This window comes from Pteronotus mesoamericanus, unplaced genomic scaffold, assembly GCF_021234165.1.
Source record: "Pteronotus mesoamericanus isolate MK-2021 breed Mesoamerican mustached bat unplaced genomic scaffold, CSHL_Meso_final contig_124, whole genome shotgun sequence".
In the NCBI taxonomy this organism is placed as follows: Eukaryota; Metazoa; Chordata; class Mammalia; order Chiroptera; family Mormoopidae; genus Pteronotus; species Pteronotus mesoamericanus.
Genome location: NW_026555051.1, coordinates 5,310,011 through 5,454,189, shown reverse-complemented (window position 1 = coordinate 5,454,189; position 144,179 = coordinate 5,310,011). Strand labels below are relative to the sequence as shown.

At 35.5% G+C, this 144,179-nt stretch overlaps 1 pseudogene; it reads left to right on the top strand.

The window, feature by feature from the left end:
* Positions 1–140,683: 140,683 nt before the first annotated feature.
* On the top strand, positions 140,684–143,502 carry LOC129082249 (hypoxanthine-guanine phosphoribosyltransferase-like; annotated as a pseudogene).
* The last annotated feature ends 677 nt before the right edge of the window (positions 143,503–144,179 follow it).

Genomic DNA, 144,179 nt, shown 5'->3' with positions numbered 1-144,179 from the left:
AGTGAAGCACAGAATCCATTTTGGGGCTTGCCTAAGTTACTTCTTGATAACACATTAAATGTTAAAGCAGATAACCTGCTAGTGTTTTATTTAGCTGTAGCTTTGTACCAAGTATTTCTCTAAACTGGCTGATGAAAGTCAGCGTAGTTCTGTTTGGCATTTGAAATGTACCACTGTGAAATTCAGCAAGTTACTTAGTATCTATGTAGTCAGCTCATGTGCAATATATGGAAAACAAGACCTACGTCACACAGTAAGGTCAGGTTTACCTCATCACCATCACCACTGAGCAAGCTTCTGTCTCCCATAAGGGAAAGGAAAACAGTTAATTCTTCCCTGTATGCTACTGAAATGCTCAGAGAGAGGAAAGAAGTAAATTCATCAAAGCTCAAGATCTCACATTGTTCCAAATTATAAGTGAAAAAAAAAATAGGTGAGGATATAGCATTTCTGGTCCATGACATAAAATGGTCAACGTCCTCTGTTTTGATTCTCTTGAGAAAAGTATTGATTGCACTCAAATATTTTTCCTTGTAGTTTTTATCTAGAGAAAAAGTTTTTACTATATTATAATATTTTGAAGAGATTACTTCCAAATCTAACCTATCCTGTGGCATACTCTTTGTAAATCTAATTACACTTTCATTGATGATAAGAAAAAAATAATTTTCTAGAATAGGAATAAACTTCAATGTCACCTACTGAGGGCACTTTTTTAAAAAAATTCAAGGAATCTACAAACATCTGTATTTTTAATTTTGTTCTTTCTATTCTTTGAGCTGTCTAAAAAGAGCAATCACAAAGACACTTTGAGGACAAGAAAATTATAGGTTTAAAGCACATACAGCTGAATTTACTATTAAAACTGACTAATTATATTTAGCCTCCACTTATTCTTCCAGCTTATTCCAACTTTAATGGCAATTTTCTTGTTAACTATCTAGGTCTGTTCTCTCCCTTCAGAAGAATTCACCCAGGTATTGATGACTAATAATGCAGATAGGTAACTGGAGATGGAGAACTTATTCATGTCCCTAGTATCTACTACCTAAATTTTCACACTGTATTTATTATATTTTGTCGGTCATGCCACTCAAAACTGTCAAACCTGTTGGTGTATTTAGACACAGATTTAAAAACATACCAGGATAAAGCAATAATATTAACATGGAGAATACTCCCCTTGCCCAAATTTTTATAAGCCAATGTTTTAACAAAAATCTAAATTTCTTGCCCTGGCTGGGTAGCTCAGTTGGTTAGAGCATTGTCCTGATATGCCAAGATTGTGGGTTCAATACCTGTTCAGGGCACATACAAGAAACAACCAATGAATGCATAAATAAGTGGAAAGACAAGGCAATGTTTCTCTGCCTTTCTCTTTCTCTCCCCCCGCCCCACCTTCCTCCCTATCTTTAAAATCAACAAATAATTTTTCTTTACTTTAGTAAATAATCTAATTATTTTATTTCTAGAGAGACTGAGAAAAGAATTAGGTCTTGCTTCCCCCGCAAAAAGTTTACATTTTATATGTGCGTGTGTGTATCTTAATGACAAAAAATCCAGTGTTAGGGGAAAAAACAAAACAAAACATCTGAGTTTAAATTTTAAAGTCACAAGCTATAGAACCATGAAAAAGTTATGTCTTTTTGCTCAGTTTCTCCATCTTTAAGATGGGGAAAATAATTTTTATCATCTTCACAGAGGATTCAATGGGTGATTGTGAATAAAATTCTTAGCACCATGCCTGACATAGAGTAGACACTTTTAGAGGTTAGCTTTTATTGTCATTGCCAAGATAATACATCTGATTTAATAATATTGAATACATGCAGAATGTGACAGCATGAGTGTTCCTCTGTGTCTGAATAATCATGGCCTTTGAGTGATTGTACAATCACAGCCCAGTATCTGGATACATGAACAGTATAGAATGAAAAAAAAATCATTACATAACAGGTCTGTCCATAATCAAGACTGCCAATTATGAAGATGATCTTATTGGAGTATTTAGCTTAACTGTAAATATAGACATGACATTTGATTGAAATAAAACATTCTCACCTTATTTTTAGGAAAAGAATATTGTTTCTTTTTAAATTTCCATAGGAAATTTTTTAAAAAGCTGCTCTTTTTCGTAAATATATAACTCAAACAGAAATACATTTCAGAAAAGCTGAAATATCTGGGGACGTTCCAGGCAGGGCTAGTTTTTAAGGAAAACTTTATCAGCCAAGTCATAAAACTGTAAACAAATTAAGGTTTATAATTTTCAAGAGATTAATTTTAAAATGCTCTTAATAAAAGAAATTTAGTTTAGCAAACACACTGTTTTACAGTTTACACAAGGAATGTGGTTTTCAAAACATGCCAAAGAGTAAAAATGATTTGCTTTGTCCATTCTTTTTTGAACTCATACAAATATGAGTACCATATGCAATTTATGTCACTACTTCCTGAAAGCTGATACCCCACTCTTCCGTAATGCCTCCCAGAAAGATACTACATGATTAAAAATTAAGCTCAATAATTTTTTTTCAGATTTCAGAGATGAGAGTGACAGTAAACCCACTGCACATCTCTGTCTTGCATAATTTACTCTTAAACTGTCACTTTAATTATTCTTGAATTATGAGCTTGCCTCCAGGCAAATTTCACAGAGATTTTTTTAATACTCCATTTTATAAAATATTATTATGGACACCACTAAAATATTGATAAGAAAACTATGAACATAAACTTTTAAAAATACATGAATCACATTTATTTAGGGCCTGATGAACTTTTAAAAATAGAGTTTGACATATTTATTTGGAGACTACATACTTGAAATGTGGAGGCAAGTGGTTTTTCCAGCTCTTTCCTAAATCTTTGTTACAAGAAGAGGGGTGAGGCTATTGCTAGAGACTTAAAGGATACTATGAAATCTAAAGAAATAATAAACAGAGTCACTTTAAAATGGAGCCAGAGCTGCCATATCAGAGGAACTGCCTTGCAAGTCTTAGGCCTTTGGAATATTTAAAATGGACAAAATGCCCTTGCCACGTGGCTCAGTTGGTTGGAGCGTCATCACATACACCAAAAGGTCACAGGTTCAATTCCTGGGTAGGGCACAGTGGGTGCGATCCTGGTGAGAGCATTTATTTATTTAATAAATAAAATAAAATCAATAAAGAGATCCTTGGATAAAAGGAAAAAAAAAACAGGGCAAAATGGACTTTGGCCTGAGCTTAACACAACATTGTGTCTCAAAGAACTGTCAGCAAGGATAATATGAAAGCAGATGTGACTACCAAACTGATGGCTACCAGGCTGAAAATTAAAAACATTGTTTAGAATGAACTTCACTGAGTTTTGTTTTCTACACCAATAGAATGCCTTTCTTCTATTGATGTAATTGTTCCCCTTCCCTTTCTCGTTGTACCCCTTGCCTTTGTCTCCTAATTGGAATATTATTTGTGTCTTTGCCTGAATGAATGCATCAAAAATAGCTCTAACTTCAATGTGTTATAATTTTTACATTTTGCCCCAACCAGCACTCCTATGACAGCTACTATTTATTGGATATTTAATATGGACCACAACTGAATTGATGTTTTTAAAATAATGTTTGTGTTTAATGTTTATAGAAATGATCCAAAAGAGTATTCTTGTTTGCATTTTATGGTTTGGAAAGAGTAGATCATTCATAGGTCATTCACTTCGGTGTTTTGGGCCTGTATTCGAACCCATTGTGTCTCTTTACCTCCAAAGCCCACAGTTTTCAGCATACTGTGTAGTAGAGATTGCAATAATCTTTTCCTCTTGTGGGAAAAGCAAGAAAGAGAGTAAGGAAAAAAATAATCATGAAGAGTTTGTTGTTGTTGTTGTTTTTATGTGATCAGTATGTACAAGCTAGTATCATATTTATTCTGGATCTTTTTCATCATACTATTTCGATGAAGGTAAAGGGCTGGAAACTGAAACTGGCCAGTAAACTTCAGAATATGCCTTCGAGTTCTCAGTGTTTTATCTATCTAATCCAGCCCTTCAGCTTGATAAGTCTTCTTAAAGCCACCTGAATCCCAAATTAGCTCTTCTTCCTGGCCTCTGCCTACAGAAATTCTCTGAAGTAGCCTTTCCTCTCCTCATAATCTATAGATCTGGCTATATCTCTCTCTTGCACATTGCAACTTCTCTTCAATTGTCAAAGTTTAAATGTCTTAGTTTAAATAATAGTATGTTTTTTTGTTTGTTTTTACAGGGTATTATCTTAAATAGAATTTGCCAATGTCTTAAGTAGAATTTGGTCTGTCTAAATCAATGTATAAAAGGATGGGCAGAATGTCCTTTGGGCTCATAGAAAGAGTAATTCTAGCACACTTTTGTAGACATTATAGTTTGGGTCCCTGATTAACTAGTCTGTCTCCATTTCCTCTCATCTTTCCATACTATAGAAGCTGGAACATCTGAAAACAAATAAGTAACAGAAACAAAACGATTGTTTCAGGGCTTTTTTAGTTACACATAGTTCATTGACTCATTTCTGGTCAATGAAATTAAAGCAAAAATCTCCGGCTCTAACTTCTTTTTACGCTATTTTCTTTTTCTTTGAACTTATGTGATGCCTGGAATTACAGTATCCATACTGAAACCATTACATGGTGAATAAGAGGGAAAGGGCAAGATTATTGTCCTTTGCTGAGTTTCTTAAAAATGAGAGCAACAATGTGCCTTCATAATTCTTGCATGTGACAAAATACATTTGGACTTTCTGGCTTTGATGCAGAACATTTTACTAATTTTACACTAAATAAAGGTCATCAGCAAAAAAAGAAATAAAAAGAAGCAACAGCAAACTGAAAACCCTAATTCTAAAAAAAAAAAAGAAAAAAAGTAGTCATTAGCATGTGTTGGGTATGCCCAAAAGATCTGACTTACCAGACAAATAAAAGAGTAAACTATGAAGCAGCTCCTCTTATACAAGATAGATATATCATTATTTTTTCTAGGTACTTAGATAAAAATGCCTCCCCTTACTATTTCTGTCTCTCTGGTTCTGAGTTCTTCCTCAGACCCACCATTCATGTTTTAACATCCCAGCTATCTTACGCATGGGATGGGTGTTTTCTTTTTTAATTTTTAAAAAAATCTTTATTGTATTTTTTTCCATTACCCTCTTTGTTCCCTTATACCCCGCTTCCCACCAGCAATCACCACACTCTTATTTCTGAATAGGAAAAAAGAGCATCTTACTTCTCTAACAGAAAGGCTTCCCCACTAGAGATAAATATACATCCTGAACAATATACCAGAGAATCATCCAGGGTAACTAGCCCCACCAGTTTTACATGCCAATGCAAAATCTCAGTGGCCTAAAATAATGTAGGTTTTTTTTGTTGATCATTTCAGGGTTAGTGAGAGTTGAGTGGTTCTCCTGGGTGACTTCTCTCTAAGCAATGATTTCTCCAGTCACCCTGTGGCTCTGCCAGATTCAAGGGTCTCTCTAGAGTCAACCTCAGGATCTGCTCTGTTTGTCTAGCCAATATATTAAGATACAGAAGATACAGTATACAAGGTTGCATGTGAAGTTTTATGTGTCAGTCCTGGGGATAATATTTACCACTTACCCTCAAATAATACTGATCAGAACCCAACCACATGGAACCCACCCAACATAAGGGGGTCTGGGCATACAGTCTGCCTATGTGCTCAGGTAAAAGAGATAAGATTGCTAAGCCCATGTCTAACCTCTGCTATGACTGGTCTCATGGACATTCATTTTGTGTGAATGAGCCAGTAAAGCCTAGTTTCAAACTACACAGGGATGAATATAAGTCTTGTCATAGGAGGCTCAAAACCAAGATGCCATAAAGATCAAATACTGAAATCTTGGTATTTTGGTGCTAAAATTCATGTTCCTATGGAAGTGATTAAATTTCAAATATTTGTTTTTATGAAGACAAAATTGTCCTAATTTTTGTCATTCTGTTTTCAAGAAAATACAGATCAAAAGAAAGATTATCAAAGTATCTCTTTGACAACGTGTTGCAAATTAGATCTCACATAGAAAAGAAAGATAAAGGGTGATTTTACTTTAATGGTGGATGAAAAATGACGTATCTTTCAGCAACTATATAAAATGGTTCACTCATACACACACACGAAAAAATGAGAATAGTTTGCCTAAAAATAATAGCAACTATCATAAGTTCAGCACTTTTTATGTTCCAAATTCTGTGTTAAGTTCTTTATATGCTTTATGATCAATCTCCTTACAACTCTGAAAAGTATTTTTATCCTCTTTTTATATAAAAAGATAAAGTCCAAAAGCCAAAGGAACATAATAAGTTGTCTATAAATATTAGTTGAATGTACAAATGCACCAAGTCACACAGATAATAAGTGGACTCAAGCTTGTCTCAAAGCAACAGTTATATTTATATTTTAATTTATCAACTACATGAAATATAAGAGATGTTTATATTTATGAACATAAATATAAATTCTGGAACTTATATTCATCAGTAAGCTAATACAAAGTAGGTCATTTCCTGATTTTTTTATTCTAAATCAAACAAAAGAGAATATTAATTAAAATAGTTGATATATACTGAGCTCTTAGTATGTGCCAGAGACAATGATAAATAATGTATACACATTTTAAATGGCAGATGATGATGATTGGGAGAACTGTGTGGGGTCCCAAGGTGCCTACTTTGAAGGGGACTGAGGTGTCATTGTCCTATGTATAACATTTCTTGTATCTTCTTCAGTAAAGTCTCTATTTTTCATATTACATGGCTAGATACTTCCTGTGCAGACCTTTGTAATAATGTTATATAATAAATACAACCAAAACTTGTTGACTTAACAACAAAAACATTTAAGTGTGACAAGCATTTGAGTTGACAGCCAGTAAGAATGGGTAAGCTGTATTTTATACTCTAGGCTCGAGGCAGAAGATTTGGTTTAAGTCTATTCTCAATGACTTTCATTCTACTTGAACGAAATGCTACCTGGACCATGTTTTTTCTTACACGAATATAAAGAGTAAGCAATAAAACATGATGTCCTTTAATGTCTTTGCACAAAATGGACACACTGTCACTACGCCTACCTTTCACTGTCCACACTCACCATCAGTGGGGAGCAAAATAAAGGCACAAGGTATTGGGCACAAGGACAGGGAGGGTGTTGTACTGCTGCAAAAAATAATAATAATTCTGGCTATTGGATGAAGTAATCCTGATAACAACCCTCTTAGGAAGATCTTGGGAAAAGAACAAATAACTTATGTTTAAGGTTACCTAGGTAGTACCAGCATCATTTTTAAACTCAGGTTTGTCTAACGCTAACCTAAGATCTAAGCTACTATACTGTCAGATCGACAGTTCTTAAGTCAATGATATGTACCAGTTCATATTTAACTTCAGGTCACTGGCCACTAAATATCATCATACTATATTACACGTTATATTACATGTTATATACTAATTGTCTAAGAACTAGTTTATTTGACCAATCAGGAGTGTCAAAAAGCAGAAGTCTATAAAATATCTGATTTGTAATTACAACCCTTTAATATCATTCATTTCAACTGAACGTGATTTTTGTGCCTCCATATACAGAAAGGTAGTTTATAACATTTATTTTGATGAAAGACTTTGTTGCTGGGATTTTTTTATAACTTATTTCCTTTTATAAAATTCTGTAAGTGATCCTATAGATTTTATAAACTTTTCATGGATTATGAAACTTTAGAACTTTCTTAAAGCCATCTTACCTTCTCTGAGATGAGATTTTTCTTATAAAAATACATGTAAATGTCTTTTTCCTAATTCAATTAATAAAAATTTTGTAGATATTTTTGTTTCTTACACTGGAGAAAACTTCAAAGGGCTTTAAAAGCCAGCATGTGAAGCAGGAGAATCACGTCCAGCAATTAGAATCATCACTTCTCACCTTTATCAGGACTTTGAACTTTCTTCAAAGGAAAAAGGTTCTTAGTGGGTTTTTACTTCTTTAAAAAAAATAGTTCTATTTGATAAATTCCTATTCAAGTTCAAATATTCTATAGAATTATACCAGGAGATCTATGAAAGACTATTTTGCAGTCTTTATGAGAGAATATTATTTAGGATAAGATGTGTTACTATGTTTATTCTAATAATTATTATTAGAATAATTATGATTGAATCCCAGAAATGCTAGGCTTTCAAATCATTGATTTATGTTTGAGAGAAAATGAAGTGTCTCATATTCAAAGACAGAACAATCTAGTAGGACTTAATCTAGTATGACTTAAAGAGGGGAAAGATGGCAAAACATGACTGGAATAGAAACATGAGAACTTGTGTATCCAAACCAGGACACCAGAGAGGATAGTAGTAATAAAATTCAAGAAGAAGCCTAGGCAAGACCAAAACTGAGAAGACAGAGATTAATTTTGAGACAGGAGAAATTAAACTTCATATGATCTGGATCTTGGATTTGAGAAACCCCATTTTCTTTATATTTTGAGAGAATAAGTATACATATTAAAAATACCTGCATTTACATATTAGAATGTAGGAATGAAATTTGCAGGTAGTTAGTAAATCACAGGAATTGTCAAAAAAAGTAGGATGCTCAGGCTTGAGAGTAGCAACTTTAGGTATACTACTTTCCAACTTAAATATGAATTAATCTTTCTTTTTTAACTATAATTTTTAAGAATATTTTTTTATTGTTCAATTACAGTTGTCCCCCTACCCCCCATTACTTTTGCCTGCCCTGCCCAGCACCTCTCTCCTACATTCAATCCTCTCCCTGCCTTCTGTCCTTGGCCATGGGTCCTTTTACATGTTCCTTGAATTGACCATTCCCTTTCTTTTTTGTTTCTTTTTTCCCTTTTTATTGTTGTTCAAGTATGGTTGTCTCCATTTTCCCGCCACCTCTTTCTTGCCTGCCCTTCCCCTCCTTTCCCCCATTATCCCTCGACCACCTCCCCTCCAGTCACTGTCAGTTTGTCCATTACTTCTAAGGCTCTGGTTCTATTTTGTTCGTTTGTTTGTTTTGTTGATTAGGGTCCACACATAGGTGAGATCATACAGTATTTGTCCTTCACCACCTGGCTTATTTCACTAATAAATAATTTACTGAGATAATAGGAGACATGGCTTTGAAATATCACAAATTTAGGGCCTAAATCTGGCCAATATTAGTACTTAGATTTACTGAAGGCTAAGACTGTATTTTTCTTAATATAATGATATAATTTATAACATAAATGCTAGCTTTCAAGGTATTTTGTTGATGCACTGCATTATTTATAAAGTACTAGCCATCAAAGTTTATGTTCAGATACCTAAATGCATCCACACATGCATGCACATACACATATATAATTTATATATGTACACACATATGCACACATATATACATGTAAAATACACATATAATATATACACATATATATATTTCTGTATTAATATTGAGTTCACATTTAAAAGTGTATCCCAAAGTTGGAATTCAGAAATGACAATATAAATAGAAACATATTTTCTAATATTTTCTGCTCAGACTTTAGTGGGTAGCAGTTCACATGCTACATAACATATATTTCACTTTAGAGGTTGGATAGAATCAAATCTAACTTTTAGGACATACAATTTCAATAATGAGTGGAGCTGTGCACAATCAAAATAAATCTGTTCTGTTTCCAGCATGTATCTTTTTGTGTAATACACTGAGGTCTCATAGTAGTATACTGGGATAGACCAAAGTAAAGCTGCTTATTTTAATTGAACATCCATTTAATAAACTATGCCAGGAATTCTCATTTGTGACACTTGAAACATGATATTTAATTTCTTTTGTTAAAGAATTGTGATTTTATTTTATTTGAAATATGAAGTAGATAATTATAAAAGACTAAGCTATACACAGAAGTAAAACAAAGAAATTAAAATTTAATCTCCAAATTGCACTACCCAGAACAAAAACAAAAACATTCTTCATGTCTGATAACGTGTTTCTGAGCATTAATGGAGACAGAAAGATGGATAGTGCCTTAGGTCATCTGTGGGTGGGAGCATGGCTGGAAGAGCGCTCCGCTCCGGATGCAGGCAAGAAGATTGGAGAGAATTGATGTTAATAAAATCAACTAAAAATTAGTCTTTGTATTATCCTTTGTGCCAGCAATTCCAAACAATATCAGTGACACAATACTGTTCCCATCAGAATAGGCCCCTCTCAATGCCACTCACCTTGGTACAATAATGAAATAGAGAGGTGATAAATGTATTCATAAAATAGAATTTTATAATAAAATTAACTTATTTTAACTTAACAGAGTAAAAATAAATTTACATGTAATTGAGGAAAGAGCTGAGAATCAGGGAAATACAGGTTTATTACATCAGATATTTTCATGTACTATATAATTTAACATTAAGAAAGGTTATATAAATGCTAAAATATAAGGATCATTATATTAATCACAAGTGAAACATTAGACCACAACTATTGATTCTCTGCTCTGAAAGATGAGGAAATTTCTTCTAAACTGTCTTCCCTTATATTATTACTTATACATTGTCAAGATTTATTATAATTACAATCCATGCTGTAACTGTAAATTCAGTTTTTTTCTGTTTCATACGGAAATGAATCCATGACTATTTCCAGTATAAATAGTATGATTATACCACCCGTTAATTCTTTAATTTTTTCCTCTTTGGCTAGATTTCATTGTCTTGTTTCCTATTGTCTTCACTCAAAAATGAGATCTTGGGCATTCTATTTTTTACCTATGCATGTTTGAAAATCTTTACCTGTAATACACTAAAATGACATAATTTTCAAGTGTAGTTTTCATATATTCTGTTTTATATTTTAGGCTCAGTAATTTAATCAGGCTATTTTTTAGACATAGGAAACCCGCTTAATTTTGGGACTCAAATTTTTATTTCAGTAAGTCAATCTTTATTATGTCATTGCTGATATCAACACTATCTACTTTTGATCAATCTTTTTACTTATTCTGTTCTCTTCTTTAGAAAACCAGTTAGTACCTGTATCTATTTTATGCCTTTATTTCATATCTTCTTTCTTAAGAGATTTTGAAGGTATCTTCAGTCTTTCTCACTTTATTTCATATGAGCTCCTCTAGCTGCCTACCATATCCCTGTGTTTTCAGTCATGTTGGTTTTTATCATTGTTCTAATGTGACTTTCATCTACATATAGCTTTAAATTTACTCTTTCATTTCTTTCTGTAATCTGTATTTTCAACATCACATATATTCTATGTGTTTGTGGGGGTGCCACTCTATGTTAATCTCCCTCTGTTTTCAAGCTTTGGGGTGGCCCTGTGGCTATGGCTCAGGCCACAGTGATGGCATTTCCTCTTCGCTACTGTTCTTCATACAACTTTGCTTCTTCAGTTTTACTTGGCTAGAAGATGAGAAATAGCACGTCAGCATAATTCGCTCCTTTTTCTATTATCTTTCTTTTAGGAAAAAGTCCTACCTCATTTTTTTTTCTATTTAGTGGTATTTGTTTTATAATTTTTATTTGCATTATGGTTATTTATTTATCCTTGTCAAACTTTTTTCTCTTTTAGATGTGTCTGTTTCTTTGTGTGAGTTAGTGTGTGGGTCTGTGTGTAGGAGAGAAATCAAAGCAAAATTGTTTTAATCAACTATTGTGATATATTTAATCCACTAATATAGGTTAAATATTCAATACATACTATATCTTTGAAAATAACAATAAAGTATAACTTTCTGACAGAAAATAAAATTTTAAAATTATATATTAATTACCTAGCATTATAATGTCACATCAATAGATGTGTCATCTAATATCATGTCAATGTCATGTCTAACAGAATGTCAGAGTCTGAAAGATGAAATTGTACTTGCCAATTATAACACATGAGACATATATATACTTCTTAATTTTCTAGTATACATGAAAAGTAAAAAGAAACAGATGAACTAATCTTTATATTTCATATCTTTTACATTGAAAACATAAATATGTGATCACTTTAAAATTAATAAAATATTTTATTTTTTGTATTGAATATTTAAAATACAGTGTGTATTTTACATTTACAAAACATTTCAATGTAGACTAGCCACATTTCAAATACTCAAAAATTCACATGCAGCTTATTACCGAATTGGACAGTGTAGGTCTAGCATATAACACAGTAGATATTTTAAAATTATAGCTACTGTTATCGTCATCATAATTATTGATATACATCAGTACTTATGATGAAATTGAAATCTTCAATCCATATCATAGGGTCAGACAAAGAGTCTTGAATTGGAATATTGAAGATATTAGATTACTATTCCTCAGAGCATTCCCTTTTCATCTATAAATGAGAGTAATCCAGGGAAATTTCAAAAGTTACGTGCGATAAAATTTTCTAACAGTTTCTAATGATATTAAATATAAAATAAATCAGAATATCAATTATGTCACCCTTAAGATTTTTTGTTCCATTAAAAGAAATATTTTCAGTGTTCACGAATTTTGCTTAGTGTGAAACAAATATTAAGGCAAAATTTAATATTTAATATATTAAAATTGTACCTTTAGTTCCTACCTTCCCTTTTGCCTCTGTGCTTCCTCAGATAACAGTGTCCCTGGATACACTTCCTTTCACTATCCACATTAGGAAGAGAGGGCAAGATCAAATCAGAAATGGGATAAGCAAGACTAGATGACTTAGGAGTGCTATAATGGATCATTTTAATTTGAGAGGTCACCTGCATTTGTTAATTGGTGCTTATTTGCTTATCCACTGAAGTTAGACTCCTACCTTCCCACAGAAACTCGGAGTCAAGAAGCCTGTATTTCTTGATGATTATATTTGAAAAAAATGGCTCCCAGTTCCTTGAAAAAAACATTCCTGGGTTATAAAATATTTATATCTTAAGGGGGCAGAGAAAGGATTTACAATTGCAAGTCTTCTAAAGAAAAGGTTCTATGAAAAGGGAGATTAGGGGCTATAATCAGAAAGAAGCCTGTCTAAGGCTTAGTGAAGCTGAAGGAAATGTTAAAGCCACTGTGGTTAGTGTATTACAGATATGTTGTAGGATAGACATTGTCCCCTGGAGATAGGGTAGGAAGGTGGAAGTTAGATGCATCTTCCGAGGCGGGAATGTCTGGAGTGACTGTTTATAAATGAGAGAAAAGGTAGAGCTATGAAAAAGAGGGGGAGAGACAGAGACAAAGGGAGAAAAGAGAGAGAGAAAAAGCCATATTGGTCAGAGAAAGTGGAGGAAGATTAGGCTGGCAGCCGACATGGAGATAGAATGTAGATTAACTGAAAACCATGGTGGTGATGACAAACTCCAATGACTAGGACCAAGTAGACAAATTAATCAGCGTACCTACCCAGCTGTAATGCACCGGGATGCATGGGGGTTTGGGAGCTGCGGTAAATTTGAGGGTGTTTGTCCAAACTTGATACAAATGCAGAGCCTCAGATCCCACCCAGAATCATTAAATTATAAGCTGTGTCTTTACAAAATCTCAGAAGGATTCGGAACATATCAAACTATACCTCCACAAAAGCAATGTTTTTATTATCATTTGATTGCACTGGTTTTGATCATTTATGATTCCTTATCTATACAGAAGCACCTCAAGGGGAGAAATTTTTTTAAACCTCTCTAAATATTAGCTTTGACAACAGATTTTCTGGTGAATTTAAGTGTTGCCCTATGTGTGACCTATGTAAAATTATTCTGGTACGTTGGCCCTCATGTCACTCAGGATTAATCACATGTATTTACTTATGAAGGTAAGAATTTCAAAAATAACCCTGAATCATATTCTGGAATACATTTTGGTATTCAGGAGGAAAAGACTCACACATAACCATTCCATATTCTTTAACACAAAGGGAGGAAACAGCAACAGAAATTATATTAATGCAATTTTATGGCTGAAAATTTTAAAACAGCATCCTGGAATGTAAAGTTATGGTCCTCATAGGAATCATAACTGGGCTGTAAGGCAAATGTATATTAAGACATAAATATAAGAGTCTATACAGTAATAGAAAGCACTACAACCAGATGTGCCAAGAAATTAAATTATAATTGACATGGGAACCATAGATTTGGAATTTCATACTGCTTAGAATTTAAATTTTTCTGAAATACTGAAGTAATATGAAGGCATCAAAGTGCCACAGGGTGGGTGTGATACAAATATGAGGCAGTCATATCAGCAACAAAAAGTTAATGGTATTTTATTTTATCATCTATACAATTTAATTAAAGGAACAATCACAAACTTATTCCAATAAAGGTGTTTGTAAGTTTTATATAGTGCATAAAAAAATCAATCACTATAACTATACATGGAATTATAGGGAGTCTACGTTCAGATGGCATATAAACTTATTAGTTTTGACTCATTAATTTGGAATTTATGATAATGTGGATGAGTACTCACAGGCTTGTAAGCTGTTGGCAGTGGAAGATGTCTTAGAAAACATTAAGGCTGGAGGTGTGTCAGCTAAATTGTGGAGTATACGTGTGTGTTGACCAAAAGAGCCTTATGGTTCCTCTCAACTTGACTAAATTTTATACAATTTTCTTTCTGACCTCTCCTTTCTAAGAGCTTTTTCTTTAGAAAATTTGCAATTTTAAATTTTCTGTTCCTTGGAGATGTAAATCTTACACAACTTGGGGATGTTTTACATAAAGAACTGGAAGCCATCCTTTTGAAATATAATCATAGAGACAGAACCCTCTCTCACAGTCTCCATGGGAGGGTAGAAGCCTAATATTAATAAACTGTAATAAGCACCAATTAATAAACACAGATGACCTAATCACATTGATAACCCCCTGCTAATGGCTAATTTCCCCTAGTACTTTGCAACTCGCTTGCCCCGTCCTTAAGAACTCTCCTGCTTTTCTTTTCAGGAAAGTTGAGTTCAATCTCCCTCCCTCATTGCAATAGTCTTGACCCCTGCTGATAGTCATGATGAACTCTCCCTTGCCTATTTAATTTCATTCTGTACAATATTTCTTGGACATATGTGTGTAGAGGGCATCCCAGAGGACCTTAATGTCAAATCTACCCCATCCACACTTCCTTCAAAGCAGTTCTGTCTTTGATATTTTTCCCCCTAAAATTTTATTTAAACAAAAGTCACCATGGTTTTAAAAACATTTAGAAACACTTACTGTAGGACAATTATTCTATTATCTCACCAGAATAATGAGGGGAGGATTCACAAGAAAGCTCAAGATCCCCTGAGCAGTTTTAGAGATGCTGGCCCAGTGTCCTACCGCTGTTACCTTTGTACCATCAAAGAAGACTTTGGGAACTAGGCAATGGAAGAGAAACAGGAAGGGATGGTTAACTTACTTTAAAGGACAATTTTCAAGTTCCTTAGAAACACTTATTTGCATGCAACCAATTCATATGTAAATTAGGAATGATCTTCTTTCAGGGCCTTTGTCTGGGAACATTTATTAGTCATTACTTGTGCTGTTTTATTTACTTGACTGCACATTTTCCTAAATGCTGCCTAATCATGTAGAGGATTATAAATCTAACCTTGAGAAATGTACGACAAAGACATAAATAGAAGCCAGGAGCACCAGTACAAATAGTGACTTTATCCAGTTTATTTACATTAACATAAATAATTCCTCAGTATTTTCAGTCAGAAGGTGACTTCGGGAAGGTAATCACAGTTATGAATTTGGTTGAGATGCTTAGCCTAGCAAACTCTCACTTCCTTACTTGTAAAATGATAGGTAATAATTCCTGACTTTGTACTGCTTTTATGAAGATGAGGGAAATATATTTAAAGGGCTTCGACAGTACTGTCTAAGCCCCAAGTGCTGTTAATATTAAAATGGTGGTATTAGTATCCAACATCAAAATAAGTGCCTTCATCATCATCATCACCCCTTTTCATCTTCTTCAGCTTTTATAATGGATCTCCAAGAAAATTTGCCTAAGTGCTAATAGTTGTCTATTTCCACACTGTTCCCAGTTAGGTACTGTGGAAATCTACAACTTAAAGCTGCAAACTTTGGTTCCTAATTCAGTGTTAAATTTAATTAAATCAAAAAATTCCAATTATCACAGATTTTTTTTCAAGTGTTAATAGTACTAATTTGTAGTAAATGGTAAGGGCCATTAATTGGGTTATATCATTCTATCACATTAGATAGGACCTATACTTTTTGATCCTTTTTGACATTTGTTTAAAGACTCTATTATGATATTTTATGAAGACAAAAAATAATAACAATAACAAAAAACCTGTAGTATCAGTAAGGGACTGATGTATCAAGTAAAGTAATGCTGCCACTGTGTGTTCATGAGAAAAGTCTTCCTAACCCAATTCTTCAATGTCTCCAGAAATCAAATCAAATTAATGAATTAGAGAAGAGAGATAATACTCCATTTAGGGTAATATTTTTGCCAAAATTTGACCTGGAGAACTTATTAAAATAAAATGACCTGGATTACCTTCATATTAATTCTCTTTACACATATGTTTTCTTCAGGAGTGGGAGGGGGAGTATAAATTAAATCAGGCAGAAGTACAGTCATACTAATGGAGACAAGTTCAATACTAAGGATTTATTTACTTAGACAAATGAAATCAGAGTCAGCATATCCATCTGAAATGTTCTAATCCATCTGCAGAAATACAAAATATTTCAGGTAGATTCAATTTTACTTCAGTCAAACTTGGCACAATTGCCCAGAGGCCAATTAAGGGTAGGTTTCACCAAATCAGTTACATGAATTCGTAAGATTGAAGAAGGGGGTTACCAGATAACATACAAGTTTCCCAGTTAAGACTGAATTTTAGACAAAAAATAATTTTTAGTATGTCTCAAATATTGCACTTACATAAAACACACACATGCACACAAAGGTGTGTCCATAAAGTATCCAGCCATGTACTACACAACAGACAGGAATTTATTGAAGAAGATACAAGATACAAGAAACATTGTATATAGGATGATGACACCACAGTCCCCTTCAAAGTAGGCACCCTGGGACCTCACACAGTTCTCTCAATTGCCATCAGCTGCCCCATCATGTTTTCCTGAATCTCATCGATAGTCTGAAATCTCTTCCCTTTCAACGGTGATTTTAGTTTTGGGAAAGCAAGAAATCACAGGGTACCAAATCTGGAATGTAGGGGGGCTCAGTCACCCGGGTGAGCTGATGTTTTGCCAAAAAACTCTGCATAAGACATGATGTATGAGCGGGTACATTGTCATGATAAAGCTGCCAATCACCAGCTGCCCATAGCTGCAGCCTTCTGAATCATTCAAATGCTTTCCGTGGAGAAATGTTTAAGCTTAATCCAAAATCTGATGCCGATTTGTTGCTCTACTCACTTAGTCATTTTGAATGTGATGGCCACACACTATACATGCTCACTTAATGGTGTCTACCGCCCCAACTACTAGTAAAATGAAGTTGTCATTTTTCATGCATGCACATTCCAGCTCACTCTCCTTGGCTGCCAAGTTACATAGATGTTGTGCAAACCATTCTCATTGTATTAACAATGACTGGACTTTTTCTGGACAGCCTATTTCATATGGGTTTGTGTGCGTGCGCGCCTGTGTGTGTGTGCGTGTGCACATAGATAAGTATATATATTTGTGTATAAATGTGTATATATGTATATATATGCATATAAAAGCAAAAGTAGTCTGCAACTGTGAGTACATGAAACAGTTTATTCTATTATTTATTAATTATTGTATTATTTATTATTAATCTACTTTTATATATATATTTCTATCAACAAAATAACCAATAACAGCTTCTAGATATTATTTGACCCAATTGGCCAAACTGATTAATTTTCATTTTGGGTATTCATATTTTTTTTTCAATCAAGTCATTCAAAAGCAGTCATTTGAAGGCTATGTACACAGAAGGGAAAAAGGATGTGAGAATAAAAAAAGAAAAACACTTTGCATCCCAATACTGTGTTGTGTTTATTCAATAGACAACAATTAGGTTTAATATTTTTTTGATATTTTAATTCACATAAAAATTGTTTTTTTAGTTGTTTTGATTCATATAAATTCAGTCTAGTTTAGAAACTTCTATTTACTATGCTACTCAAAAATAAAAAAATTATTTCTATTAAAGTGATATGTTTATTATCACTTTAAATGTACAGATGCAGTTTATTATGTCCTTTAAAAACCTAAGGAATTTCAATTTCATAAAATTATTAAATTTTATATTTTGCTCAAATATGTGATATTCTGACAAAGTAAAAATTGATTACTGAAACCTCTTTGTTATATAATTACCAATAAGAATTTGATGTTATTTATATTTTTTAAAAGAAGCAGTAGTGATTTGTTGGATTTACAGAAAATACTTCATACTTTTTATATAAGTTTCCTAATTATTTTAGGTAAATAGAGCATATTCTAGGCCATCAATAAACAAGACATAATCTATGTTTCAAAATAAAGTAGGTATTATTTACATAAGTTTATGAACTAGAATGTGTGAATAAAGAACCAATTAAGAAGGTAAAACTTTATTCTTTATTTCTTCCTAGATCTCGAGTATTCCATTCAAGAAATTTTTTGTCAGCCTGAAAAATACTCTTTAATATAAATCTCGTAGTGACAAAATCTTTCAATATGGACTTATGTAAGAATATATTTCAACTCTCTTTCTAAAATATATTTTAACTGAATATAAAGTTTATGCTTGGAATTGATTTTCTTTCTACACATTGAAGCTGCACACTCACTGATTGATATTCATTGTTTCTTTTAAGAAGTCGGTTGTTGATTAAGTCTTCCTCCTTTAAAAGCACCTTTTTCATTGGCTGCTTGCAAAATATTTGTCATTCTATGTTTTTTAATGTGATACCTCAAATGTGAATTATTTATCATCATCATCATTATTATCCCAGGGGTTTACTGGAAAAATGCTTTTTATCAGTTCTAGGAAATTCTTATTCACAATCCCTTCTAATATTACTTCTTTCCTGTTCTTTCTTTCCTCTCCCTTTAGGACTCCAACTACCTCTTTTATATCTCCCATTTGTACTCGGCGCTCCTTCATTCTCTGTCTTCCTCAGCTATCCATACATCATTCTAGATTTTTTTCTGTCATATTTTCTAGTTAATTAATTCTCTATTCTGTCAAAGCCAAGTCATTGAATTCTGTATTTTATTTATTGTATTTTTCAGTTCTTGAATTTCTACTTTGTTTTATTTCATATTTGCTCATTCACATTAAATATTTCAGTCTCTGCCATAAGGTTCAATCTTGTCATTTATCTCCTTGAATGTGGTAAATATAGTTATCTTACAGTCTGTGTTCAATAATTACAACATCTGGAGTTGTGGTAGATCTCTTCATTTTGTGTTATTTCTGCTGGTTCTTAATCATGAAGTCTTGTCTACTCATGTTCTGGTTATCTTTATTATATGCTGGATATTGTGTTTGAAAATTACTTATAGAAATAATGTGAGAACAAAGATGCTATTATAATCCTCCAGACGTGATATTATATTGGTAATATATACCTAATATACAATCATTCCCAGATATTTTATTACAAATCTAGGACTCAAATTTTTCTGACAATGCAAAAACTTTGAAGCTGGTCTGAAGTTTGTTTAGTCGTACTTTATGCCTGGTTTATTCTTGCTACTGGAGCCTAACCAAAATGAAGAGCTCATTTACCATGCTACTGCACTTAAAATCTTCCACTCTGTCCCAGGTTCCTAACCTCAAGAGGACAGACTTTCAGCTGACTTCATTCCCGATGCCACTACAGCCAAAACACTTCCTAAAAGAGGTATGTGTCTGGAATGATACCATCTTCTGGGCCTTAATCTGGTGATTATTACTATTATTATTATTATAATTTTGTTTAGTATTGCTTTTATTATTTATTTTATATTTTTAATTAGTATGTTCTAGTTCTTTAAAACTAACTTCACCTGGAAGTTTTATCTAAATTATTTAATTTGCTATTATCAGAAGCAGTATCAAGTCCTTGAATATTAAAAGCTAATTTTTTAAATATAATTTATCTGCAGAAGACACCATCTATTTTATGATATTGGAAAAGAATATTTTATCCCAACTCAAATATGTCTAGCTCTCATTGGCAATGTTATATAAATGAATAACATTAAAATAATTTTTTATACCTTAATGACATAGTAGGATATAAAGTTGGTAATATATCTGAAAAGAAAATAAAAGTATTTATTTAAATTAACTTGAGAAGCTGTCATTGAGTCCCAGCTTGAATACTGGTTTTATGAATACATCTTAACTCTAACTCCATTTCTCAAGAATTTCATTTGTAAAATAAGCAATTTGGACAACATACTCCCAAAAATTCATTTCAATTCTAAGGTTTTATAATTATATATTTTAATTTATACCTTCTTTTAAGTTTTTGATAATTACTTGAGTAAAAATTAAAAATACACATATGTGTACACACACATAAGAATAAAGGGAAAATTGTTTTTCCTTGACTAAAAAAATACTTCTTGTAAAGCGAACAAATGCAGAAACAATTGCATAAGATAAAGAACTCACTTCTAAAATTGGTCAAATTCAATCCACACTCTTTAAAGTAATGAAAACTATTGTTAGCACATGCTTACAAAAAATATTCATTACAGCTCAAATCTCGCTTCTGTTCTCTAAAGAGCTGTAATAGAATCAGTGAATATTTCCATAATACCTTTTATGTTCATGTCAGTGAGATAACAGTCTTACGCTGAAAGATTTCTAATTGATCTGACCATAAAATAAGTATTTTTTCAAAGAAAGGCAAAAAATAAGATAAGAAAGATGGCAATTTAACTTTCAGATGCATACTGCATACAGATATGCTGTGGCCATAAACATACTGAATGCAAAAGTAACAAAAATAACAATAAAATGATTATATTAACCAAAGAATTATTAGCCACAACAACCACACAAGGGCACAGGCATATCTTTATGGAGCTATTTTGAAAATGAAAGCTGGACTTAGTTTGTTTCAAAGAAAAACATCAGATGTTTCTATGTGGATTTATTTGCAAATAGTAGTGTCAGGAGCAGTTGACACTACTCAGGAGGAGTGTCAATAGCACCACTAAAGCAACTAACTTCTAGGAGTTTTGTTAGTTAAGGCTTGAAAATAATCTCTGGCTTATGTTAGATAGGACAAGGGTCTCAAGGTCTGGGCACTTCTAAATATTATTTCTTGCTAAATGTTAAAATGTAGCATGGTATTTTGTAGATGCAGCTTTAAACAGAAGGAACTAACCAGAACTCAACCAGATGAAAGTAGCCAACTGCAAAGAAATCAACATGTAATTGACCAAATATAGGCAATCGCTGAGCCTCCCTTCAGGGAGACAGAGTTTTGGATATGAATCTCTCATTTACTTGCTGCAGGTAAATAAAACTACCTTGTGACAACCACAGTCGGGTTTTTCAAGAGAGCAACCCAGACAGGGGCCTCTTGAGTTCAGTAACGGTATCATATCTATACTTTATCTATCTATCTATCTATCCATCCATCTATCTATATGATGTATCTACTTTAATTTTAAGATTGAATCGGAGCATTAGAAAATACTTAGCCCCATTTTTATACTCTTAATCTCTTTTCCTTCATTTATACTATGTTGACCCTAACATCTATCTGGTAGGATTACTACGTGCACTAAAAGCTGTAAGATTCATTCAAGACTTTTAAATGTGGGCAGATACATAATAATGTGGGCTGTTACTACTTTGTCCTTGGTAAGGATTTAAAAAATTCAAAGTCCTCTTCACGAGAGTAATCTGCCAGGTGTTTGAAAAATAAATACATAGGTCAATAGGAAAGCCCTGAATGGTGTTCTTGAGCCACAATATGTTTAGTTCTGTATTTAAAAACAACCAAGCAAAATATCTCTATTTAGCTATTTATCTATCAATGTAGTTCAAGTAAATCCATAAGTACCATCTTTGAAATTGCTCCGCGCATCTTTGACTACTCCTTGTCTCTTCTCTGATTGCTTTTCCTTTTTCCTGCCTCACTCTCAGTGTTATCCTGTTAATCATGGCCTCTTAAAATCACCATCATCTTAAAGTTGTCACCTAATTGCAGTTTCAAATATTGTCACCAAGTGGATGAACTCCAAAACGGCTTTTCTCATTCTGCTGCTCTTACTCCAGGCCTTGCTTTATTACAGAGGGTGTCTGTGTTTAGATAGCCTCCTCCAGTCACTTCAAAAAAGAGTGCCCAAAATACACTACTCTCTTTCTCTCCCTCACAAATAAATTCTTTTTCCCAAATATCCTAGTTATTCTGCCAATGGAACCTCAAAAATTCAGTGAGCCTCTCTAGACATCTTTTACTTCATCTCTTGCTTTCACTTTCCTTCAATTGTTAAGTCCCATCTCTCTGCAGGTCTCCCTGGATGTGCCCCTGAGATATCTATAGAACTGAAACTTTATTGGACCCTAAGTATAATCAGTATAGCCCAGGTTTCTAATGTCTCTGGGTTATTACAAAAGCCAAGCAGATTACAACTCAAAACAGAGTGCAGATAAACATTTTCTTTAAAAATGTATTTCAAATTGTAAAAGTGAGGAAATAGAAGGGGGTAGAAAATTTTTTTGTTGTTGTTTCCTGATGTGGAGGGCAGGATAAATGGGAAAGAGAAGACAGTGGGTAGGTAAGGACTTGGTGAGCATACAGACTTGCATGGGAAATCAAAGACATTCAGAGTCAAACTTGGCGAAGTGCTGCAGGGAGGAAAAGATGAGCTTCTTAAGTCACTCAGTTATGAGTTTGAATCTATGTCTGGTGACTTCTTAAGTTTAGATAACAAATGTAAGATAAAAACACTCAAATGTTAAGCTCCTCTTCTCTATCTTTAATGTGCTGCCCTCTATTCCTTCAACATCCTGCTGATTTAAAGCATTGCTTTTTATCAGATGTCCTATTTGCTTTTACATATAGAATAATTTCAGACATGTTTGAGCTCCTTTGTTGAATTCTCGGCCCTTCTATTACCCAACTTTCTACTTTTCATCTTTTTTTCCCTAGTTCTCTTGATGGATAAGCTTTGCATCAGTTAAGTGGCCTTTTTACCCTCTAACTACACCTAGCTCCTTCCAGCCCCGAAGAATCTATGTATTTTCCTGATGTCGATATCCTCTATTCCAGGCCAATAAATCTATAAACATTCTTCAAGGTATAACAAGAATTCCACTTTCTCCATGAAACTGTATACAACTTTACAACATTTCCCCTTCTCTAACTTCTCTATCCTACTCAGGGACAAAAGTTGAATGGGTAACATGATGATTAGTTAAAAGTAGAAAATCTATTTGAAAATGTTGTTCTACATAGAACCAAACAGCCATTTTGACTTATTGCTTCCCTTAGTTGGGAGATATTTGTTCTAAACTAACTAAGCAACCGGTAAGTGGAATATCCAATGGTCACACTAATATCTTGCCTTTGGTTTATCCAATTCTGAGAACATTCCCAAAATACATTAAACCAAACATATTTTCCAGTACAATCTATAATGGCACAATTCCTTCTGTACCCCATCAGTGGCATATTCTTGCTTCATGTGCACAGATAAAAATAGTAATGTCAGACACGCTGTCAAATTTGATGCCTTGGAGCATCTTTTTTTGATAAAGACAGCTGTGGATTCTAAATTGAGGTTTCCTAAGTGCTCAGTACTCCCACCTCTTTCAAGAAAGCTGCCTATTGATCGGCTTTATATTTTTGTGCTTTGCATCTGTATTTGGATGCTGAGAAGACAAATAATGCACCAACTGCATGGTGTAGAGAGGGAAAGGCAAAACACCTGTTAATTGTAGAACCCTTAGCTACATCAGAAGAGAAAATATTGCAGGTGGAAATGGGTACTTTCATGGAGTCGCAAGGAAAGCATCCCGGTGACCCACATATGGGAGGGTAAGGTGTAGTGGTAAGACTTACATAGGAGCAAAATCAAAGGACTGTCCCAGGTTCAATTCTGTCCATCTGTGAAAGAAGTCCAGCCTTGTCTTAATCAGATCCAGGACAAAGGCCAGTGTTCAAAAATCCTGTGCCATCAGTTTAGTCCATGCCTGTCTGCATCCAGCTGGTTTAGTCTGTCCCTGGCTGCACTTCTGCTGGCGCCATTCCTAGGCCCATGCTTGGAGCCCAAGTGATCTGCTTTGGGCCCCAGGAGGTTTCTAGGGCCACATGGCTACTACAGAGACAGAACATGTGAACGAACAGGGCAAGCATGTGTTACTGAGAAAGAGAGAGAGAGAGCCTTTGTTAAGCTGATTATATTCTCTCAGGCTTGAGAAGGACTAGGTGCTCTTTCAAATCAACCAATCAATTTTCCAAATTCTTCAGTTGGCTTTCACCGGGTTTCTCCCCAAACCGACCCATTTTCTAGATCTTTTAGGGTTCTGTGTTCCTTATCCAATCTGATCCCTCTCCTAGGCTAGACAGACAGGCCCATATGGCCACAATCTTGGCTGCTACTGAGCAAGCTTCCTAGTAGAAGGATCTTCCCCTCCATCATCTTGGCAGCCACTGGGCATGCACCCAGCAGAGGAATTTCTTCTGCTGTTTTTACTCCTCTCCTCCTGAGTCCAGGAAAGTGGATTGGTTGTACCCTGGGGAGACTATAAAGCTAGTCTTTTCTCCCTACACAGAAGAGGAAGGAGTGTTCTTGGCAGGGCAATATGGCAGCCTCCTGGGGCATCTGAAACTATGACTAGTGAAACTGACTCATGTTCTCTAGTTGATTATGCTTAACCATGTCTAGTTTCCTTTGCTCTCTTCCTTTATTAGTATCTATCTACCTAAACAAACAAAGGTACTTTACTCTTACAAGGCCCTTTGGAAATCTGGGAAAGGAGTGGATCCCTTCAGGAGATCATTTTTATGTTGCATTTAAAAGATTTTTTTTTCCCTGCAAAGGAAAGAATTGTGTGAATTCCACTCTCAAGTCCTCATAATTTGAAGGCATCACACTTCCTTTCCTTTCCTCTCTCACCAGTCTACACCAGAGGTCAAAAAACTTTTGTCTGTAAAGGGCTAAGGAGTAAATATTTTAGGCTTTGTTGACCACATGGCTTTTTTCACTATTACTCAACTCTGTCACTGTAGCAAAAGTAGGCATAGACAACATGTAAATGAATGGGCATGCCTGCATTCCAATAAAACATTGAAAGTCACATAAAATTTGAATTTTATATAATTTTCATATATCACAAAATCTTATTCTTTTGATTTTTCCTAATCATTTAAAAATGTAAAAAACATTTTTAATTCACAGATCCCTGGTTTACAAAAATACACCTTGCTGTTTATTTCATGTTAAAATAAGAAATAGATTTCCCATGTGAGGCAGACTGTTGTCTCCAAATACTGAGATATCTGAGCCTGAGAACTATCCATTGTCTTCATCAGCATAGTGAGTGCTCTAGCTGAGAGCCACAATTGTATACATTTTTTTTAAAGGCCACAAAGAGTCATTAGATTCCAAAATGAAAGCAGCTTGTTATCCCTCTTGAAGCATAATTCAATTGTACTGTGGCTTGTCTACACAACTTACGTTAAAAAGATAAGGTAGTTACCAATAATGGTGCTTTCATAGTTTCTGTACTTTCTGGAATCTCTAATTTTGTGCTACGTAAAACAAAAGTATAAAATTTAGTACATTTTTAAAATTTTTCATGTGGCTAAATACTAAGCCCCCGTGGCATCTGCTAGAGTTACGTCTGATGTAATCTGGCACCTTGTTGAATTCCATTCTTAAGACTTCCATTGTTACTCCATCAAGGATTTAGGTCTTGAGGGCTTTACATTAGGATCAAGTTATGAACATATACCCTATAACATTGTTCTTAGTTTACAAACTGTTCAACAGTGTCACTAATCAGGACTTGACCTAATCATCAAGTTCCTGAAGGGGAAGATGATTAGGACGATGTGTTGTAGTATCTAGCTAGTGATTCTACACAACTGTCTTCAGATATCAGACAACCACTGAAGGGTTGTTATATTTTCCACAATTTGTTTTCATCTTCTGCTTTTGGTAGAGTGACTTCTTCCCTTCCCTTCCCTTCTTTGCCTTCTCTTCCTTTGCCTTCCCTTCCTTTCCCTTCTCTTCCCTTCCCTTCCCTTTTTTTTTTTTTTTGTTTATTTTGTTTCATTATGTGTCAGTAAAGAGTGAAGAAGTCCAGTTATCTCCTTGTGAAGTTAGCTTAAAGTGGGCAAAATCAAAGCCTGAACCCTAGAAACGCATAATCGTATAAACAGGTTAGCCTGGGACAGTTAACAGAGCAGTGGCTGGGAGTGTTTGACCACATTCCCCCGAGTAATCCATTCAGCCTACTGTTCTGCTTCTGAGTAGTTTACCAAACACTGCAATGTAGAAGAACATGATCATTATTTTCAATCTGGAGTTTATGTATAACAAGATTAGAAACCTTGAGTTTTTCAGGGGATATATGAAACTACAGAGCAATATACTCAACTCCCTGGAGCATTAATTTTATGCAAAGTGTAGCAAAACTTACAATTTAAATAAATATAAATACATTATGAGGTAGAATTCTATTTCTCATAGATTTTGATAAATACAATTTAAAAAAGGCATTTGTCTTGTAAATGGGCAATCCATATATCTTTCTATTAGATAAAGTAAATAACATGACTCTCCAATGTCATTAGTAATTTTTGGTAGGAAAGTTTAGGAAGCATTGCGATAAGCTCTTGATGCCTTCATGATGGACAGGACACTGAAATGTTCCCTCTATTATCCAATCATCACGAAGGGAAAGAGAGGAAATTAAAACCTATCCTCTGGTTCTACTGTCATTCAAATATATCAAATGTTAGTATATTTATATGGACCATCCACCACAAAGTGCATATTATTATTTTTTATCCATACTATTGTTTAAAAGCCACAACATCTAGGAGTGTGCAGAGTTGAATTCTCCTTCCAAGTCCAAGTTTTCATATGATATAGGTCACTTCTCCATTCTCCTCTTAGCCTTGGGAAAGAGACCCTTAACTTCCCTCTGTATACTACAAGGCTTTAACAAAAATTTTGAAATAATATAAAAGCAAATTGAAAAGCAGAGAGCAATAATTAATAATATTTTAAGCCAGAAGAAAAAATATTATTCATAGATATACAAAGTCAAATAAATGTGAAGCTAAAAGAGAGGAGAGTGTAATATTCTCTGTCCCCCACCCTCAACTGCCATTTCTTCTTGACAGTAATGGTAGAAGTTGAGTTAATCATTTGTTATTTTTTAATTATACACATAGCTGTGAAATGCTATACTTTGTTAGGGTGAAAAGTTTTTTCAATTACTGAAATTATTTGAAAATGCAAAATTGTGCTGGGTTTTACCCCATTAAAATTGTTTGTCTTTCTCTTACTTTTCCTTTCTTTTCTGTTTTTGCTCTTTTGTTTTGTTTAACAACAGTGCAGAATGACAGATGTGTGGGAAGGAGAAAGAGAGCTAGGAAAATATAACAGTCACAACTGGCATCCTCAATTTATTTCCAGTTGATTTTACATCTGGTCCAACTGTGTTGTTTGTTAATATTCTGTTGGCAGCAGACATGAGCCGTATGTCTCTCTTGGTTTTATTAAAATTTTCATATCTCTACAAGAGAATTTGGTGCAAAACTGCAGTAATGATCTGAGTGATCTTTACATTGCACTCTCAAAGTTGGCATCTTTTCACCTCCATATTCAAAAGGTCACCCTATCTAGTCAGTTCTGGGTATTTGTAAATAGCTTGAGACCCTCTCTCCTCTAGATCAAGGGATCATCATCAAACTCTCCTGATTACAGCACTAGCCTCCTAAATTCTTTCTTAAGTGGGCATTTCAAGCTGTCCATTTTACTGGCACTATGCTCAAGATTTTCAAATTAAAATCTGATCACGTTCCTAGCTACTCCTTCAGTCATGTCAGTTGCTTATAAAATAAATTCCCAATGTATTAGCAAGGCATGCAAGATTTTTGATATTGGCTATCAACCTACTTTGAATCTCTAAGCTCTAATCTCTTACCATTGACCGATATATTTCAGCGATTTTTAACTTCTCACAGTTTTGCAAACATTCCAGATCCTGTCATAACTCCAGTCCTTCACACTTGCCTTTTACTCTCCTCCATTCCCCTATCTGTCCTCCATCCTTCTAGAACTATCTCAACACCAACTCCTCTGTAAAGTCTTCACTGACACTCCTAGGTGTAACAACAAAATAAACCTCTCTGATCATACAGTGAATTAAATTTTCCCTAGGAACAGCTCACAACTCAGAATGATTTTTGTAGTAACACATTTAGCAAGAGAGAAAAATAAATAGTAAAAACAGCACTTGGAAAACCAACACAGATATAACATTGCCAATTAGTATTTCAATATTCCATTTTTTTTCCATCAACTAATTATGTTTAGATGGATAATTGTTGATAATCCTTTTTTCTTCTGTACACAGGCTTTTAATCTAAGAATATCAAGGTTCTGTTAACATATTAAGTTTTTCTACATGACTATAAGGTACTGACAGTACTATATAAATATGAATTTGAAAGGAAAAAAAGAACACTCATGATTTATCTAATGCTACATAGGACCTTCATCACCGCGGAGAGAGGGAGAAAGAATCTCAGGCCATCCAAAGCCCCATAATGAGGAAAAAGCATTCATAAAAATCGTGTCCAACCTAGTTCTTTGTGGCAATTCCTACAAACATTATTTTCCACTTTTGGTAGATATTGCAACCACTCTCCCAAATATTTTATAAAAATAAAGTTGAGATAAGTAATATCAGGGCTGCTAAGAGAAGAGAGATTTTCTGTATTCTAGCTCTAATTTCTTAAGATGAAAAAACCTTTAGTCCTTACTGCATTGTTTCTGAGCATCTCCTACAAATGTAGCAACCGTCTCAGAATGTTATTCCATTAATCCCTCTGATAATTATTTAATGGAATGTTGCCATGTTGACTTAATTATCTCCTTCAATACCCTTTGGGGATTTTGTCAACATGGGATATTTTGGGAACAAAACATGAATGTTTTAAAATAGTATGCCAAAAGTGATGATCCAGGATATTCAAAAAGGTTTGAAAATAACTTATGCTATTAAATTTTCTGCCTGTAGATTTGTTCTCACTCCTATTACATAGATGAAGGTGTTGTACTCCTTCATTTGTCACTTTTTCTAGAGTCTAACCTGAGGCTATCACCTCTTGTTCTTCCAGAAATAACATCACATGTATTACCAAAATGTTTGGTCTTTTGATTGACTTTAATATCAGACACTGAGATGTCATAGTTTTCTAAAAGGAAAGGGGAAAAATGTCTTCCTGTTCTCTGTAATGCCAACATGATATTTCTCATCAGGTTACTTATGTTTTTTTATCAATGCTTCTTTTTCTAGCAGTTTTATGAGTCCCATCTCTACTTGGGGAACATTCCTGGACTCTTGCATTTAGTAGCTATCAACTGTCTGTCTGTCTATCTTTTTTCCTTTGTATTTTAGTTATTGGTATAATGGCTTATTGTTCCAAATAAATTTAAAACCCTTTGAGTGAAGAGATCTTGAAATATCATCTTCACATTCCCAGACGGGTTTTTGCACAAAGCCTTCAAAGAATAAGTACTCAAACTTATGTTTGTCAAAAGAAAAATAAATAAATAAAGGATATAACAAAACACAATGGGAAAAACACAATGGGAAGTGAATGAGAATGGTGCCCAAACACTTTGTTTTTAAATATAAACTAACTGATAATATTGGAGGACTTTCATATTCCTATTGTAATTTTGACCAGCCTTAAGTCATCATATGCAAACCTTATAAATATGCAAAGTAAGCTTTTACATGGGTGGGACAGATCTGCCCAGCCATAGTCAGAATAGTTTTCTCTGACAGAGCAGGGAACAGACTTGCCTGCCCTTCTTCTCTGAGCTTCCACAGTCATAGAAACCAGACAAGGCCTATTGATCACAAGGCAAGCTACTGCTCCTAAGCTTTCTGTACTCAGTTTGTGTTTATTACCTGTCAGCTTCAATGCACTAAATGACACTCTAGTGACTTGAAAGAGTTAATGATCCTCCAAAAAGTGAACAACTCCCTCCCATCTGATTTAGGATCAGTCCAATTGTGTTTTATTTGGAAGTTTTGGTTCCTTCTCTTCTTTTCTCTACTAAATGAAAACACTGGGTTATCTATATTCAATTTAAAGAATTTTACTATTTTTTGAAATAATATTTAAACAATTTCTAAATGTTTTTCATTTGTTCTATCCACAAGTTCTCTTATTTCAGACATAAATACATCTGAACATCTAGAACATCTAGAATACTAAAATCCAGATATAGTGAAACACTGGTAACTTCAAGAATTGAACTTTATAGTTTCTTAAATGTTGAAATGCTCCCCCATATTTGAAAGTAATAAACACATATCTTATATAGTAATGATAACACAAGAGAGAATTAAAAAAAAAAAAGTCCCTGTCATTAAAATACACTGGAATCTATTGGGAAGAAGAAGAAAAAAAGATTGCATGAGTGGTGAATTCTGGAACATCAAAAAGATGTAGATATGAGTAAAGTGGTATCTTTAGAAAATGCCTTATAAAAATACACACAAGCATTTAGAGCTCACAGATAGAAATCTCTCTGCATTGGTCAGACCAAGCATCTGGGGAAGACAAATGGAGTAGAAAAATGAACCAGATATAACTGAGTGTGAGTAAAGCTCTGTTATATAATCAACCCTGTGAATCTGAGTGGGTAACTCATCAGTTCATTCATTCAGTTATTCATTCGTCAATCCATTTATCTTTCCATTTATCTATCATCTACCTTTTTGTCTACACATTTATCCATAATTTAAATACAGTGCCTATTTGTACTAATATCTGATTAAATATATAACTAAACTAATGGATTATAACATTAATTTATTATATTAATATTTTTAGTCTCATTGGTTTCTTTTTAAAATAAGATAAAATTCATATAACATAAAATTCATCATTTTAATCATCTTAAAGAAACAGTGAGACAGTGGCTTTTAGTACATTCCCAGTGTTGCACAACAATAACCACTATCTCATACCAGAATGTTTTCATCATCCCTAAAAGGTTCCTTGTACTCATTAAGCTCTAAAACCCCTTTCCCCCCAGTCCCTGGAAGCCACTAATCCACTTTTTGTTTCTAAGAATCTCTCTATTCTGGGTATTTCATTTAAACAGAATCATATAAAATGTGGCCTTTTATGTCTGGCTTCTTTCACTCAGGATGTCTTCAAGGTCCATCCATATTATAATATATGAATCAATATTTCATTCCTATTTAGGGCTCGATACAATCACATTGCGTGGATACATACCACATTTTGTTTATCTCTTTATTTTTAAGGGCTGAAAAGGCATTTACCAATCAGAAGACATTCCAATCAGCTGAAACAGAGTATACAAAGCAGAGACGGGTAAAGTAGGCAGGTACATTCTGAGAGCTCTACATAACTATGGATAGAGATAAAGGCAGGGGTTGAGCATGAGGTGCTAGGGAGTGAGTGCCAAGAGATGAACTTTCAAAAATATCCTGGTATGACATCATAAATAATATCCTACAGACCAGTGGTTAGATTTTAGTTACATACTAGTTTGTTCCTAAATCATAACCAGAGAAAGTCATACATAAAACAGATAAAAGTTAGAAGACTTCAAGGTCCAGCTAATTCATGACTATTAATTAACAAACATTCATGGAGAGTTTTGAAAACCACTGTTGTTCACATAAGAAACTTACAATGACCTGCAAATATCTGGAATCATAAGGAATTAATTTAATTCATGCTGATTATGGGGAAAGTCAGTTTAATAGGGTAGGAGTGATTCCAGGTTTTAGAAGTACAGTGGGAAATGCACATACTGATACATTCTTGTTATCCTATAATCATTCTACATGTATATGTCAGAATCACATCTTTAAAAAGTAAATAACTAGAGTTTCCTCTTGAAAGTCTTCCAATTTCACTTAAACTAAGAACCAGACTCCTTTCTGTGCCCCACAAGTCTGATTTTCCCTACCTGCCTCTCCATCTTCATTCTCCTACGATCCTCCCTCCAACTCAACCTGCCCCAACCATGATCTTTCCTCTTCTTTGAACACAAAGCTTGAGTGGACCTTTTTTCTTTTTTCTCCATCTGCCTGAAATGCTTTGCCTTTAGCTTTTCATATAGCAAACTCTTCAGGTTTCAGCTGAAATTCCTCCCATTCATCAGAGGCCTCTTCTGTCTACAAGATCTAAGGGAGCTCACTCCTGTCACACTCCTTTATTTTTATTTTCTTCCTTGCATTTAGCACAGTCTGAGTCATTATGTATATTTGTTATTTTATATGTTTGTATTCTGTCTCAACTCCCTCCCCTATTTTCCCTATAAAGTAAACACCATTAGAGGAGCATGTCTGCCTTGTTCACCTCTCTATGTCTCAGAAAAATTCAGGAAACGTATTCCCTCGTTACAAACTTGTTGCATAAATTAACTGAATGAAGAGTACACAAAAGGTAGCTCCATCAATAAAAATTAGGGTAAATATAAGTGGGTGTAGGTCAAAGAGCCCAGGACAAGTCTAATACAGCCTATAAGATCATAATTAATCATCCTTCACCTGAAAGGACAGCTTCTGTGTTTTTGCTGTATGACTCATCACTTCTGCCCTTTCTTTCATTTTTACCCTTCCTAAATTTCTTCTAACACCTACACCTCTATCCCTTGTTTCTGAGAAAAGTGACTTTATGCAAAAGTATTCATAAAGTAGCACAAAACAGGGGGAAGGATGTTCAAAACAATACAGCCTTGGTGAATATATTATAGACAGCAAGCTGTCATAATAACCATGTGAGTTATGCCAATTTGAATAATAAATGTGAAAAAGCATCTTAAAACAGTAATAAAATGCTTACTCAGAGTCACTTGCATTATTGGCAACAGTATGTATATACTGAAAAGATATTGTATAGTTTCTGAGCTAACCTCACACTTAAGATTCACATTTTACCAACAGAGTATGATTGAAAAGTCACTTTACACATTCAACAAACCATCCAGAAAACTGCCTTAAAGAACTTTTGATGACTTAAAGAAAATGGATGAACTAAAAAGCACTCTGACTTCAGGGTAGAAGAAAATTAAATTGGTTTCCACTACGTTGACCACAATCAAGAAATTCAAACTTAACTCCAAAAGCAAGAGAGATACTTGGACTAGTAATATGGTTTCAGGGAGAAGAAGATAAATTTAGCCAAAGTTTTTGAACTCTCTAGTGAGAAGCGAGGTCATAGATAGGAAGACCAAGAAGAAGTCTGCAATAATCTAGACAGGCAATGATTAAACCCTGGATGAGAACAGGAATTATTGATTGTCTAAAGGGGGAGTAGGTGGAGGGAGTTAATTTCCCTTGCTTCTTCCTTGCTTCACACAAATAAATCATTGCTTTCACCCATAAATCTGAAGAAAATACATCATGAAAAAAAGCAGAACTATTGGTGTTTTTAAAAATTGAGGTATAAGAAGTTAAATGCTGCTAGAACTGAATTTGTAAAGATAGATATATAAACTTAAATTATTAATTACTAGGGCCAACACTGATTCCCATATTGCTAAATCCTGCTGAGATTTTGAAACCAACATTCTTTTGTCTTGAAGGGCGTTTGAAAGAAACTGGTTAACCTAAAAGGCCTTGAGATATTAGGGGAATTACAGAAGAGAGACTCTGTAAATCAATACAATTTCTTCAACAAATACTGTATCAAGAAGGAGGACATTGAATCCAACATTGTCAGCAATGAAGATAAAGTCATTTATATCCAAGGTAGTGTCAACAGCCTCAGACTAAATAGTTGGCAGCATGGAGGAAATTGAAAGAGGCTCTCATCATATTGCATCTGCACAATCTTTGCTGCTGTAGGAGACCCATTTGCAAAGACATGCTATTGGTTTGAAGAATGACCACCCCTCCAAAGGCTGCTTTTAACACAAAGTAGAAAGCACCCTGTGCTTTATTTTCAGAATAATGAGGATGTTTCACATCTTTAATTAGTGATTCCAACTAGTTAAAGGATTAAGGAGATCTCTTTCACTTTATATATTAGGAGAGAGGAATGCTGAAAATGACATGTTTATTTATTACAATTTATATGTTGACTAATTATGATCTGAAGGGTCTAAAATTGTTCAAGTTGAACACAATGTACAAAGAAAAAAAAATCAGTGCTAAAATAAAACACTGAAGCATTTGAAGCATTCGGACATCTACCACAAATCCTGCATTCTCTCTCTCTCCTCAGTTTCCTTGTCTTAATACCATGAAGCAATACCCTCTGATCTGGTGGGTATGTCCATTCAAATAGGCAGCTGTTATGTGTCCTGTATGATTGTTAACACATCAAGCTAATGTGAAGCTAACAGAGAAAAACCAAAGTGAAAAGCCTTTTGTCTTCACAAACATTTCTCAGTTCCCAGGTAAAGTCAAATGGAATGTCCTGAGGAGATGCCAGGAATTGAGTATTTGACTTAAAATGGGGAAGAAAATGAAAGTTTAGATTAAAAAGAATGAAGGACTAATTTATCAATTACGAAATACTTATTGATCATCAGTCATGACAACATACCCAGCAGTAAAGTATCACAAAGAATTTAGAAGCATGTTAATCATGGTCCACACCTTTTATACTCTAATACCCAGAAAATAAAGTTTTCTCTAAAACACCAAAGAACCTTATTTAAATAAAACATCTTTAATGACTCTATAAAACACACAGACACATACATTCTTTTTTTTTTACACTAATACGCAACTTTGGTTTGATATACCTGAGAGATGGTCATTAAGTTAAATAACGTAGTTTACCACCAGCCCCATCACTGTATCTTGCCAGCAGTTTCTGACGCAGTTATATTAGAAAGTACAATTAATGGGATGTAAACTCAATGGTTGGTATTTTAACCTGGTAATTTTCTCTCTGAATACCCTATACCTTCTTTGCACAATAGCTGATGTTCAGATGCTTTCCATTTTAGTTTCTCCACAAGTCATAAAACTTCTAGATGCTTTGGCTTCTACCCTTGAAAGTTAGTGTACTCTACTATTAGCTCTTCTGGAATCCATATTTGCTTCAGAAAAGGCTGGCTTCATATTTCAAAAACCTTCATATTTCACTTTGACTCACCCATAGTAAACAACAGCAGTTCACCAAACAGAAACTTCATTTCCAATTTCTACTAGATAGCAACATTTTTTTCTGTACTAAAATATCTCCTAACCATTGTTTTATTTCAGCAACAGTCACTTCTACTACCAGAGGAAACTTCCTCCCCTTTTTATATCTAACAGGAAATGCAAGCTAGGGGAGTGTTATCCATTTCCCATTTTACACAAGAATTAGGGTGTTTTTATGGTTAACCCAAACTCATAGCTCTCTCCCTTCCTCTGGATCTCCTCACAGTATCTTGGCTCTTTCACTGATGTTAGACTCTAACTATTCAAAGTCATAATTGCTGAGCATTCATTTAGCTCCTTCAGAGAATATGGGCAAAGCTAAGGAACATTCAAAATAATCCCTATCCACGGTTAGAAAGCTTTTGGTAGTGTTCTTACAATTCTAACTTTCAAAGCAACAAAAGCAATCATGTATTTGTACAATAGTTCACTTGGAAAAAAAAACATAGTGTAAAACAAATTAGTTTGCTTAGTTTTAATCACTATATAAATATAACAGTATTCCAGATATTTCAGGATTTTACTCTGCATGTTTGCTTATTTTTTAAAATTTTTAATTTACTAGATCTTTGTTAGTAATAGACACTAAAAATCGGTTCCTAAAATGAAAATGTAAGGCCCCCAGAGAGGATAATATTAATGATAAAGGAGCATGATATTCTGAAGATATTTTAGGCAATTAACCTTTTATACAATTAATGTTATGGTGGGAAAATATAAAAACTGTATTACAGTCGGGGAAATCAAGCTGTGAGTACTAAGTGTGCTGCCCAAGGCCAATTATGAGCCATGAGAAGAGCAGAACTTCAACTTAAGACTGACATTTTTACCTAAATAAAAACTAAACAGTTCTTCAGAAGACTGAGACAACAGTTCATATTTCATAAATCTTAGAACTTCAACAAGGTAAAGAAAAAGCAAGAAATATTGAATATGTCCAAAAAAAAAACATGCTGTGACATTTTGGCAATATTGCATTAGACTTATTGTAAATTGACCAGCCCTGATATTGATCCATATGTCTTCTATATATCATAAAAAAAATCATACTCTGTCAGATGAATGATATACCAGCCTAGCTACTTATCTCTGATAAATGCAAAAGGATATTTTATGGAAGACAATGGTAACTATTCCCCATGGTGCTTATATAAAAACATTTAGAATTGGCTCTATTTATACTGTTCATGTGTGTCACATTTGGAAGACATAGTTTCATGTTCTCTTTAACAGTCTCTGTAACATTTCTGGTAAAAATTAGAAAAAAAGCTAATGCATATTAAATGCTGCTGTATTTTAGGTACTACTAGAGGCTCAGTATTTGTGGCCTTATTCAAGTTTTACAAAAATTCTACACTGGAACTAGTAACCTCATTTAACTGATGCAGAATCTTTCTTCAAAAAATGGTTGAATATCATACCAAGGGTCACATAGGTAAAAGTGATGGAGTTAAAATTTTCAATCAAATTCCTCACTTTAAGTGCCAGGACCATTGAATCACATTTGGGTTTTGGGATATATAGCATTATTATCCACTGTCTGCATTGGTCCTCAACAGAAATTATTAACATCTAGGAATGTTTCTCTTGCTTAACTAGATAGGCCATGGCCCAGAGAATACTTCTGTAAGTCCTTAATTATCTATAGGACTGTGTATCTGATAAAAGCTGTTATTTCTGCACTAAACTCTACTTGCTAAATAGATAATACACACACAAACACACACACACACAGTTTGTTTTTCAATTCTAAAAGATATTCACAAGGTCCTCCATCCTGCATAGAATTAGAGAATATTCCAGCACCATGGATGCAGATGTATGGAATTCACAGACTTGAGCACAGCCCCATATCTAGACAGGTGGTACATTTCCTGTTACTTGACAGTCTGGGGTGGGGTGGGGGCAAATTCTTCTCTCAAATAGTATTTCTCCAAATGCTGATGCTTAAGAAATCTCCCCTCTTCTGTCTTCTTCCAGTCTAACCTAAATTTTAATCTCTAATTGAAATCCTTCTTATTTCATTTATTAGCCCTCCCTACCAGGTTGTTTTAACCCACATAGGTATCTCTTACCTCTCAGTCATTTTTAGCACAGAAAGTTCATAGACATTTATCACTCTCTTATACATGGGCATATACAGTTACCTTATTATTTTCTATTACTGTTTTTTCCCAACTGTCTGAAATGCCAAGGGCAATGAGTGTCTTGGTGGTGATGAGAGTTTGTGGCCTGTGTGTTTAAATCAGGTACCCGAAGCCACTCAAAATAAACATTCAATTTAAGTAAAAGCATGATGATTACTATGTAAATATAATTTCAAGACAAAGACTCTAAACTCCTCCCTAAACAAACATTTCCAACCATAGAGCTGTCTCCTCTAAGTCACTTCTATCTGCATATTCTGAAGTCACCACTAATGGAAACTGATTTCTCTAGCTCTGCATCTTATAATGCTTCATAGCCTGATAGCTTTATCTTCACCATAGTTCAGAATTACCCAAAATATTTAGTTAAATAAAAACCTATAATTCCCTCTCCCCATTTTTAGACAAAGCAATGCGTATTTTTAAATACATGATTTATGACCAACACTGACTTTCTCAATTAAGAAAACAAGAGGTCTGAGGTACCCAAGAGGCCTTCGAGTTTGAGCTCATGGTTTGACAATGTTTAATAATACTACACAATAGTAAAAACACCACATTCCTTTTTTACTTCCTACTTGTTGCCTCATCCTGGTTCTCATTCTGGAGTTACTGTGGCTAAGTTAGACTCAATAATATTGGACATTTTAGTGTTGTGCCAGTTTAACATGAAGAGTTAGTTGGTGTTCTAGACCACCTTCTTTGATGTTCACCTTGTCTTTTCATTCTGGAAACCCTTAAGAACCCTGATACTGGCTAAGTTGCTTTGTATCATTAACACTATGCAAAGACTTTCAATCTAGTTCTTCATTTATACTTTAGATACCAATTATAGTTAAATTGACCTATCTCCGTTGTTCATTTACTTTTCTTGTACCTTTTATTCTGATGCATGGCAGAGGCCATTTTCCTGAAGATGTTTTCTTACTTATATCCACTTGTTTCTAAGACACTGTGAAACCTATTTTTAGATTGTATTTTATCCTTCTTCCCTGAGTATCCTTGTGACAGACATATGAGTAGTTAGACGGTTTAAGAGCTTCTTTTCTGGGTTGATATTTGCTTTGATATCAACAGGAACTCACATGTGTAAATGAAAACTCTTCTATGGAAAGAATCTCCTTTAGAACCCATCTGGGTCAGCCAATTAAGTCTGAAAAAGGGTTTATATTACCCTTTTTCATTTTTTTGAATTTTACTGAGGAAAATTCAACTATTTGTTACGGCTTGTTACTCTAAGCAGATTCATATTGTAATGCATTAACAATGTTTAAAAACAATTCATGCCACCACATGAAAACATATCTCCCAATTTGTAGATCTTCAAATAATTCCTTGTGTAATTAAAAAAAAAAATCATTACACAAGATCTGCAAAACAATGATGTGAGGTAGAATGGGAGAATATGTCATCTTAGTCATTTTTAGATAAATTAACTGAGGCTAATTTATAAGTTAAATCTTTTTACTCAAGACAGTAAAGAGCAGGACCAGGTTTAAAACTTTAATTGTCCTGAGTACAAACAATGTAAAGGACAGATGATGAAATTATTTTTCAAAGACCACAAAACAAACTGATTTTTAAATTCTATTCAATTAAACCAATATTTTATGTTTATATAATGTGAAATGATTAATTCACTTAATTCATTTCTTTATGTATACATACATGGTGGTCTTTATTCGACAAACATTTGTTTATTACATAATGTATTCCAGGAACTCTGCTACACAGAGAGGCAGGTGTAAAGATAAATAAGATAAGGTTTGTGGATTATGTGGCAATTCAGTATAGTGCTTAAAACACTGGCTCCTGAGCTAGAAAATTTTTGTGATATCTGCGGGCACACTAGACATTGGTCTAAATCTCTATCTATTTTTTACCTCTAATCAAGGAAGCAATATTCAATTTTCTGTTGTCTTTTTTGGATACATTCTTTTGTGACTAATTGTTCTTGTGTATTGTGTCTTGTCTTGTGTCATTGTGCAAATGTTCTTGTGAACATTAGATATGTTACAAAACTAATATGAAAATAGAAGATGCAGAGATATACACCCACTGACATTAGGATTTACACCCTCCCCACCCCGCCCCACAGACAGAGAGATGTGGGTACTATCTTTTTTGAGAATTACATAGCAAAGGGATGGCTCCCAGGTCCTGAAAGAAAGACATTTCTAGGTAGTAAAACAAGGAAGAGGCATTTGAAAAGATTCACGTATCAGAAGGGCACAGAAACCATTTATTATTAAAATTTTTCTGATGTAAATACTTTAATAGAAAAAGGAAGGTCAGGGACCTGTAGTCAAGAGCTATCTAATTTTAGACAAGCTGGAGGGAATGTTAAGGTCCTCTTGATCAATAGGAATAAAATAATTAAATGTTACACATGGAGTTAAACTTAAGTGGTGGAAACAAGGGAAATCATCAGAGAAGTAGTAGATTGAAAACATCAGGAAGTTGGGTGCTTTATTAGGTCTAAGAACAAAAAATAGGTAGTGAAAGATAAGAGAGGTGAATGAACAGATGTCAATACATACTGATACATTTCTATACTGCAGTGTAATATTTTTGCATGAGAATATTTTGGCATTGCCATGAATATGGGTTCCTGATATGATGGGTGGGTGAAAATATTAAAACCAAAGAAGAAAAACTGAGGCTAGGTTGATCTGTTGTAACAGTAATAACAGATTTTTTGGTGTATTCTTTGTTCTAAATGTATTGCACGTAATTATTTCTAATCCTTACAGTTTGGAAAATGCTGCCAGATAACTTTTCTCTGATTTGAACACACTCTTGGAAAACCTCATTTAAGTGTACTGCTTGAAACCTGCAGTAAATTAAACGTTCTGTATCATCATGATTTTGGTGTATATGTGACTATTTTAACATGTTTTTTGGGGTGTGTTATTGTTTTGCTTTTTATGATTTTTGTCTTTATTCTTACAGATAGTTAGGGCTACTAACTTCTTCCAGGTGCCCTTCTCTTCTAATTTGCTGTTTTAATCTAAGACATAAAATAATCAGGCTGGTTAAATTTTAGAGAGACTGGAAATGATACTACTCAGCCATAAGAAAAGATGAAATACTGCCATTTGCAACAACATGGACAGACCTTGAAAATATCATGCTATGCAAAATCAGTCAGTCAGAAAAAGCTAAGAACCATATAATTTCCCTCATATGTGAGATATAAAACTGACACCCATAGACACAGATAACAGTATGGTGGCTACCAGGGGGAAGAGGGTGGGTCACTAAGAGGTAAAGGAGATCGAATACGTGGAAATACATGGTGATGGAAGATCATTTGACTTTGACTTGGCACACACAATGCAATATACAGATCATGAATCATGGAAATATATGCTTGAGACCTATAAGACCCAACTGACCAGCGTAACCCCAATAAATTTAATTAAAAAAAGAAAAGCAAGAAAAAGTATTTATGATTGCTGGGAAATTAAGTGGGAGTAGGGGAGGCCGCAGAGTTACTTTTCATTGCAAATACTCTTGTATTATTGGAATTATTACAATAAATCTATAGTTTCTTTTAAATTCCAAAAAACTATTCAAATTATATGTAAATTAACTGTTTTAAGTGAGTACCTGAGGGACTTTCTGCCTAAAAATAAATTAGTGAGTGTTGGTGTATGAGTTTTGCTGCTCTTTCTCTGATTGTCAAAGGTCTCTGGTGTCCTTTCCAATTTATCAGTGCCTCTAAATATGTGAGGTTATCATGTTAAGTTTCAGATACACAGGATGTTATTATATGCCCACATATTCTAATTTCACAAGACAAGGAGAGTGAAAAAAATTCTGAGATCCAACGGTTCAAATATTTAGCAATGAAGTGGTTAAAACACTGAAGTGGATTTCAGGGTTTTTTTGGTGTTATTTGCACTTGAAAAATGCTTTCTCTTGTCATCACTAGGGAGTACTCTGCTCTTCTCATGTTATGCAGAACAAAATCTCACTCAGAATAGGGAAAAAACATCAATTATTAATTAGACATAAATTATTCCTAATCTACATACAAAGCCTAATCCCCGGTTCACAGAAATGCAAATTGTTTTTCAAAAACAATATGTTAACAAGACATTTGTCTGCAAAAGACAGGAGCCCAAGTTTAATATAAAATATAGAACAAATACTTCAAGCTCATTTCAAGGAATATGCTGATGGGAAGTTCTCCCAGAGCTGCAAGGAAATGAAAAACCATGCAAACAAAACATCCACTAGGTGAATTTGTTTTTTTGTGCATAGAAAACAGTTAGTACATTTATTGTAGATATTTTCAAGATATATTCAACTCTTCAAGAAAATTAAGAATTAACTGAAAAAATTATTAAATATATTTTATTATGAATAGTAAAAATGGTAAATAAATAACAAAGAAAGTGACGATGGCTTTAAGAGGCTGTTTTTTTGTTTTGTTTACCCTAGTAGGAACACTCAAAACAGGACCCTAATCAATCACAAGAGCAACTGTAGGCTGTAATAAAATAAGCAACTCTCCTCCGACTAAAGCCTGCAAGTCTAAAAGCCTGAAGGTAATGTGTAAAGTCATCTGGCCCAAATCATGCAACATGTGTGTCATCTCCTATTCAGGTTAACATTAACAGGCTTTGTGGTAGAAGCAGTTACATGCTTTTCAGAATTTAAACATTGTCCCATATGTCCAGCTCCACATAGTTTCCATATACCCAGCTTTCAAGTAACTGATTCAGGAAGTTACTTTACCCTTTCCTAGAATTATGAGTAATTTGAGTAATATTTTGGGTTTAGCAATACTTTGTTTCTCATATCATTTCAAAAACTTTTCAACTATCAGCTCTCAAAATTCCCACAGTGAATTAAAACCTATTATTGTTATACTAGTAAAAGACAGAAAGGCAACTTCTGTATTCTACTACCCACTTAGACAGTGGCTTTGGGGATATGTGTACAGAGTAATGCATTATTTTCTGAAGTATCTTCTCTAAAAACTGATCCTTATGAGATTCTCCCTGGAAAAAAAAAGGCTCTGTGGTCAGTATATTTGGCCAACTATGCATCTATAAGGCTGAGAGATGTTCCATTTTCCTAATTTCTCTTATCCCTCCTTGTTTCTCCAAAGATGAGGATATATTATTTTGATTGACCATATTATAGAGCACTTACATTAATCTATTTTATTACTGGGTAGAGTTAATGGTGCTTTAAAGCATGAACTTGTGACTTTTTCCTCTTTAATATGTTTTTGTTGTATATATTTGCATATATATATGCAAATAGGGAACAAGGATATATATATATATAATTTAGAAAGAGAGAAAGTGAAAGAGGGGCAGGGAGAGGGATGAGAGGGGAGACATGAGCGGTGGGGGAGAGATGTTGTTCTACTTACTTATGCATTCATTGGTTGATTCTTGTATATGCCCTGACCAGGGATTGAATCCACAACCTTGGCCTACTGGGTCGACTCTCCAACCAACTGAGCTACTTGGCCAGGGCCTTCTTTTCTCCTTTCCTTTCTTTTATATATCCCCTTCATGGAATGTGTTAGAAATTATATTAGTATTTACTGAGAGCAGGTCCACCATACTCTATCATCTACTTAATATTTTAATCTAAAAGGATGGAAAACTGAATTCCAGCCTAGCTCAGCTGGCCATACTGGTCTACGAATATATAGGATAGCACTGGTAAATTTGGATAAACAAAGAGAAATCATTTATTTCTGTATATTTTACCAGCAAACTTAAGAGACTTCAGCACTTGCATATTAATATTAAGATGGTACTTTGAGTTCCCACTTACCACTGTTATTGCTTATTCTGTGTTGTTTCACCTGGGGACCTCACAGAGAGAAAGTGTGATCAGTACAAGGCAAGTTAGGGACACTCTTGGGTCTCCAGGTCTCCTGGCCATAAACCTCCCTGATGTTATCAAAACCCACTATTACTTCTAATACATATATACCATTTACTATTCAGAGATTCCCAAATTATGTGCATATATTAAAATACCTGAGAAGTTTTAAAGAAAATAAAGCTCTTTAACTATATAAGCAGTGTTCTTTAAACATGAGATTTTTTTAAAATCATCTTTTATATTGTTATAAATATCTCATGAAAGGGTACCATAGAAACTTTATTTGGGAATTTCTGCTCTGGAATGATGTTGAGAATGTAAGCTATTGTCTATGTAATCTAAGAAAAGTATCGATTTGACCCCAACAGCCTATAAAATTGCCCAGTTCTCCATTTCACTCCACATGCATAGATTTTCCTTAAACTGATGATACCAGAAACAAAAATATCTATTATTGAACTAAAATATTGCTCAGTTGATTTCATTAATTACATATTTCGCTTCTAATTTTTTATATGTCTTATGATTCTTCCTCTAGATTAATTAGATCTTAAGAAAATCAAAACACAAGACTTAAAAAATTACTTGTATACCTTTTATTTCTTGATAAATATCTAATCTTAAGACATAGACAAAAATCTATAGAAAATTAATAACCTAAATGCCTCAACATCAGTTCACGTATAGAACACTTACACAAATTCCAAAGGGAATTTATTTTGTGGACTACTATTATGCCACCATACTGTTTATCTCTCTCATTACTCCTGAGTCTCTCTGAAAGTCAAAATAAGCTTTATTACTATAGAATTATCTGAAATTATCCAAAAGGAATAATATGTGAATACCACAAATTTTCATATAGAAGTTCAAGTTCCTGGTGCTGCCCAAAATCTAGATTTGGACTGAAATTTTGTCACTAACTTTCTCTAAGAAACATATCTATATCACAGTCATGTTATATCACTGAAATTCTAATGTCATTTTAGTTGTATTAAAAAATAACATAGACTTGAATATAGCCTTTCTCTGGAGTATTTTTCTGAGAAGATTGTGGAAGTCATGTATTAAGTGTTAGTTTATTTTTAAAATATCCAGTTGGCCTTTTAGTCACAGAGGAACCAATTAGATATTTTTTTTAATGTAAAGAAAAATTTGCGTGTATAACATTCCTTAGCAAAACTGAATAATAATTAAGGGATAATATCATGTCTACCAGGCCACTGCATGCACAAAACCAAATTGACTCATCTGGCCAACGGGCTCTGCCTTCTTTTTGTGATGAATGTGAGATGAACTAAAGTTCCTTAATATCAAGTTGATCTAGGAGGTCTGTTTAAAATGAGTGCCTAATTATGATGTACCTATCTGAAGAACTCAAAAACTCAAGCAAGACATCTTTGTTCCCCATTTGCAATCCTAAAAAGAAGATAACAAAAAACTTTTCTAGAACTTTGTGGTTATGAGTTGTTTGGAAGGGTAGAAGTACCTTCTCTCAGAAACCAGAATCTAAGTGGGCTCCCTTGAGTTGCACCAAGAACCACCATATTCAGGTACTTCCAACAGAGACCAGGTTTAAAATCTGGGAACTGAATTCATGGTAGAGACTCCAGACTTTACTTGACTCATAATTAGTAATGAGTCTATGGGACTGTTAATGGATGTTTATAATTTAATTCCAAATTATATTATATTTAGAGATACATTCTTTTTTTTTCTTCCTGTGGTGAAAAACAGATTCTTTATTTTTCTTTTTTCACTCTATTTTTTTAAATATTTATTGTATTTTTTACATTACCTGTTAGTCCCCTACACTCCCTCCAGCAACCCCCACACTGTTATCCATGTTCATGAGTCTTTTTTCCTTTTTGCTTGATCCCACCACCCCCTAATCTCCACCCCTACTAGCTGATCCCCAAATATCTTTCCAAGGACAAAGAGTCCCTTGTACCAAACAACTTTCATAAAATACAATCTGTCATCTGAGAGTGAACATTAAATTCTTACAAAGCTGAGTGGCTAGAATAAATCAAAATTAATTGACAGATCATTTTCTCAAATGCAAAATAAACATAAGCAAACACTTCATGTAGGAATAGGAAACAGGCCTAAGTCTAGGCTCTGTCTGGCCTCACATTATATATTCAACTTCACTCTCCTGGGTATGCGAGGTACATTGACTATCTCTTAGATGGAAGGCCATATATTTCAAAAGTTTCCTGGGGGGGGAAATAAAAACTTTTATCAGTTTTCATGGCACTTTCTCAGAAGATGAAAATCCTCTGTTACATGCAACTGTCTTCCTCGGGTGACCTATTTGACAAAACATCACTATAATAAGGTCTTCGTGCCAGAGAGGCTGGCTTCTGTCTTGCATGCATGAGTATTACCCACTCCTGCTTCTATTCTTTTGCTTCAGGCTCATTTTCCAGCCACTTTTCTCAAGCCTCCCACTAAACGTTCCCAGTCTTCCCTATTCCTATTTTTTTTTCAAAGACCTATCACACTGATTTTCTCTGTCTCGCCCTTGCTATATGCTCAGCTGAATCCAAAAATAACTTTTCATGTATGTCTTATAGATTTTCAACTCTGAAAAGAGATATTTTATACCCTTCTAAACATCCAGCACAGAGCTTTGCATGTAGTAGATGCTAAATAAGTTGTATATTGTATGTACTTGTTGTTGATTCTAGGATTTGTTTAGATTCTAAAGACAAATGTTCTTAAAAATCCATTTCTTAAAGATTTTATTTCTTTAATTTTAGACTGAGGGGAGGGGAGGGAGATACAGAGGGAGAGAAACATCAATGTGTGGCTACCCCTTGTGCGCCCCCACCAGGGACCTGGCCTGCAACCAAGGCATGTGCCCTCCCTGGGAATCAAGCCAATGACCTTTTGGTTTGCAGGCTGGTGCTCAATCCACTCAGCCACACCAGCTGGGGAAGAAGACCCACTTTTGATCAAAATTTTCTTTACCATACTAGAATCTCCATATTAAACTTTTATACTCTGCTTTTCATCAACAATGTCTGAATTTTCTAAAGCATATGATAAAGTTTCTAAGCCTGTCAATGCATATCTAAACCAAATGGAATCCCAATGTCACTGAACAGTCCAGCTAGACTCCTTTCCTTTTCTGCTCTGTCCAATTCCCTCAGTGCAACTGCCAGTGCAGCAATGAATGCAGAAATGGAAGGAATGCAATACCGCACATGATTGATTGCCTGGCGAAGGGAGAAACCTACAGAAAAACCCAAGCTGGGAACTTATTTTGTATCATTCCATGTCGCTGCTCAGTTGAATGCTGCTGTGATTCATTTTCAACACTTTGAAATCTCTTGGTATTTGTAACATGCTCTGAACCAGATATAGATTGATGGCTGAACCCTACTACCTTTTTTTATTCAATTGATTTTTGACTAACATGTAGCAACATACTTAATATTGCTTATGTACAGCTTTTTTTTCTGCTCAGGGAAGAAAAAAAAGATAATTTACCACAAGAAGATTACATAACCTAGGACAACATTGTGTGGTTTCTGTACAGCAATTACTTTTCCTTAAGTATAGAGAGAGCATACCTCATTGGAAATGTAAGATAACTAGATATATTTTTGGAATTGAATGATCCCAGCATCTTTTTAAAGGACATATACAGGTACTAAAACATATAATATAGTTTGGAAGTGCAACTTTTGGTCACACCAGGTGATAAGCTATGATTCAGAACGGAGCTGACCATGATTTCTGCAAGTGTGCCTTGATATGCAAATACACACACAGGGGTGGGCAAAAGTAGGTTTACAGTTATTCACATAGAAAAAAACCTGCAAGGTTATGATCATTACAATAATTTTATTCATTCAAAGGATCTCACAATGGCACAGTACATTTAAGTACAATCTTATAAGTGGTCAAATTGTCAGCCTTCACTATTTATGTGTATTTGTTTGAAGTCTACTTGCTATACTCAAGCACACTTCGACACAGAATTTTTACCTACACTGCCCACCCCTCCATATTTATTTTAGAAGCATTCTTTCTTAAAGAGGAGTCTAGGTCAATCAATAACAAAAACAAACAAAAAATACTAACTCAAACATAGTGGACTTTTATCATAGTCCACAAATGGTAAGACAACAATGAACTTGTTTCCTAACCGAAGGACCAAATATTTAGTGGTTTTGGGTCACTGTCCCACATGAAATAAATTAGTTGCATGCTCCACGTATGTTCCAAACACAAAGTCTTAATAAGAAGTTGAGAATTCAAAAGCCAACTTGGTAAAATCAGGCCTCTTTGACATTTTTGCTTTCCAGAACTTTAAAAGACAGCTTGCAATCTTGCCTAAGTGTTTCCTCTAGGTAGCAGCCCATTAATGCAGGAACAGATTGCTTATTCCACTGGTAGCTGGTAGAAACCAAGCAATTTGTAAAAGGATTTCTCCATAGGTTAGCTTTTTTCGAGCATGAACTCTGTAAGTGAAGAATTAGGACAATAGTGCTTCTAAAGCCTTGGAATAAGCATTCTGTTATCCCAACTTCAGACATTAAACAGTTTTTATTCCAATATGACATTCAATTCTTTCCCTTAAACTGCTAGATGTACCTTCACTAAATTAGATGCATTATGAACCTAATATTCAGTTACAAGTTATTAAGGAAAGAAAATATCATCTCAAATCTCCACACAGGTTCTCATAAAGCTAAAAATGATCCAATTACCATTTTAGACTAATGCAAAGTGTTTCTTTGCATTTCTGAACCAAAATGAGTGAGTGCCTTTAATATTTGCTACTCACAAAAACCAAGTTCCAGTAAGGGCTGACTCTATTGATAGCACACCACCTTTAAGTCAGCATATACTTTGAAATAAGAAAAGAATAAGAGTCTAGAGTACTCATCCTAATTTGAATCTTGTTTCTTACGACACATATATTCTGGGTAGGGTATTTAAACTCTCAGAACCCTAGTTATCTAATCTATAAAACAGGAAAGCTAATATCTATTTTGTTAGACTTAAACGAGATGTATAAATTATATAACATAATTTATACTAAATACAAGTCAATAAGTGGACTATTATTAGTGTAAGCACAAAGATCCTGAATTTTCCAAACTTAACATGGTCGCTTTCTCCTTTAAATGTTTACAGCCATACTATGTTTGCTATAGTGCCCATTTTTCTGCTGGGGTTATTGGGTGGGGAATGGGGCTGGTTTATGATCTCCTGAAATCTCTCACTATGTATTGTGCTGAATGATTAATTTTTATCATCTTTCATAGCTTTCCTCAATTCCTGAGACTTTTTCCCTCCACCCCATTTTACACCAAACATGAAAAAATCTCTTTCTCCATTGTTTCTCCTAAATCATCATCCAGCAGTAGCACAAGGCTGTCCTCTTTAGTATCTTCACTGAATACCTGTGAATATTGAAAAGCAATTAGAACATGAAGAAAAATATAACTTAAAATGAATTCCAGACATAACTGCTCCTAAAAATCACTAGAGTAGGGAATTTCTTACTTGCCACATTTGTGGGCCTCTCTTTCTCTAGGGATCTCCTTCTTCCTCTTTTTACCAAGTCTTCCAAATCTATTTCTTCTCAAATTGCCATGACCCAATTCTAATATTCCTGTCCTTCTGTGCAAAAAAGGCTTTTCTTCTGATTCATCCACATGGACATTTCAAGTCCATGTACTCCTCTGTATTTCCCAGTCTCTTTGCAGTTAGATCGAGGCCACATGTCTTCTTTTCATCAACAGGCTGTGAGCTGAAGTGATGAGTTTTGCTTGAAGGACAAAGGATTTAAGCACCTGTTCTATTTTATCTTCCCCTACTAAACTGACCTTGAGGACAAGTGTTCCAGATGTAGATTACAAATTATAGAAGAGCAACCCAACATGTACTAGACCTCGTGGGAAAAAGAAATAAACAATGTATTAAAAAAAAATGTAGATTTAGGTTTTTAGTTGACCTTGTTTTTTTTACTAATCCCTTTCTGAGATGAACCTTTTAGAAAGACCCCAATATTCACATAAATGAGTGCCATTTAATTGATCTCTTAAAAAAAAAAAAACCTCTTTGAGAGAAATTGTCTTATAGCAGCAAATTCAAACTGTTCAAACTTCAACCATCTTTTAAAATACTTCTCTGATTACAAAGGATTATTAATAAAGATTACTCTCATCAACTCATTAAGTTTCAAAAAGAACTTGCTTTGGGCATTAAAGAATTTGTATTTTCTACACTTCTGAATATGTTATCTAGGTAAAGTCAAGTAAGAGAAAGAAAAAGCAACGAAAACTTGTGATATCAATAGTGACAAAACTCTAGGTTGCATTGTAAGGTTGTGCTTGAAATAGCTTAGCAATTTTACAGAAAAGATATACTTCCCTGGTGATACTATTTTGTCCTTTGCTACATTAAAAAACAAAACAAAACAAAACAGCAACCTTTCATCCAAAACAGACCCATGAAGATAGACCTGGATAAAGGAAATAGGAATTTAAAAGTAGGGCTCAAAGAAGCAAACTAACTTTAACCAAAGAATGTCCTTAATTACTTCCTGGTACCTAAAAGAATGCCAAACATTGTCTCTCACAGGTAGTGACGCCATCATTTGTAATGTGAAAAAAAAGTAAGAGATTTTCTCATGCAGCTGTCCCCTTAGAGTAGTAACTGGAAGGGCTTATACACACAATGATAAATAAGAATGCTTTGGAATGTGATGTATTTTGTTTCATTATTTTGTGAAAAAAAATCTGTGTCTGTGTCTCAGACCAAAAGAAAAAAAAAGGAATTTTAAAACCAATAGGCTTTTCATAAAAAATTAATTGCATATGGCTTTTACCATAACAAAATGCATATTAACTCTGCACTGACATACCACTTCTCTCCTGTCAGAGTGAAAAAAATTCAAAACATGACAAAATTTTGTATGAAGTTGCTGAAACACGAGAATTCTCATCCCTTACTGATGCTAATTAATAATGGCACACCCCATGGAAAGAGATTGGGAAATATCTATTGAAAAAAATATGAAGAAACATTTATACAAGATTATTCTATGCAATATTATTTGAAATAATACAAAAGTTGGAAACAATCAAAATGTTCAAAAAATAGAGGACTAACTAAATATAGTATGTCCATACTGTGAAATACAATATGTCATGCCCTCACAGTGCAGTAGCACAGAGGCTTAAAGGGGAATGAGAAATGTCTTTATATGTAATTATGAAACGGTCACCATAAAAAATATCAAGTAAACAAAGCAAGGTTCATATATCACAAACTACCATTTATCTATGAAAGTGGAGAGGGCATATTTATGTTTATACATTTGCTTGTGTTAAAAATAATGAAAGATAAGAATGAGATTTTTTTTTCCCCTGACCAGGTAGCTTGGTTAGAGCATCATCCGGATACACCAAGGTTCTGGTTCAATCCCCAGTCAGATCACATACAAAAATCAGCTAACAGATGTATAAATAAGTGTAACAACAAATAGATGTTTCTCTCTCTCTCTCTCCCTTCCTCTCTCTAAAGTCAATAAATTAATACATTTTTAAAAAATTTTTAAATGGTTACATAAAGTGGGTAACAGAAATATGGTAAAGAGTGGGTAAACAATCTGAATAGACATTTCTCTAAGGAAGAAGTACAAATGGCCAATAAGTACATGAAAAAATATTTAACATCTTTAGCCATCAATGAAATGCAAAACAAAACTACAGTGAGATACACTTGAGAACCCAGAGGATGGCTCTAATTAAAAATACAGATAACAACAAGTGTTAGAAAAGATGTGGAGAAATTGGAGCACTCATTTTTTGTTGGTGGGAATGTAAAATGCTGCAGTCGCTTTGGAAAACAGTCTGTCAGGTCCTCAAAGAATAAATAAACCTAGAGTTACCATGTGACCACCAAGTTTTACTCTGAGATATATATATATCCAAAAGGAATAGAAGCATACATTTGTGCGCGCGCACACACACGCACACACACACGCACACACACCCCCCACCCGCCCCCGGCTAGGTGGTTAGTTGGTTGGAGCATCATCCCATGCACCAAAAAGATTGTGGATTCGATCCTTGGTCAGGGCACATACCTGGGTCTCTGGTCAGGGCACATCTGGGAGTCAATCAATCAATGTTTCTCTCTCTCTCTCTCTCTCTCTCTCTCTCTCTCTCCCTTCTCCCCTACACCCTCAAATCTGGTCGTCTCTCTCCTTCTCTTTCTAAAATCAATAAACATATCCTCAGGTGAGGATTAAAAAATTATATACAAATGTTCATAGCATTATTAAAAATAGTGAAAGAATAAAAATAAAAATGTCCATCAACCACAAAAATGGAAAAATAAAGTGTATTCACCATAGGGTGAATATTATTCAGCCATAAAAAAAGAATGACATACTAAATTATGCTACAGCATGGATGAATCTTGAAAATATTGCGCTAAGTGAAAAAAAGCTAGATAAAAGGCCACATATCATATGATTCCATTTATGTAAAATGTCCAGAATCAACAAATCTATTGAAACAAAAAGTATACTAGTAGTTAACTAGGGCTGAATAGTTAGAGGGCAATGGGTATGACTACTAACAGTGGTGGTTCAAGGGGTGATATCTAGACTGATTCTTTCAATTTTCCATGTTTTATGATTTAAGATGAAACTTTTATAAATTTACAAAACAAAATTAACTTTTTAAAGTAGACCCTAAGTTAAGATAAAATGAAATATAAAAGGCTTTATTGAATACTCATTTGTAAGAATCACTCCAAGCTTTTAAAAAACAGTGCTTTGTGACTACCGTTAATAATACTGTACTGTATATTTGAAAGTGGCTTGGTGAGATCTTAAAAATTCTAATTATTCTCACACTGTTGCATGTGGATTGTGACATAAAACAACTGAAAATTACATTGTTATTGGGAACTGAAATTGTGGATACAGTAGAGAGGAAGTATTGATGTAAAATAGATAAAGTAAAATCTTACTCCTGAATTTGGAAAAGATTAGTATGCCCTCATGATCTATTTTGCTTTTAAAAACTTCTAGCTCTTGTTTGATGGACAGACCCACAATGATACCCCACTCTGTTGTTTATGCCTTTGTGTGATCTTCTCTCCTTAAGTGTGAGTAGGATCTATGTTGTTTCTCATTCATAGAATATGCAAAAGCTATTAGATGCTACTGCCTTGATTAGAGTATGTTACGTGGCAAATGTGATGAGATTACTCTCATGATTAAGTTATTCTATATCAGACTCCCTCTTAACAGACTGAGAGCTCCTTCCTGCTTGCTTGGTGAAATCGGTGGTCATGACAAAGAAGTTATCATGGCAAGGAACTGTGACTTTCTCCAGAGCATGAAAGCAGCTTCACGAAAACAGTTGGGACCTTAAGTCATAAAACTGCAAAAAAAATAATTTCCAACATGAATGGGCTCTTCCCCAGTTGAGCCTCCAGAAGACAATGCAGCCTATCACTTTCTTTGCAGCCTTGTAAAACTCTGAGCAAAGACCAAGCCAAGCTATGCCCACAGTCCTGGCCTGCAAAAATGTATACTGTTTTAAGCTGTTAAGTTTATGATAATTTATTATTCAGAAATGGAAAACTAATACACTTCACTATTTTAAAGAACTTAAAAACAATGACTAAATCAGTAGTAATGAGCACCCGAACATTCAGCCTGTAGACTCTTCATTTTTTGCTGAATACACTGAAGTTTCTTAGGGAAATGACATTATACATTTGGGACCAGTAATGTATGACTATAGCCAAGCATTCAGCAGAAATCTGAGAAGATTCACACCTTAGCTTTAGGTCTATATAAAAGAAAATGTAAATATTATGAGAAGAGAAACTGAATGTATCAAAAACTCCCAACACCCCTGGCCAGGTAGTTCAGTTGGTTACAGCATCATCCCCATACACCAAGGTTGCAGGTTCTGTTCCTGGTCAGGACACACATAAGAATCAATCAATGAGTGAACAAATAAGTGGAACAACAAATTGATGTTTCTCTTTCTACATGTCTCTCTTCCCCTTCTTCTCTCTCTCTAAAAGTTAATAAATAAAAAATTTTAAAAAATAACCTAACAGAATTAAAAGAGGTAAGAAATACAACTTCTAAATTAAAAAATCCAAAATGCAGGCTTAATGAAAGATTACACATTACAGAAGAAAAAAATCAGTGAACATTAAAATATACAATAGAATCTATCCACATGAAGTGGAGAGAAATAAAAGACAGGAACAAATATTTTAAAAAGCCTTGGTTATATATGAACCAGCCAGCCTCAAATGGTCTAACACAAATATAATTGGAATCCACACAGACAGAATCAAATTTTTAAAAAATGACTGACAAAAATTTCCCAATTTAACGAAAATAATAAACCCACAGATGTGAGAAACACAGCAAACATTTAAAAGGATAAACACAAAGAAAACAGCATTCAGACACAGATTACTAAAAATCAAATTGCTGATAACCAGTGAAACTCTTAAAAATAGCCATAGAAAGACAGACACCACACAGTAGCAAAGAGCACATAACGCAGAGTAGCAAAGACTTCTTTTCTGAAAGCATGTAAGCTAAAAGAAAATGGAATGACATTTTTACATGCCTCAAGAAAAAAAATTCAACACAAAAAATTTTAATCAATGAACACAGTCTTTAAAAATAAAGATAAAACAGACTTTCTGGGACAAACAGAAACTCACAGAATTCATCACCAAAACAGCTACATTACAGTATATTGTAATGGAAGTTCATGAAAGAAAGTAAAAACACAAGACTGACCATTGTACCCAGATAAAGGAATCAAGAGTAATAGAAACTGTATATTTAAAATGTGTATTGTTTAAGCTGCTAAGGTTGTGATAATCATTATGAAAGAATAGAAAATGAATACATCTCACTATATGAAAAAAAATCTTTTCACCAACACAGTAGTAATGAGGAGCCCAGCACTCAGACTGTAGCCTCTTAAATACTCACTAAAACAAACTTGTTCTTAGAAAAATTACTCATTATAACTGGGACTGGTAAAGATAATTGACAGTTTAAAGAAAGAATATTAACAATGTATCATTTTGTGGGCAACAATTTATGTAATAACAAAGTGTATGATAACAAAAATTCAAAAGAGATAAATAGAGAAACTGAAATAGAGTTGTAAGGGCCTTTATATGTGTAACTATAATTTGAAAGTAGACTGTAGTAACCTAAAGGTGCATATACCCTAGAATAATAATTTAAAAGAATAAAATAAAGAGATAAGTGGAATTATTAAAATAATACAGAAGGTTAAAATAGAGAAAATAAGCTCAAAGGTTAAATGGGGAAAATAGAATACAAAAAGGAGGGTAGTAGATTTAAAGCTGATCATATCAATAATTAGATTTAATGTAAATGTTCTAAACACTTCAATTAAGAAGCAAAAAATATCAAACTGTATATAAACAAGGCCCAAGTATAAATTCTCTGCAAGGCAACCACTATAATCTCAAGGCAGTTTGCTGAAAATTATAAAATGGGAAAAGACAAATTACACACGGTACAGGTAAAAAAGTTAGAAAAGTTATATAAACATGAGGCAAAATGCATATTAGAAAAAGAATAATATATAAATATATCAAACCCTCAAGAGGATATAACAATTTTAAATATATGTATACACAATAAAAGAACTTCCAAATACATGAAGCAATGATTGACAGAAATAGAAACAAATTTACAAATATAACTGGATATTTTATTTTACTCTCATTAATTGATAGAACAACTTGAAAGAAAACGTGTGACAATGTATAGTAACACTACAAGCTCCTTAACCCAGCTGACATTTATGAGAGCGCACCACCTGACACAGCAGACTCAATAAACTTTTCAAGTGCTCATAGAACATTCAGAAGAAAAAAATCACATATACTATATGCTGGGTAGCAAAATGAGTCACAATTAAGATAAAATTATTTAAATCACACAAAGTATATTCTCTGTTCAAAGTAGAATTAGATTAGAAATAAATTACAAAAAGATTTATGGAAAATATCCAAAGTTTATGGGATGCAATTAAAGTAGTGCTTAAAGGGAAACTTAGAGTTTTCAATTCTTATATTAAGAAAAAGGATTAAAAATAGATATCAAAATTTTACTATAAGGAGCTAGAAAGATATAGGAAGAGCTACAAGAAAACTTAGAAAATATTCAAGATAAAAGATAAAAACAGAAATAAAACAAAAACAATAATTTTATATAACAGAAAGCAGATTAATGATTTCCTGAAGCTGAGGATTGAGCTGAGGAAAAATTGAGAAAAAGCAATCGGAAACTTTGGGGATGAAGAAAATATTCTATATCTTGATTTTGGTAGTGGGTACGTGAGTGTACATGGTTGTTAAAAATCATTTAACGATCTATAAAATAGGTGATTTTTATTTAATGTAAAAATAAACCTTAATAAATCTTTAAAATCAACCTTAACAAAGTTAATTTAAAAAATTATTAGATATTTTAGGAAATTGAACAATGATAATATTTGAATATACAGGATTTATTATAATTTATGTAAGATAAGATAGGGATTATTTTAAAAATAAAAAGTCCTTGTCCAGTAGAAATACACACTGACATATTTGTTGATTAAATAATAGAAGCTCTGGGATTTGCATTATATAATTGTTAGTAGTGGGGAAGTTTTTGAAGGATAGTGAAAATACACTTTTCCATGACTTGATAACTGTTTAAGGTAAGTTATGGGTATATAAGGTTTACTAATACTACTTTGTTTATTTTGTAATTTGTTTCCACAAGAAAAGGCTTAAAAACATGTATCTCTAATGCATGTTAAATCTGGTTGGTATATTAAACAAAACTGAGACATTTTAGTAGAAGTCTTTATCAAATAATTAATGGCTCTTTTTCATTATATTTCTCCAAGTAACTTGATCAAACATCACATTGACAATTCTAGTGCCTTATTTCTATCCCTATTAATAGTAATCTGTAGTCCCAATCATTTCATTGGTTTTTTATCCTTCTGAATATCTTTTCATAGTTTGGGGTCCCATAGAGGTTAAGAGTCAGTAATGCTTTAGGCTAAATTTTGGCTCAACAGTTTTCTAGCTACATGAACCTTGAGAAGGGCACCAGACTTTTTTGAGTCTGAGATTCTTTACAAAGGGCCAATACTAGCTACTTCACGTTTTTGTAAGGAATAAATGAGATAATTTGGCATAGCATTTAAAAATAAGTTTTAGCTAATGTAATTATTTTATGATGGCACCTTGCAACATTAGTTCAAATTATCAAACCCCATAAAACAGATTAAACATAGATCTCTCATTTTGCCTCCAAGCTTAGACTGTTTTCATAATTTAACCATTTTTTTAATTTATTTATTTTTTTTATTTATTTACTTTTTAAATACATTTGTCTCTGGCAGAGACAAATGTATTTAAAAAGTACATAATTTAACCATTTTTTAAAAGATTTTATTTATTTATTTTTAGAGAGGGAAAGGAAGGGAAAAAGAGAGGAAGAGAAACATCAATGTGTGGTTGCATCTCGCATGCCCCCTGCTAGGCACCTGGCCTGCAACCCAGGCACGTGTCCTACATTGGGAATTGAACTGGCGATCCTTTTGTTTGCAGGCTGGTGCTCAATCCACTGAGCCACACCAGCTAGAGCAAACCTTTTTTTTTTTTTTAAAGTACAGTTTATTGATTATGTTATTAGTTATCCCATTTTTTTCCCACTTTCTCCCCCTCCACCCTACACTCTCCTTCCCACCAACACCCTTCTCCCCTTAGTTTGTGTCCATAGGTCATACATATAAGTTCTTTGATTTCTCCATCTCCTATACTATTCTTAACCTCCCCCAGCCTATTTTCGGCCTACAAATTATACTTTTTATTCCCTCTAACTTTTCCCCCATTCTTCCCCCACCTCCTCCCTGCTGATAATCCTTCATTTATGTCCATTTCTGTAATTCTGTTCCTGTTCTAGTGGTTTGCTTAGTTTGTTTTTGTTTTTTAGGTTCATTTTAATGTTAATATTTTGATTTCTATTCTTAGATAACTTCTTTTAACATTTCACATAATAAGGGCTTGGTGATGATGAACTCCTTTAACTTTACTTTACCTTGGAAACATTTTATCTGCCCTTCCATTCTAAATGATAGTTTTGCTAGAAAGAGTCACCTTGGATGTGGGTCCTTGACTTTGATGACTTTGAATACTTCTTTACAGGCTCTTCTTGCCTACAAGGTAAGAAGAAATCAGCTGATAATCTTAAGGGAATTTCTTTGTTGGTAACTTTTTCCTTTTCTCTTACTGCTTTTAAGATTATCTCCTTATCTTTAATCGTGGGTAATGTAATTATGATGTGTCTTGGTGTGGTCTTCTTTGCGTCCAGTTTCTTTGGGATTCTCTGAGTCTCCTGCTTCCCCAGGAAGTCTATTTCCTTCACTAGACTGGGGAAGGTTTCCTTCATTATATTTTCAAATAAGTTCTCAATTTCTTGCTCTTCCTCTTCTCCTTCTGGCACCCCTATGATTCAGATGTTGAAGTGTTCATAGTTTTCCCAGAGGTTCCTAAGCCTCTCCTCATTTTTTTAAATTCTTGTTTCTTCATTCTGTTCTGGATGAAGGTTTATTTCTTCCTTCTGTTCCAAATCATTGATTAGAGTCCAGGTTTCCTTTCTTCCCCTATTGGTTCTATCTATATTTTGCTTTATTTCACTTTGTATAGCCTTCACTTCTTCCTCTATTTTGCAGCTGTACTCAATCATTTCTGTGAGCATCCTGATTACCAGTGTTTGGAACTCTGCATCTGATAGGTTGTCTATCTCCTCATCACTTAGTTTTTTTTCTTTGATCTGCTTTTTCATTTGGTTCATATTTCTCTGTCTTGGCACACTTGTTATTTTTTAAGGGATGGAGCCTTAGGTATTGGTGGTGGGGGGACAACCCACCTAACTGCATAGTGGGGGAGGGGTCAGAGAGGAAACAATGCTGTTTCCTCAGTTCTCATCCCACTTTCAGTCACTTCCCTCACTACCCACAAGCAAATTGAGCCCTTCTGCTGCTGATTCCCATGTGGGTGGGTTCTAGGGCCCTGTGGCTCTCTCCAGTGAACTATCCTGGGAGACTAGGAATTTCTCCTGCTGCTGCAACCACCATAGGTTTTTATAGACAGAGGCTCTGAGGCTTTATTTTGCCCATGCTGGGACCCTTGGTTGCGAGGTCTGTCTTGCTCCCCAGTTATTCCTCCCAGTTTATCCGCATGCAAATGTGTGACCGCCAGGTCTGCCATCTTGCTGTGTGTCCTCTCCTCCTTGGCTGTCCATCTCCGCCCCACCTACCAGAATGGATGAATGTTTCTTCTTTAACTCTTTGGCTGTCAGATTTCCATACCATTTTATTTTCTGGCAGTTCTGGTTGTTTTCTGTTTTTAAATTTGTTGTCCTTCCTTTGGTTGTGCGAGGAAGCAGAGTGTATCTACCTACACCTCCATCTTGGCCAGAAGTCCCTAACTTCTTTTCATTAAACTTTGTTTTACCATCAATAACAATATAACAAGGCTTGCACCCCACTTCCAACCATTTACAAATTAACATCAACATTGGCAACATATCAATTTTGGGCTCTGAGGTACATTAAAGTTTATTTACATATTTGGAATAACCCATTTACCCTCCAATTTGCCCCAAAATAATTGTACTATTTTCCTAGCTGTTTCAGAATGCCTTTTTTCCCCCCCTGGCTCCCATACCATTCTTGGACTAGACAAATACAAAGTCAGACCAATGACAATTGGAACTCCATGACTATTACATTGAAAGTCAATTGAATTTCAATTTCCTTCAATGGAGAAAGCCAGGAGGAACCAATTATTGTTGTTTTAACGTTGTGCAATTTTACCTTAGGCACCACTTAGGATCCAAATGAAAACATTTCAATTCCTGCTTATTACCTTCTTCCTGATATAACACTACTTTTCCCTGGCTCCTGAAAACAGTGCCATATCAAGGGAAACCTCTATTAAATACATTTCACCATCTTGGCCAGATTAACAACTATTAAAAGGAAAAAGATATACAGGGTCCAATATTCCACATATACTGCTCTTTTCTGCTTATTTTGTCACCCATTTTATGTGGTGTTGCTCTTCTTTCCACTCTTCACAACTTCGTTGAGAATGAAGTCAGTACAATTCACTTTCTGTTTGGTACATCAATTCCCTATCTGGAAGAAATCTCATCTCCATGCTGAGTAGTTCGCATCTGCCACAGCCACAGGATTTCTGGGAGGCTATTGGCACCACTCACACATTTCCACTGTGAAGCTTGGCTTTGGGAGGGAGTAAAATTGCTGTTCCCCCAGCAGTCATTCAGGGCCACAAACTGTGACAGCCAGAGCCACCTAACAAGCTGTGAAAATCGCAGCCACCTGAGGAGCTGAGAAGGACGAAGACGGTCCTAGCTGAGATGATGTGAGCAGGCAGGAGTCTCCAAGGAGCTGCAAATATCCTTGGCCCTCATGTCAACCAAGAAACCACACACTTTGAACTGAATAACAAAGTCAGCAGGGACTGAAAAACACAGAAGTGAAAATAAACTCAATCGTGTTAGAGAAACGAATACGCATGGGTAGGATATCAGCCATTCCAAGTCATTATGTGTGGAGCTGCTGTATCTCAAGAACACAGATTATGTAAGGAAAATAAAAAGAAACTTAAGTATCAAACATGCCCAAATACTAATAATTGAGTCGATTTCCAAGCCAGACTCTTGATTCTGCAGCTCAGCATGTGAAGAACCTTTAAAAACCTCCCAAAACTCTAGGGTAGCCCAGACCGCAAGGAAATGTGCTATGTTCTTTTCACAGTCCTCTCTCATGTTAGACCAGGAGTTCTTATGGGTCATTACTCTTTCTTATGTTCTGCAAAATAGACCCCTTTTTGCCCAGGACACATCTGGCATGCTGCCTTTCTCTACCAAGGCCTCTGAATACTCGTTTCTCTTGTCCCAGTTGGACATGAGATTGTCATACAGATACAGCTTCATCACTGCATCACTTTTCATGCTAGTGTGGTGCTCATCCAAGTATTTAAGAATTTAAAAGATAATATAAATTACCCTTACAAAGCATTTTCAGACCACTGAATAAGCTTTGAAAGTTAGATTTAAGTTCCTGTTGTCAACTTATATTGGGGCCATGTTAGGTCTTGGAAGCTGGCTTTTAGCTAAATATGAAAGGACACATAGAATAATTTTGAACTTTGTTCTGTGGTTTGGACCTGCTCAAGAGACCAAGGGCACTGCTTTGACTAATTTTCCTGAATATTTCTTGAGAGTTTTCTTCTGTTCTTTTTGTCATCTACAACAGATACTGGTTGTTAAAGTCATCAAGAAGTTGGAATCTTGTAAAAATGTTTTTGGAAATTTAGAAAGGTTTACAACATTGAGTAAAAAGATATGGGAAATTTGTCCTTGTGATTCTTTTCCTTAAGGTATGAAGGGGGTTATCAAAATTATGAATTGTATTTGAATCCAGACTAGATTCTCATTAAAGCATAGATTTTTACAAAGAGTAAAGCCATGACCTCTAGGCAAATATAAAATAAGCATACGTCAAAAATGTTAACTCAATTAATAAGGGAGCCAGTAACATGTTACAACCAGTTCAAAGGAGAATTCAAAGAACCACAGCATATAGGCAATCAGGGATGCTAAATGAATTTACACATAAATGATGAAAAACTAGACAAGTGTACCCCCTAAATACAATTAGTTTGTATTCTTATGGACAAGAATCATCTTCATCAGTATTCATTTTCTACAACTTGGAGAGCTGTAAAACAAAAGACAGATCATTTAGAAGGGTGCCCCAGAAAATGTCTAGTTTTCTACAAATGACACTGAGTGTCTTTTTGGTCCTGTCGCTTTCACCATGTTTTTTAGTATTCTAAACATAATGTGAAAAGGGGCAAAGAAAAGCTATACCTGGTTATATCTTTTTTAGAACTGCTATTTAAGAAAATCCAAATTGGCTGCCTTGCATACAGCTATACTTAATATTAAATTCTCCTGTTGTTTATTTTACACAAATTCCAAGTATCACTCTCTAGAGAAGTTACATATAACATGGTGCATTAATTTCCTAGGTGGCCACAACAAATCATCACACAAAGTTGTTTGGATCAACAAAAATTTAGTTTTTCCCAGTTATGGAGACTAGGATTCTGAAATCAAGGTGTCAGCCCGGGAGATTCCTCTGGGGGCTGTGAAGAAGCTTCTCTTCTAGGCCTCTCTCCTTGGCATTCGTTCCTTGTCTTGTGATTCCATCACTTCCTTTTCTATCTCCTTTATCACATGGCATTTTCCCTCTGCGTGTCTCTATCCAAAGTTCCCCATGTTTTTCATAAAAATGCCTATCATAATGAACTCAGATCCTGCTCTTATCTAGTATGACTTCATCTTAATTTGATTATGTCTACAAAGACTCTTATTTCCAAATTAGGTCAAATGCAGAGGTTCTGGATAAACATGAATTTGGGGGAGCCCTATTCAACACAGTACACAAGGAGGTAACACACACAGAGGATGGGAAGGGAAGAGTTGTCTCTCATCAAGTGATTTCCAGGGAATCCTGAAACACAGACCATTTTTTTTAAAGGCAACAGGCTTAAACCAGAACACTCTAATTATGGAGCAATTCCTGTTCATAACCAGGTCTGGATCATCTCCAAAAAGCAAACCAAGCAAATAAATGTGATACCAGGCTTTTGGGTCAATGTTCCAAAGGCGGCAGTCCACTCATATTCTTCAGGATGCAGGACAACCAGCCTCTACTTCTAGCTTTGCAACTAATGAGCTGTGTAGACTGGGTGTGTCCTCTAACTAATTGAGCTTTACTCTTCTCTTGTCGAATGAAGGAAATAGACTAGAATATTTTGAAGTCCCCTAGCACCTCTAATGGGCTTTGCTTTATGATCTCCTTATTATAAATGCAAAATGTTCAACTCAGTTATCAGGATATAAACTAGACTGTCTTTTAAAATTGTTCAAACCTATTTACATCTACCATGCTTTCTAAGGTTAGAACACACTAGCTGGGTTCTTTTTGTTGTAGGATACAAAGGTTGGGATCTCTTGCTACCCCTTTTTTCTGTCAGAAATAGGCCCTCTGATTTCACATTTCCTCTATATGACCCTGTGCCCTTGGCCACAGCTGCAGGGCTTTGCCTGTGCTCAGCCCTGCGGGGCTGAGAGCATTCCCATCGCAGTCTTCTCTCTAGATTACAGTTATAGTAACAGAGGCTCCACTGTGAACATGTGCTTGCGGCTGTGCAGGGGCCATGTACAGCTGAATGGATCAGGGTGGACACTTGAGCAGGCTAGAAAAACTAGTATTCTTAAAAAAAGAAGAAAAAGGAACTTAATTATTTACACCTGCTCTAACTACCCAGAAAACGCAAAAGATTATTCAGACAAGCTATCAGAAATCAGTTTCTAAAAATAGCTGAATGTATAATCCACATACAACAATCAATATGATTTCTTTCTTTTTTTAATAGTTTATTACATTTTTACCATTACCCCTTATACCTTCTTCCACCTCCACCCACTCCCCTCCCGCCTGGCAATCACCACACTGTTGTCTGTGTCCATGAGTCCTTTTTATTTTTTTTCCCTCAATCCCTCCACACTTTAACAACCCGCAACCCACCCCACCAGAGCTGTCAGCCTGCTCTCTCTGAGTGTATTCTTTCTTATTTATAAATTTAGAAGTGAGGATAAGATAGGATCACTCTAGGCTCTTCTCATAAATTGAGACATGTAAACTGAAAAGCTACTAAGTGTATATATAAGCTAAGCCAGTCAACAGAGAGAAAAATGAGAGAAAGGAGAGTGAAAGATTTCATTTTTAAAGCATAGATACAGAGTACGACCGAGATTGATCCAGATGGCTACGACTCATGAGGCCTAGATGCATTCCTGTATTTCTGCCTGGGGCTCTCTTTCTTAAGTGGCTTTGAAGTGTTTTGCTAATTAAAAAAAATTGAGAAACTATTGATTTAATATATTATTAATTAAGAAATATTCCTTATTGTGATATAGTAATTGTGAATGTCCTTTCTCAGTAGAATCAAATATAAATATATGAATTTAATTCCACAAATGTAAAAATTGATTTATCATAAGTTTAATGATTTTTTTTAACTTTTAAAAATGTTATTTATTTATTTTTAAAGCAAAGGGAAGGGAAGGAAAAAGAGGAGGAGAGAGACATCAATGTGCATGAGAAACAATTGGTCGCTCTTGGATGCCCCAAACCAGGGACCTGGCCCACAACCCAAGAATGTGCCCTGATTGGGAACTGAACCTCAGACCCTGAGGTATGCAGGACAACACCCAACCCACTGAACTACACCAGTCAGGGCTTAATGATCATTTTAACTGTATAACCAAAATGACTATACTACCTCAGCCATTATCTAACAAAAATTATTTCAAATTAATGCAGATATATTCTAGATAAGTTCCTGCTGCAGGTAGCATCACTTTTTATAGGATTATTAATCTCTTTTGTTTAAGCATTTGGATGCCTAAGTTGTAATATGCAAACCATATTTTGGAATCCCTTTTCCATTATCTCTGAAACAGACACACCTAGAGGTCATTTGTCCTAAGATCCAAGAAAGGATAATTTCCACCAACTGTCATAGGTAGATCCCCAACAGCAGTGGCAGGCACTATATAAGTAAAGTGCAAGAAAGGCTGCCCCTCCATGCATTCCCAGGAGCAAACCAAAGGATCTATGAAAATCTCCTCCCAGGACATCTTAGAAGAAAAGGAATAAACAAACAAACAAGTGGGCCTGTCTCAAACTAAAAAGCTTTTGTGCAGCAAAGGAAACCATCAACAAAATAAAAAGACTACCCACAGAATGGGAGAACATATTCGCCAATACATCTGATAAGGGGTTAATACCCAAAATTTGTAAATAACTTACAAAATTCAACTCGCCCCCGAAAAACAAATAACCCAATTCGAAAATGGGCAAAGGACCTAAAGAGACACTTTTCCAAAGAGAACACACAGATGACCAAAGTAGGAAAAGATGCTCAGTGTCACTGATCATCAGAGAAATGCAAATTAAAACCACAATGAGATATCACCTCGCACCTGTCAGAATGGCTACCATCAATAAATCAACAAACCACAAATGCTGGCAAGGATGTTGAGAAATGGGAACTGTTCCGCACTGTTGGTAGGAATGCAGACTAGTACAGCCACTGTGGAAAGAGGTATGGAAATACCTCAAAAAATTAAAAATTGGATCTGCCTTTTGACCTAGTGATCCCACTTCTGGAAATATAGCCAAAGGAACGCAAAACACTAATTTGAAAGAACATAAGCACCCCTGTATTCATTGCAGCATTACTTAAGAGTCACCATGATATGGAAGCAGCTCGTGTCCATCCGTAGACGAGTGGATAAAACAACTACGGGACCTCTACACAAAGGAATACTACTCAGGTATAAGAAAGAGAAGAAAATTTTACCCTTTGCAACAATATGGATACACCTGGTGCACGTTATGCAAAGTAAGCCAGAGAAAAGACAATACCATATGATTTCACTTTAATGTGGAATCTAACAATCAAACTGAACAAGCAAAATAGAGACAGACTCATAGATAGAAGGCTGACAGCAAAGATGGAAGGAGTAAGGGACAGAGGGATTGAGCAAAAAGGAAAAAGGACTCATGGGCATATATAATAGTGTGGTGATTGCAGGGTGGGGTGGGGAGGGAGGACTAAGTGGTAATGGAAAAAAATACAATAAAAATAAATTAATTAATTAAAAAATAAAGTAACCAGAGACTCCAAAGTGTATTGGGTATTCAAATGGTAGAGTAAGTGTAAGGATACTTAGTGAGATTTCTGCTCTGGCGGTGCATTAAGGAAACCATTTTATGCAGAGTATGTTGAGAGCTACCATAAAGCTCGGGCCTGTGTCTAGTTCTGTTCTTCAACAAGAGGAAACTTGATCAGGACTCAATGCTCCTGCCCATGTTTCCTCAACTCCTAAAAATGTCAGGGACCTAGGAAAGAACTAAACTCTTGTCTCGGTTTCCCATACAGTAACTTTCCATAGGTGTTTCTTGGAGTGATGAATGAGACATGATAAGCATTTCTGAATCCATGTTGTATTCTCTTTTCACAGAGCTGGTTTCAAGCTCAAAAAATTCCTAGGGTAACACTTTCGGCACTCTACTTTAAAAATATTTCTATGGGGAGTATTCTATAACTCTAAAATATTAAGTACATGTAAATAAGTGTTGTTATCCTAGATTCCAAGAGTTAAGTGTGTTGAAGACAGAAATTTAGAGGACCTTGCCTAAGGTTAACTATTACTTAAATACCACTAATAAATACAATGCTGTAAGTCTTTAAGTTTCAATTTCCACAAATATATATTATATGCCTATTATACAATTATGTAAAAATAAGCAATAAAAGTTAACATCTATTTAACACATGCTACATTCCAGGTACTGTGTTAGATACTTTACAGACATTAATTCTTTTTGTCACATACAAAACCAACTCCACTAACATTTTAAGCATCAAAATGATATAACTAACCAAACTATATGGTTTTTTAAAAGGAAACAGTGGATATATAATAGAGCAAAATTATCTTACATCCACATTACCTCTATGTGTGTTTTGTTTTTCTATCTATAATGCTTATGAATCCATGGCACCTTCTAAAACTCTCCTAGTTATGTCAGCGATTCCACACACTGGTGTGACACAGAACTTGTAAAGTATGTAATAAATGACTATTTAGTCAGGGGCACTGACCTCTTTTACCTTAGACTGTCAAATAAAAAAATGACAGCAGTTAATATGACAATAGCCATCTGGTATGAATGAATCAAAATTATACCTATTTTTTGTCAGATTGGCAGAAAGATATTTTTTGGTGTATCCCAAAATTTTAGTGCTTCATTTATGTGTGCCACGAGATTTTAAAAAAGGGTTAAAATCACCAAGTTACAAACCCTGCTTGGGACTACACCACATATAAAAGAATATGGCCCAAACAGAATTATATGTTCTCCCTAAAATTTCCTCAAACAATTAAACTAATACAAAAAAAAACAAAGCTAGTCCTTAACAATTCACTTGTGCCCTGAAACTTCTAAGATCCTTCCTCTTCTCTGCACTAACGGACCTCTCTTATCTCCCCTACTTCCGTCCTGTGGCCTCCTCTCTTTTCTGGTCTGGCTTGTTTAGCTGACTGACCCTCTTTGCCATGAAAACCCCTCTGGGCCTGAAGTTCTTTTTTGGCCGATTCCTTTCTGGAATGGATTTGCCTTCATTGTTTTTATGGCTGTCCTTTGTCGGAGAGAAAATAAGGTACAGAGAACTGGGCAGTGGGAAAGATGAACGTGTGACAATAAACTTTATACTGCAGTAGGTTCAGGAGGAAATTTTTGGCAACAACAGTATAAAGTGACCTCTGACTTGAGTTGAATACAATTATAGTGGAACAATTTTATTATTTTAATAGCTGTCTCAACAGCATTTTATCCTTTTCAGAAGCTTTACATCTCGAAGGCAGAAATAATAGAGCACAGATCAGGATATTCAACATTACAGGTGGACCTGGGAGACGTTATGCTGGGTGAGATAAATCAATCACGGAGGGACCAGTTACCTAAAATAGTCAGACTTATAGAATCAGAAAACAGAATGGTGGTTCCCAGGGAATTGGGGATGGAGAGTTGGTGTTCCACAAGTATAAAGGAACAGTTATACAAGATGAGTAAGTTCTGGAGATGTGCTATGCAACAGAGTGACCACAGTTACAAAATAGTATGTGCACTCTACAATTTGTTAAGAGGGCAGATCTCATGTTGTGTTCTTAGCACAAAAACAAAATACAAGGGGCACTAGGAAACTTTGAAGTTGATGAATGTGTTTATTACCTTGATGGTATGCACATGTCAAACTCATGAAACTATATACATTAAATATGGGCTGTTTGTGGTATGTCAATTAATTATACATCAATAAAGCAGACAAGATTAATACTACTCAAAATAAATAAATAAATATATATTATGTAAAAACCAGAGTATCAGAAAATTACATACATAATTTTAACCACTACATTTCTGAAAACATGGGCTCTTAGGTCAGAGTGTGCATGGTTACTTTTAGTTCACTTCACTGATAGGCATGCAGTATTCTCATCTCTAAAATAAGGTAATAATTATAATAATTCCTACTGCACAAAAATTGTGTAAAGGCCAAATGGGGAGACAATATTGATAATTCCAACTAATTCCAACTAATAACTTTATAATAATGATTTAATGATAACCTATTAACTTTTTTTTGCATTACTACGTGCCCAATAATAAAGTATTTTACATGTGCTATTTCATTTGATTCATACAATTACCTGTGAGGTAAGAATAGTACATATTAATTCCTTATCAGAATACCTCGCCTATAATGTCTCAGTAAAGAGTAACTAAAATAATAATTGTTACTGTAAATATTATTCTTAGAAATAGTCAATGTTACAAGTTTATCCCTACTGAAAGCATTTTTATCACAGGTAGAAATTATAGAGAATGAATACTGATGTATTTTAGAAGTGTACTTAATATATATTGTTTTCACTCAGAAAGACCAAAGATGATAAGGGATAGGAATCAGAAGGAGAGGGGAGGCACAACACCTGAATCTGCTGAGAGAAGAAATGAAGGGATAGGTCTGTGACTTGCACAACTACTGATTTATAACAACAAACAGTTAGTAAGGGTGATGTGCAGGTTCAGTTTTTTCATCTGCCCCAGCACAACCATTCCTGTTGACTTATCACCTCATTCCCCAAGGTTTCTGAGGATATCAGATGGAAGAGACCACACACCAGCTCCTCTAACTCACGCAGCACCACCTAAGAACCCTACAAAAAACAAAATCAGATGTTTCCTCAGTGCCAGCTGTTGAGTGACTTCAGGGACTCCTCTGCACTTCCCCTGGGTGAGGAAAAAACCCATCTGTTTGCTGGTGCTTGAAATTCCTTTGACAAGTTGGGGGTGGGGCAACCTGGAGTCTAAAATTAGAGAGAAGCTAAAAAAAAAAAGCGTATGTCTGGAGGGTAAAAATGTCAGATAAAATGTAATTAATCAGGTGCAAATGAATGGTATTAGGCATTGTCACGTTTTGATAGAGGACTTGGGACTAAGGGGAGCAGAAGAACTTCAGTAGGTGACTCTGCAACAAAGGTGAGGAGGAGCCCTATGAAGGGCTGACCACATTCACCTGAGCGGGATCTTCGCGCTTCCAATGAAACCAGCACTTGCAGGGGCCACGTACTGGGCAGGCTCAACCTGTGTGGGAAAGCAAGTGGAGTAGCCCTAAGAAAGCTACCTGGTGGTATGTTTTCATTGCTTTATTTTAAAGTGTAATTACCTTCTCTGAAAAAAATATTAATTGAATTATAGCTGTAGTTTTTATTATAGCAATATCTTTAAACTTGGACAGGTGAACATCTGTTTATTTTTGGACTCAGAGTTGAAGAATAACCAAGAGTTTAATATCAACTACACTTTAGTAAGCTAGAAGTTACAACCTACCAAGAAACAAGCTGTTTCCCCTGCACAATAAATATTTAAGAAAGAAAAAAAATCAAGAACTAGGAAAAGAGATGAGTCAGAAGAGATATTTTGGAATACTTTAACACAACAGAAGATCTTAATTTAGGAAGGGAAGAAAGCCAAGACTTACTTAGTTTTTTTCAGTATCAGGAGGCAAGAATCAAGTGCTCCAAGAGAATTTATCAAAACTCCCTTCAGGGTTAAACATGTTCATATTGATATAGTTTCAAACTAGCTTCACGAACAGCCATATCTAAGCTATTTCATATTCATGTGGTGTCAAGTGGGATGTTTGCCATAGGCCATGTACCTGTACTGGAAGGGGATCACTACTCAGAGCATTCGCCAACAACACTGACATTTTTATTTGCACCATCATGACGGGAATATAATAAATTCCCCCAAAAGGTTGCAGAATTGAGAATTAGGAAGCAAGGTGAAGAATGAAAAGTAAGAGGCAACGCTGATGAATTGTGTTAGCAAGGAGGAAGTATTTACAATTAAGCAGGGAGGAAAGAAGAAAAGAGGAACTCATAGTGAACATATTGAATATAGTTGTTGGGATTTCATAGAGCAGATTATTTTGGAGGATGATTCTCACCACTAACACAGCCTCATGGGACCTGGGAAGGAAAATTCCCCCTCTTTCCTCTTTGAAGCTGGTCTAAACGGGGAAAGAATTGAAATGCTATCTGTAAGCAAAGAGTCTGAGTGGAGAAAGAGAGAAACAGAAATCAGTCCTTCAAGGCAGCACATGATGGCTTGCCTCTGGCCTCTCCCACTTTAGGGCTTTGTAGCCATTAGAATGAAAATCAAGGAAGACGCTGAACTGAGAGGAGCTGGAACTGGTATTACTGGCCATAGGAGAAGCATGAACACCCACCTCGGTTTATTTTAAAATCTACATCATTATGTATATAATGCTGTGACTTACTGTAAAGTGTAAACACCAATACTTCTCATGCTGCATTGTTCTTTAATTAACAGAACAAATAAACAATAAGCATACCACATCCTGAGGCAGACACAAAGGCAATCACATTTTCACTTTTCCCTAGATGTACTGGTTTATCATTTAACTTAAAGGCGATATTCCCTGAATGACCTCTCTGGATATCATAACAGAATTGAGAATAACATTCACAATAAAAGAGCAGTGAAGACACTTGGGAGGAGGGATGGCAGACCCTTTCAAATTATAAGTCTGCGAAGTTTGTCAGCTCAGACTTGAGCACCCAAGCCCTTCTGCAGTAAGTGATGAATGGGCCACCGGTGATCTCTGCCTCCGTGCTGGGGGACACATTTATGGGAAAGGGCAGAGGAGATGTCCTTTTGCATAGCTAGTCCACGGATTGGGTATGTAACTGCTCAATCTGCTGCCTGGAGTGTATTGGCAAGTTGAAAACACAAAGAAAACAAATTCCTCTGGCGCATGTAATGCTCTTTCATGAAGAAGAGACTCTGAACTCAGGAACAATTTAAACATCTCCGGCTAGGGTGGCGGTTTCAGCATGCGGCTTGTCAAGTTAATATATGGCTGTGTATAATTGGGCTGTTGCTTTTCCTCCAGTGAGATGAAACAGCCAAGCCAAGAGAGATGTGTATCTCACTATTTCTAATATAGATAAACATCTTATTTTTCATGTGAAGTGAGAAAGAATGTGGGGGTGGAGGGTAACAGATTAGGCTTTTACAGGGTTGCAAAGTTCCAAAATGAAAGTAAACAAAAATGCACAAATGTTTCAGAAAATCAGCAGCCTAATTACTCAAACTTTTAAGAATTAACTCTTGAATTAACCCAAAATGGAAGGCATTGCTTCTGTTAAATTAACCGAGGTTGGGATATTTGCCACAACTACAAATTAAGAGGTTTTCATTTAAATGCCAGCCATGTGGAAGCTTTATTTTTATTTTTATTGCATTATAATAAACTCTAAGTCCCAAATAATCACCATGACTAATCAGAGCAGTTGTTTATACAATATTAGATTGACTTCAAAGTAAGTCTTACCTCAGGGTCCATAGGAGAAGGAATAACTTTTGGTTAAATAAAAACTGTATGGAAATGGAATCTGCATTGTGATTTTGAAAGGATCAGCTGGTTATTCTGGTTATACCAAACTCCCAGAATGAGCTTTTCTTCAGAGGCTTTACGGCTACAAAAGGAGCATCTAGCCTTGGCTGGCGTGGCTCAGGAGATTGAACACAGGCCTGCAAACCAGAGCTGCCGGTTCGATTCCCAGTCAGGGCACGTACCTGGGTTGTGGGCCAGGTCCCCAGTAGTGGGTGCTCGATAGGCAACCACACACTGATGTTTCTCTCCCTCTCTTTCTCCTTCCTTTCCCTTCTCTCTAAAAATAAATAAATAAAATCTTTTTTTAAAAAAAGGAGCATCCGTATCTAGGGCACTGCAGGGCAAACCATGACATGTGTGGTTTAAGCTAAAGAGTCTCGCTATATATTGAAACAAAATTCCTTCTTTGCATTGGAAAATCTTAGACCTGGCAAAGCTCACTGGCATTTTCCCTTTGAATCACATATTGCATAAAGGTACTCAATATCTGAAACACTACGATTCAAGTAATGCTATGGTCTAAGGATTGCCTTGCATATTTCCATCCCCAGCCAAGTCCATCCTGATGGAAGATGTATACCTGCCCTCCCTGATAAACAAAAGTGACTTAAGAAGGATGTAGAATAGGGCCAGCTGTTCCCCTTTGTCCATAGTCCCTGGGATAAAGTTGTTTTTTTTTTTTTTTTTAAAACAACCACGGCTTTAAGAACTTTACATGAATGAACAGTAAATTTGGTTTGGTGAAATAGATAGAAACGCAGAATAAGGTATTTTTAAATAGAGGAGTAAACCTGAATCTCTCCCTTGAGCTGTGGGGTATCTTGAAGAGGCCCTTGCCTTGAGTTCAACAGAGCATCAATCATTGTGATTCCTGTAGACCCCTAGAAGGCTAAAATTGGTGTGTAAGACGTAGTTCCCCAATTTGAACTATATTATGGCAAAGGCAGCAACCAGACTCCTCCTAAACCCCCTAATGTGCTTTATCATAATGTAGAAAAATCTTCCAGACCACCAAGACCTTCAGTAAGTCTTATTTCCTTTTACACGGGGATCCTTTATATTATTCTGCTAATCATTTGGGAGCCATCTAGACAGTGACAAATTCATTATGCAAGGATTAAAAAGATTATTTTCTTATCTCGAAGATGCCAAGTACACACATTTTTCTTTTTTAGCATTTTCCTTTCACATGGGTGAGAGGAGAATAGCAAATACAACTTCCCCACTAGTATCACAGTATAAATCTCTAAAAACACTCTGTAATTTTTTATGAAACTTAAATATATTGTCTAAGAGTTAAGACACTCCAAATTTCCATGATTTAGATGTTTTACAAAGCTTGAGTAAATTAACTTAAAAAAACAAGATAATTGTTTTGACTGATTTCCTATAGGTATCTAAACAGGACACACTGTTTGGACTTCCTATCTAGAAAAATCAATTTTAGGCCCAGCCACTAAGCTATTCATTCATTTATTCATTTAAAAAAATGTATTGGACTTCTATTCTGCAGCATTATGTTAGAGTACTGTAGATGTACTTGAATAATTTGCAATTCAATGAGTATGAAATTTTGTTTGGTGGGTTAAAAACTTAAGAACTCAAAAGACAAGAAAATAAATTATTAGAGAATAAACATTGTTAAAACAAAGTTGTACTAAGAAGGAATGAGGAATGGAGAGTCAGGAATTAACTCCAAATAAATGGAGTGATTGGAGCAAAAGCAGAAGGTGCATGTCGGGTTATGGCAGAAGATGAGGTGGGCAGTGTAGGGAAGGACCATTCATGCTGGATCTTTGGGCATGCTAATGAATTTGTACTTAATCTTACAGGTGATGATGATGTTTGAGAAAATACAGATAAAGGAAAGAACCATATTTTATATAATTAGCACTGGGCTTCAGTAATAGTGTTGTGACCTCAGTATAAGGGAGGTTTGGAGGTAGATATGAATGGAAGCTGAAAGTAGATTTAGGAAACTATTGTCATAATGCAGATGAGAAATGACTGAAGCTTGATTAAGGCAGCTCAAATGCTAAGGGTTAACACAATGGACATTGTTGAGATTGAGGCTTTAGGACTTGCCAATCAATTAAATCGAACGGGAGAAAAAAAAAAGGGGGGGAGGAAAATCAGATGAATGACATTTCAAACATGACAGACTAGTGCAATAATGGTACCATTCACTTAAGTAAGGGCTATCCTAAGACTATTTTAACAGCAGTGGTGATGTCAGTAAGATGGTCATACAGGTTGGACAGACTAGTTCAGATTAGGTAGTAGGGAATTTTTATTCTTTTCAAGGTGGTTTACATGTTTATGAAAATATTTCCTTTGTCCCCAAGCAATAATACCATATCACTATGCAGACTCCAAAAAGAAAATATTAAAGAAGACTGTTTTGAATTTCTACACCCAAATTATTATACATTTTCAAAACTGCTGAATTACTTTTTTATATGTTTTTATAACACAGACTAGGGTTTTAGAAAAGTTGAATAGGGGAGGGTTTCAGAACATATCTGTTAACAGGTAGATGAACATGTTATGGCATTTTACAGAAAAATGTACATTTAAAAACCTAATTACTTTTGTCTCTTTTAAGCTTTTATGCCTGTTAACTAAGATCACTGTTGAGAAGCACAGAATTTTGAACTGTATGTGAATTAACATGATAGGCACCAACTGTATGTTAGTATTTTCACTCTTTCCACTGCTTCTATGTATTTAAAAAAAAAGGTAACTTGTCCAAGGTCACACGCGTATTACTAGCAGAAAAACTACACAAACCCGGGTTGGCCTGACTCCAAAGACAAATGTCATGATGCTAGTTAATACAGGATATATTTTTGGTTTTACTATATATAAGATCTGTATTGGGGTAATGCCCCTTTTCTCACTGAATTCCATTCACTCATCTATAAAAGGATAACAGATACCCAAACAGATCACTTATGAAGTTAAAATGGTAATATCTGTGAAAATCTTTATAAAGTGATATAAAATGACATCCAATCTATAAAATATGTTATATATACATGGTGGGGCAAAATTAGGTTTATAGTTGTTCATATGGAAAATAATACGATAATAAAATCATACAAGAATAAACTGTGTTTTATGTAGTCACAACTGTAAACCTACTTTTGCCCCACCCTGTGTGAATGTGACACACTTCATTCCACTTTTTGGTAGTAATAATTAAATAAAAAACATGAGGTGCCTGCCTAAACAAATCACACTCTGGTAACTTCTCTAGGTTTAAGATGGAGGTCATCACTTTACCACAGAAATGTAATATAAACCACAAATGCAAGCTATATATGTAATTTTAGAATTTCTAGTAGCTACATTAAAGCAAAAAAATAAGTTTTTAATTTTAAAACTATATTGTTTCAAAGTAATTTCAAAATATGATTTAATAAACCGAATATATGTTTGTATGTAGCCAATATAAAATGTATTTATCAGATATTTTACAGTATTTTTCCATGCTATGTCTCAAAATCATGTGTCTGCTTTACACCTCTAGCACATCTTAGTTCAGGCTACCCACATTTCAACTGCTCGGTGACCACCTATGGCTAGCAGCTGCCATATTGAAAAGTGAAGTTCTGTAATACAGACAGTGACCTATGAAGTACTCTATCACAAGAACTCTGCTTAGAAAGAATGCTCTATGCAGATAAATAAGGCCATTTGGGTACCTCTTATGGAGGTTGCACAAGGAAAAAAGAGTGGGACATGGGCAGAAATGTTAGAGGGACAAAATTATGAATAAGCAGAAGCCATCAAGTAGACAGGCTAATACAGAGAAGTAGTCAGTAGGAACAACTGTAGCACCAAGTAGAGGCAAAAATATACACAGAGATGTTGAATTATGGTAAGAGCAGACTACTCAAAATGTCAGCTGGCCAGTAAAGCTGCAATATAGTCTAAAATGTCGTTTCAGTTATCCATGAGACCTGGCAATGACAGTTTTAAGTTTCCTATTCTCCTTTCATCATCATGTTTTCTTCCAATAAACTCCCCCCCCCTTATGTGTGCATTATGTCAAAAAGAAAAGCCTTTAAACTTGTGTATAGAATATGCCTTCTCTAACACTGACCAAAAAAAAAAAATCAACTAGCTTGTTAACCTCCTTGTGATAAGATGTTCTATGATTTTCTTTAGGTTGCAAAGTTACCCATACTTCTGTAACTGAAATGATTCAGTTTCGAGTAGTAATCAAAACTCCAAATTTCTTCTTTCTCCTATAGGTAGAAAACTTGCAGCCAAGAAAATGAATTTTATTGTCTACCAATCCCAACCATTTCATTCCCTTACTCCCCACCTCCTTGACCATAGTTTTGTTTTGCTGTGTACCTCTAGAGTAGAGCAAAGAGATGGGAAGAAGGGCAGGATATTTTTTTATGGATACTTGTGAAAATCAAGCATTGGCATTCTGAAATTGTCAGGTATTTAAAATTGACTCTTCCTCTCATCAACTTTTGTGGGTTTTTCAGAGATGCCCATCTGTCCCACCAGAACTGAGGGTCTTCCCTTTGGTGAAGGGTTTCCTTGGAATGAGTAAATCTCTCTGACATCCTGCTATTCTAGCTTCTTATCTGCTGAGATCTGTTCAATGCACCATGATTACTGGTTTTAACCTGAGATTTTATATATATATATATATATATATATATATCTATATATCTCCATCCTATATTGTAAAAGGCTTTGCTAATGAAACTAGAATATTGAAAGTCCCTTGACTAAAGGTTGAATGGGCATCACCAAAGTTTGCCTCTGTTCTTTTAGCCACCTTCTTTTCCCATGGTTGACTTACCTCTTCTTACTGACTATAATTTTACATGCTAATACAGTAAACATGTATATTAGTCAGAATTCTCCGAAGAAATAGAACCAGTAAAGATATATGTATTTATATATTTTTATCTAAATATTTATATACTTATATCTATGTATATCTTATTCATATATCTATAGATCGATATCAATATCAATCTATATAGATATAGATATATAGGTATAGATATATAGATAGATATAGATATATCGATTCATGCCACTAAGGAGGCCCGAAGGTCCCAGGATCTGCTATCTGCAAGCTGAAGATTCAGGATGGCCAGTAGTGTAATTCAGCCTGAATGGGTAGGTCTGTGAGCGCTAGGAGCCAGAGGAGTAATTTAAGTGAACTGGCCAACAGACAATGAGATGAGATGTCTCAGCTCAAGGCGTAAGACAGGAAAAACAGAGGCAAATTCCTCCTCCTTCTACCTTTTGTTCTACTCAGGTCCTCAATGGATTAGATGATGCAAACTCACTTTGGGAAGGGCAAGCTACTTTACTGAGTCCAGCAATTAAAATGCTAATCTCTTCCAGAAACCCCTTCACAGGCATACCGAGAAACAATGTTTAATCTGGGCACCCTGTGGCCAGTCAAACTGACATAAAATTAACCATCACAGTCAGGTTACCACTTGAGCCCTTTATCCACTGTTACTACAATGTGCAAACCCTTTCTCTGTTCCTTAAGTGTTGACTTTTAAGGATTAACTATCAAAGGGTAATTGATTTAAAAAAAAATCATATTTTCTGAGGAAAACTGTAATGTATCATATATACATACTAAAAACACTAAGCTTTAGCTTTGGGATATTTTAAGCAAATTCTATGAAAATATGCTTTTTTTCCAGCTCTTTGCTCCTTCTGTTCTGCATATTAAGAGCTTGATGATCAGAGATACAATTTTTAAAATGTTTTAATAAACAAATCATGAATATTTAAACTCATAATGAGAAGATTTGCCTATTATGTCCCTTCTTCCCTGAGTCTACCCTAAAATATGCTGTACTTTTAAACTCTGGCTCACTGCTCACATTGGATTGAATGGTCAATCTATTTCTACTTGAGCTATCACCTAGAAAGCATTGTAAATAAATAGCACTGCTTGGGTGAAAAAGAATTTTAAAAGAGAAATAAGATTGTGCAGATTAATTCACAAATGTTAGCACTAATAGCATACATTTCTGTGGTTTAAAAGAAGTTTTTCAAAGCAGATTTAAATAATGAAGTTCTGTCTCTGCAATCACTGTCACATCTATGAAAAGGCTAGAATCATTTTAGAAATGCACGCTGGGCTTCAAAGGCATCGTCTCCGAACAGACCTTACATGCCTGGTAGTGAGCTAACTGGGTCAAACTTCAACCTGAAGAAATTCAATTGCACCTTACAGATACGTATGTGCTTGCAAAATTGAGTGGAGAAATCAAGATAATTGATCTGATAATTCAGATAAAATACACTGCTGTCAGATAAAGCCAGATAATATAGGCATGAATAACACTTTAGTAATGGATTTTTGGAATAATTGAGTGTCATAATCTTCCATTTAAAATTTACAGATAGATACTCTAAAAGATCCCTTACTAATATAAAGTGACTTACTCTGAATTAAAGCAGAATTGAAGTTTAAAGTTAGTGTTGAGTCTAATAAATGTTATTAATGTAAAATGTCATTCATGATTTAACACTAAATGACAATTACTAAAAAATAATAGCTAACATATTGAGGAATAACTACTATGTGCCAGGCACTGTGTTAAAAGCTTCACATGGATTACTGAGCATAAAACATAATGAAGGTGATACAATGCCATCGCTTCATGCCTCAGACATGCATGTAAAATGCAGCTTGGTGCTCATCATTCCATGATCGGCCCATGCTGGAGCCCACAGGTGATTGGTAAGATGGTGCTTTGGAATCATTCTGGAATTAAGAAATTATTATTTTCCTTAGTATATAGATGAGAAATATTATCCTAAAATGCTTTTGGTAAAAAGATTACAAATAATATTATTGATTTCTTATATGCAGACCAGCAGGCTTTCTTTGCATCTAAGTTACAAATGCAGACATTTCACATGGTCTCTATTGAGTACTTTTGCTCTTGTGAGTCTTACAAGCATTTTTAATTGGTGGTTCTAAATATTTTCCTTGCCTCATTGAAATATTTTCTGAACACAGTGAATGAAATAGCATACCAGTCTCATAGCTTTTGATGTTATCATTATTTCCTCTCTTCCAATACTTAATAAATAAGAGAGTATTGGAGCTTTTAAATGAACAAAAGGTTAAATGAAATTTTATGATCTCCCTTGCCGATATTCTGGCTGGCACCACATTTTTAGTAATACATCATTAAAGAAATCACCCTCTAATGCATAATTGTAATATTATGATGGGAGAGTTGTTACTTAGAGGCACCTCCTTAAGTAGACTGTTAACTCTGGGAGTCTTAAATAAACCATGTGAATTTTCTATTTCCAGGGTTGCTGAGAAAGCTCTACAAAAGGCCCCAGGAACTGAGACAAAGTTAATAGCTTTAGGTGACACTAGCCCATTAATTTCATAAGCCTGAGGCATTAAATGGAAGTCCTTGGCTTGTCAAATTATATCATTATTATCTTGCAAAACATTTCAATGAATTTAGTTCAGTTTAAAGAGCCACGAAATACCCATGACAAGAAAGAAGTTTTAAGGTTAATTTCATCATACACATAAAAACTGAATTTCAATTTGACCATTTCCTCTCTAACCCCTTTTCCACCACCAATAAAAGACCTTCAAATTATTTTAGACTGTTTCAATTGAATGAGTTGTTGCATGATATACAAGATAAAGGTTTAACTACTAACTGAATTCAATCCATATGAAAAAAGTGATCTAACACAGAGAGGCAAACTACTGCCTTCATTTTCTTTGAATAAAAACATTTTTGGCAATATAGTCCATTTTTTTATTTGACTTTCCACCTTCCTTTAGCCATATATACAAAGAAAGGAAAATATTTTACCTATTTTTTCCCAAGATATTTCTACCTGACTGAGGGAACCTGTGCCAAGGAATGTAGAACTAGAACCTGCGGGGTTTTATTCCAGTCTAAGGATGCATCTTGCCCACAAGACAGCAAATGATGAGGCTTATCTTTATTAACAAATTAAAATTTTTTTAGAAAAAGAGACAGAATTATTAATCATTTAAAAATGAGTATTTAAACTCATTTTTAAAGAATATAAATAAAGTTAGCCTATTTAAAAAAATAACAGGTTCCTCAGAAAGAGAATCAATCATTGAAATGTGCATCATAGTAGTTCAAATATATCACTGGGAATAATGAACTTGGAGCAACTGTCAAAGTCAGTCTAGTCAATTGCCCTTATGAAGCCTTAAAAACACTTATCAAAAATACGGTGATATATCTCATTTAACAACCCTGTGAGCCTTTGTTATTCACTCTCTACTGGTGAGGAAAAGTTAAATGCCTTTGCTGAGATCACCTGGCAAAATAGGGCAGCATAGGATAAGCTGAGGACACAGTAAAATCCCTAATTTATTTTCTGGTTATCCTTCCAAGAGAACTCAAAATCAATCATATTATTCTTTGCCATAGAGATACTTTACTAATCTTCAGACTGTAGTATTCAGCAAAGACAGAAGAGTGGGTCTGAAAAAGACAAAAGATAATAGATAACTGTCTGCCTGAAGTAACTGTTATTTGGTTCTAAAGACTTCAGTGAGACTACAAACCATTACAAGACAACACTTCTGCACAATCAGTAGGAATGGAAGGCAATTTGATTTCCAGATTAAGATCAGTTAAGATTGTTAAACCTTGGCAGACAATACAAAGGTTTTCAATGTAATACAAACTACTCAACTTTTACTGCTTCCTTTGTTAAATATCTTTACTTCAAAGGCAATGATGAATGACAAGTCTTTGAAAGAAATAGTTGGAGCTACTAAGAAAAATGAAGAGAGAAGAAAAAACTGAGAAATGGAAGAAAGAATTGAGAGCAGTTATAGGAAATTGTATATATACAGCTATATATGCACAAATATTTGGAAGCAGAGTCTCATTCTACATTTTGGCACTTTTTTATCAAGGTTGACTATAATTTACAAATCTCTCCTGGCCTTACATATGCCCTATAGGTTTAGATTTTGACATTACACACCTATCACTCCGTTAAGAGATGAAGAGGTAGTAAACTGCATTTGTAGTATTTCTTTAAAGGAGTAAGAAGGGCAGGAGGGAAGGAAAAGGAAGGGAGAAAAGGAGGAAAGGGTAAAGGAATTAAAAAGTGTTGAAATCGCTACCAAATATTAAGGGTTAACTATTTGCTACACATTCCAATAGGCATTTTCTATATTCTATTTCTAATTCTAAAAGAGCCCCATATTAATGCTCAATAATACTTCTCAATCTCTCTCTCAATCTCTCCTTTACTCCCTCCCTCCCTCCTTCCTCCACTCCCTCTCTCTCTTTCTCTCTGCCTAACCGTTGAAAAACAAACGAAAGACCCCAAAATAACAGAAAGTTCCAGTAACATCCAATATTGCATTACTTGAAGGTGATAGAGGTAAGATCTGAAATCAAGTCTGTCTTGTTAAACTTTTCTTTCTATACAACTTAACACTGAACTTGTATTTAGGTCAAATACAATATTAGTAGAAGGAATGAAGAATGAACTATTAATAATAATCTGTTACCCATGACCAAACCAAACTGTCACATTTTACTTTTAAATACCTATCATAGTTAACACGAACTCTTCACCAAGATCCTAATTCAAATGATGCAACAAAAACACCAGTACAATATTAAGGGCACATGGCTTATAGATCTATAGTTCAAATAAAAACTCTCTATCTGAGATTTCATTCATAACTTACTAAAACAATTCTTTTGGAAATGGTTGAAACTTAAGTCAATGAATAACCATAACCCGCCTGAAGAACAAAGGGTTCCGGAGCATCTGTCACTGTCCTCATTGACAATAGTTACAGGTTACTTAGTACAATGTACATGTCTAAATACAATGTCTGGCACAGAGAAGGTCCCAAATGCTTTTTGAATGAAAGAATTAATGAATATAGTTCAAAAAAACCTATGGAGTGGAACTTTCTGCCTTCTAACACCTGGCCAAACACATATGTCAAAGATGTCAAAATGTACCTCGACATAATTGACAACAGTGTAGTAACAACAGACCCAGAAGAAAACTATGTTAGGAATAAGTTTTTTGGCAACAAGTGAAAAACCAGAAATACCTACCAACTTTTCTATTTACAAAGTAATTTTCTATGATATGTCTTGGCCTATCGAATTACACGTATACAGAACATGCTCACAGATAGTCTTGCAGAAGCACTGCCCTTTCTGCTAAACTATCAAGTCCTTGAAAATATAGAGGTCTGCAGATAAAGCAGGAATATTGCAGGAGTCTGTTGAGATGTCAGTCACTCATTGTTATGAATTATCTATGGCCTTAATCAAGTCACTGTACTTATTGTCTTAGAATCCCTAGGAAAAGAAGTGTTTATACTAAAAGAATTCTAATTTTACATCAGTTTTCTGTTTACTTGGAGTATGTGGTTGAAGGGGAAGTAATGTTATTCATTCTCACCTTCTTTATTAATAAATTTTGGTTTGTATTCAAATGAAAATGCAGCTATATTCCCTAGCCCCTTTTGAAGATAGGAATAATCAAAATAATCTAAGTAGTTTTGAGGAGGGACTTCCTGAAAAATCTCATTTTACCCCTCTGCTCTCTTTCTTATTTCTTGCTTGGAATGATTGTAATAACTGGAGCTTGGGAAGCCATATCACGATTCTGAGGGTAAAAATCACAAGCTATGGAATGGCAGAAGCAGCCTAGTTTCTTCACGAGTCCTAAACTGATGTTGTGTTTTTGATAGTCACATTTATTAACTTTACCTTGAATGTGAACATGATGCACTCTGGATCAGAGAGGGATTTCTTATTATTTACCCTGCAGTAACAAAGTCTATCACTCCTCTCCCTCTTGCCCTAGGCCTCACTCACCTGGTGAAAGCTATGTCAAATGTCCCAAGCTAGCAGTCACTCCATAGATGAGAAGAGAGTACATTTTCTCCACTTCCATTCAGGAAAGAGACAGTCATTACTTCTGCAGCAAAGAAAGGAAAAAAAAAAAAAATTACAAGTGATGGTAAGTATCCTGAGTTCTCACTCTAACCTTTTGGACTGTAAATACATATTTCCAGGGGCCAGATAAACCACTGGCATCTTTTATGACTTCTAAGATAAAGGGTGTCTCTGAGGTCTGAGCTTCATCTCTCTCTTTGTAAAAATCTTCACCTAATGCCTGGGGGGCGCGGGAGGGGGGCAGAGGGTGTACACTTAAGAGACAGGCAGACAAGAAATCTGTTGTCTTCTGTACTCCCTGATCGGGGACTGAACCCACAACCTGAGTAATGTACCCTGACCAGGGATTCAACCCACCATCTTTTGGTATAGGGGACTATGCTCTAACCAACTGAGCCACTTGGCCAGGACTAAGCTTTACCTCTTTTAAAATGGAAACACCTAAAAAGCTATTGTTCTAGTATTCCTGATACCCAGGATCTTAAACCTAGCCTAGGCTAGCAACTGTTATCCTTCCTTGCTTGGGGTGCTCTATTTAAAACAAACAAACAAACAAACAAACAACAACAACAAAAAAACAGATGTGGTTGTCGCAAAGTAGTTTTATTGACTTGAAGCAAGCAAAGAAGGCAGAAGATTCATGTCCAAAGTTCTGCCTCAGTGAAAGGAGGCTTAGCCATTATATATACTATTTGGTCAATTACATGTTAATTTTTCTTTGCAGCTGGCTACTTTTCTCTGGTTGAGTTCCTGTCAGCTCATTCTGTTTACAGCTGCATCTGCAAAATACTATGCTACATTTTAACACTTAGCAAGAAGTAACATTTAGAACTGCCCAGACCAATGTGACATAACCATTTGGTTCTTTCTGATCAGAGCAATGAAGTAGAAAATGGGTAAAAAAATCTAATTCTCATGGTAAGTGAAGAGTTTAAGGTTCATAGGAAAAGTGAATGTAAGCATTTCCAGTCTTTACATTACATACACATTCCTGACTGGGAGGCTAGGGCATTTTATATGAGTAAAGGAAAATACAGAAAACTTTCTTTTTCTTCACAAAAGGCATCTACATCTAGACATCTACAAAAGAGAATAAGACCTTATGTGTTGAAACTACTGTCATCGCACTTCTGTTACTAGCGCCAAAACACAACTCCTAGTTGACACAATGGTTGACTTCAAGATATCGAGAGTTTAGATAAAATCCATTTTTCAGTTTATAGAAACAGTGGCCATGATAATGCTAGAAACACCTAAAGTGCTGAATGAATACAGGACTGTTGAATGCATGAAGAAATAAGTAAATTAATAACTAGTAAATTAATAAACAGGTATTTTGGGTGCAAAATATCTCACATTACACAGGAAGCAAAGATAAGATTATAGGACTCAATATGACAATTGCCTGAATGAACGTTCCTGTTTTTACTGTCCTATTTGGTTTTTCCTGCTGTTCTAGTCTAATTTCAACTCTATTCCTATACATGTGCATTTTTCTTCTGAAATATTCAATCTTACCGCCTCCAATATTCACCTGATTCAAGAAGCCACCGAAATACAGCTTTTCAGGGACAGTTGCAAAGGTATTTTGACTTATTTTACTATTTATTAACACTCTTTGTTTAACTTTTTGGAGAATATGCCACATTATAATTGCTTATCATCATGGCTAGTTGGAAGTTCAGTGAGGAACAAGATGATGGTGATGTTACAAGTGACTGAATTTCCAGAGTATAGTTCAGTGCCTGACTATATACAGGGTCTGGCATAAATAATGTCCCCTTTTTATTACAAAATCATAAGCATGTAATTCTGTAACATAACAATATCACACTCAAGTATACCATGACATTTCGGGTGAAATGTTCAAATTAAAACTATAAATTGTTACATCCATATTATTACTCTACCAACCACACTCATGCGGGTATACCTTCCGCCACTGAATACTATGTATATGAGGTCTGACTGAAAAAGTGCAGCCATTGTTAATGTAATGAGAATGGTTTGTGGGACATCATGTAACCTGGCAGCCAAGGAGAGTGGACTGGAATGCACATGCATGAACAGTGATGACTACACTGTACTAGTCAGTGGGAGTGGTAGACGCCACTGAATGAGCATGTGCACTGTGTGGCCCTCGCATTCAAAATGACTGAGCGAATAGAGCAATGAATCTACATTTGATTTTGCATTAAGCTTGAACATTCCTCTGTGGAAACTATTCAGATGATTCAGAAGGCCACAGCTGTGGGCAACTGGTGATGGGCAGCTTCATCACGACAAATTGCCTGCTCATGCATCATGTCTAATGCAGAGATTTGGTGAAATATCAAATCACCCAGACTTCTAGCTTTTCCAAAAACTAAAATCACCTTAGAAAGGGAAGATATTTCAGACCATCGATGAGATTCAGGAATATATGATGAGGGAGCTGATGGCAATTGGGAAAAATGTATGAGGCTCCAAGGTGTCTACTTTGAAGGGGCCTGAGGCATCATTGTCCTCTGTACAGTGTTTCTTGTATCTCATATCTTCTTCAATAAATGTTTCTAATTTTTCGTTTTACATGGCTGGATACCTTCTGGACAGACTATATATGTGTATTTTTTTTTTCTTCTTCAACATGTTAATCATAACTTCTTAATAATAGTTAGCAAATGGTCTGCTTTAACTTTGGAAGCATTTTTCAGAGTGCATTATTTTCTGGCCATGAATAATCATTGTCCTATGATTGTCTACTTTGCAATATGGCAGTGGACAAAATTATTCTCTGTAAAAAAGACAGGAGCAGATGATACAGCCTTAGGCTTGAGAACTGATTTCCTCGTTCAAATATGTTTCCTGATTGAAGATTGCACACCTAGGAGGTGAGATGAGAGAGCTATTTTATAAAAGTGTCCAGCAGATGTACAGCAGTAATTCCCACTATATTCATTACTTACTGAATTGCTCACACGCCAGGTATAATCCAATGTAAATGATCTCATCACCCATCAGTATGAAGGCTTACAAATCCAACGTGGCCTCAAGCTAAAACTTGACATTTCAAGGTTCTCAAATCCACAGTAAGTAAGCAGTGTATTGATGACTTCCAAACATCTCATCTGAAACGGCCCCAGCTTTTGAGAAATGATGCAGGTGTTTGGGATCTAGAAATAGAAGTGGCCAGCTGCCCTTGAGATACTTGGGGCACAGTTCCATATTTCCTACCCTTGATTTGGCCCCGAGAAGGGTACATTTTGTGCAGAAGATAATAGAATTGACACCATTTGCATTCTGTTCATACAAATACTAAAGAATGAAATGTAAAAGTATCCCTTCTAGCAGTTTCACTGGTAATGCTGGATGTGGGAAGACATAAGGCATTCTCAGCTATGAAATCAGTACACAGAGGATAATCAGATTGGCAGAGAACTTCAGAGGACATCCATGCATGAACTCACTCTAAATAAAGGGTTATTGAACTTGAGGTAAATCCACTAGCCTTTCTGAGTCTGTGTTTTTTTACTATGACAGGAGAAGACCAGCCTATATGGCTGTAAACCACCCTTCCATATTTAACATTTTCTGATTATAAATTCTGAACAAAATTACATTAAGAGTAGCTTCATTTGTGACCTGTATTTGATCTTTTCCCCCCATTGACTGCCTGTAAATAATGTGGTACACTGGATAATATGTGAGTTTGTTACGTATACATAGACCCAGTAGTCCTTCCCAGCTGTGAGATCTTAGGCCAGGCACTTATTAGCATGTTTCAGAGTTTTCAACTATAGATGGATACAACGATAACTTTTCTGTGTGTTAGGTGGCAGCCAGTACTGAGATGCCTGAGGGGAAATAAAGCAGTGCCCCCACCATCACAATGTAACAAAGAACTTACTATAGAAGGCTAGAAGCAAAACGGAGACAGGTCTCACCAATTAATTCAGCAGTCTTGAGCCCAGCATGATAAGATCACCAGGTGTCCTGAGCATCACAAGCAAAATAGCGCAGGAGAAGGGGTGTCCTTGACACTGTGCTGGGAAAGAGGGGCCTCTGTAACATTCTCACTGAGACTGCCAGGTGTCCTTAACATCACAAGCAGGAACACAGGAGGAAGGGGGCCCTTGAAATCCTATGCTGGGAAAGGGAAACTGCAACTTCACTAACTAAGCAGAAAGCCTTTACCAATGGAAAAAAAATAAAAAAGTTTTTGCATTAATCCCAAGGTTTAGTAGGGGGAGGAGGAGGGGTACCTCTGGAAGCTGGCTAAGGTATATAACCCCTGAACCCCAATAGTCAGAGTACTTAGATTAGCTAAGTACCCGCCTGTAGCCTTGGCTCAAGGGCACAGAACTCAGCTACTTAACTAACAACTTTCTTTCCTTTGTATGTGGAGCATTTAGACTAGCTGGGTGCCTTCCTGCAGCTTTGTGCGCATGTGTATTTCATAAATCAACCTGTGCTCTCATTTCCATTTCTGCTGTATGTGTTTGTCTCTCACCAGAATTCATGTCTTGGAGTGAAATGAGAACTAAGGCGGGGGCGGGGGTCTCCTGACTCGGCTCTCTCCTCCGTAACACATGGAATTGAAGATTAAATTAGGTTATAATAAAAAGTACACACAGAGAACTCATTTATAAAGAGATGTTAAAATTTTTTACTATTATTCCCTTAAAATTTTGTATTTTCAAGCACCTAAATATACATATAAACATTATGAAAAAATTTTATTATATATTTCTTTTTTCTGTGGATTTTTTTTTACCATTGTGAATTTTCTCACTTCTTTATCTATCTTTTGGTTGTAATTTACATCATTACTTTATTTTATAATGTTATTCCAAAGTGTTAAGTTAATCATTCATGGCTGTAAATGACAGATAATCAATTAGAATTAATTAGAATCAATTAGAATTAGAATACATAAAGAAAAATGGGGGGGGGTGGTATTTATTGGAATGACATTGCAGTGACCTAAAATAATAAAATCAATGGGAACTAAATAGCTCACAACCCATGGTTTTAATCTTAAGAGCTCGCCTTTTCTTCCCTTCTTCTCCCTCTCTCCTGTCTCCCCTCCTTCCTTAATTCCCTCTCACAGAAGTTTGTTATATACTGCCTTCTCCACATTGTACAGAACATGGTTGCTGGCAAGTCCAGTCATACTGTTATAACTACAATGAGATAAAAAACAGAATTTGTCTTTACTAGCTGCAGTATTTAAAAAAATAATGCAAGGAAGTATTCTGATCACCCTGCTTTAATCATATGTTTATTCTCTGGACCAACTGCAGAAGTGGGAGCTGTGATCTTACAACTGGCTGAACCTGATATACATATCCCCTCTAGCAAGGGTGTCCAACCTTTTGGCATCTCTGGGCCACACTGGAAGAAGAGTTGTCTTGGGCTATACATTAAATACACAAATATTAACGAAAACTGATGAGCAAAAAAAAGAGAAAAACGTCCATGCATAATTTTTGTGATATCTGTCACCACAGATAAGCAAAAAAGTCACCATGTAATAACCCTAATTATGCAGCAGCCCTTTCGATAATCATTGAATATCGTCAAGCAGGCCCCAAGTTTGTGATCACTAATATAGAAAATGTACATACCTAAATAACAAAACATCATTTACTTTTTAAATACATATTTATTATAAAAGTAAAAGAAAAGAGGGCAACATAAAACTAGTGGGATGTTTGACATTGTATTTGAGAAAATAATGCATCAATACCTGGTTTGATAGAAGTAATTGCAAATCTCAGTGAGTTCTCAAGGTGCTCATCAGATATGTTGGTTCTAATTTTACTCTTAATGTGTTTCATTCTTGAAAACAGTTGCTCACAAATGGAGGTGCTACCAAATAGCAATGACATGAATAATGTGTGATTTTGAAGTAAGAGGTATTTGTATCTGGGAGATAGGACCTATAAAAGTCCAGTAAAGAAGCACAAATTTTTCTTTAAGCTGTATGTTAGATTGCAGCTCATGCATTCCATTTGAAAATTGGCAGGAAACATATTTATGAGATGGAGTCACAAATATAGCAGAATATTAATTATTTTCCTGGAAATCTTGAAATCTGTTTTCAAATTCTTGTATCTAATTGAAAAGTAAGGCTGCATATTTTACGATGTTCACAGGACTATGTTTAGCCAATGTGTTGAAATGCATAAAATTGTTTACCTAAGCTTGCCATAATTTCAGTTTCATTTGGAACACTGTTATGGTTTGAAACATGGTATTGATAAGTTGGTTTTCACCTTGAAGGTACATGTTTAACTCATTTAAATGAGCAGTTAAATCCACTAAAAATGCTAAACCTGTAAGCTAGTTTTCATGATCAAGTTCCAGCACAATTTTTTTTGATACCCTAAACAATAACATGTTGCAAATCATAAAAGCTTTTTCCACGTTTGGCCTTGACTTGGTCATCTTGAAAAGTAGATGATGTTGCCATCGTCAGCATCAATACGTTTAAGGAATTCCTGGAATTGGTGATGATTTAATCCCTTAGCTTTTATGAAATTCACAGTCCTGATGATGATCTGTGTGACGTTATCTACTTTTTAAGATTTTGTGCATAAATGTTATTGGTGTACTATGCAATGATACTTCATAAAATGTGAGTTCTGGGTGGCAATTGCATCGTCTTCTATTACTTTTACAAGTCTCTCTCTTTTACCAACCATCGCCAGGGCACCATTGGTAACTATACCAAATATGTGTGGACAGCGGACCAAGAAAATTGCTTTAACATATTTTTTACTGCTTTGTATAAATCTCTTGATTTAGTTGCATCTCTTAAAGGCATTAAAGAAGCCACTTCTTCAGTGACATTATATTTGTCATCAATACTTCTAATAAAAATGGCAAGTTGAGCCTTATCTGTAGCATCAGTGCTATTATCTATCAACGAAGCCTAAAATTTAAAACTCGCAGCTTTACTCTCCAAATTTCACTCAATAGATTTTCCAGTTTCTTTAATTTGCCTGGCTCAGTCTGGTGAGAGACTGATTTTAGAAATATCCCCCTTTTTTTCCATGGCAAATTATATCTGCAATGTTTTCTACACATTGCTTAATAAACTCACCATCAGTAAATGGTTTTGATTGTTTTGCTATTAAATATGCTACCACATAACAAGTTTTTACAATGGAATCTGCCCGAGTTGAAACTCTTTGAAAAAACTTTTGTTGAGAAGGCAGGCTTTTTTTCAGTTCCGCTAATTCCTTATGACACAGTCCTTCATAAGCATTGAATTTGGCAGCATGTTTTGGCATATAATGCCTTTTCAAATTATAGTCTTTGAAAACTTTCACAAATTCCCTACAAATTAAGCAGAGCATCTTATTATGTGCCTTGACACAAAAGTAGTCATCTGTCCACTTTTCTTTGAACAATCTTCCGTCATCCGTAATTTTTCTCTTTTTGTGTTCTTTTCTCTTTTGAGACATTGTAGAAGCCATGATGGGATTAAAAAAAATAATAATTACAAGGGAATTTATTTACTTTTATTATGCAAATTAATTGACAGGAAAATAGAAAGCAAGGTTTGGGCCCTTCCACAGTCCTCTCGGCTGCCAAAGCAGGGCAAGGCAGACGGCCAGTTGTAGATTGTGGTGGGCCATGCGTGAGGTGCTGTCAATGTGCTGAAGTACCTTTAATAATCAAATAAAAATGCTTACCTGACTTCTAAATAACATTAAACGCCTAATGTTGCAATAGTAGGTTGAAATATTATTGATAATCGCTGCCTCAATAAGTCAACATGAGAACATGTAACATTTAATGATATCAATTCTACTGTCTGCACTTAGAAGATAACACACTGGAAGCCCACCACTGCTGTAAAAGTGAAGCCACACATGTGTGTACAAATAGAGAGAGCATACACATGTTTATTTTACATGACACTGTGACACATACACAGAAAATCTCATAATGTTTTAAGTAAATTTATGATTTTGTGCTGGGCCACATTCATAGCCATCCTGGGCTACATGCAGCCCCGGGGATGTGGGTACAACAGCCTTGCCCCACAGCAAGTGTAGGGTAGAGTCCATTACCATAAAAGGAAGGTAAAATATTTAGGACAAACAAAACAGGTGTTCTTCCTGTGCAAGGATGACACACAAATTCGTGAAGCGTTCCATATTTTTTGCTCGCTTCGGCAGCACATATACAAAACAGGTGTTCTTGTATATGCTGGAAGTAATTAATTTTAATCCTAGTGGTGGACCTAAGGGGGAAATAAGCTTAACTTTAATTAAATAATAAATGCACTTATAAGAATCATACTTTGTTATTTCATTATAATTTGTAAATTTAATTTGTGTAAAGTATATACATAAAATAGTTGTATTTGTTACTGAATGCTTTTCTCTTCTCTTTTTCATATGGTAAATGAAAAAAAAATAAATATAGATGGCCACTTGTAAAAACAGTCTAATTTCAAGGGCACAAAAACACTATTTTATTTCTCTAAATGTTTTCTCACTAAAAACTAAATTCCTTTTAATGGGTAAATTCAAGAGTTTTACAGTTTTACAAAAAGAAAAAAGAAAAAAAAAAGACTATCCTGAAGGAGCTTGCTCACTGAGAAATTCAAAGAAAAGGAGAAATGGATGAGTTCAGTTCTTTTCCACAGAACAACTTTATAAAAGAGAAAGAAGAGAGTCTATTTAGGATTCCTGAAAAGAAAGTGGTGTGAGGTAAACAATTAGAGATATTATTGAAGATTTGAATTACAATGGAAAAAAGGTTGTCTTAATTAATTGGCTGAAAATAGTTCAGTCCATTAATAACCGAAGATGCAATGAGGTTTCCAAAACTATTGTTCATTTTCTAATTAAACCTGAAACTATTCTTGTGAAGTGTCTAGGACCCAGCAATAATTATCCCTATTCTGTGAATACAAGAACGTAGTGTCTTAGTGGTGAGACAGCCTAAGTGTATAATCAAATCAGTAACACTTAAGAGTAGATGCAAAAGTTGATGAGTAAAAAGTGCCTTTTTCTTTGCAAATAGGAATGCCAATAAATTGGTAAAGCAGCTAGTGTGTGGTAGACAGAAATTTGATTTGGAACCAGAAAACTCAAAAATTAAATGGTATGAGGTATACAAGTAGAGATATGATTGAAGATTTGAATTGCAATAGAAAGAAATTGTCTTATTAATTGGCTAAAAATAGTTCAGTCCATTAATAAGCAAGGATGCAATGAGGTTTCCAAAACTATTGCTCATTTCCTAATTACGCCTGAAACTCATAAGAACCAGAACCTGAGAAAGTTAATTATGTTATCTACATTACCTATGAATTGGAAGTAACAGTAATCACTTTATGGAGATAATCAAGTGAGAACACAAATATCTTAATGGAGTGGTGTTGGTGAAGCAATAGTTCCTTCTTTTCTTCCAAACTCTTCCTGCTGTGAGGAGTGCCTGTCTGGATGGATCAAGACTAGGAAGTCATTTCAGGGCTCAACCTTAACTGTTGACACTTCCCAAGGATTTATAAGATTAATTCCCATGAATATTGCAGCTCCTAATCAGGATTTGAGCGCTCTAAAGTATGGAATCTATTGAAATAAGATTCCATGCCAAGTATCTTTTTCTTTCTAGATAAGCACATTTGGGAGATACTTTGAGGACTAACCTGGGTAAATTTTAAGCCAACCATCTTGACCCTTTCATTTTACAGTAAAAGTCAATGAGGCCCAGAGAGAGTATATGATATATCCAAATAAATAAATTACCGAGGGTTGAGCATGAATTCTCTGTCTCTTTAAGACTGAAGCCCTATCACACATCACATGATTATTTTTAAACACAATGTTCTTTCAGATATAAAAAGATGTAGAGTTGAATTTCCCTTGGCCACCCATAAAATAAAAGCTCAGATGGTGTGCCTGAGCCAGCTTTCTCTCTCCTTGGTAAAAGCTAACTGTCAAGATGTCTGAAATACAGTATCTACTGTTCCATCCTCTGCAGTACATAAAATAGCATAGAAGGGAGGCAGAACTGTGCCAAGATGTCAACCAAATGACTAGCACAAATGCCAAAGAAAGCAAGTAATACACAGACTCCTCCAAATAGTTCAGCCTAGCTCATTAGAATTCTGCTTGGTGCTTGAGGTCAAAAGCTTTGAGTTAGTTATGCTCATTTGTGTAGATTCCCCTCTTACGTGTACAGCTTTCCTTCAGGACCAATGTAGAAACGGGTCAATATCAAGAATAAGGTAACCCTTGCTCCAGAGCTAATACCAACTTAAAGTCCTAAATAGAATCAACAGAAACAAAAACCCCTGGTACGATGTAAAGCACAATCTAAAACTTCACTCTTAAACCCACAGTCTCCCTTAAGCTTTCTCAGTTCTCTTCATAAGGGTAAAAATGATACATATTAATTCCTGTTAACATTTTCATACTGAGCCAAGTGCTCTTCCACTACTCAGAGAGTACTACTGTGTAGGCAGCTATTCTCAAATACAACAGCACTAAAGAAAGAAGGCTGGTGAACTATGTTAATAAACCAAACCAGCAAATCTGATTATCTGACATCATAAGATTTTCCAAATAATAAAATGTTTTGCAAAATTGATCAAAGCTATTTTTTCTTATCATTTCTGTTACACTTTGTCTTCTTTTATTCAGTCCATGCCACTTGAGAGAGAGAATGAAAGCGCAGAATGAAATGGTAAATTCTCAGCTTTTGAGTTTTAAAATATGTGACAGAGACAAATTTTGGAGGGGAGAAAAAAGCCTTTTAAGTTGTGAGAAACTTGGCTTTGAATAACAAGACCAGAACCTGACAGTTTAAGAAATAAAGTCTACACAAAAATAGACATGGAACAATAAGTGACCAACTTGATAATTTTTTCCATGAAGAAATTACTAAATGAAGACCTGGAATTCAAATTGAGATAAAGCAAAGAGAACTAGAACTTGGTTTATGCACCAAAACCAAGAGCTTCCCAGACAAGATGTACCATGTTGTTCTAATCACTTCTTCCTTGGACTGGTTTTCCCAGGGTCAGGTATGTAGTGAAATTTCCAAATGAGATTTGGATCCAAGAACATGAGCAACTTCTGCATGTCAATCTGGGAAAATTCCTGGGACATGTGAAGTCTTGATAAATGCCCTTTTGCCAGTATGACATAAGGACCAATGTCAGATCCTGAGGCTGCTGTAATGAAGTACCACAAACTGAGTAACATAAAATAACAGATTTTTATTTGCCTCACAGTTCTACAGACTGAAGATGCCAAACTGAGGTGTCTGCAGGGTCTTTCTCTCTCCAAGAGTCTGAGTAGAATTTTTCCTCCTTCTTCCATTGTGTGCTGATGGCCAGCAATCCTTGGTGTTCCCTGGCTCTGTTGATGCCCCTTCAACATACGCTTCAATAGTCACATGGCTGTTGTTTCCCTGCATGTCTATCTTCATTTTGACTTCTTTTTTAAATAATTTTTTCTTCCTTAATTATATTTGATTGCTTATGCTATTACATAAATTTCCCCCATTGTCTCCCTCTACCCAGCACCCCCAATTTCCTCAGGCAATCCTCCCACCATTGTCTATGTCCATGGGTTATTCATATAAGTTCTTTGGCTACTCCATTTCCTACACTGTTCTTTATATCCTCATGGCTATTCTGTAACTACCTATTTGTACTTCTTAATCCCCTCACCTCCTCACCCATTCCCTCACACCCACCTCCCATGTGGCAACCATCAAAACGTTCTCCATATCCATGACTCTATTTCTGTTCTTGTTTGCTTAGTTTCCTTTTTAGATCAATTGTTGATAGATATGCATTTTTGCCATTTTATTGTTCATAGTTTTGATCTTTTTATTTTTCTTAAATAAGTCCCTTTAAAATTTCATATAATAATGGTTTAGTGATGATGAACTCCTTTAGTTTTTTCTTGTCTGGGAAGTTCTTGTCTGGGACTCTTTGTTTCCTAGACTTGCATGTCTATTTCCTTTGCCAAATTAGGGAAGTTTTCTGTCATTATTTATTTCAAATAGATTTCCAATCTCTTGCTCTTTCTCTTCTCCTTCTGGCACCCCTATGATGTGAACGTTAGACTTCTGAAGTTGTCCCAGAGGCTGTTTATATTACCCACTTTTTTCTTTTCTTTTTTGGATTCTTTTTCCTTCTTGTTGTTCTGATTGGTTGTGTTTTGCTTCCTTATCTTCCAAATCTTTGATCTGATCCTCGGCTTCACCCACTCTACTGTTGTTTCTATGTAAATTTTTCTTTATTTCAATTAGTGTATCCTGCATTTCTGACTGGATCTTTTGCATGCTGCTGAGATCCTCACTAAGTTCCTTGAGCATCCTTATGAACAATGCTTTGAACTCTGCACCTGATAGATTGCTTATCTACATTTTTTGTTTAGCTCTTTTTGTGAAATTTTGACCTGTTCTTTCATTTGGGCCTTGTTTCTTTGTCTCTTTGTTTTAGCAGCTTCCTTGTGTTTGTTTCTATGTATTAGGTAGAGCTTCTTTGATCCATATCTTGGTAGTGTGGCTTAATGTAATAGGTGTCCCATAGGGTCCACTGGCACTGGTGATAGCCTCCCCTATCACCCAAGCTGGGTACTTGAGGTGCACCCTTCGTGTGGGCTGAGTACACCCTCCTCTGTAGCTGAACCTTGATTGCTGTTGGTAGATGAATGGGAGCGATTTACCCAGGCCACTTAGGGGCAAGGATGGGTTTTGACCACTGACCACCAAACTCCACCCTCTGGGGAAGATCAGCTGTGCAGGGGCAGGGTGGTGGTGCTCTGGCCTGGTCTGTAGATGTCCACGGGATGTGCTGGCCATGGGGTTTCCCTGGAAGTGCAGGCCAAGGTCATCCCCCGCCCCCCCGCCGTGTTTTCCCCGGGACACCATGCCTGAGCTAGAAAGCAATCTGAGATGGCTGCTACTTGTGCTGGGCTTAGAGATTCTCAGGTGAAGCCAAGCTGTGAATCTAGGCTGGCTGTTGCTAGTGCCAGGCCTGGGGCTCACTGAGGCCAACTGTTGCTAGTTCTTGAGGATTTAGGAAATTGTGCAGTATGACCCAAGGCCAGCCATTCATATGGGAAAGCAGCATTCATATGGGTGGGCCTATAAGTTGGGTGGGGTGGAGTTTCTGGGAATCATCAAGGCAGGTCAAACAGTATCAGCCAGGTTGATGGAGTCTCAGATATGGCATCAGCTTGCAAGCTCTATGGTCTGTAGGGGGAGAATTTAGCAAATGGACAATGGCCTCTGCTCACCCTGATGCCAGACACTTCAGTTTCTCCCATATGCCACTTTCAAGCCTTTCAGGATGCCTTTCAAGCTGCTACCCTGATGCTGGAGCTCAGAGGGAGTGAGTCTGAGTAGGCAAATCTGTGTGCGTTCTTTAAGAGGAACTGCTTGTGATTCCATCAGTTTCTTTCACTGCCTCAACCCTACTGTTTTTTGCAGCTGGAAGTTGTGGGGACTTATATTCCTGGCACTGGAACACTGGGCTGAGGGGCCTGGTGTGGGGCTGGGACTCCTCACTCCCGAGATATCCCTCCCAAATTTTTATCCACCATATGTGAGTGAGGGACCAGCCCATTCCATGTCTGTGCCTCTCCTACCAGTCTAGATGGACGTGGTTTCTTTAATTCCGTAGTCAGACTTCCTTTCAACTTGATTTCTGACAGTTCTGAGTGATCGCTGTTCTATATTTTAGTTTAATTTTGATATGGTTGTGCGATGACGCAAGCCATGTCTGCTTATGCTGCCATCTTGACCGAAGTTTCCCACTTTGAATTCTTATAGACATCCACCTTATTGCATTAGGGCCTACTCTAATTATGTCATCATAATTTGGTTACATCTACAAAGACCCTATTTCCAAATAAGATCACTTTCACTGATACCAGGATTTAAGACTTCAACATACCTTTTTAAGGGATGCAATTCAACCCATAAAGGGCCATGGAATAAAAATTGTTGTCTGATACATCTATACATAATTTCTTAGGCAACCACAGAAATCTTTCAATAGCCCACAGAAAAACATGAGACCAACCAATTATTTTTAATACTGCCTAAATGTGATGGGAAAGTGGTAGAAGACGGCTGGAACTCGAGAGGACTTCCCATCAGGATAAAGTGCACGTGATTGCATTTATGAACTCGAGACCACTTGGCATCTGGATTTCTTAGCAGATCAAATCATACAAATACTAAGGCCTACAATCAGCTGGATGGTGGTAAATTTAAGAGGGTTTCGGTGTGGAGAGATGACTGAGAATTACAGTGTCCTACTCTACTTCCATTGATGACTTGATGCTACTTGAAACCCTCCAGAAAATCGATTTTAGAGGTACCATAGAGATAAATTGGAAAAGAAAAATCTTTGAATTCACCAAAAGGCATTGAAATAAATGAATGAATTTACCTCAGGTTTACTAATATTAAATATTTTCCCACTAGATAAAATGAGAAGGTGTAAAGAAAAAAAAAAAAGTCATGTTTGAGAAAACAAAGAAAGTGTCAACATTAATTTGTGATCTGAAAATTATACATGTTACCTATTTAATAAAGGTGGGAAAAGCCCTCTGGGACACCCTGGGCAAAGCTATATCAGTACATAAACCGTCTTTCATAGGACACGTTGTCAATGTAAAAAAATAAAGAGCATATTAGACTGAAACACTAAAACATGGAGTCCTATAATTTCACAGGAATCCTATAGACTCTAAAGTCTGTATCACAGAGGTAAAGACTATAATCAAACCTGGTTGCTTTTACTCTGGCAGTACCTATCATTTTTATTTTGACAAGGGAAGATCGTTTGCACTACATTGATCAGAATACAGTCTGAAGAGCAGATTCATTGTATATGCACTGCTTGCATCCAGTGAAACTGTGAACACTATATAAGGAATAAAAGATACCGTATTTTGCTGTGTATAATGTGCACCCATGTTTTTTGGCCCAAACTTTCAGGAAAAAAGTCTTTCAATTTAATTTTTAATTCAGTTTTTTCTTTATTTGTATTTAGATACTTTTTTGTATTATAAAGGAATTTTAGCATTTATGTTTGAACATATGGATATAAATATTGCTTTCCAGAGTTACGCTTTTAACACATAAGCATAAAAAGAAAGAAAACATTTACATAGAAACAGAGTTAGTACTGCCCATGTATAACGTGCATCCTTATTTTTCCCTCAAAAATTTGGGCAAACAGTGTGCATCATACATGGCAAAATATGGAACATGTTTGTAAGTGCATTTTCCTGAAACATTTTATAGATGAGACCACAAAAGTTTTGCTTATAAAGAGATTAGATTATGAGGAATAGCTTTAAGTATAATAAATTTATGTTTGTCTCAGATCTTACTAGCTGACTAATCTTGGGTAGGTTATTTAGTATTCATAAACTTTGGTGTTCTAAGGTGCCGAATGCCCATAATAATGGTACTACCCTCACATAGTGATGAGGTTTAAATGAGAAAATATACGTATAACGCTCAGCACAGTAATGGACACATTATTATGGGAAGTAGACTTCCCATAAATAATTGTTATTATGTTTATCCATTTTTACTCATCCAAATTAAGTGTTGTCTTTAAAATAACAAGTAAAATAAGAGACAGAGCTAGATTTTTGTCCTAGTTTTAGAATTATGTGATAATCTTGGGTTTGCCAGTTGAGCTTCCCATAAATATTAATAGATTGGTTACTGGAGGCTTACAATACCACACCCAGGTATGAAATTAAATAGTTTGTAGAGATAGATAATTGGTAGATGCCTAAGAATCACACCATTGTCTAGTTCCAAAAGACTTTAACAATTATTTCTTATATAACTAAAAACAAGAATAGGTAAAGAAATAAGGCCCTGCTCAGCCAAATGAGCTACCAAGGATTTCTTACTGTTCATTCACATTTTTTGCAATCCCATATTCACCAGCCTTGACACTATTTTATATGTATGTAGAAATACAGTTGGGTAGACTATTATACTTCTTTTGTATTAAATGCTGTGTTAGAGTTTTCAAACTAATCATGTAATTTCTACTTCTAATTCTGCCAGAATGTCATAGCTTTTCCTGCCAGCTCAAGTTTAGCAATTGAGTGCCACTGTTGCTCCCTCATTTACTTTTTAGACACATGGAGTGCAAGAATTCTGGTCAGTCTGATCTCTGAAGTCATCATTGCCTTTTGTTTGCACACTTTGTTTTCTGTTTCTGTTGAATGAATATAACCATTATCACATTGAAGCTGTCTGTTCATGTCTATCATTTTCTAAGACTCAGCAATGTGAAGCCAGGGCCCAGAATTTATTTATACTTATCCCAGGTACTTATATAATGTCTGAAGACTAGTAATTAATAAATACTTATAGAATCAATAAATGAATGAGCAGGTGAATTTTATTATATTGAATAATATGAAATTGACTTCATGCAGTTAAAAAAAATAGACAAAGATAGAAAAAAACTGCAACCTACAGAGCAAATGTTAATTATATACCTAATTTCTAACTCTCACTCAGCTGGGGCAGATTTCAATATTAATGAAAGTTTTTCAACTCTCAGCCCTCTGTTTTTTTCTTTAACTTAACCCCTTTCTTATTTCTACTTTAGCTCATTCCAGTACTATGTCTCTAATGTTTTATGCCTTTATTCACAGAATCATTCATTTAAAAAATATTTATTCAGCATATTTGTACGAGGGACTATGCTGGATTCAAGCAATAAACTTTTGAACAAGACCAAATGTGATTCATGTTCTAATGGAGTCTTTAGCCTACCTAGATAGATATTAGTCAAATAAACATAATTTTATATATATATACACATATATAGATATATAATGGTAAGTTGAAAAGGAATGCTGTTTTAGTAAAATACATAATAAAAGACAGTCCTATAGTGGGGGATGTTAATTATGGCTTCCTTGAGAAAATGACTCAGGTTGAAAACTGAAAATAAATTGAGTGAATTAGACTTAATAGATGCTACAACAACACTTCCATGTAGAAAAATTGAGCTATTAAATACTGATATTACAAGCTTGGCTCCATACAATTAATCTAGCTTGCTTTTCTGTATGTAAAAGTTTAATAATAGATTAAGACAGGGAGAAGATGATTTTTGATAGTGAACAGTAGGTAGAAAGTAATTGGAACGAAAATGGTACATGTGAGAAACTGAGAAAGTTGGCATAACTGAAGGATCTCTGATAGAACAAGAAAGGTGTGCAGAGAACCATCTGGACCTTACAAGACATGTTAAGTATTTTTATCATAATCTCAAAAGTGGTGAGAAGATGTTGAATGTTTTTTTAGCAGGTAGATGTCTTAATCATATGTATGTTTTTATCACATCACTCTGGCTGCAGCATATATTGGTTGGGGGTAAGCAATGTGAGAATTTAGTTAAGTGGACTATTGCAATAGTTACTATGTGAGATAAAGTAGCATGAACTATGATGATGGTAGTGGTGGTATGGAGAGTACTATGTAGACTTGAGAAATATTTAAGATATTTGACCAAAGATAATGATGGATTTGTTTTGGATATTAAGATCATAACTTCTTTTTCTCTGGGAAGTATAAGATCAGTTTTGGACATGATGAATTTGAGTTTCCCTTAAGACATGTAAATGGAGACATTAAGTATGCTATTGGATACCCATATCAGGAACTCAGAGCTGAGGTCTGAGTTAGAGATATTAAGATCAATGTAGATATAGGTAAGTATAGGTATAGGTATAGACATAGATATAGGTATTGATATTTGTGAAAGGTGTGTGTGTGTGTGTGTGTGTGTGTGTGTGTCTTGATGCAGCAGATGATAACTGAAGAATAGGTGGATGAGACTGTCCAAGCAGCATGTTTAAAGTAAGAAGAGAAGGAAACTTTGAGGAATTTAACATGTAGCAATAAGCCAGACAGAACTAGTATAAAGGAAAATAAATTTAAGAAGGCTTCATAGAGAACAGAGGAGTCTCATGCCCAGGGAAAACTAGGTTTTCAGAAGGTAGAGTGCTCAATTATGTCAAATTTTGCTTTGGAATCAAGTAAGGTAAAGGCTCTCCTATAGCTGTTGAATATGGTTAATTTAGGTCATGGATCAGCATAGAAAGAGCTGTATTGACTTGGGTTATAGGGGAAGTAACCTAAGAGAAAATAGGGACTTCAGATATAGATAACTCACTGTAAGAAGTAAGGTCATTTGCTAATAGTGATGGGAAAAGGTTGCCAAAATATAAGGAGCATTAGAAAGCTTGAAATAGTCATAAAATGAGAAAACAAGTTGAAAATGGAAATATAGTGGAATTATCATACAATATTTTGGAACAACTTGAAGCTGGTGATACCTGTTTTGGAGTCCTGCATTCTCTGATATTGCTCAGATTTAATTAAATGTAAATAAAACAACATTCATTGATACCTTTTGTACAGCAGGACAGGATCAATGCATTGGGGAATGCAAATAGCAGTAGGCTCAGACTTTGGTTTTCACTTAGCCAAGATAATTAAAACTCTATGTCTTGGGGTCCTGGTTCTAGATTCAGTTTAACTAGTACTGGAGTAATCTACTAATAAATAGCAATTATGAGCTCTGAGAAAAATATTAAAGCATAAAGAACTCTTTAAAGGCACTGGGGAAGAAACAAAAACATTAAGTAAGTATAGGTAGTTCAAACTTCCCAAGAAGTCAAGTGGCACAGGGTGAGAGCTAGGTTAAATTGGCTTTTGGCCTGAAAGGATCCAAAGGACCATATAATAAAGGGGTCCTTTAACTCAAACAGAAAGCTATCATCTTATTGACTTAAGGGGGTCAAGATACAAAGTTCAGGGCCACAAGGAGACCTGATAATTGATGGGTGAAATCCCAGAAATGATGGGGCCACAGGAAGAAGGAGGCTAGTAACTTTATATAAAACTCCCCATGAATATTTGAGAGACTCCTGAATTGTGTATGGGAGGAAAAACCAAGGACCACTGCTGAATCTGAACAGGGATTTCAACTGCTGCCCATCAGCGAGGAGAGGGGAAATTTAATATCACTAACTTAGACTGGCTTGGAAAACATCTTACAGTTTTCATTAATACTAAAAAAGGGGTATGTCTTAAGAGTATATACTCTGACAAAGGTCTAAGGATCTGCCTAAATATTAAGGATAAAATTTAAGTCAATCCATCCTAGGAAGTGATAAAGCAACTCTCCACAAGTTCATGGTAATTAGATAATTTTTATGTACCTGCCAATACAAAAGTCAACACTTTTATAGTAATATAAGATTCTCTGAAATGTATCATCTGTGTCCACCATACAATAAAAATCAGAAAAGAGACAGAAGATTAAATACCGTAGTGAAGAGAAAAGCAATTGACACACACACAAAAGTTTTAAAGAATTCAGATTTTAGAATTACCATACAAGGAATTCAAAATAATATTATTTAAAAACCTTTACAATGCAAATAAATAAGGTGTCAGAACCAGTGAACAGATTGAGAATTTAACCACCCAAAATGAGAAACAATTAAAAGAAATAGAACTTGATTTATAGTATTAATAAGATAATATATGAAATAGAAAATTCACTAAACAAAATTGACAATTGGAGATAACAGAAAAAATATTCAATGAACTTGAAGACAAATAAATGATCCAATCTAAAAACCAGAAAGAAAAATAAAGAGAAAACAAAGAGAGGAGATTCTCAGTCACCTGTAGAACAACATTAAACAGAATAACATACACAGAATAGTTGTCTGAAAAAGATATATAGTGTGAATGAAGCAGACAATGTATTCTTAAAAAAAAAAAAAGGAGGGCAAAGGGGGAAATATTGGAATAACTATAATAGAGTAACAATAAAAAATAAGTCAAGGAACATATAGCAAGGACTCATGGACAAAACCAAAGGGGAAGAGCTGAGGGAGGGAAGGTGGGAGGGGGCAAGGGAAAGAGGGGGGGGGAAGGCAGAGACAAATGTATTTAAAAAGTAAATAAATTAATTAAAAAAAAAAATGATTTAATAAAAAAAAGGATTTTAAGTATTATGGTAAATGCAACTCAAATTAGACCAAATTTTTAAAATGATGCACTGATTGTTTTGCAAATATATATGTTTTTTGTTTAATAAATCATTTATTTGATAAGATAATATGTACTAATTTTAGAAAATTTAAAGTGTAAAGAAAAGCATAAGTAAATAAAAATCAGAAAATAAAACCACCACTCAGATTAAATAATTATATATTTTTGTATTTTATAAAATACATATGAATATAAAAATGGAAATATTTAAAAATATAACACAGACTTGCAGTTTTTGATTCCACAGGTAAGGAGTTTAAAAGTCAACACTCTGTCCTAACAACTAGTAAAAAGCTGAACAGACTGGAAAATCAACAATTCTCCTTGGAGAGGGTAGGACACAGGCCAAACCACTGCTACCAATATTAGAGAGACAGGAGACATGGGGGGTTGCAGCTCACTAGAGCAGAGACTCACTAGAAAAAACCACTCCAGGAAGCTATTCTGGGGTACAAAAATCAGAACTGTAATTAATGAATTGCTGGAGCCTCAGTATGAACAATTATGAGAGTGAAAAACTTCAGGGGGAACCAGTCATAGGGTTCCCACAATATTGTGAGATTGACCTTCAGGAGTTAGATCAAATTCCCACAGTAAATACAGGAGAAAAATTTCCTCATGCTTCCAGCAAAAAGAAGAGAAAAGGAACCATTCTGAAATATGTCAAAACACTGTTCTTTTTTTTTAAATTGATTTTAAAAGAGGGAAACATTGATTTGTTTCACTTCTTTATGCATTCATTGTTTGCTCCTTCTTTGTGCCCTGACCAGGGATCAAATCTACAACACTGGAGTATGGGGATGACACTCTAACCAACCATGCTACTCCTAGCCAGGGTCTTCTGTTCTTCTTACCAGGGTCTCCCTCAGAAAAAAACAGTTAACCGGAACCTATACTTGGTGTGGTATGATCAGAGACTGCCTGACCTGAGGGAAGAAAAATATCCAACTCCAGACCACACTAGCCATCCTGTTCTATTTAAAAGTGGGGGGCAGGAAAGGAAACAGAGAAACACTTGTGAAATTCACAGTCCTGAAGCATAGGCTCTCTGAACGATGGATACCTGATCATAAGACTATAGAATACCTCCTCTTCCCCATACATCTTATCACTGCATTGCTAAAGTCCTGTTACAGGAGTTCCTTTACCTGGTAAATCATGTTCAGCTCTCAAGAAAAAACAGCAAGACTTCCCAAAGGGCAAAAACCACAATTTGTAGGGACAGAACAAGCATCAGACCCAGGCATGGCAGAGATGTTGGAATTATCAAAATTGGAAATAAAAAAAACTATGATTAGAATGTTAAGAGCTTTAATTAATAAAAGATAGCATGTAAGAACAGAAGGATGCTGTAAGCAGAGAGAGAGAAATTCTAAGAGGGAATCAAAAAGAAACACTAGAGATCAAAAACGCTGTCATAGAAATGAAGAATACCTCTGATGGGTTTATTAGTAGACTAAACACAGCTGAGGAAAGAATCTCTGGGCTAGAAAATATATCAATAGAATCCTTGAAAACCAAAAATCTAAAAAAAGAAAGACCGAAAAAAAAGTATTCAAGGACTATGGAACCATTGCAAAAATTGTAGCATACATATAATGGAAATACAACAGAAGAAACAAAGGAATAAAATAGAGAAAGAACTAAAAATGGAGAGATGTAACATATTCAGGGATAAGAAGACTCAATGTTGTCAAAACATCAGTTCTTTCCGATGTAAAATAAAATCAAAATCCCAGCAAGTTATTCTATGACTACTGAGGAACTGATTCCAAGGTTATATGGAAAGACAGAGTAACCAACAAAAATTGTGAGAGAAGAACAAAGTTGGAAAACTGACACTACCTGACTTCAAGATATACTATACAACTACAGTAATCAAGATAGTGTGGTAGTGGTAAAAGAATAGACATATGGATCAGTGGAACAGAACAGAGAGCTCAGAAATAGGCCCACAAAATGCAGTCAACTTCTATTTGACAAAGGAGCAAAGACAATACAAAAGAGCAAAGACAGTATTTTCAACAAATGGTGCTAGAAAAACTGAACATCACATGTAAAAAAATGAACCGAGATGCAAATCATATACTTTTACAAACATTACCTTAAAGTGGATCACAGACCAAAATGTAAAACTATAAAAATCCTAGAGGATAACATGAGAAAACCCGGAACACTTCTGGTATGAAAATGACTTTTTATATACAATACCAATGGTATGATCCAAAAAAAAAACAAAAACCACAAAAACTGATGAGCTGGACTTCATTAAATTTAAAAACTCCTTTTCAAAATCTGTGTCAAGAGAATGAGAAGACAACCACAGACTGGAAAAAAATATCTCCAAAAAGCATAACTAATAAAGGAATGTTATTTAATATATACAAGGAACTCTTAAAGATCAGCAGTAAGAAAACAATCCAATTGTAAATGGGCCAAAGACCTGAATAGACACTTCACAAAGAAAAATACATATGGGATATAAACATATGATATGTTCCACTTCATGTATCATCAGGTAAATGCAAATTAAAACACTAATGAGATGCCACTACCCATCATTAGAATGGTCAAAATCCTCAATACTAACAAGAGCAAATGTTAGTAAGGGTATGGAACAACAAAATTTGTTATTCATTCCTCGTGGAAATGCAAAATGGTACAGAAGACCTCTGGCAGTTTACTAAAACACTATACACACCTTAACCATACGATCTAGCAATCATGCTCCTCAGTATTTATGCAAAAACACTGAAAACTTATATCCACACAAAAACTGGCACACAGATATTTATAGCAGTTTTATTCATAGACACCAACATTGGAAGCAACCAAGTTGTCCTTCACAGGTAAATGGAAAAATAAACTGTAGTACATCCAAGCAATGGAATATTATTCAGTGCTAAAAAGAAATGAGGTATCAAGCCATAGAAATGACCTAGAGGAACCCAAAACTCATACTAGTATGTGAAAAAAGCCAATCTGAAAAGCCAACATACTGTATAATTCAAGTTAGAGTCATGTATCACTTAATGACAAGGATACATTCTGAGAAATGTGTCATCAGGTGATTTCTTCATTGTGTGATCATAGAATATACTTCAAACTAGATTTTATAGCCTACTACAGGCCTAGGTTATATGATGTACCACAGCAGTATACATGGTCCACAGTGCCTGAAATGTCATTACACAGCACCTGCCTGTAAATGGCTATCTAGAAGAGGCAAAACAATGGAGACAGTAAAAAAGATTAGTGATTGTCAGGGCTAAAGTGGAGATTGTAAAGGCAGAATACAGAGAATGTCTAAAGCAGTGAAAATACTCTGTGTAATATGTAACAATGAACATATTCATTATACATTTTCCCAAACCTATAGAGTTTACAACACCAAGAGCAAACTTTAAGGTTCAACTCTATGCTCTCTATAAGAAGCCAGCTTTGTATAATGAGGTAGGTAGTGATTATAAGCACAAGTATAGAAAAACAAACTACATACCATACAAATATTAATCAAAAGAAAGCTGCCATGGCTACATTAATATCTGACAAAGTTGATTTCAGGACAATGAACATTACCAGAGATAATAAGAGGTAGGGATGTGTTATAGTGTTAAAGGAGACATAATATTCTAAATGTGTATGCATCTAATAATAGAACTTGAAAATACAAACTGCAAAATTGATAGTCAGGTGGAAAAATAAACAGATCCACAATTAAACCATTGGAGATTTTGATACTTATTCAGTAATTGATAGAAGAAGCAGGCATTAAATAAATATTTTAAAAACCTGAAAAAAAAATCACAAACAACTTGACCTCAGTGACCTTTACAGAATACTCCACCAAAAAGCAATGAAATAACATTCTTTTCAAGTGTGTATGGAACAATTTATCAAGGTAAATCATGGGAGAAACCACTAAATAATTCTCAGTAAAATTTTAAAAGCTAAAGTTATGTTGGTATGTTCTCTGGCTACAAAGAAATTAAATATAAAAAACTTGGAAAATATATAGAAAATAATACATTTTTTAAATTAAACTACACACTTGTAAATAACAGAAAAACAACAAAGGGATAAGAATATTTTTAACTGAATGAAAATAAAAACATATCAAAATAGTGGAATATTGCTAAAATAGATCTTTCAAGAAACTTTCAAGCATTACATGTTAACATTAAAAAGGAAAGTCTAAATCAATGACATAAGCATCTATTTTAAATAGAACATAAAAATAAAATTGAAACCAAATTAATCAAAATGCAAGAAATAGTGAAGATAAAAGCAAAAGTCAATGAAGTAATATCATAAAAGAATAAAGACTCAATAAAGCTAAAAGGTGGTTTATAAAATAGATCAATAAAATTGATAGACCTCTAGGCAGTCTAAGGAAAAATAGAGGGCAGACACATATTCTGAGTATCAGGAATAAAAGCAGGCACATCATTACCAGACATTAGACTAAAAATGTAATAAAGAATTATGGAAAGGAGCATTATTCCAGAAATTTTGTAATTTAGATAAAGTAAAAAGTAATTTCTTGAAAGATATAAACTTCCAATACTTAGTCGAGATAATAAAAAACTTGAATAACTCTTTTGTTTTTTTAATAAACATGAAATTTTAATTTTTTTATTGTTATTCTATTACAGTTGTCCCAATATTTCCCCTTTGCTCTCCTCTGCCCAGGCTACTCCCGACTCCCACAGACAATCCCCACACCCGTTGTCCATGTACATGGGTCATGCCTCCATGTTTTCATCATTCACCCTTCTTTCCACCATTATCCCTCTCCTCCTTCCCATTTGGCTGATGTCAGCCTGTTCCATGTTTCTACGTCTTTAATTTTATTTTGCTCCTTAGTTTATTTTGTTCATTAGATTCCTCTTATAAGTGAGATCATGAGATCATATGGAATTTGTCTTCCACTAACTGGCTTATTTCACTTAACATAATAGTCTCCAGTTCCGTCCATGTGGTCGTAGAAGGTAGGAATTCCTGCTTTCTTTCTGCTGCGTAGTATTCCACTCTGTAATGTACCACAGTTTTTTGATCCACTCATTTATTGATGGTCACTTAGGCTGTTTCTAGCACTTGGCTATGGTAAACAGCACTGCTATGAACACAGGGGTGCATAAGTTCTTTTGAATTGGTGTTTTGGGATTCTTAGGATATATTCCCAGAAGTGGAATCACTGGGTCAAAAAGTAGTTCCATTTTTAATTTTTTGAGGAAATTCCACACATTTTCCCACAGTGGCTGCACCAGTCTGTGCTTCCACCAACAGTGCGCTAGGGCTCACTTTTCTCTACATCATCAACAGCACTTCTTGTTGGTTGATTTATTAATTATACCCATTCTGAAAGGTGTGAGGTGATACCTTATTATGGTTTTATTTTGCATCTCTCTGACGGCTAATGATGTTGAGTATCTTTTCATATGTCTATGGGTCCTCTCTATGCCCTCCTTTGAGAAGTGTCTATTCAGGTCCTTTACCCATTTTTTTAAAATTGGATTTTGTCCACTTGGTGTTGAGTCATATGAGTTCTTTATATATTTTGGAGATTAAACCCTCGTCTTATGTATCATTGGCAAATATGTTCATCCATACAGTTGATTCCCTTTTCATTTTGATGATGGTTTCTTTAGACATGCAGAAGCTTTTTAATTTGATATAGTCCTATTTGTTTACTCTTTTCTTTATTTTCCTTGCTCTAGGAGATATATCAGCAAAAATATTGCTACATGGGATATCTGAAATTTTACTGCCTATGTTTCCCGCTAGGACTTTTATAGTATCACAACTTATATTTAAGTCTTTTTTCCGCTTTGGGTTTATTCTGGTATATGGTGTAAGTTGGTGGCCGAGTTCCATTTTTTTTTGCATGTACCCACTCAGTTCTCCTGACACCATTTGTTGAAAGACTATTTTTACTCCATTGTATGTTCCTGCCCTCTTTGTCAAATATTAATTGACCACAGAATCACGGGTTTATTTCTGGTCTATTCTGTTCCATTGATGTCTGTGTCTATTCTTATGCCAGTGCCTGAGTGTATTGATTACAGTGGCCTTGTAGTATAGTTTAGTATTGGGTATTGTGATCCCTCTAACTTTGTTCTTCTTTATCAAGGTTGCTGAGACTATTCAGGGTCTTTTTGGTTCCATATAAATTTTTGGAGTATTTGTTCCAGATCAGTGCAATATGCATTTGGTATTTTAATAGGGATTGCACTGAATCTCTAGTATGCTTTGGGTAGGATGGACATTTTAATGATGTTAATTCCTCCAATCCATGAACTGGGTACATGCTTCCATTTATTTTGTATCTTCCTCAATTTCTTTCTTCTGTGTTCTAAAGTATTCTAAGTATAGGCCTTTTACCTCCTTGGTTAAATTTATTACTAGGTACTTATTTTTCTTGGGCTTTCTTTTTCCTAGTTTCTCTTTCTGATAGTTCATTATTGGTGTAGAGAAATGCCATTGATTTCTGAGTATTGACTTCATATTCTGCTGCTTTGTCAAATTCACTTATTAGGTCAAGTAGTTTTTTGGTAGAAACTATAGAGTTTTCTATCAACACTATCATCTCATCTTCAAATAATTACAGTTTTACTTCCTCTTCAATATTTGTGACTCAATAAAAATTATTACATCACATCATCAAAATGAAGGACAAAAATCAAATGATCATATCAACAGATGCTAAAAAAGCATTTGAGAAAATCCAGCACCTGTTTATGATAAAAATACTCAACAAAGTGGGAATAGAGGGAGCAAATCTCAACATAATAAAGGTAATATATGAGAAATATACTGCCAACATCATACTGAATGGGCAAAAACTAAAAGCTTTTCCCTTAAGATCAGGAACAAGACAAGGGTGTCTGCTCTCATCACTGTTATTCAACATAGTACTGGAGGTTCTAACCACAGCAATCAGACATGGAAAAGAAATAAAAATCACCCAAATTGAATAACTCTTTATCTACTGAAGAAATTATATATACAGTTAAAAGCCTTTCCATAAAGTTAACTATGAGTTCTCTAGCTTTACTGTTTACATATACCAAAGATATAAGAAATAATACTAATTACACACAGACTCTTTTAAAAAATAGAAAAGGAAGGAAAATTCCGAAGTTATTTTAGGAAGGCAGAATTATTCTGATACCTAAACCAGATAAAATTATTAAAAGAAAACTATAGACCATTATCTCACATAATGAGAATAGTAATGAGTCCTTTTCAAAATATTAACCAAATAAAAGCAGCAATATATAAAATTATTAGCATACAATTATCAAGTGGGGTTTATCTCCACTATCAGAGATTGAACTTTATTTTAAACAATAAATCATGCAAGTTATTATATTAACTGAAAAAAGGAGAAAAAAGACAATGAACATATATCTTAATATACATTCAGAAAAAATTAACAAATTCAATCTGTTCCTGAGAAACACTTCAAAATAGGAATGGTAGAGAGCTTCCTCAACATGATAAAGAACATCGACAGAAAATCTACAGCAAACATCATCCTTAATAATGAAATTGTATGCTTTCCTCCTAAAATAATCAGCAATGCAACTATATAATAAATCACTGTATCTATTAAAACTTGTATTGAATATCCTAGCCAATAAAAAAGGTAAAAAACAAAAATAAAGAAATAAAAAGTTTTGAAAAGTCTGTAATAAAGCTACAAGAATTAAAATATTAATTTATTCCAAGATAATATAAGTCAATACAAAAAAAATATCAAATTGTATTTCTTTATGCTAGCAATTAGTAGTTGGAAATTAATTTTTTATTAAATCAATTGGTATAATTGATTAATAACATTATATAAATTTTAGGGATTCAACTTTATAATACAACATATATCTCCATTATGTTCTCACCACCCAAAGTCTAGTTTTCTATTACCATATATATGACCCCCATTATACTCTTCATTCCTCCTCCCACTCAACTTCCCATTTAGTAGCTATCATTCTCTTGTATCTATGAGTTTGTTTTGTTTATTCATTTGTTGTTTTTGTTTTACACCTCACATATTAGATAAATCATATGGCTCTTGTCCATCTGACACATGTCACTAGGCATGACAGTCTCAATAACTATCCATGTTGTTGCAAATGGCAATATTTCATTTTTAAATTTTTTTATGGCTGAGTAATATTCCACCATATGTATGTACCAAATCTTTATCCAATCATCTGTCAAAAGACATTTATTTAAGAGAATCAAGATGGCAGAGGAATGAGTGGAAATCACACTGACCTCCTCCCTGGATCAATCTGGAATTACAACTAAATTGTGCAGAAATCACCTGGAACAGGCAACTGAACAACAGTGAGAGAGCCTTATAACCTTGGACAGACAGAAGAATTGGTTTTAGCACAACCTAACTGGTAAACAGTGTGGTACAGACTCAAGAAGGTGGGCGGGGCACCCCTGGGTTGCACCACCGGAAGGATATTTAAATGGCCAGCTGGATTCCCCTGAGATGAGAGGGGATCTCCAGATAAACCATAAGCAGGATCTCCAGTCTACAGCACCAGAGCCCAAAAAGTACAGAGATAGCCAGCTGCGAAAAGCAGCAGCGTTGCTCTCTGCCAGACACAGGCAGTTGGAGATGCAAAGAACCGTTTAAAGGGCCAATGCATGAATTTTTCATTGAAGCTACTTACTCTGCTCTCCAGCAAAGGCAGGGGCAGAGTGGGCTAGAGGCGCCTGAGGAGAGACCGGGGAAGGAGGCTGTGGGGAGAGAACTGACAGAGTGGGCAAAGGGATCCCAGTGCTGACTCATGCCCCATTCAGCAGCAGCCATCTTTCTCCAGCAGACCCCTGCCCTGAGCGGCAACAGCGTGAGAGGACACAATGGTCCCTCCCCAAGAAAGGATACAGCCCTGGCCTGGTGGTGCTAAAACCTGACTGCTCAGTACAGAGTGGAAGCCACAGATAGTAGATTCCGGGCTAAAAGGGGCGCAGAGTGGTCTAGAGACACTTGAGGAGAGCTAGAGACAGAGGCTTTGGGGAGAGAACAGAGAGAGTAGCTGGCAGGACCTCAGTGCTGATTCCTCCCCGACAGGGCAGTAGCCATCGGGATCAGGCACACCACTCCCCCAAGTGGCAGCAATGTGAGAGGACCCTATAAACCTACCCCCAGGAGGGACTCTGCCGACCATGTGGTGTTTCTAAGACAGCCTGCTGAGTGCAGAATGACTTGAGTAACAGCTGAAGGGAAGAGCCACAGATGGAAGATCCCTGAAAGTCTCAAATAGACTGCTTAAGGTGAGACATGGTCACCATCTGACATCATCAGAGGCAGATCTAGAAAGAAAAAACATCAGTCTCCTACCACTGTTTCTTTGAGGTTCACACCACAAAGTCAGGAAATCAAGACACATTAATTTAAAAACCAGAAGCAAAAAGAAGAGCCTCACAAATAATGGGAAGACAAAAAAACACCCCCCACTCGAAGGGAAACGATGAATCCCCAGAAAGAGAACTAAATGAAACAGAGGCAAGTAAACTATCAGAGATTGAGTACAAAACAACAGTTCTAAGGAAAATCAATGAGCTCAGTGAGCACAGAGAGAATTACCAAAAACTACAGAAAAACTATGAGGAACTTAGTGCAAACTATATCAGCATGAAAAAGGACATAAAAACTACCAATAAGAGACAAGAAGAAATGATGAATACACTTTCTGAATTGAAGAACACAGTAGAAGGAATCAAAAGCAGGCTACATGAAGCAGAGGAACAAATCAGCGAGCTGGAGGATAAGGTAGAAAAAAGCTCCCTGAAGGAGCAAGAAAATGAAAAAGGACTCAAAAAGAATGAAGAGGCATTGAGGGAAATGCATGACAACTTGAAATGTAAATAAGATCTATATAATAGGGTTACCAGAAGGAGAAGAAGAGGAGCAAGGGATAGAGAACCTGTTTGAAAAAGTAAGGATGGAAAACTTCCCTAATTGGAGGAGAGAAAAAGTCACACAAGTCCAGGAAGCACAGAGGGTCCCATTAAAGGGGAACCCAATGAGGCCCACTCCAAGACACATTATCATTAAAATGGCAAATATCAAGGACAAACAGAGAATCCTAAAGCAAGCAAGGGAAAAAGAGGCAGTAACATATAAGGGAGCCCCTATATAGCTAGTAGCTGACTTCTCAACAGAAAAGCCAGAAGAGAGTGGGAAGAAATATTCCAAGTCATGAAAAGCAAAGGCCTGCAACCAAGATTGCTCTACCTGGCAAGGCTCTCAATTAAAATGGAAGGAGAAATAAGGAGTTCCCCAGACAAAAGAAGTCTAAAAGAATACACCTCCACCAAACCAGCACTGCAAAATATGCTAAAGGGACTGCTTTAAGAAGATGAAGAAAAAGAGTCTATGACTACCTTTCACAGTCACCAATATTTGATATTGCCAATATTTTTAATGCTTATTAATCTGATTGTGACAATGTTTAATTGTTCCTTTATTATTTGTTGAAACTAAACCTGTTTTTGTATATTTCTTGCCTATTTCTATTATTTTTAAAAAGCTTTAAATGACTTTTTGGTATTCTTTATACATTTTTTCATTAAATGTTTGTAGAATTCTTTCCCTAAAAAAGAAACAATAAAAACAAACCATTTAACCCTTTTTTAGATGTGTTGCAAATACTTTCCTATTTTATTACCTGTCCTTTAACTTTTTTTATATGTATATTATTATATAGTCTTAAATGTTTAATACAGTCATATTGTTAATATTTTACTTTATAGCTTCTGGGTTTGAATATGTTACTTCAGGGTAAGAAAAATGTTAGTTTGTATTTTCTCCTAAAACTCCTTAGATTTTACATATTGATTTTTAACTCACCTGACCATTTTTTGTATAATGTGTGAAATAGGGCTCTATATTTGTTTTATTTCAAGTAATAGTGGGCCATGCACCTTATTTGTCAAGTAAGCCTTATTTTCCCCATTGATTAAAATATTAATTTAATCATATATTACACTGTTAGAGCTATATGTTTGTTTCTAGAATGCTCATTTTATTTCTACGATCTACTTGATTATTTCCGTACTGGTCTCATGTGTTTTTAATTGCTCAGACTTTATAATGGATTTACATTTTTTAATATTTTATAATGGATCTTGACATTTTAAAAATAAATAAAATCAATCTGCATATTTAAAAAAAAAGGTAGGAACTCCTACATCTTGCAATGACATGGATGGAACTGGAGAATATTACATTAGGTGAAATAAGCCAGTTGGTGAAAGACAAATACCGTATGATCTCATCTGTAAGTGGACTCTACTCAACAAAAACTAATGAACAAAATAAACCACAGGCATAGACACATGGAGCAGACTGAAGGTGACTAGAGGGAATGGGGAAAGACAATAGTAGAAAGAAGGAGAAGGGACTAAACAGAGAACCTGTATGAATGACCCATGGACATGGGCAAGAGAGTGGGAGTTGACTGTGGGGTAGGTGGGATGGGTGGAAGAGGTCAAAGGGGGAAAAACTGAGATGACTGTAGTAGAATAAATATGATTTAAAAATTGAAAAAAGTTAATACACTTCATTTTGGCTATTGTGAATAATGTTGCAGTGGACGTAGGGAAACATATCTTTACAAGTGTTTTCAAATTTTTTGGATTGATACTTGCAAGAATTATTACTGGGTGACACAGTGTTCTTCATTTGGGGGGGAACAGATAAAGAATTCATACATTTCAACAAGAAAAATCAAACAAAATTTAAAAATGGGCAGAGGATCTTAATAGGCACTTTGCCAAGGAGGACTACAAATAGTCAACAGATAAATATGAAGATACTCAACATCACTAGTAATAAGGAAAATGTAAATTAAAACCACAATAAGACACTCCCTCACACCTGTATACTGGATATTAAAATTTTAAGATACAATTTCAATACAAAAAAGTGAAGTTAATCATGACAAAAATTTAGCAAATTATTTACAAAAACTTAAAATTACAAAATTTTGTTGAAATTAAAGAAAGCTTAAATAATAAATGAAGACAGTTATGTGCATGGATTGAAATCCTCAAAATTGTTTAATGTCAATTGACTCAAATTGTCATATATATTCAACACAATTCCAACAAATATCATAGAAGGCCTTCTTATAGATAGTGATGAGGTTATTTCCATTTTTTATGAGAAAATAATATAGCTAGGATGACCAAAACAGTTTTGAAAAAGGGAAACAGAGTTACTACCTAACCATAACTAATTTTAAAACTTACTGTAACGGTACAATAAGGTCGTTTGTATTGGCTCAAGGATATAAGAGCAAATAGACATGAAATAGACTCACACATATGGGGTAAATTAATTTTTATTTTTGATATATAGGCAATAATTAATAAAAATGGAAAATACTGAAGATAGATTAAGATCCAACATATGCACAATAAATCAGAAGTCTAAAGCAAGGGATTATGACAAAAGTAAAAAGTATCATTTGTAAATATTTTTCTAAAATATATAAATATAAATATGCAAAAGTACACATGCACATACATATTTTTAAAAAATACCAAATATCTGAGAATATTGGTTGGCCCAGAATTACTGATACCAAGAGCCATTCTTATAAATCATCAGTAAAATAAATGAACTTTAAAGTGATTTACAAATATCCTTTGAACATGTAAAGTAAAAAAAGAAGGTAACTTCTAAAGGAAAAGAAAGATAACATTTGGACTTGTCAACACAACACTTTAAGCCAGAAGAAATGGACCTAGCATACTAAAAGTACTCAAGGAAAAAAACTTTGAGCCAAGGATTTTATATAAAGCAAAACCAGTTTTTAAGTGTAAAGGAATCAAAAAATTATTAAAGTAAAAAAAAAGGAAATATTTTCCTAATTATCTCTCTCTAAGGAATCTACTGGATAATAAGCTTCAGATAACCAAAATGATAGAGGGACACAGAATTAAGATAATGTCATAAAGACTACATAAATAGTTACTTATAAAACTAAAATTGAGTGAAAATTAATGGGAATAGACCATAGTATGTAATGGTCATGCATTTGTATAATGCAGAAATCATGAGCTGTTAAGAAATGAGGATAGAATGGCAGTGTTTATTAAAAATGTAAGTATTTCAGTAAACCTAAGAGTGATTATAATCTTAATATTGTAATTTTGAATTTTTTTGTGTATTATAGGATATACTAGTTTACTACAGCTACCACAATAAAGTTATACAAACTGGGTGGCTTAAACAACAGAAATTTATGGTGTCATATTTCTGGAAACTAGAAGTCTGAAATCAATGTGACAACATGGCAGGTTTCTTCTGAGGGCTGTTAGGAGATTTGGTTCCAGGCCTCCGTCTTACCTCCTGGTAGCCTAAAGTAGTCCTTGGCTTGTAGCTGGGTTTCTCCCTGTGGCTTCACATCATTTTCCTTCAAGGTGTGTACCTAAATTTCACCATTTTTGAAGGACACAATCATATTGGATTAGGGCCCATCCTGCCAACTTCATCTTTAATTATATGCAAAGACCTATTTCCAAATAAAGCCACATTCACATACACTAGAACTTAAGAATTCAACATCTTTTGGAAGACACAGTCCAACCCATAATGGCTTCAAACAAATGAATAATCATGGGAAATTTTAGTTCTATTATATTTTTAACCTATAACATTATAATTCTCAGTGTGGAGAAAAGTAGATATAGATTTAATATACAAATTAAATAAAATGTATTGTCCCAAATCTTTATCAGTTAAATCTCATCTATGTGTATTTGTGTGTTTGTGTACATGTATGCACATGAATTAACACACTCTGGCTCTTTTCAGGAAAATGGCCCAAAACAATAAAGAATCCATAGTCTAAGTAAATAGCATATTAGTATATTATATTTATCTTCTAAAGCGTATGTATATCTTCAAATAAACCAGTTATAAAACAAAATTTAAAATGAACACTGTGGTTCAAGTGCTTGCAAAAACTCTAGTCTTTGCATGTCTTTATTTTTCAAACTCATTTAATTGTGGTCCTTAGCTTTCTTGTACTTTTCTCATTTAGAACTTACATCCATCCTGTTTAAATACCTTAATTCATTCAAGTCTGAAAAAAAAAGATTTACATTAATGCATAGGTTAAAGAGAGAATAAAAGTCCTTCAGGGACTGAAGTATGTATTGTACTGGGCTATGGTAGAAAATACACAAATTTGGATCTAATGTTTGCTTTCCATTATTTAAAAGGTCTCCTCCCCAAATGCTATCTAAATAATATCAGAAAATAAGGGAAAGGGATAATAATTTAACTTTTAAAAAGTAAATGTGTCTCATATTAGATGTGTAAAGTATACATGGATTTTTCTTCACAGAATAAGAAAATGTCTGGAGACTTCCAGTCAAGATGGCAGCGTCAGCAGACATGGCTCTTCACGTGACCACATCAAAATTACCATGAAAGTATAGAACAACCATCACTCAGAATCATCAGAAATCAATGAATGATTCAGTCTGCTCCATGTGTCTATGCCTGTGGTTTATTTTGTTCATTGGTTTATTTTGTTCGTTAGTTTATTTTGTTGAATAGAGTCCACTTACAGGTGAGATCATACGGTATTTGTATTTCACCAACTGGCTTATTTCACCCAATATTCCAATGAATGGAAGTATGACAACTACAAAATTAAAGTAACCACATCCATCCAGACTGGTAGAAGGGCCACAGACATGACATGAGCTGGTCCGTCACTCACATGTGGTGGATAAAAACTGAGGAGTTTTATCTCAGGAGTGAGGAGACCCAGCCCAACACCAGGCCCCCCAGCCTAGTTTTCCAGAGCCAGGAAGATAAATCGCCACAACTTCTGGCTGCAGAAAACAACTGGGATGAAGCTGGTGGAACTGCTAGAGCTCCAAGTACTTCCTCTTAAAGGACCCACACACACAAACTCACTCCATCTGAGCTCTAGAACCAGGGTAGCAGCTTGAAAGTCACCAGTAGCATACAGAGGACCTGAAGAGTCTGGCACCGAGGCGAGCAGAGGCCATTGTCCATTTGCTAAACTTTCCCCTTACAGACCATAGAGCTTGCAAGCTGATGCCATATCTGAGACTCCATCAACCTGGCTGATACTGTTTGACCTGCCTTGATGATTCCCAGAAACTCCACCCCACCCAACTTATAGGCCCACCCATATGAATGCTGCTTTCCCATATGAATGGCTGGCCTTGGGTCATACTGCACAATTTCCTAAATCCTCAAGAACTAGCAACAGTTGGCCTCAGTGAGCCCCAGGCCTGGCACTAGCAACAGCCAGCCTAGATTCACAGCTTGGCTTCACCTGAGAATCTCTAAGCCCAGCACAAGTAGCAGCCATCTCAGATTGCTTTCTAGCTCAGGCATGGTGTCCCGGGGAAAACACGGCGGGGGGGCGGGGGATGACCTTGGCCTGCACTTCCAGGGAAACCCCATGGCCAGCACATCCCGTGGACATCTACAGACCAGGCCAGAGCACCACCACCCTGCCCCTGCACAGCTGATCTTCCCCAGAGGGTGGAGTTTGGTGGTCAGTGGTCAAAACCCATCCTTGCCCCTAAGTGGCCTGGGTAAATCGCTCCCATTCATCTACCAACAGCAATCAAGGTTCAGCTACAGAGGAGGGTGTACTCAGCCCACACGAAGGGTGCACCTCAAGTACCCAGCTTGGGTGATAGGGGAGGCTATCACCAGTGCCAGTGGACCCTATGGGACACCTATTACATTAAGCCACACTACCAAGATATGGATCAAAGAAGCTCTACCTAATACATAGAAACAAACACAAGGAAGCTGCTAAAACAAAGAGACAAAGAAACAAGGCCCAAATGAAAGAACAGGTCAAAATTTCACAAAAAGAGCTAAACAAAAAATGTAGATAAGCAATCTATCAGGTGCAGAGTTCAAAGCATTGTTCATAAGGATGCTCAAGGAACTTAGTGAGGATCTCAGCAGCATGCAAAAGATCCAGTCAGAAATGCAGGATACACTAATTGAAATAAAGAAAAATTTACATAGAAACAACAGTAGAGTGGGTGAAGCCGAGGATCAGATCAAAGATTTGGAAGATAAGGAAGCAAAACACAACCAATCAGAACAACAAGAAGGAAAAAGAATCCAAAAAAGAAAAGAAAAAAGTGGGTAATATAAACAGCCTCTGGGACAACTTCAGAAGTCTAACGTTCACATCATAGGGGTGCCAGAAGGAGAAGAGAAAGAGCAAGAGATTGGAAATCTATTTGAAATAAATAATGACAGAAAACTTCCCTAATTTGGTAAAGGAAATAGGCAAAGGAAATGCAAGTCTAGGAAGCTTAGAGAGTCCCAAACAAGATGGATGTAAAGAGCACACTCCAAGACACACTATAATTAAAATGCCAAATATTAAAGATAGAGAAGTTTAAAAGCGGCCAGAGAAAAGCTGTTAGTTACTTACAGGGGAGTTTGCTAAAGACTGTCAGCTGATTTCTCAAAAGAAACTTTGTAGGCTAGAAGGCATTGGCAAGAAATATTCAAAGTCATGAAAAGCAAGGACCTACAGCCAAGACATCATTTAGAATTGAAGGACAGATAGAGGGCTTCCCAGAAAAGAAAGAACTAAAGAAGTTCATCATCATCCAACCATTATTATGTAAAATGTTAAAGGGACTTAAATTTAGGAAAAAGAAGATTAAAAATATGTATCTATCAACAATTGAATCTAAAAGACAAACTGATCAAACAAGAAGAACAGAGACAGAATCATGGATACAGAGAAGTTTTTGATGGTTGTCAGATGGGAGGTGGGTATGGGGGAATTGGTGAAGAGGTGAGAGGATTAAGAAATACAAATAGGCAGTTACAGAATAGCTAAGGGGATGTAAAATACGGTATAGGAAATGGAGTAGCCAAAGAACTTATATGCATAACCCATGAAGGTGAACATGGTATGGGGTTCCAGGTATAAGATGGCAACAGAGGAAAAATCGGGACAACTGTAATAGTATAATCAACAAAGTACAATTTAAAATATATAAATGTATAGTGCAGTGAAAAAAAAATGTCTGACTTCAGTTGTATTTGTAGACAGTTTGATGATGAATTATTTGTTTCAACAGTCAAGACAACACCTAAGCACTAGTATGTAAAAATTTATGAATAACAAAATAAGAATACGTTTTAACCACATACCGTGAGGTATGAAAATGGTGTTGGGATAGACAGAGTTCTTTATGGCAATAATGAACATGATAAGCTATTTTACATGTTAAGTGAACAAAAATAACAAATGTTCACCAAACACTGAGTTGGACCATCCCAGCATGCTCCAATAAAGGCTCTGAAAAAGACACTGATAAATCTATTCAAGAGGGTAATATAGTCTTTTAATATTAACTAATGCTAATTATGAGTAGTTCAGATTATTATACAAAAAGAGAAAAACTTTAATTACTGATTACTATGGTATTTTCTCAAGATTGAATCTTCATTGCAATTCCTTTGTACTACTGTTTATATATTTAATATTTTTCTTAAATGTATTTTTTCATTAATTTTATGATTATATTAATATCTAACAATTACTGAGCATTCATTTATTAGGCCTTCTTTTAAATTATTTATATATATTCATAAGTAGTTTCCCAAACAATCCTATGAAATGGGAACTATTTTATTCATATTTTGAATTGAGGATACTGAGCCATAAGTAACTTGCTCACACAAACTCAGGCAGTGTGATGTGATCTTGAGAGCAGATCTGGAGTTTCACCAATCTTTGTATCTTGTATTACTTAGAGCACTTCCTGGTCCCCACTTATTATTTCAAAATTATGACCCAGAATGTGCTGGGTGAGCTGATTCTTGATGGATGAGTAAATATTTTCTAGATTGATAGGGTTGGAAAAGATTCCCAGGTAAAAGTAATCAGAGTTAAAACAGGACAAAATTGACAACTGATTTATTCCACTGATGAAATCCATAATATTGTACATACATGCCTATTTTGTATGAACATTTTTATAGAAAACAGTATTATCACTGAATATAAATTTGTGTTCACTTGTCTACTTGTCTACTAAGAAAAAAAAAAAGAGGAGAGTTTTAACCTCTTTCAGTTTATGAACAAAGTATACTGAAATAGATGATTAAACACAGCTTATTTGGGTTAGAACCAGAATTAAATTAAGATTAAATTATCATGGTTGTGTACTTTGACAACTGATTAGCTGAGCTGGGCTTAGACCCAGGGAAACTCCTAAAACTTGGAATTCATTTGGTAACATTATTAGAAGATCTCTCTCTCTCTCTCTCTCTCCCCCCTCCCTCCCTCTCCCTCTCTCTTTCTTTTAAATCCTCACCTAAGGATATATTTATTTTAGAGAGAGAGGCAAGGGGAGAGAGAAACATTGCTGTGAGAAACATAGATGGGTTGCTTCTAGTATATGACCTAATGGGGGATTAAACCTGCACCCTAGGTATGCTAGATATGTGCCCTCACCAGGGATCAAACCCACAACCTTTTGCCTCATGGGATGATGCTCCCACCAACTGCGCCACCCAGCCAGGGTGAGACTTTTGCTCTTATATTGCTCAATTCCTAAGCTAAAGGTTTATTATAAAACTCAGCCAGTAGTGTTTCAATGGCTATAAGCGTATAGGCCAGGATTAGTTTGGGTAATGAAACAAATAAATGATAACCTAAATCATAAGAAACACATTGATTTTAACACTATGCTAAAATGAGTCTGAATGATTACAGCAGGCTAAAAGCTAAAACTAATTGCACTTGATCAAATTGCTTACTTTTACTACTAGGACTAATTAGCATGGTGATCAATATTAATGCTGGCTTAATAATTTAGAATAACTTACTTTTGCTTCTTAAAGATAATTAGAGCTAAAATGTTTGGAGCACTTACTAATTATTAGTGTCCAATAAATTTCTGATCATTATTAGAATCACTGTAAAATTAGAAAGCCAATACTTGAGCAGAGAAATAAGCGAAGAACATTTCTGTGTAATAAGGTCCAAATAAGTTATAATCATATGTCAAAATGCTTTGAAAGACATTTGCAAATATTGACAATTGATTCATTAGAAACACACCTATATATGAGATATGTCCGGAAAAAGTCCAACTATTGGTTATGTAACAACAACAGTTTGCATAACATTGATGCAACTTGGCAGCTGAGGAGAGTGGATTGGAATGTGCATGTGTGAACAATGACGACCACCATACTACTCAGTGGGGGCAGTAGATGCCACTGAGTGTGCCTGTGTACTGTGTGGCCATCACATTAAAAATGACTGAGCGATTAAAGCAACGGATATGCATCCAATTTTCAGTTAAGCTTGCATACTCCTCTGTGGAAACAATTTTGATAATTCAGAAGGCTGCAACTATGGGCACCTGGTGACTGGCAGCTTCATCATGACTAAGCTCCCGCTGATGCATTCCTGAGGCATCATTGTCATATATACAATATTCCTTGTATCTTGTATCTTCTTCAATAAATTTCTCTATTTTTCATATTACATGGCTGGATACCATCTGGACAGACCTTGTTTACTCTGGACTACAATGCAATGACTATAATGATTACATTATCGTCCTAACAGCTGAGTAAATATGGGACATTTTTGTGTGCAATTTGACAAAATATTATTTTCACTCAAATTACCTAATAATAATGTTTTGATTAATTGATAATATAACAGTTACTCAAACATGATGATTTCCAATCATTTCAGATATTTTCAAATAAAAATATAATATCCCACACTATTTTCAAGGATACTTGGAGAATCATTGTCTTTTTCTGAGTAATCGAACACACAAAGATTTTTATTGTCTGAGTTTACAAGTCGTTCAATGAAGGGTAGTAAAATAAAGTGAATTTGTTTTATGGGGCTATGATCAAGTCTTAATGATCAATCATATTTTTCCATAGGTAAAACATCATGGGAATTATTGAAGGACTCCAAAACTAATAATCTAGTAAGACTCATGAAACAAAAACACTACATGATTTTATCCTTATTAAATTGTGTACTACAGGAACTGAAATGGCACTAAGCAGTGATTTCCCAGTAACACTTAGAAATATGTTAAGAAAAGACTCAGAGTAAAATGTTCATCAAACAAGAAGGGTAAGTGAGGTTAGAAGTGGCAGTGGGTATTTCAGAAATTAAGAAAAATTCAAAGCACTGGTTTGAAGGCAATGTGAAATTATAACGAGTGTTTATAATAAATTTAATTCTATGTTTCTGTCATATAATAACTGTATTGGTGTTGAGGTGATTTTTTTCTCAACATATTTTTAGCATATAATTATGATACTCAAACTAGATTTTATACCACTTTAACTGTATATTTTAATAGACACTTTTACCTTAATGAGATACAGAAATAGAATCCCATTTGGTGGTTTTGGTCTTAAGTTACTAAATGATACCCTAACAGATTAAAAAAGTTAATGTTGCTCCTGTATTCTGAAATACAGTCTGAAATTCTTTATACTGGGGTCAATGGTGAGAATAAAATAGGGAAATAGGGAAAAATCCTAGTTCGCCTTTTGTACATTGTTCTTGGTCTTTGCCTTATCCAAGCACTCTATAAACATCTTCAGATTTCTTACGGTCTTTGGGTTTTCCCTTCCCCTAAATCCTTACTAAAATCTGACTTCCAAAATAAATCTGACATTAGTGATTAAAAGTAATGCCTGAGAGGACTGAGAAATGTTTTTATTTTAATACTGTGTTAAGCCTGCCAAATGAAAAATTTGGTCCTTTATAAAAAAGAAACTTAAAAATCATTGATCAAAGCACTCTAGAATTTGCTTCCTATTGTGTATAAAATCAGACCAAAATTGGGTCCTTTGACTTGTGATTTTGTAAAATCAAGTTGTTTCTTCTACCTGCAATGAGTTGAAAACCTTTTATTCTTTCATAAACTATGGAAGAAGAAATGAGATATTCTCATCTCTAACATATTCAAGACAAATATTTGCTTACTTAGCTGTAGTGGAGAGAGCATTGTGAACTGATACCCTGCAATAGAGAAATTAGTTTCATGGATAGAATACTTGGTTTAAATCTAGTAATCTAAATATTGTTAATATAGAATTTAGCTACCATAGGAAAGACATGGCTGTAATAACCTTCTTCATAAGACTGCGGTCAGAGCCACAAAAACTCTATATCCAGCTTTTATAACAAATTTACATTTTGTTTACCTGTTTTCATTGTTATTATTTGGAAGGATTGTTCTGAGGCCCTGATGAATTTTTTTTTATATTTACTTTTCCTGGCTGTCACATAAAATGGTTATCTCTGCTTCAGTGTATGTTAGGCTTTTCTGTTTGTTTTTGTTTTTATTTATGATAAGTATCTTTGTTGAGGAAAATACTGGAGATTTACTCAATTGAAAAGATAAAACGAAAGAAAAATTTTAATAAATTCCTGAGTAGGTTATGGAGCCCACATTATAGAAAGTTTTGAATGATATTTCATTTCTCCATGACCTCTATTCTACCTTCAAACAATTTTTCTGTGCTTTCTCACCTTCCAGCAATCTTTACAATAAACCACTGCCACCTGAGATAATATAAGCTCCTCTCTCTCCCTTACCACCTCTACCTCCATGTCATTTGTCATCTAAGTTAAAAAAATGATACGATGCTTCCTTAATATTTTTTTTCCAAATTCTTAATTCATGTACCTGAGAATTCTATGTATTCCTGAATTTGGGTCATGTGATTTTGGACCACAAGATGCAGTGTATGCTTCCTTGGACAGATCAGTGACACTGAACATTCTGCATCATTCTGAGACATTTATTTCTTAGAATCACCAAAACTTAGGGTTAGATAACTTGGGCGAAAACACTCTGATCCATCCTTGATATGGTCCTGCTTGATATTTTTTGCTTGAATGTCTCTAGTGATAGGAAAATCTCTCTTTCAAGAGACAACTTAGTACAAATTATTTTCCTTTACTAGCGCTTGGCACTCTTAAAACAGAAATCACTCCCTCTTTGGCATGGAAATGCTCAAATATTCAGAAATTGTTTTTAGATTATTAAGTATTTTTCTCCAAAGAAAATCTCTCCAGTTTTTCACTATTTTTATTTCACAAACTGTATATACCAATTTATTTTATGACATTTTATTTAAAAGTGTTTTTGTCTATTGATATTCTTACTGATTGTGGTATCTGATTTGATCTTTTTTAACATGAGAAACAAAGTCAACACTTACTGAGTTACAATGATGTGCCAAGCACTGAGTTTAATGCTTTATATATACCATTTCACTAACTCTGTTTTTAAATATGGGGAGCACTGTGGATTAGTGAGCTACAAATTACATTCAGTAAAATGCATGAATTTTAAATGTGTACCTTTATGAATTTTATTGATGAATTCTCACTGTAAATGTTGTCCATGAATTGTTAGTTTTACAATTTTTACATGGGAATTTGGAGAAATTCAAAACCTGCCTTCCTATTTCCACAATATCCCTAGAATCCTCCTAACAAATCCAGATAAAATTTGAATTTATTGGGATGATATTGGTTTGCAAAACCATATGGGTTTCAAGTGTACAATTCAATAAAACATCATCTGCATGTTCCATTGCACTCCAGCCACCCCAAAGTTTCTTTCTATCCCCATTCTCTCTCTTTGCCCACCTCCAACTAGATGCCACACCCTCGCCCTCTGACCTCCACCACACTGTTTCCCTGTGTCTCTGTGTTATGTTTATAAGTTTCGCTTTGGTTATTCCTTTCACCTTCTTTCATCTAGTTCCCCACCCCCTCTCAGAGTTATCAGTCTGTTCCTGTGTCTATGCCTCTGTTTCTATTTTGTTTGCTAATTTATTTTGGTTGTTAGATTTCACATATAAGTGAGATCATATGGTATTTGTCTTTCTTTGACTGGCTTGTATCACTTAACATAATAATATCTGGTTCCATCCATGCTGTTACAAAAGGTAATATGTTTATGGCCATGTAATATTCTATTTTGTAAATTTATCGCAAACCCACTTTTGAGAGAAAGGTATGTTACTCAAAGTTATTCTGTAACAAAATGCGTAAGTAAGACTGGTTCTAGTCAAACTGAAACATGGTCCATCTACCCACAGTCTAAGGATTAAATGAATAATCTTCAGCTAGTGTACAGTGTCCTTAAAGATTTACTCCCTATTCCCTTCTTCATTATAATGTCCTTAGTCACTGATTCATTATATACACCATATTCATTATTCAAAACCTACTTGCAGTTTCCCAAATAGTTCATTTTTCTGAATTGTGCCAAATTAAAATAATAATAGAGATATTTGGTATGAATCACTATCACTGAAAGATCATGGACAAATTATAACATGCTTAGGAAGGCTTTCTGTTTTCATGTTTTAATGCTAATCCTGGAACCGAGTCTTAAGTATTGGTAAAAGAGGGGAGGTGTTATGATCTTAATTTATTGCCATTTACTTTTAGTATGGCTTAAGACACTAGACCTCCGTCTCTCCAAATTATATGTAATAGTGTATATTGTATATTCCTAGACCAAAAGTTGAGCTCGTATGTCTTAATGATTTCAGCGGTACAAAGAAGCTTGTTTCTTATATCCTTAACCAACTGGTTTGATCAAGCTAAATTTGTTGATCATCATACTTAGGTGTTTAAAAATGGAGGCTTTTTTTTTTATTAGAAGATTCAGTGGGAAAGTAGAAAGCATCCATTAACTCATATTATGTAATTTCCCACCTTTGATATAAAAATCAAGATACTCCTATACTGTGAAAGATTCCTGTGTTGCGATCATTCAAGGCCAGAGAGATTCACAAGATTTGTGCAGACATAAGAATATTCACGGAGCTGTTGGGGTGCCATTATTCAGGGGTGGGTGATCCATGCACACTGCAGGCTGCATGTCCCCACATGTCACACTTCATGTCACCTGTTCCCTCTCTCACTCGCCTCCCAGAAGGGACCCCTTACCCCCTTAAATACTGGAAATAGACAAAGCTGGCAGGGAGCCAAAGTAGGTTGAGCTTCTGTGCATGCAAGCCTACTCAGTGCTGTGGGACCTGTTTATCAGATCCAGACTCAAGGCTATGGGAATACTTATCTTAGTTCCTCAGAGACTTGGGTGAGGAAACCAGTTTGCCTCTGTTTACCCTACAATTCCACATGACAAAGAATTCTTTTACTGAAAACATGGCATCGTTGAAATTTAGAAAGAAGAAACTATGGACACAGTTTGTGCTCAGATATCTGAGAAAGGGATACCACTGCCTGTTCCGGCTCCTTTGGGAGCGCATGCTGGGTGAACTCTGGGAATCCTGAAAGAGCCTGAAGGTAACTACCTCTACTGAAACATTGCTGATAGAAGCAAAAGATCGGGGGAAAGGTCCCTTCTGCCCTCTTTATGACTTTCAATCCCTCTCTAGTACTCTTATTGAGTGAATTTATCAGAAGCCATTTGGCAAGGAAGTATAAGAAACAATCTGCATGGTCCCAGCCCCAGCATGATAAAATGAAGTTTAGAGACGTGAGTTTGGATTTAAAACAATAGGCAAATAACTGGTATGTCCAGTATGGATGTAATTTGGATTTTTTTGAACAGAGTTTAGGTGCAAGGGAAGGATAAAAAAAGGAAAAAGACCTCTCACTTTTCAAATCTCTACTAAGAACCAGACACCATGTTAAACTATAAAATATTAGTCATTTAAGGCAAATCCATAGAGACAGTGAGATTTGGGGTTCCCAGTAGCCGAGGGAGAGGAGAGTGGCAAGCTATGCTAATAGGTAAAAGGTTTCTTTTGGGGGTGATGAAAATATTCTGGAATTTGATAGAGGTAATGCTTGTACAACTATGTGAATATACAGCATTGTGAATATACTAATATCCAATGAAAAAATATTCATCATTCAGTAAATATTTTTTGGGCACATAGTATTTCCAGCCACTGCAAAAGATCCCTCACATGCAATGGCATAAACATAGGCATTATCCTCCTTTTCATGGAATTTAGAGACTTGAAAGAAAAATGGGCAAAAAAATGGTAACATGTGTACCTCTCAAAAAAGCACCTTAAAAAAAGAGTCCGATGAGGAAACAAAGAATAAAGAAGTGATTTAATGTTTCCAGGGTCATAGATACCAAGTGGAACTGCCAGGATCTGAATCTAAAAATGGGAAACTCTAAGATTCATGTCTTTTCTCAGGGGCCCTCTCTTCTTGCTAGGTGAGAGAAGTGTGAAATGGCAGCTTAATCTTTTGCTACTGCTGAGTTCTGCCGGCTCACAGGGAAAAAAGTAACAAATAAAATACTTGATTTGACTGTTATTTTTTAGCTTCCTCCAAAATGGCAAAAGAATATCTTCTATGGGTACCATCCAAGTGGGCTACCATGTCAACAGTGAGAACCACCCCCACTCCAAAGCCAGACTTCTCTCAGCTCCAACAGAACATCTTGGCCTGGAATCCCCAGGTGACCCGTTTCTACATCAACTGGGACAACCACACAGATAGGCTGGAGGCCATAGAGAACCAAGACTCCACCCTAAGCTGCAGGCCCCCCCCACCATCAACTGCACCCTGTCAAGGGCTTGGGGCTCCCTGGCTGTGTCCCTGGCCTCCGCCCACCCTTGAGAACTCCATGGACTGCATCTAACTGGGGGACTCTAGGCCCTTCTTGGGCCCAGCCATTACTACAGCCCGTCTCCCGACACATTTGGAGGTGGCAGTTTGGGTCTCCCGAAGGGTCCTGTGGGGACCATCTGAAAGGCTTTGAGGCCATCAACTGTATTCAGGCCTATCAAACTTGTTCCTGAGGAAAGAATGGGCCTCAGGTCTTTCCCAGCCTCAGCCCAGAAGGATTATGTCAACTTTACTTCCCAGCCCTATAAAAAACAGGTACTTCAGTTCTCAATTCTCTCTTACTCATGTTCTTTCTCTCTTCCACACATAAGCCATTGTGTCACCATGCTTCCATATAAGTACCATTGACCCAGAGCTTTTCCCACAGACCTCCTGGCCTGCCTTGAGACTTTCGTGGTCAGTGGTTGGCAAGGCTCCTATTGGGCCAAAGGCTCTGTCATTCCTTTCCTTTCCCAAACATCTGAGTATATCCACCCAGCTTTCTGGAGTTACTAAGAACCTGGGTTAGAAGATGGACTTGGACACAACTTCTATCCTTTTCCCATGACTATTTTTATTTAGGTCTTTCAATCCATCAGCCCCTGAAAAACTGTTGCCAAAAATGTGATTGGCAGGATGCTGGGGAATGATGGTTGACTCTTGCTCTCAGTCACAACCACCTTCTTGTTACCTCTAACTGGGTCTGGATTTCCCTGGAGACTACAACTGCGAGGAGATGGCCTGTTGGAGCGACATTCCGTGCTCTCAGTGTGGGCATCAGGGCCTGCCTGCCTCTGGCTGCTGTGATCTGCCCTCTGCTAAGTCCTCATGCTCTCAGAGGCTACAGTGTGACTGCAGCCGCAGGAAGGGTTAGGGACCCAGAAAATCTCCTTCCCCTTGCTATGCTCTCTGCCACGTTCCCTATGCCCTCACTGCCACATGGATGCTGTTGTGATTACAGCTTGTATATTAAAGGTTTTTTTAAATATATTAAAGGTTTTTTTATATTTAAAAAAAGGATATCTTCCATGGATATCCTTTCCAAAGGAAAATTAATTTTAATTAGTTTTATCAAAGTTCTTATACTCTGCATCAGTATAACTACATTAGAACCCTCTTTCCACACTTGGGGCTAACAAGAGGTGTATTCTGTTGATCAGTGGGTTTAGAAAAAGCCCTTTATTTCATTTTTTAGTATGATTCCCTGAAAAAGCAGGATGCCAGAATTTCAACTGCAACAAGAAACGTTGCTAGAAGCATGAAAATTCTCTTTTTTGCTACATCCATGAAATTGATGGTTTGGTGTTTTTTGTTTGTTCGTTTTTGTCACTTCAGGAACTCTGTGAGCTTTCTCATGGCTACCTAGCAGCTGTGAGATGAATGAACTGAGTCACTGGGAAAAGAGAAAAGGAAGAGTTCATTATGGCTGGAAGGAATCTTTAGTGATCAGACTATTTGATTTACTCACAAATAAACTGACACTGCAAGTTATGTGACATCTCAGTCTCCCATTATACGCTTGGTAAGGAAGAAAAATCCATGAAGTCTTGAGACCGTGAATACACGTGCAAGCACATTCCACAAGGTCATGTAAGCTAAACACATTCAGTTCTTCACAACAGAAAAAGAGCTGGTGTGAAATGTTTAACAGCCCTTAGACTTCAGTAATGACGATATGGTTTAAAATTTGTTGAAGTAACAACAGGATCTCAGCATCTGAAGGGGATGATTTGAAACTGAGGATTTGGACTTTGAAGAGGATTTCAAGATTAATCATTTAAAATGGAAAACTTAGGTGGTGAAATTGCAAGATGAGAACATTTTGTCAGTAGACCTTTGGGTCAAAGGAAATTCACTTTGAAATCTCCTTTGTTAATGCTAACTCTGACTCATCACAAGCAATGTGCTGGGAGGAGATAAAAGTTGTTGCTGGAAGAAGAATGATAAAGCTGTTGCACTGTTCAGTACAGACACGTGGTAACTTAAACTAGATGGACAATGAAAATGAAAAGTTATAAAGCAGGTTTATTTGCTTAAATTTGTTGGTGGACTAGATGTGGAGCACAAGAGGTGGAAGGTGACAGCTAATAATTGATCGGGGTCAGAAGAAGGGGGAAAGAAAAGGTAACCATAAGGGTAAAAGTACCATTAGACCAAACAAGTACCAAAGTACTTGTACCCATAATGGGTTGGTATTATTCTCTGACTGCCACATGTCCTGATTCTTCTAAGAAATCCTTACTTTGAGGGAGTAAGACGAGAAAGGTGTGGTCCCAGAACACTGCCCTCCTGTTTTCTTGTGCTAGATGCAGGCACCATGCATGTGGATACTTGGATGATATAGATAATTTTCTAAGTATATGGATGTGCTTTGTGGTAATCACCCTTCACAATTGCTCCTAAAGGTCCTCACCTCCTTGAATTACACACTTAACATATTCCCTCTCATACTGAATGCAGGTTGGCACCCATGTGACCAATAGAATATGGATATGATGCTCTTATTCAACACTTTTAGATGTTCCAGGCACTCTTAAAAGAAATGAGGAGCCAATATTGAAATATTCAGTGAGTTAGTGGGTGTAGATGCGAAAAAAGGTAACATTTCGTATTTTGTCATGTGAGTTTTAATGAGAGTATATTTGCTGAGGAAAAATGTAAGATTTTGTGAAATTTTTAATATGAACAATATTTGTTCTTCTTGGCCCAGTAGAGTGCTCTGTACATAGTAGGTAATCTATTGCATGGATTGATTTGACAACACAGGCTTTTCTATATTGACCAATTAATCAGATATAGGATAAATGAAAAAGGAGAATTTTATTCTTCACTGAACATTGGGCTTTGCATACTGAACTTCACTCACTTATTGGCAATGAAGCCATAACTAGTTAGACTTTAAGTGTCTCTGATTTCACACCTAGATAGGATAAATGGTGTGAAATCCTGTACTGATCTTAGCTGGATGATAGACCAATTGTTTTGAACAAGTCAAGTAGTTGTTCATATTTGGGCATAGATCATTCCTATCAGGCATTATTATGGTTGCTTTCCAAGGACTATCATCTGTTGACAATGACCTTTTCTGAAATGGACAAGAATAATAATGGCAATTAGCGTCTAGTGGGAGAATCAATAAAGGTATTATACTCACTCATATATGCACATGCACACACAGAGGGTTTTAAAACTCTCACTAAAGGATTGCATTAACTAATGAACCATTAATTTTCTACAAAGGTAAACTGAGAAAGCTAAACTGGTTTTCTTAGATGCATACTAAACTTAAGGGCTGAGGGAAGTATGCTGGACCTGATTTAACCACTTAGCTTTACCTTGGAAAATTAACACATTTTCTGCCTTGTTAATATAAAAATATACTCCATAGGATAAGTTATAAAATGGAATAGAAACTTACAGTAGCAATGACTTGCAAATTTTAAGTGGCTGGAAAAATGATAGAAGCAAAAATGAATCTATACTATTTTAAGCAGTTAATAATGATCTGCATAAAGAAAGAAGTTTTTAAATCACAGGACATGCAAAATTAGAACCATTATCAGGACCAAGAAGGACAGAACAATCATATAAAAGGAAAAAAGGAAGATTAAGTTTATGGGGCAAGAAATAACAAGATGAGATGAACTTGAAAAATCTAATGTTAAAAAAATAATTTAGAATACTCAGTTGGAGAGACAGCATTGGTAAGTTGCAAGAAACGAAAAAGATCAGACATCACAATGGACAGTAAATTGAATGAGAACAATAAAGTGACATTACCAAATAATACAAAGTTGTCTTTGGCCTACTTGTGGAATTCACTATGGAATCACAAGTGTGAACCCTTCCTATATGTGCAGATAGCTACGCCCCACAGTTGCAATCTCTGTAGGATGTGTGCAGACTATTAGTGAGAAACCAGGAAAAAAAAAAAAGATTAGACAACACATTTCTTTCCTCATTTTTAATTTTTTAATTTATAAATCATGTTTATTCGATTACAGTTTTCTCAATCTTTCCCCTTTTACCCCCTCAACCCATCCCACCTCCTACTCCCAAAGTCAATTCCCACTCTGTTGTCCATGTCCATGGGTCATTCATACAAGTTCTTTGTCTAGTTCCTTCCCCCTTCTTTCCACCATTGTCCTCTTTCCCCATTCCCTCTGGTCACTTGCAGTCTGCGCCATGGTTCCATGCCTGCGGCTTATTTTGTTTGTTAGTTTATTTTGTTGAAAGAGTCCACTTACAGGTGAGATCATATGGTATTTGTCTTTCATCAACTGGCTTATTTCACTTAGCATAATATTCTCCAGTTCCATCCATGTTGTCGCAAAAGGTAGCGGTTCCCTCCCTCCCTTCCTTCCTTCCTTCCTTCCTTCCTTCCTTCCTTCCTTCCTTCCTTCCTTCCTTCCTTCCTTCAATGCAGATTGATTTTACTTATTTTTTAAATGTTAAACAATTATAAAATATAAAAAATTTAAAACCATTACAAAGTCTCAGCAATTAAACCAAAATCACACCAGCACAGAAATAATCAAGTAGATCATAGAAATGTAATAAGCATTCTAGAGACAAATGTATATATTTGTCTAACAATGTAATATATGATTAAGTTGATATTTCCAATCAATGGGTAAAATAAGGCTTACTCAACAAATAAGATGCATGGACCACTATTACTTGAAATAAAACAAATATAGAGCCTTATTTCACACATTATACAAGAAATATTCAGGTGAGTTAAAAATCAGTATGTAGAATCTAAGGAGTTTTAGGAGAAATACAAACTAATATTTTTCTTACCCTGAAGTAACATATTCAAACCCAGAAGCTATAAAGTAAAATATTGACAATATGACTATATTAAACATTTAAGAATGTACAGTAACATACATATAAAAAAGGACAAGTAGTAGAATAGGAAAGTTATTGCAACACATCTAAAACAGGGTTAATGGTTTGTTTTGTTTTGTTGTTTTTTAAGGAAAGAATTCTACAAACATTTAATAAAAAAATAGATAAAGAATACCAAAAAGTCACTTAAAGCTTTTTAAAAATAATAGAAATAGGCAAGAAATATACAAAAACAGGTTTAGTTTCAACAATAAAGGAACAATTAAAATAACACATCATTGTCACAATCAGATTAATAAGCATTAAAAATATTGGTAATATCAAGTATTGGCAACTGCGAAAGGAAGGGGGTATTTGTAGATTCCTTTTCCTCATTTTCTTAAAGCAGTCCCTTTAGCATATTTTGCAATGCTGGTTTAGTGGAGGTGTATTCTTTTAGTCTTCTTTTGTCTGGTAAACTCCTTATTTCACCTTCCATTTTAATTGAGAGCCTTGCTGGGTAGAGCAGTCTTAATTGCAGGCCTTTGCTTTTCATGACTTGGAATATTTCTTGCCAGTCCCTTCGGGCTTGCAGTGTTTCTGTCGAGAAGTCAGCTGCCGGCTGTATCAGGGCTCCCTTATATGTTTCTACCTCCTTCTCTCTTCCTGCCTTTAGGATTCTCTGTTTGTCTCTGCTCTTTGCCATTTCGATGAAGATGGCAAAGAGGTCTTGGAGTGGGCCTCCATGGGTTCCTCTTGAGTGGGACCCTCTGTGCTTCCTGGACTTGTGTGACTTTTTCTCTCCCCCAATTAGGAAAGTTTTCCATCATTACTTTTCCAAACAGGTTCTCTATCCCTTCCTCATCCTCTTTTCTCCTTCTGGTATCCCTATTATATGGATATTATTATGTTTTGGGTTGTCCTGAATTACCTTCAACACCTCTCATTATTTCTGAGTCTTTTTTCATTTTCTTGCTCTTTCTGGGAGCTTTTTTCTGCCTTGTCCTCCAGCTCGCTGGTTCAATCCTCAGCTTCATCTAGCCTGCTTTGGATTCCTTCTACTGTGTTCTTCAATTCAGAAATTGTATTCTTCATTTCCTCTTGTCTCTTATTGATAGTTTCTGTGTCCTTTTTCATGCTGATATCATTTGCAGTAAGTTCCTCATAGTTTCCCTGTAGTTTTTTGTAATTCTCTCTGAGCTCACTGAGCTCATTAAGCTTCCTTATAACTGCTGTTTGGAACTCAATCTCTGATAGTTTACTTGCCTCTGTTTCATTTAGCTCTCTTTCTGAAGATTCCTCCTTTCCCTTCGAGTGTATTTTTTTGTCTTCCTATTATTTCTAAGACTCTTCTCTTTTGCTTCTGATTCTTAAGTTGATCTGTCTTGATTTCCTGAGTATGTGGTGTGAACTTCTATGGTAGGAGACTGCTGTTTTTACTTTCTGGATCCGCTTCTGATGATGTCAGATGTCATCCCTGTCTGACCTCAGGCAGTCTGTTCGAGAGTTCCAGGAATCTAGTGTCTAGTGCCTAGTGTCTTTTGCTGTCTCCTTCAGCTGTTAAATCTTCACTCTGCACTCAGAAGCCCAGCTTAGACAGCTCAGGATGGGGCGGAGTCCCTCTTGGGGGCAGGGTTATTGGGTCTTCTCATGCTGCTGCCACATTGGGGAAGAGTCCGCAGTGGGATCCTGCCGGCTACTCTCTCCATTCTCTCCCCAAGGCCTCTGTCCCCAGTCTCTCCTCAAGTGTCTCCAGACCTCTCTGCGCCCCCTTTAACCAGAGATCTACTATCTGTGGCTGCCACTCTGTACTCAGCAGGCAGCTTATACAGTACGGGGGGGAGCGGGGAATCCCCTTTGGGGGTGGGACTATTGGGCCCTCTGATGTCGGTGGCGCTCAGGGGGAGTGGTCTTTGCCTGAGCAAGATGGCTGCTGTTGCATGGGGGATGAGTCAGCACCAAGATCCCGCCGGCTACTCTCCCAGTTCTCTCCCTAAAGCCTCAGGCATCTCTAGCCCACTCTGCCCCCACCGTTGCTGGAGACCAGGGTAAGTGGCTGCAAATAAAAATGTATGTGTTAGTCCTTTAAATCCTTCTTTGCATCTCCAGCCACCAATCTCTGGCAGAGAGCAACCATACCGCTTTTCGCAGCTGGCTGTTTTCTGTGTACTTTTTGGGCTCTGGCGTTATGGGCTAGAGATCCCCGCTTTTGGTTTAGACCCCGCTCTTCTCAGGGGGATCCCACTGGCCATTTCAATATCTTTCTGGTGCTGCCTCCTGTGGGCGCCTTGCCCACCTTCTCAGGTCTGTACCACACTCCTTACCAGTTAGGTTGCGCTAAAGCCGATTCTTCTGTCTCCAAGGTTACAAGGCTCCTCTCTTGCTGTTGTTCAGTTGTTTGTTCCTGGTAATTTCTCCACAATTCAGCTGTAATTCCAGAATGGCCCTGGAAGGAGGTCAGTGTGACTTCCATTCACTCCTCCGCCATTCTTGATTCTCTTCATTTTTAAAGTCATTTTAATTTGGGGGTATAAAAACAGAAGAATCTAGTGTAGTGATTTACCAGAGGGAAGGGAGGGGTGGGGCAAGTAGAAGATGGCGAATGGAGAATAAATGGTGACAGAGGAGACTAGACTATGGGCAGTGAACATGTAATACAATATACAGATGATATAGAACTGTACACTTTAAACCTCTTTTATTAATTTAACTACAATAAATTCAGTAACAATATATTTATAAATAAATAAATAAATAAAATAGCAGAATCTTGATACCCCTGAAGGCCTTGAGAAGTCTCAAATATTAGGAAAACCTATAACTTAGCTACATAATGCAATAGAGCAAGGCTTCTCCAGAGTTCATGTGCAAAGAGTAAAGGCCATTTTGAGATGCAGGGACATTCCCTTCCTCACTCACTAAGGATAGACTCCCTAAATCTAGGGTCCCTGATTCTAATTAGTGAATTAGTAAAGTGACAAATTATTCACTACAATATGTCATGCACCTTCAGGGGCATATACAAATAGTTTTCACTAGTGGGTCTTCAAATTTACATTAAAATTTTCTGGTGTGATTATTAAAATACAAATTTCTAGGCTCAGGGACTCTGTATTTAATAAGCACCCAAGATTATTTAAATACAAGTAATCCCCAGCCTCCACAAGAGGTTAATATTGCGTGTAAAAGGATACACTATACTTTTTTTTTTTTTAGATTCTATTTTATTTTTAGAGAGAGAGGAAGCGAGGGAGAAAGAGAGGTAGAGAAACCATTGATATAAGAGAAAAACATCAATCAGTTGCTTCTTGCAGGCCACTTGGCCTGCAACCCAGGCATGTGCCCTGACAGGGAATAGGAACTGGGGACCTTTCAGTTTACAGAAGGACACGCCCAACTCACTGAGCTACACCAGTCAGGGTGTGATACACTATACAGTGATCCAAGACAGCAAAAAAAAAGATACAGTGCCTCCAAGGACAACAGACTGGCAATTAAATTACATATGAGCTGAAAGAAAAAAAAATAGCATGTTGTATAATCAAAGCGTCCCTGAAGGTTTAGGTGTGAATATAAAAGAAGAAAAGGCCTGATGGTTTCTCAAGTTTTCTTCTTGAATGTCAGGATTTTAATAATGGTACAGATATCCTTGTAAGACAATTCAACTTTTTTTTTTAAAGTCTAACTGAAAAGCAAAAATGCTTCATAATCTAATATAGGAAACCTTCTTTAGCTGAAAAGCAAGTAATAATTACAGTTCTATAAATTGACTCATAGGATTTCATTAATTACAAAACCAAACAGGCTGACTTCTCATTATTATTATTATGTCACAGTGCGTAAACAGTTTTCATTGTATTGACTATTAATGTTTTTAAACAATGTATCAAGTAGATACTTAGATAAATGCTCTATGTTTTGTGGCTCATTCAGTGGAACTGTTTCTGTTCTAGGATTAACTAACAGTGTCCTCCACATTCCTGGCTTGTTTCTCAATAGCAAACACCAATCTGTTCTAATCTGAGACTCAGTGGTAAATAAACAAGCTATTAACTACACAGAGGGAGGACACAACTACGTATAATCTCAGTAATTCTGCAGATTTAAATGTGACTAAATTACAGTTACAATTCAGCAAAATAAACCAACCTGAAGTAGCAAAAACTAAAATAAAACAAGGCCCATACCACCTGATATAATATTGAGAAGACTCATACTTCAGGGCATGTAATTTAATATAGGAAAAGCAATCTATGCATTTAAAATAACCTCATTTATACTTCTGTTTTAGATAATGCTTCCATTCCAACACTACCTTAGCTTTTGCTGTTCTACCTTCCACCTTTTAGAAAAGATCCTACATGGGGATTTCCATTAGGTGTGTTTTTCCAAATATGGTACCAGCTGAAGGTGAAGCCTACCAAACCTAATTCAACTCACTGTAAGGCTTGTCTGTGAGCGAAGTCTTTCTCACTGCTCATCCTCAGAGCATATAAACTGATACCAGCCAAAGAGAATCAGAAGCAAAATCCCAAGACATTCGTGCTACAATACATGATGCTACCTCAGGTGATCTGCATGGACAGGTCCAAGTAGTAAGAAGAGTAAAAAACACCAAGTCAAAGTCAAAGGTAGAATTTGAGTTGTAAGAAGTAAAGATGCTGGGTATCTTTCATTAACAGAGTAACTTTAGAGTTTTACTTTATCACCCCTTAGGAATTTATGGGTGTCAAAGGGAGAGGAACAAACTAAATTTTCTGACTCCAGTTTAAAGACAACTTGTTAGATACAGGATTCTCCCAGGGGTTGGAAGAGGCCTGGTCATAAGGTTACTAATCATTCTTGTCTACACTCTAGAAATGAGAATCTATGTTGCTTCAATGCTTCCCCAGAGCACTTTTTAGAATTAAAAAAAGATGTCTGTGGTTAACCTGGCATATCAACTTCAGTGACTGAATTTTTCTTTTAATGTTTGACTAGCAGGATGCCCTAGCTGACTCAGTTTAGGGTCAAGATATTTAATCGGAATTAAATGGTAACTCTGCTCTGCGATGCCTTAAGGGTCTTTGAGGAACTTAACGAAAGGAAGATGAATGGAAGAGTCAGAATCCAGCCTTACTTGTGGCAAGGCTCATTTTTAAAACCATACTGTTTTATTCTCCTTTTCAGATTCTCATTTAAAGGTTCACACTAGAAGATAAATAATAAAACACAACAAGGTTAAAATTAGTCTATGCATGGGAAATAGATCAAATTAAAAGAAAAAAAAAGAAAAGGTGACAGCTATGGTCAAATATACAAATTAATCCAAATATCAAACAATTATAAAGAATCAAACAAGTTTTTTTTATCTGAATTATTAGAATTTCTTGAAGCAATAATTGTCCCATTACAGAAACTCAGAAGTTTCATAAGGAAACATAATAAATAGTCAACACTACATTCAAAGCTTCTGTCAATCTTAAGATTGCAGATTAAAAACCAGAGGCAGAGGGACCTTTTTCTCTGCTTTTCAGGAGGCTATGGGATATCATAGACAAAGCATTGTTCTGGGCTGCTGCTTAGCTGTCTGAGCTCAGGTAAGTTACTAAGAGTTTTTTTTTTTTTTTCATCTTAAGGTAGAAATTATAAGCACCACCTACATACCTTTAAACTAATGCTGTGAAGGTATAAGAGAAAATTAAGTATATAAAGTGTTACAAAACTGAAAAGCACTGCACAATTATGAGATGTTCCTACTTATCTGAGGAGACAGTCACGCTTTCTCTGTTATGCAGAACTGTGGCTGTTGCTTTCCATGGTAATATGTAATGATCTGGCCCCTGCAGTATTCTTTTCTTCTAGACATCACCCTTAGCCTGTACACACAAGAAACAGCCATCTTCGTTAGCACTCCTTCACAAGCTGATTAGGCTTAACAAGCACAAATATACTAGCAGGTATATATGATTGGCTTAGTTTCTCTTGGAAAGGGCTGTTTTGAGTGTCTCATTGGTGGCTGGACTCCACTGTATACAGACCTAAATGTGGAGCTGGGTCCCGCTCTAGCCCTCCATCACCTTGTACCAATTAAGTTTGCTCAGTTCCACAGTCACAGATTTCTCTTCTGATCCCATGCCAGCCATTGCAAAATGATTGCCCAGAATCAAGACATTCCACAATACAGATGCTAGAAAGTTCAGTTTCCATGAGGAAAAAAAGAAATATTAGAGAATTGCTTTTAATGTTAGTAATAACTCCAATTTGTTGAATATCTACTATTGACCAATCACAGAGACAATCCTTTTATACATGATGCAGAACAATAATTTAAAGTATTAACTTAGCCCTGGCTGGTGTGGCTCAGTGGATTGAGTGCCATCTTGTGAACCAAAGGGTCACTGGTTTGATTCCCAGTCAGGGCACATACCTGCTTGTGGGACAGGTCCCCAGTGTGGAGTGTGTGAGAGGCAGCCACACATTGATGTTTCTCTCCCTCTCTTTCTCCCTCCCTTCCCCTCTGTCCAAAAATAAATAAGTAAAATCTTTTTTAAAAGTATTAATTTAGCTGTTTCCTTTCCCTGGATTTTTCCCCTTTTAATACCCACTACTCTTAACCTTTACTCAAGGCTAAGGACAAAATTCCTGTTTGTTTTCTCCTAAGAAGTTTGGGGAAGAGTAATTTGTGTTTAGAATTTCCATGTCTACTGAGGAAATACTGCTAGATGCTCCTGAGAGGAACAAGAGAAAAGGTATTTGTACATATAGACTCATATCTAGTAGAAGGAGGGGTACACTCTGTGCATTATTAGTAAAAGATTTTGTTTGGCTTGACTAAGAAACCAAGGAAGACAGAAAATTCTGTGGATCCTGAGAGCAGAAAAAACCTATCCCCTGGTTTTCAGCAACAAAGGCAACAGGACTTGCAGAAAGCAGCACTTAGGACACAGGCCTCGAGGGAACTTCGCAAAATACATACTCTACTCTGGCTGGGCAATGGAGAGAGAATCACAAAGGCTCGGAGAGCCTAGGATCCGAAGGAGCCACATGCGGTGGATGAATCCAAGACCAACTGGGTAAACTGATGACCTCAGACAACACTCTAAGAGTCTCACTGATGTTTAACAGCCAAAATCTTATCACTGTATACTATCCTCAAACAGCAGGTCTTGTTTCTCAGAGAAAGTGAGAATAAAATTGCAGGTACAATTTAAATTGAGTTTTTATCTTTGTATCTCTACTAGCCCAACAGAAGAAGCATTTAGTCAGAAATAATGAGTTAAAGAAAATGAAAACAGCTTGTTTTCTTCCATCCCTGGATTTATAAGTCTAGATTGATTCATACTACATATTTAATGCCTCAATTAATCCCTATAACAGCATTACAAAGTAGGAATTACATTCTCCTTTTTTGTGTAGGCAAGAAAACTTGAATAGAGGAATTTAAGGAGTTTCTCAAAACAGCACAACTCATTTATGATGGTGTTGGGCTTCAGCCCTAAGTCTCTCTGCCTCCAAAGCTCTCTCATCTGCTCTCCTATAGTGCCCATGCCCTGAGGCTAAGTGCACTGGGTGAAATCCAGTGTTGCCAATTACACGACTGAGTCTTAAAGGTAATATGAACCTGAACACACTCTTGCCCCTTCATATTTGTACAAAGGCAAAGTGAAAAGAGATTTTTGGATTTTCTGACACAAAGGCAAACCCTAAGGAATAATGAATTTCATAAACCTTTGTACTTGCCTTTCATACTTGCTATTACAAATTTTAATAACTAACTACATTATTTACAGGCATTTTACAGCATCGTTTCTCCACATGGTTTTGCTTGCTGGTGGTTCAAAAAGGACAGATATTGTGAGGGGTAAAGATCCATCTGAAGTCATTAAGTAATTTTCTGAAGATCAGACACTTGGCTGTCTGAAGAAAACTGCAGCAAGCCCCAGAAGTAGAGGCGGCACACGGGAACAATTCTCGGCCTTTCCCTTGAGTGCCACATGCAGCAGGAGGAGGCTGGCACCAAAAGACCAAAGGAAGAGCTGCCAGCAGAGACTGGCACTTGTTCACCAACACCAACAGGGAACCAGCTGCAGGACGTTGTGCCAGCTGGAAAAGTGGTGCCCTGTGAAAGGAAAGAGATGCACTCTCGTGGGGGTATGAATAACAATTTCCGAAGTACGCAAGGAAGGCTGAAGTGTGGACAAGGGACTAGAAACAGACACAGGGTGATAATGCAATCAAGCCAATGACGGCAGGGAACAAAGAAGAAGAGAATGAAGGAAAGATACCGGCCTTGATTCATTTAAGATAGCCAGCCAGTTAGCAAATTCCTGAAAAGAAGCCTGGTTTAGTTCATTTTATATAATTATATAACACTACCAGGTAAGGAAAAAATATATAGTAGAGAAATACAATCATATAAGGAAGGTAAAGGTAGTACAAAAATAACTAAATGAGGTAGCATAGTTGAAATTATTTTTAAGGTGTCAAACTCATAGTAGGTGCACAATAAATTTTGGCTACTATTAAAATTGCCATTGATACTGTTCTTTTTAGCTAGTTAATTTCTAATCCTAATGATATTGTTAATAAATGTCTATTACAATCCTGATGCCAGATGAGGTTGCAATGAAGGATTTTCATTCTACTTCTAAGTTTCAGACAGATTTTCCTTCTTCCAGTGATGCAAAGCACGTACACTGGATACAAACACCTTGAGATCAGTCAGGATTCATTACTGTTACACATTCTGAGGCGGAATTTCCCATTTGTGCTTGCAGTCATCTCACGGATGTCCAAATAAAAGTTTCTTTCTTTCTACTCTCCCTTAGCTGAGTGAAAACATGGTCTTTACTCTTCCATTCCTATAATGCTTATTTATACTGAAAGGTGTGTGCACAATACTATGAGAAGGTTGTTGATCAAATATTTGTAATTAAATCTTCCAGCATTTGCAAGAAATAAAGTGACTTCTCTTTAATTCAGGAATAGTTAACTTCTCTCTATCATGAACTGCCACCTTCTCAGAAAAGCCTCCCCAACCAATCAATCTAAATATAATTTTCCCTACTAATCTCTATATCAATGCCTTGGGCATTGCTCTTAAAATGCTTATTAAAATTAGTTCTCAAAATGAGTATGTACTTTATTTGTTTGCCTGCTTACTTGTATTTGTCCTTTCAAGTAAGAACAATGTAAATTTGTGAGGGCAGAACCCATACTGGTATTCTTCCACATTCATAAATATTTGACACACACTAGTTGCCAGGTATTGTTTCTAGGTACTGGGATACAGCAGTTAATTGACATTCTAGCAGTGGGAACAAACAACAAAAAATAAAAATGAAAATGTGCGTTGCAATGTTATGAAGAACATAGCAATATGAGGTCATAAAGTGTTCCTGGGCTGCAGCAATGAGAAGCTTTTGGGCTGCATTAAGTCAAAGCTAAACCAGGAGTCTTCCTTATATGTGGGCCCATGATGACAAGTGGAGGAAGAGCATTCCAGGTAGAGGGGGCAGAAAGTACAAAGACCATGAGCCTGGGATTGGCTTGGTGTGTTCATAGAACAGCAATCAGGTATTGTAGCCAGAGCAAAGTGAACAGGAGGAGAAAAGAAAGAGATGAGATTGGAATAATTATGAAGCACTATGAAGGCTATGTTGGAATGGCAAGGCCCTTAACTTTTTCAAGTTAAGGTGAGGTGGGTGAGGTGGGAACAAAATTTAAGAGTTCTGAGCAGAGAGTGACAGGATCTGACTTATGTTTAAAAAGGACCGCTTTTGCATGTTGTATGGAGAAAAGCCTGGAAGGCATTGCTCAAAAGAGAACAATAAGAGATTACTACTGTAGCTTAAGAGAAAGATCATGATAGTGTACAGGGATGTGACAGAACACGACAGATTACAGTGATTGCTGTAAAAGTGAGGGACACAGGTCACATTCTGTATATATTTTAAAAATAAAGATGATTGGATTTGCTAAGAGATTGGGTGAAGAATGGCAGAATGAGGTGTATCAAGGATAACTCCAAACATTTTGGCATGAACAATGTGAAGACTAGAGTTGTACTGATCAAAATAAGAAATAGTTGGAGAGAAGAAAGTTTGGAAGGCAGAAATTAAGAGTTCAGTTTGAGATGAGTAATTTTTCAGCTGTAGAAATGCCATGTAAACAGTTGGTTTAAAGAGTTAAGTTTTGAGGCTGCAGATATATATTTAGAGGTTTCTGGAATATAGATGGCATTTAAATTCATTGGAGTATTATACTTCTTCCTCCTTAAGGCTGCCTTCAGCTGGTGCACCTGCCAGCTCCATTGTGGCGACTCACAGCCCCAGTGTCATGATTAGTGATGATGAACCAGGTTATGACTTAGATTTATTCTGTATACCTAATCATTATGCTGAGGATTTGGAAAAGGTATTTATTCCTTATGGACTGATTATGGACAGGACTTAACGGCTTGCTCGAGATGTGATGAAGGAGACGAGAGGCCGTGACATTATAGTCCTCTGCATGCTCAACATATGTCTTTGCTGACCTGCTGGATTACATCAAAGCACTGAACAGAAATAGTGATAAATCCATTCCTATGACTGTAGATTTTATCAGACTGAAGAGCTGCTGTAATGACCAACTGACAGGCGACATAAAAGTAATTGGTGGAGACGATCTCGACTTTAACTGGAAAGAATGTCTTGAATGTTGAAGATATAATTGACACTGCAAAACAATGCAAACCTTGCTTTCCCTGGTCAAGGAGTATAATCCAAAGATGATGGAGGTCGCAAGCTTGCTGGTAAAAAGGACCCTTTGAAGTGCTGAAAATAGACTGGACTTTGTTGGACCTGGAACTCCAGACAAGTCTGTTGTAGGATATGCCCTTGACTATAATGAACCCTTAAGGGAGTTGAATCATGATTGTGTTTTAGTGAAACTGGAAAAGCAAAAATCAAAGCCAAAGATGAGAGTTCAAGTTGAGTTTGGAAATACCTGAAATCCTATTGAAATCATCAGTAAATTTATCAAATGTTCTAGCTTTGTGGCCAGTTGCTTAGCAAAGCTTCTTGCATGTATCTTCTAATAATTTTATCTGCTTTGTATTTTAGAAATGCCTGTTGCTGCATTCTTGAATTCTTTATTTGCACTTATGAGCCTAAAGACTATCAGTTCCCTTTGGGTGGATTGTTATTTGACTTGTGAATGAAAAATCTCTTAAGCTATGCCATTATTGAATGACAATATTGAAATTGTACCTGTAAGAAACATTTAAAGAGAAGATATATTAGTTTTTAATCAGTGTTTTAATTTTTATGTATTCAAGAAAGTACAGAAGTGATTTAATATTGTTAATTATATCACTGTGCTTAGAAAAGTAAAAAGCAGTCAAGTTTGTATCAATGACAGCATAAGAGATATTGTTACAGCAGATAAACCATATGTCCTAGAATTATTTTAGTAGTATTTCAGTATTTTATTAACTGTATTTTCCTG